Source organism: Pelobates fuscus, chromosome 2 (genome assembly GCF_036172605.1).
Source record: "Pelobates fuscus isolate aPelFus1 chromosome 2, aPelFus1.pri, whole genome shotgun sequence".
In the NCBI taxonomy this organism is placed as follows: Eukaryota; Metazoa; Chordata; class Amphibia; order Anura; family Pelobatidae; genus Pelobates; species Pelobates fuscus.
In genome coordinates this window covers 168,948,389-169,092,567 of record NC_086318.1, presented here as the reverse complement: position 1 = coordinate 169,092,567, position 144,179 = coordinate 168,948,389, and positions in this window count along the sequence as shown.

Genomic DNA, 144,179 nt, shown 5'->3' with positions numbered 1-144,179 from the left:
ACACACACATACACACACACACACACACACTGCCCTCATCACACACACACAGACTGCACCCTCACACACACTCCCTCCTCACACACTCATACAGACTACACCCTCACACACAGACTGCCCTCTCACACAGACTGCCTCTTTACACACACACTGCCCCCTAACAGAGACAGACTGCTCACACACTACACCCCTCAAACACACACTCACTGCTCCCCTCGCACACACACACAAACAGACTGCTCCCTCACACATGCTGCCCGCACACACAGACTGCCCCACTCACACACACTGCCCCTTCACATGCACACAGACTGAAACCTCACACACACACAGACTGCCCTCCTCACACACACTCCACCCAAACTCACTGCCCAACCTTCACACATGCGCTGCCACCTTCACACACGCACAGCAACCCTCACACACACACACAGCACCTCCTGCACACTGTGCCTTTCACATACATACAGCAATCCTCACACATAGCACCCTGCACACACAATACACTCTTTACACACACACACAGCACCCCTTACCATCATACAGCCCCCTTCACACACAAATGCACACAGCACCCTTCACACAAACTACACCCTTCACACACACCACACCCTTCACAAACACACACTGCACCCCTCACACACACTACACCCTTCACACACACACACAGCACCCTTTATACACAGCACCTCACAGACACACACAGACAAAAAAAAGTAGAATAGAAAATAGAAAAAAGGAAAAATATAGATTAATTTAAGTACATACTTTTTTTAAGAAAGTCCTCCTTTCTATAAAAAACAAACAAGCAAAAAAAACAAAACGCACTTGCGCTATAAAATTAGTTACTGCGGCACTGGTGGGCGGTAGGGACATTTTACCATCAACAAAGATATACAAGTGGGCGGTAGGTATTAAAAGATAACCCTGGTGTAGAGAATGCTGTTCAGAGACTCATACAAATAAAATTATCTGAACTTACAAGATTTAATTATTTTAATTAATTTGTTCATCTTATCAAGTTATTATCAGTATCTTGGTGCCGTCACCTATATAGTAATGTTTTCCAATCTTGTCAGAACCTTAGTAATCAGAAGATATTGTTACACATTGACTATTAAATTGTGTAGCCCTCTGAAAGAACACACGCTTCAAATAGCTACCAGACTCAGCCCCAACCCCCCCCCTTATTAACCAGGACAGACATAGCAATATGTGCATATTAAAATAAAGATTTATATAGTATATACTATGAATCATGTTTATATCAGAGGAACTCATCTCATATGACCAATAGTATAAAGTTGCTCTATTTCTTGTAAAGTTAAGCAGAACGTCAATTACTGGAATCAGCCATCATTGTTTACTTAATGATGTTCTGAAGGTCTGCCTACTATCTAGATCATAATACAGAATTTCAAAAAGAGTGCACACACAAAATTACATTTTTAAAATTTACATGGCTTTTTAAAATCACCTATCTTAGCAATTAATATGTAGGTTCAGTTCCACCATATCAACATATTGTGTTAAATCCACCACTACATCACAGTATCTCAATATTGATTGATCCAACACCAATTTTAAAATGGGAGACAAACATGCTAACTAAAAATAAATATACTGGAAAAAGCTCTATCCAAAGACAGAGCCCCCTACCTCGTAAGTAAGAAATGACAGACCATAATACTCTTGAAAGGTGTTTAAAAGTGGTCTCAGTCAATAGCCAAACAGAAATGTATGATGGATTGATTAGATTGGATACACCTAATCTGTGTATACCAATAAAACAAGACTGCCCCACCTATACTCCACAATCACATAAGCAGCCACAGGAACACTCCCAAATGGCTGTGGTAAGGCTGGGTGTAAGTGCATATACAGGTGATACTCGAAAAATTAGAATGTTGTGCAAAAGTTAATTTATTTCAGTAATGCAACTTAAAAGGGGAAACTAATATATGAGATAGACGCATTACATGCAAAGCAAGATAGTTCAAGCCGTGATTTGTCATAAGTGCGATGATTATGGCTTACAGCTCATGAAAACCCCAAATCCACAATCTCAGTAAATTATAATTTTACATGCCATAAATAAAACAAGGAGTGTACATAGAACAATATCGGACCTCTGAAAAGTATAAGCATGCATATGGACTCAGTACTTGGTTTGGGCCCCTTTTACTGCCTCAATGTGGCGTGGCATGTAAGCTATCAGCCTGTGGCACTGCTGAGGTGTCATGGAAGACCAGGATGCTTCAATAGCGGCCTTGAGCTCTTCTGCATTGTTCGGTCTCATGTCTCTCATCTTTCTCTTGGCAATGCCCCATAGATTCTCTTTGGGGTTCAGGTCAGGCGAGTTTGCTGGTCAATCAAGCACAGTAATCCCACGGTAATTGAACCAGGCTTTGGTGCTTTTGGCAGTGTGGGCAGGTGCCAAGTCCTGCTGGAAAATGAAGTCAGCATCCCCATAAAGCTCGTCTGCGGAAGGAAGCATGAAGTGCTCCAAAATCTCCTGGTAGATGGCTGCATTGACCCTGGACTTAATGAAGCACAGTGGACCAACAGCAGCAGATAACATAGCTCCTCAAATCAACACAGACTGTGGAAACTTCACACTGGACTTCAAGCATTTTTCTTCCTCCAGACTCTGGGTCCTTGGTTTCCAAATGAGATGCAAAAGTTGCTCTCATCAGAAAAGAGGACTTTGGACCACTGAGCAACAGACCAGGTCTGTTTTTCTTTAGCCCAGGTAAGATGCTTCTGACGTTGCTTGTTTTTCAGGAGTGGCTTGACAAGAGGAATACGACACCTGAAGCCCATGTCTAGGATCCGTCTGTGTGTGGTGGCTCTTGATGCACTGATTCCAGCCTCAGTCCACTCCTTGTGAAAGTCCCCAACACTTTTGAATGGCCTTTTCCTGACAATCCTCTCCAGGCTGCTTGTGCACCTTTTTCTTCCACACTTTTCCCTTCCACATAACTTTCTATTAATGTGCTTTGATACAGTACTTTAGGAACATCCAACTTCCTTCGCAATTACCTTTTGAGGCTTCCCTCCCCCCCCCCCCCCCCCATGGAGGGTGTCAATGATGTTTTTTTTACACAACTGTCAGGTCAGCAGTCTTCTCCATGATTGAGATTCCTACTGAACTAGACTGAGAGACAATTTAAAGGCTCAGAAACCCTTTGCAGGTGTTATGGCTTACTAAGCTGATTAGAGTGGGACACTGTGAGCCTAGAATATTGCACCTTTTCACAATATGCTAATTTACTGAGATTGTGGATTTGGGATTTTCATGAGCTGTAAGCCATAATCATCGCACTTATGAAAAATCACAACTTGAACTATCTTGCTTTGCATGTAATGCGTCTATCTCATATATTAGTTTCCCCTTTTAAGTTGCATTACTGAAATAAATTAACTTTTGCACGATTCTAATTTTTCGAGTATCACCTGTAGATAAGTGCAGAACTGCTCACAGTTATTAGCCAGCCAGTTACTCACATGTATAATACTGAGTGAGTGAATGATTGCTGGGACTGGAATTCCAACCAGCCCAATAATCTCTCTAAGTAGGATAAGGCTGTGGAAAAAGAAAATATTTTATTGGGAGTAAGAATGATGATAGGGGTAGTCTGAGAAAAGTAATTGTGTGCTTGAGGTGACAATACGTATAATAATCACAATGTCTGCAAAAAGAGAGTGTAAATAACTAAGTAAAGAAAAGCCTCAATCATTGATACATTTGGTATACGAAAACCTTTCATTAAAGCCTAAAGGAAAGAGTGTTCTGAGGCAATAGATGCAGAAACACTCCATTCTCAAAAGTTTCTTGTCCAGATTACCCTTGCATTGGTCCAATCTGACCATCTCAATTTCTGCAAATTTCAAATTATTAGGATTGCATCCATGATGTAATTCGATATGTTGTGAGATGGGAGTAGTGATGTGTCTGTTAGGATTCATTGAGCTGATATGCTTGAGTATACGGCACTTCAAGGGGCAAAGTGTTTTGCCCACATATATAAGGCCGCATTCACCTGAGGAGTTGCGGTTGAAAAATTATTTCACTGGAATGGAAGCTGTATTATTATTGTTAGGCATCTGTTTAGAATTCTTAAGGATGAACAGACAGGCCTCACATCTACCACAGCGATAGGTACCTGTACGTTTAGTGGACAGCTGACTGAGCAGTGGTTTGTATGTGTGAAAATAACTTTTGACCAGCATTCTAACTGTCAAAGAGGCTGGAGAAAATAGAACATTTTTAAGTTGATTGCCCTGTGTTAAGAAAGGCCATTAGTGTGCCAGGATGTTTTTGACCTAGTGCCAGCCAGCATCAAAAGTCGCTATGCAGCGAATGCAGGTGTTAGTTTGTGTGGTATTGATTAACTTGTCTTAGTGATGAGGAGATCTCTATCCATAAGAAGAGCCCTATTATATGCAGCATTGAGGTTGCGATTGGGATATCCTTTTTCCCTGAACATGGTTCTAAGTGTATAAGCTCAGGTTTTGAATGTGGCGAGGTCGGAACAATTGCATCGGAGTTGAAGGTGTCATGCCAAGGGTGCATAAGTCATTGTTGCACTATAGAATATCGCTATTTAATGTAACTTGTGTAATGCATACATGTACTGGCTGCTTGGTAGAGGACAGATGTCAGAAAGGGTTAATGTAAATGATATAGGAATGTAATAGAGGTCAGAGGGTTAGAGGGTTACAATATTAACCAAGGCTGCAAGGTGTGAAATGTTGCCCCTCTGTTGCCTATATGTCTAGTTTCAATGTAAACTAACTGACTTTGACCATATGGCCTGTAATAGATTGTGGATTTCCTTGATATGTTAATTAGCATATCAAAGGACCCCTGTGTCCTGGTGCCATATCAGTGTCATATTCAAAAGAAACATGAATAATAACCCACAGATTAATAATTAAGCCTCATTTTGTGCATATTTAGAAGGAGGAAAACAAATCCTTTGATAAAAATGTAAATACGGGTATCGCCACAAGTCTTGTGGAAGGAATTACGAGGTCTGCTATATTAGGTCACAAGTAAGAAGCGCGACATATCTATGGAATGGGAAAATGGGGAAAATTCATAGATGAAATAACAAGCACAGAAGATGAGCTAAAATGTTAAGATAGAGGAAAAAAACGTTTATATTTAGATTGATGTTGGTCTGGAACACAAAGGCGTGGTTACTTATAGATTCTATAGATATGCCTTTTCCCTACCTGTGCCGGTTTGGAAACATGAGATGTATCCAGAGGGTATATATCCAATGTTATGTAAACGGCTATTGTACTTGCTGGGGGCCAAAATCTAATTTCACAATCCTTCATTGCCAGAGTCCTCCTGGACAGAGGTTTTATTTTTAAGTGAGTGAGTAATTAGCACTTCTGTTAATTTATCCTTTACATTTGTATTTGTTGTTGATGTAAATAATGTAATTGTTGTTCTATTTTTTGTATACACTGTGACTATTTTTGTTCATAAAAAATATCCCTTTATTAAATCCTGCCTTTGTCTGGTAAAGAATCATGTTACCTGAAGAGACCAAGTAATTAGTGTTTTCCTGATTCATTTGGTCTACCAGTTAGTTTGGTTTGTTGCTTGTGCTATCATACTTACTACCTAAATAGTGCCAGTGCTAAATTAATATACCTAAAATGAAAAGCATTCAATGAATCCATTGTAAGTGTATTGCAAATATATATCATTCTAAATGTATATGAGCAATAACACAATTAAAAAATGAAAGTGCCATAACTAAATAATTAAAGCGACAGTGCTAGTATATATATATATTTGCAATGAATTCAATATATCTACTCTATTTTAAATATATGTACATACATACATACATACATACTAATTTTCCTGGCACTATAGGGTCTATAGGTCCCCCCCACCCTTAGGGTCTCCCTCCCGCTGGGCTCTAGGGTGAGGAAGGGGACACCCTCGGTGGTGGGGACTCTCTGCCTCCTTTCCAGTCATCCGCCTCCTTTCCAATCATCATTCTCAATGCTTTCCTATGGACGCTGGCATCTTCTCACTGTGAAAATCGGAAGCGCCTCTAGCGGTTGTCAATGAGACAGCCACTAGAGGCTGGATTAACCCTAATATAAACATAGCAGTTTCTCTGAAACTGTTATGTTTACAGCAGAAAGGGTTAATCCTAGATGGACTTGGCACCCAGACCACTTCATTAAGCTGAAGTGGTCTGGGTGCCTATAGTGGTCCTTTAAGGTAAAAGCTTTGCAAAACCTTCTCATATTAATACTTGCCTGTGGTCACCTCTGAAGTAGACAATAGAATTGGCTCTGAAAATATACTGATGAAATAGGCTCAACAACCCAATCTAGAGTTTCTTTTTTCCAGTCAGAGCCTTTGAAAAAGCCCTATCAGTGGTGAAACGAGTTAGTGTATACCTTATTTTATGATTGTATTTGTCTTAATTGCTCTAATAAAGACAAATGATATTGTACTTACCTTGGACTTTCTTGTTCTGTTCACTGCCTTTGGGACACCATTTCCTTGGCGGGGAATATACCACCAAGCCCTGTGAATTCAGCAAAACCATTATTTGCTATGAATCTTGTAAATTGTGATGGACACCCTGAGTATAAAGGGGTCTATTCCACAAGAGGAGCAGGACTGCAGGATTCTCCAGTAGATATTCCAGCCGACCAAGGATCCAATAACGTTATGAAGCTCTTACAAGAGCTAGCAATATAGCTGTGAAGCAGGTTCCCTACAATCACGAGACTAGGTTACGTGTTGAGGGTTAAGCAGGAATGGTTTAATGGTAGCCACACTGGCCTTTTATGCAAGTCCCCAAGCAAGAGTGACACCCACATGGACCTTTTTGGGGACAGGGACACAAATGTATACACCAATCACAATAGAATTACAGTCTGAGGCACTCCCACACATGGCATACAATCCGTCTCCTCTGTTTGAGAAATAGTTTAGTTAATTACTGTATCAACTCAATTATCTCCAAATGAACAAAGAACTCATTTTATACACTTTCTGGAAACACCCCAAAAGCATATAAGAACCCAAAAGAAAGTATATCCCCTGATAGCCCCGATCTGGGTGAGCAACATATTCAAAAATCACCCAGATCGGTTCAGGGGTTCGGGAGTTATATGGAAGTCCCATTTCTGATCAACCGCACAGGAGGCTCCTGCCCAGAATAGTTCTATAAAATCAGCTTGTGAGGATGGTCTCTTTTATGCACTTCAAAACATCGAAAAATGTCTAGAATAACTGTTCGTGCGGAAGTTAGTCGTGTGCCTCTTTGTTTGGGAGTTGGTTTTCACCGAACGCCGCCTCTTTTGGATGGAATTGGACGAAGCTAAGTGATCCTGGAAGTCTCAGCAGTGTTCAGGCCATTGAGTGTCCGAAAATAGTTCCATACACTCAACGACCAAACACCGCTGGACGTGTTCGACAAAACAAGATGGCCACCGCCACGTGTTCATGCATACGAATCGACAGCTACCCACTGAACCACTTAGAATGTTCAGATTTGCGGTTTGGAATAGTATCAATAAGGTCAATTGACGGCACCAGCTGCTTTGGGTGGCCTAAGGGTTCGGTAGAATGTTCTGTATACGAACCAGCTAGGATAAAGTCTGTTCGTTTTGGTTCATATACCATTTAGATGAATAGAATTTCAAATAAGGTTCAGAATGGCAATAACACATAACCCCAAGAGAACAGGGCATCTGTTTCATAAATGTTCATTTATTAGCACTTACTCATTACACATTGTGTACTATATGCTTTTTTTGTTCTCTGTTTCATACCCTTATAGAGAGGACTTCAGCCACTCATTTCACCCCAAGGTCAGACGGTGCAATGCTCAGAGAAACTGCAAAAACTCCAAGTGTTACATCTCGGTCTCTATAGACCTCAGTTAGCATGCTAAAAGTTAAAGTTCATGACAGTCCTATTAGAGACTGAACAAGAGTTATTTGTGTGGAAGGGTTGCCAGAAGAAAGCCTCTAAAAAGAACATAGTAGCAATGCCTAGGTTTGCAAAGTTGCATCTGAACAAACCACAAGACTTCTGTAACAATGTCTATTGGACAGACAAACCCAAAGTTGAGATGTTTGGCCATAATGCACAGCGACACGTTTGCCAAAAAACAAACATAGCATATCAGCACAAACACCTCATACCAACTATCAAGCACAGTGGTGGAGGGGTGATGATGTGGGTTTGTTTTTACAGCTACAGGATCTGGGAACCTTGCAGTTATTGAGTCAACCATGAACTCTTTTGTATATCAAAGTATTCTAGAGTCAAATGTGAGGCCATCTGTCGGACAGCTCAAGCTTGGCTTGAATTGGGTCATGCAACAGGATATTGATCCCAAGCACACCAGCAAATCTACAACAGAATGACTGAAAAAGAAAAGATCCAAAGTGTTGCAATTTCCCAGTCAAAGTCCAGATCTCAACCCAATTAAAATGCTGTGGAAGGGCCGTAAGAGAGCTGTGCATAAACAAATGCCAGCAAACCTCAATAACCTGAAGCAATGTTGTAAAGTAGAGTGGGCAAAAATTCCTCCACAACGATGTGAGAGACTGATAAAGTCATACAAAAAAATGATTACTTCAAATTATTGCTGCTAAAAGTGTTTCTACAAGCTATTGAATCATAAGGTGCACTTAGTTTTTCACACACTGCTTTTCCACCTTGTAATATGTCATGTGTTGTTGTTCATCTGAGGTTGTATTTACCTAATTTTAAGACTGCTATGGGACAGATGATTGTTATTATGTTCCGAAATATATATTTTATATATAGGCAGTTAAAGTAATTTAGTGGTTATGGCACTGACAACTCAATTGTAAGTAATCAAACCATCTTAGACGGGTTTGAGTTAATACCTGGGGTCTGCTTGGACCTGTTCCTCACCTGTCGGAAGAGAAAGACAGAAGCTCTTGTTAGGTGATCAGTGAAATGCAAGTTCAGCTATTCGCACTCTGGCAATGAACTAAACCTTGCAAGTTATACCCGAGTCATATGGTTTGACTGATTACAGTTGTGGGTGTCAGGAGGACTACAGTGTGCTATTGTGGTTATGGTGCTTTAAGTGTTCCTTTAATTTTATTTTCAGGCATTGCTTACATTTAAAATTAAATCAGAAATACTTTTATATGTATTTAAAACTATCATAACTAGTTTAACGTGTTTGTGCACAAGTGCAGTGTCCAAGTGCCATCTAGTGGTTTTTCCTGGGTAATTTCAGTTATTTCATTTTTGTAATTCAATGTATGGAACTTTTTGATAATACATTTTATTTCAGGTTCTTGTGCTTACAAAAAAATATTTGATTCCATACTTTTTATATGTAAGTTGTTCATGACTGATTTTTAAAACAAGCTTCTGTGCATTAATGAGTTTACTATTTTCAGAATGTTATGCTTCACACTGTAATTTAATGCTTGTCAGTGCAATCATAAATATAGAACAACAAATGGGGGTTTCTTTTGTTATTCTTTATATATCTCAACGTATGAAAAAGCAGTTAATCTATTGTTAGATTTTTTTTTTTAGCTGTTCTCATAGTTTCAAAATTATTATAAGTGAAACTAGGAAAAACAACTTTTTGTTTTCAATGGAAAGTGCTTTATAAATGCTATTTCCAAAAATCAAACAATAAAAATGAGAAAATGTGATAAGATCATGTAAATGTATAGTGAATGTTTTACTAATACTAAATAAAAGAAATCTAATAAAAATAGATGAGTGATCCCTCCGAAAATAGGGAGTAAAAAAAAGAGGGAAAATGTGTGAAAAAAATTGAAAATGCCCCTTATTCTAGTAACAGTGTAATAAGCGTAGTAAAATAAAATATATTAAAGTCCAGTGCAAATCTATTGTGTAAATATTCAAATCAATGTACTGTGATACACATCTGTGTGCATAATGTTGTACATGTCTACTAATATATTAGATCAAAAGTGGTAAGTGATGTAATCTTAAAATCCAGTCCTTTCTTTAAAATCTATACATACACGCTTATGTTTGGGATAATATCTAAAGTCACTGAATCATCAGGGATAGGACTGTGCAATATAAAAGATGTAACATCACAACATTTCTCATTCAGTCCAAGTGGTGAAAATGTTTTCAGTTCTCTGATCCAAAAGCATTCACGTTGTAGTAAGCATATGGAGCGTTATATAAATATAATACACACACACATCATATGAACAAAGGTATTTGTAAAAGTTACCTTGTCCATATACACATACCAAGCTGTCACAACATAACAGCCAATGCCTTCTCTTGTTCAACTTCACATATTCTCTCATACAAACCCCCCGACTGCCAAAGTCTCCTCTAAACCCCCAAATTCCAGGGCCTCACTTTGGATTGGCTCATCTGTGACTCCTGGTAGATTTCTAGCACCAGCAGCACTCACTACCAACTCTATCCGTTATATACAGCATTTGCATTCCTTTCAGCATATCAATTCATTATTCTGTACTCAATGGACTCCACGGTGGCGTTCACATCCTTTTACCACCTCAACCTTAAATTAGCTCACTACACTATCAACTTACATGGATACAACTTTTCAACATTTTCAGATCACTCCTTTACAATAAGCGATGCTCAGCAGCCCCTAGTAAATATCCCAGTAGACATCAATGCCTGGGACAGCGGGAATTATCTGCATACACCAGATCTATACCTCAATCAGATGGAATTGAGGCAAATAATATTAATTCAAACAGATATATAGTATAGTTAAAACAACATATACCACCGGGGGCGCCACAATCACAAACGTGTGAGTATTGTAGACAAGTATAATCATGTAAAGAGATAAAAACAATAGAATATATAGAGAAGTATTTAATAACACAGTGAACAAAATGATAAAAACAAATACACTAACAAATGTAGTTGCACAAAAAGGACTTATGTCTCCATTGTGCTAAAAAAAGCTTGTCAGCCCCTTCCTGGGCTAAAATCCCTTTTGCAAGTGGATCCCAGTTCCAAGACTCCAAAGAGTAGTCAGTCTTTTGTCAGCTGGACTTCAGGGCTGTGTATGATCCAAAAATGTATTTTGTAGGGATGCTGGCAGGCTTTATAACAGCTCGACGCGTTTCGTCCTATAGACTTTTTCAGGAGCTGTGTGTCTGTTCTTCTTCCGGCTTTTTAAACTGTTGAATTTGCGCGGCTTTCAGTGTTGCACGCATGAGCATTGCGACGTACATTACCGCGCATGCGTGCACATCCAGCCTGGAACGCAAACAACTTTATTGATAATTTGTGCCGGCGAGCACATTTCCGTATTAGACCACCCGGTCTTACGGAATAATGTGTATGCACTTAAAAAACTACATTTAAACGTGTAAACAATCAAAATCTTTCAGTTTATACAGTATTAACAATTGTAATAGTACTAGAATAGTTATTTTAATTCATTATTTCAAATCATATTACACCAAACTTCAACATATTATATTAGACATACATAATGAATTTGACAAATAAGAAATACATTGCAAATTAAAAATACCATTATACAATTTTTGCCCAGGTAATCTAAGTACACCTGTGGGCCAGGTAAGAAGTCAAAATTTTCCTAAACTGTTTGAATACTTACAATTGGGGATTCCACTCTATTCCTGCCACCTTAACCACTGCAGTGGCTGTGGTGCTTGTAGTGTTGTTTGTAAATTAAAATTAGTCTTTGTTATTTTTTTCTCCAAAATTTAGCTTTTTTTTATATTTTTGATCTTTATTGGGTATAATCTCTATCCAACAATATTAATTCGAGATCATCCATGTTCTGCCTGAAAAAAGTGTTTTTATCATCCATGTGCTGCCTGAAAAAAGTGTTTTTCAAGGATAGTTTTTGCATAGCCTGGTGACTTGTCTCTTATCCTTGTCCTGTTAAGATAGGATTTTGCATGTAAAAAATTATTTCCTGCAGTGGGTTTCCTATAAACCTCAGTGACTATCTATCCCTTTTACAAATTTAAATTTAATGTTAAAATAAAGGGACACCAAAACAACTTCATCTAAATGGTTCACTGACACGCTTAGCTAATCATTTCATTTTTACTCTACTCTTAGCTAATCAGTGACTCCCTATTCACTAAACTGGCTTTGAAAGAAACGTACCTTTCTCAAGGCAATTTAGTGAATGGGGAGTCACTGATTGGTTCAGAGCGTAAGATGACTGATTTCAGCCTAGCGGCGACACGCCTGCCAAGTGGAACTCTGAGCGTCCTGTAAGTGAAAATTCAGGTGGGAGCTGAGACTGATGCTGGAGGCAACTTAGCGGTTAAACCATTTGAAAATGGTTTAACCTCTTTAGGTAAGAATGAGCCTGTGGCCTCCTGGCACCATAATTTCATTTAGATTAAGTTGTTTTGATGCCTGAAGTGGCCCTTTAAGATAATTAATGAACACCTCCTAAACTTTATGAGTGAGATTAAAATCATCATTATTGTTAATAAAGTAACACATTGAATAGTTACACTGAAAATCAAATAATCAGCAAGTGATGCTACTCAACTCTCTGCAAATTAGAAGTTAAAACAATTTGTTTATGCAGTCCTAGCCAGTAGTCATACCTCCCCTGACTATGGCTCATACAGAGTCTACTTTTTTAGCTTCCTTTATTGCAAAAGTGTGCTTAGACTTTATTACCTACTGCTCTGTCTAGAGCCTGTAGCAGCCTTGAGTTTGTGATTTAAGTTCAACTCATAAAGGAGATATGAACTTCTAAAATAAACACACTGTGCAGATCTAATTAAACAAATTTTTTTCATACAGTCTGTGTGAGTTACAGCTGAGGGAGGTGTGGATAAGTTTGCATAAACAACAAAAAAGTAATTTAACTCCTTGATGGCAGAGAACTGAACAGTGAGACTAAAGGAGCATGAGCTATACACCAAAACTGCTTCATTAAGCTAAAGTTGTTTTGGTGCTTTAAATGTTTCTAAAAATATTTGTTTAGGTGAGGAAACCAGTTTAAAAAAAATATATATATTACCTTATTAAAAATATCAAGGGCCTTACCTGTCATGATCACTGATCGGTAGATACACTCTGCAGTACTTCATGGTTCACCGATCAGGCCCTACCTATGCATGTGGTGTCATCCATTCCTGTGTTAAAAGGAAGCTGCACCTGATCTCACGTTCTAAATCAATTTGCCACTTTGATACTTGCTACTTTGTTGCTAACTACTGAGAGAGCACCTTCTATTGATAACCTGTGTTCCGAACCTCTTCTACCTAAACCTGACTACGCTGACTTCTCCACTCCCAGACTCCGAAGAGACTTGACCATGAAATCCTGCAAATCCTCAGTATACAGCTGGCATCCTAAATCTCCATCAACAGTTGCAAAGGACTTCCATTCTCATTATCCACAGGAATACAGTTAAGTTCTTCAGTTAAGGAGATTTACTAATGGATGATACCTAAAGTTACTAGGTAGAATAAATGGAATACTTGTCTTCCCTCTGGGACTCACTTACTCTTCAGCTAATTATACTTCTCTAATTTAATTCAGTTTTTGCCAGAATCTAAAGGACTCTAATATATTTCTAAAAGAAGAATTGCCATTCTCCTATTCCTTAATTGATGTCTAATGGACTGTATTGTATTTTCCTAATTAAGGAGTTACCTTGCTTACTTATTTATACTGAATGCTATCTCTGTTAAAGCAATTCCAAGCAGGATTTAACTTTGCTTATGCTTTATTATTTTCAAATCATATTGCTACAGAAGATTGCTACAGTTAAATTACTTCATTTCAATAAATTATACTTTCTTAAAGTGACAGTATCAAATGTAGTATTTATCTGCAGTTGAGTTCCAAATGAAGTTTTGCTAAAGTATCACATAACCTTCAGCAAAAGGGGGAACACGATTGACAAAGAGAAGCAGAGTGTAGAGTCATTGACATTTATGTTGAGCAGTAAAGGGATGTACAGAGCCTCAAGCCTCTGAGTTTATACAATGGTTTCTCAGGCTCTGTACATCCGATAGCCCCGCTATTTGCAGGGGTCCTAGCTGGGATCCGGGGCTTTCCACTGATGTATGTTTCATGTGTGTACCCCATTCCCTTACCAGGGTGAGGAGCCCCCAAGTGTTCCCCCATATATGTAATGTGTTTTACTGTTTGTAATATCTTTTAATGTACGTAACTGTGTCCTGTTGGTATCTCCCAGATTGGGAGATAGTTATCTGTAACCAAGCCCCCTTCTCCTGCTTGGGACAAAGGAAAGTGTATTGAAAGAGTAGAGACTCCCTGCTAGGGTCTGTGCATAAAAGCTGTGTGTACCAATAAAGGATTGTTAGTGTTTTTACCTCCAGAACTGTGTGGCGTCCAGTTACTGGGGGAAAATGGATGCCTTCTTGTTGTAAGGGTTCCTGAACTAAGAGAATTAGCGGAGGTAACCGGTCTGATTATCCGGGGATCCTCTAATCCTTCTAGTTCTACAAGTTTCCCACCTTGTCATTTGGTTGCCATCCCCCTCAATGCACTTCCTATTGGGTTTTTATATCCAACCTCCTCTATATTGTAGCTTGTTCGAGCAGCATCCTCATCAACCTATTGTTCCTTTAACATGTTGTAATTGTCTCATTGTTAAATTTCCCCTTTTTAAAATTTCGAAAATCGCTGCAGAAAAATTTGGCGCCCCAAAGGAGGCGAAACATGTACGATTACTCCTAGCAACTTATTTTGTTTTCGTTTTTAGCTTATTTTAATCTAGTGTTTTTATATACACTTTATACAATAAGCAGCAGTCTTTTTTCATCTGTTCAGATATGTGTTTTTTCCACAACACTATTTATTTGTTTAAAGTGTTGGTTGTGTTTGTTTGTTTTACAATACTTTGGGGCAGTGTGTCCTGTATTCCTGGCGGATAAAGCAACACAAAGCCCAGGTCATAGCACTTAGTATAACGATCAGGTGTGCAAGTTAACGCAATATAGGCCTGAACTGTTGTGCCTTTGGGAACAGACTCCGGGGCCATATCACCACAATATTCATATCCACCTTTGCTTTGTCATGATATAGGTAATCCCCACTGACAAGTTCAAATGATGCACTAGTGTAAATTAAACCATTTGGCTCTTGCTGTTTAATATTTGGGTACTTCTGCTTTATACAAATACATTTGATTGTCAAGGTCACATGATGCACTAGTGCGAATTAAACCCTTTGTTGCTTACTGTTTAATATTTGGGTGTTTGTGCTTTATACAAGTACATTTGATTGCCATGTACTCCTCAACATCCTGTTGCATAAAAAACTAGACGTGTCGATAGGGGGGACCAGAGAGGGGCTATGGCCCCCCCTAGATCAGGCTGTGCCTTCATTTGTGCTCCCCCAATTGAAACTCAAGCTATGGCTCACTGGACTCGCTCGATGTTAGTGAGAGCTCAGCCCTTGAGCATATGCAGGCTGGGGAAGCCAGGACATGACTTGGTATCCTGGCTGCCCCTGAATGTAAACAGCAGACACATACTGGTTGGAGCCCCCCAGAACAAGAGGCTGGCAAATACACCCCTTGTCAGCCTGGGCTGTGTGCATGTATGGGTGTATGTATTAGGCAGTATGTGTGTATGGATGTATCAGGCTGTTTGTGTGTATTGGTGTATGTTTTAGGGAGTATGTATCTATGGATGTATGAGGATGTGTGCATGTATGGGTGTGTATGTATTAGGCAATATGTGTGTAAAGATTTATGTATTAGGTGGAATGCGTGTATTGATGTATTAGGCAGTATGTGTGTATGGATGTATGAGACCATGTGCGTGAGTGGGTTATGAATTAGGTTAAATGTGTGTATGGATGTATGAGGCTGTGTGTGTATATTGGTGTGTATGTATTAGGCAATATGTGTGTACAGATATATGTATTAGGTAGAATATGTGTACTGATGTATGCATTAGGCAGTATGTGTGTATGGATGTATGAGGCTGTGTGCGTGTATGGGTGTATGTATTAGGCAGTATGTGTGTATAGATGTATGTATTAGGCTATATATGTGTATATCTGTATGTATTAGGTAGAATGTATGTATTGATGTATGAATTAGGCAGTGTGTGTGTATGAGGCAGTATAAGACGCGCTTTTTTGAAATATATATTGAGCAATGTGTTTTGTGTTTGAATGTATGTATGGACAGTGCATGTGCATGGATGCATGCGCTGAATGTGTGTGTTTATATTGGGCAGTCACTTTCTTTCCGTAAATGTCTTCTCACTGTGTCTCTCCTAAAATGTCTCCTAGTTTATCTCCGTTTCCTAAGTACCTCAAATATCTCTCTCTCCTTTCCCTAATTGTCTTCCCAATCTGTTCCCTTACCCTAAATTCCTCACCGGTGTCTCTGCTTTCCCTAAATGTTTCACTGGTCTGTCTCCTTTCTCTAAATGTCTTCCCAGTCTCACTGGTCTATCTCTGCCCCTTAATTTCTATCCAAACTGTCTCTGATTACTAAATGTATTCTCAGTTTCAAAGATATTTATTAAATTACAAATTCCCTGTGAATTCCCAACAATTATCACTTTAGTGGATAACCCTATCGTAACAAGGAGAAACCGTAAAGTCTGGAGAGAATCAGTGGCATAGAGTGAGCAGAGAAATCATGAACATAGAGACTGCAATCTTCGGGAAAAAGAAACAGGAGAAAGATAGGAATAAACGCTAATTAGAGAGCTTGTTAGGAGTACAAATGAGCACTGCGGAGGAAAGGGACAGCTGAACAGACTTAATTGGAAACCAATGACAGACCAAGTCCAGAGGAGCAGAGCAAGCAGAAAGGAGCGGAGCAGAGCAAGTAGAGCGGTGCAGAGCAAGTAGAGCAGAGCAGAGAGGAGCAAGAGCAGAGCAAGCAGAGAGGTGCAGAGGAGGCAGAGAGGAGTGGAGCAGAGCAAGCAGAGAGGAGCGGAGCAGAGCAAGCAGAAAGGAGCGGAGCAGAGCAAGCAGAGAGGAACAAAGCAGAGCAAGCAGAGAGGAGCAGAGAGGAGCAGAGAGGAGTGGAGCAGAGCAAGCAGAGAGGAGGCATAGCAAAGCAAGCAGAGAGGAGCAGAGCAAGCAGACAGAGAGGAGCATTGAGAGGAGGTATTGCGGCCTGTGCCACATCTAGGTTCTGAGAAAAGTGAATTCATTACCGTGATTACAGTGAGTGCTGTGAGTGTGACAAAAGTGACTTACCCCTGATTGCAGACAATGAGTGGGATGACAGTGGTGTACCAGTGTCATCTTACTTACCAGAGATTGCAGACAACTTGCAGTGCGGCCCTACGTAAGGTGTGAAACCTTACCTACCGGAGCAAACACTCCAGACAGTCAGTGGTGTATTTATGATTTGTGCTGCCCTAGGCAGGACGGTGCTCGGGCACCCTCCCCTAATTAAAATTTTCCCGACCCCTTCCTGTCAAGGCCGCACTTTGACTGACAGACGCTCACTCACTGACAGACGCACACACTCACTGATAGATGCATACACTCATTGACAGACACACACTCCCTGTATCCTATCGGAGTCAATTCAAAGTGCTAACCCATACATTTAAAGCACTGAACAATTCCAGCCCCTCTTATATCTCTTCACTGATCCAGAGGTATGCCCCTCCTCGTACCCTCCGCTCTGCCCGCGACCACCTCCTGACCGCTGCTCGCACCCGTACGGCCAACTCGCGCTTGCAGGACCTCTCACGGGCGGCTCCTCTCCTTTGGAATAACTTGCCTACTGCCATCAGACTCTCCCCTAGTCTTCAATCATTTAAGAAGGGCCTTAAAACCCATCTCTTCAGGAAAGCGTATGGCCTCCCAGAGTAATCTCTCCCTTACATACCTGTCTCTTGCTCTCTCCTATGGGATAGTGCTTTGCTCTCTTCTCCAGCTCTGCTTCACTCCTACCTGATATTTCCTATCCTAATGTGTCTTATACCCCACCTCCTATAGATTGTAAGCTCATTTGAGCAGGGTTCTCTTCAACCTATTGTTCCTGTAAGTTTTCTTGTAATTGTCTTATTTATTGTTACATCCCCCCTCTCAAAATATTGTAAAGCGCTACGGAATCTGTTGGCGCTATATAAATGGCAATAATAATAATAATAATAATATACACTGACAAACAATGACACACACATACTCACTGATTTGAGAGACAGATAGACATACATACACGTACTCGGACACACACTCACTGACAGACGCACACTCTCACTGACAGACGCACACTCTCACTGACAGACGCACGCACTCACTGACCGACGCACACTCTCACTGACAGATGCACACACTCACTGACAGACGCACGCACTCACTGACAGACGCACACTCTCACTAACAGACGCACGCACTCACTGACCGACACACACATATTCTCTGACAAACACACTCATTGACACACTCACACACATTCACTGACACACACACACTCACTGACAGACACACACTCACATTCACTGACACACACACACTCACATTCACTAACACACACACATTCACTGACACTCACTTGCATTCTCTGTTCAGCTCCCTTGCGCGCTGCAGAGTGATGCAGGGAGCCGGAATATGACATCATTTTCCGGCTCCCGGCATTACTGCGGGTCACGCGAGGGAGCTGAGCAGAGAGCTCAGGGGAAAGTGATCCCTCGCCGGCCGCCCGCCTGTCTGCCCCGGTGGAGCCCAAAGGTGGCCAGCTGGCCAGCTCTTGGGCTCCCAGAAATCGAGGCAAACAGGCATTTGCCTGGGCATTTGGGGTGGCGTTTTTTGCCGCCCCATGGAAATTGCCACCCAAGGCAAATGCCTTGTTTGCCTTATGGCAAATACGTCCGTGCAGACAGTGGCACTGCTATTGTAAGTAACGTAAGATTTTAATTAAAGCTTTTGAGTAAATGATATGTGTGTACCCAGGAATAAATATTGTGTGCATGAGAATGAAACAAGTAATTTTTGTTTGTGTTGATCTAGTATTCACCAATTATAGGTTACTGCACAAACTTTAGTGCCAACCATTTTTAGCTTTTCATAGAAGTAGAAAATCTGCTCGTACAGGACAAGTTCATTTGAGTTAGCCTTTTTATAATACAACTTTCTGTCTGTAGTGTTTGTTAAAAGGACTCTGTCACTTAAAAATGCTTATACTGTGAGTGTAGAGTATACATTAAGTGACCATATATTTTTTTTATTTATATTTATATTAAAGTGTTATTAAGTGACCATTTTCTATATTTGTATTTGTTTTAAAGTGTTAATTTAAATACCATTCAAATTGCATGTGCTTATTTTCAATAAAGTTTATTGCCCTATATTGAATTTTATGTTGAGGTATCTCTTGTGGGGTTGGTTTCTCTCCTTACATTTAGGAGTTAACCATCCTAATTTGTCTTTAATAATTAATTTAACCCCTTAAGGACCAAACTTCTGGAATAAAAGGGAATAATGACATGTCACACACGTCATGTGTCCTTAAGGGGTTAAGGGTTAAGCCCTACTTACCTCTGTAACCCCCTTTAAAACTCTCAGGATAGGCTTGTTTCCTGTCCTTTTGTAGTTTTACATATATATATATATATATATATATATATATATATATATATATATATAAAGAAAACAATACAGAATCATTTTAATATATATATATATATATATATATATAAAAAAAACAAGACAGAATCATTTTAATATATATATATATATAAAAAACAAGACAGAATCATTTTAATATATATATATATATATATATATATATATATATATACAAATATTTACAAATTCTGGCACTCTTCCCACAAATAGGCTCTTAGAAAAATTCAGACCAAGGTGCTTCTCAGTGCAAAATATATAAAAATCAAAAGAAATGAGAGCACTCACTGGTTTTGAAAAGCTGTGTATTCAGATGCTAGGCAAACAAATCAACGTTTCGACCGTCAAGCGGTCTTTATCAAGATGCCAAATCATTACAAAAATAGACAATATATAGCATGTGTAAAAATAAACTTACCCTATCACCGTGTGAAACCCATTACTCCGACCTGCCCCTGTGACCGGCGCCAAAAATCGCGTCCTGACGTGCGTGATGACGTCATGTCATGTGATCGCAACTCTAACAGTTGCCTAGTTACGGACACACCATGTGACCTACAGTCACGTGATTGCAACCAGTGTCAGTTGCTTGGAAACGGCTGAATAACGTAAACTATAGTGCAATGTGAGTCGGAGAGAAATAAAAACATACATGGAGGATACACGTATTATTCAACTGGCTGGATTAGATACTCTAATGTATATTGGAACCTATAATGGAGGCATATGAATGGCAATGTTGGAGAAGCAAGGAAATAGCTCAAAGATGTACTAAAATGTGAAAACATATAAATGCAGCAGAATGGCATACTGTATACAGTATGAAGTATAGAGGATGAAAATTTTTTATTTTATCTTATTTTATTTTATTTTATTTTATTTTTATTTTTCTTTATAGGTTACTTCAGTATATCATTTTTCATCCTCTATACTTCATACTGTATACAGTATGCCATTCTGCTGCATTTGCTGAATGATGGTCAGGGAAGATGATCGCCCTTTGTTAACAATTTCACAAGCTGCCGAGTTATCTGAGTAGCATTTTACTGCCTTGCCAGACCAGAGATGACCCCAGGTGTGTGCGGCCGCCACAATGGGATAAATTTCAAATAGTGCTGAGGTCTCTCTGAATCCTGGCAAGGCATCCGTCTCAGTGGGCCAATGGCCCCTGAACCAGTGATTCCCGAAAATGGCTGCAAAGGGTTAACCGAAGAAAATTTTCATAGTTAACAACAGATGTGATGGTATGTAATAAAACTTAATAGTTTAAATGAAATTTTTTCACCTAGACCTTGATGACTTAAAGTGATAAAAATACCATACCTGTTCCTGTAATAAAAGACCTTGAAATAACAACTTTAGCGCAGAAAAGCGAGAAACTGATGCACTCTGTAAAGCCAAAATATGTGACAGCGTGATTATATGGGAAATGATTAGTACATATGTTGATGTACCGGGTATTATGTTTAGACAAAGTATTTATTTGTATATGTGACGTATGACAGTATGTATTTATTAGTTAAATATATATATAGAAACCGTATGTTTATTATGGTAGTGGATGTTTTTTAAGGTTAGTAAAATAAATTTAACTGGTTAACATTGATAGAAAATCAAAAGGCTGGTATTTAAACAAGTTAAATATAACCCCAAACTGATGAGTAGGTATCAGTAGTAACCGAACAGGGAATATACATAAAAGCAGGTAGAATTCGTGTAAAATAGGCCTAAGTGCATACTGTCGCCTATTTCAATAAGATGTAACCGAATATGTGTTAGAGCATAGTGTTCGTGCTTAAATTATTCGAAATATATTGGTCCTGGTTGACCGAACGGAATAAGAGGATACCGGTAATAATATTGGGTATAAACTGTATATGCTAATTCGGTAATTTACGTACGAATATGTAAACGAGGTGAGAAAGTGCCGAGCGTTCGTCTGTTTAGTGCGACCGCTGAATTCGTTTAAACGAGCATGTAATAGTACGAGTAGGTTTAGAGGGAGCCTACCCCCACGTTTTTAGGCCCGAACGGCGGGAAATCGCGGAACGCTATTTCCTTCGCCTAACTCACGTGTACGTGCCGGTCTCGTGACCGGAAGCCGGGTACCTCGACCGGAAAACCGATTGGAGGGCCTCGAACGGACGGAGAACTGTTTCAGGACGTCAGACTGCTGGAAACAGGAGAAATTCTGGCGGGAAGCTGGACCGGAAGTGCTGGTTGCTATGGGGACAAGACAATCAGCTGAACGGCAGAGGTGAGTAGGGGCTGGGAGTTTAAGTAGGGGACTTACTCCTCCCACAAATTCAGGCCTCCACAAGTTCAGGCCTTTTAACATATATATATACACACACACACACAGGTTTTATAATTTCGTCCCTGGCCGCCCATGTGCCCCCTAAATATGAATGCTGAGCCACTGAGCTAGTAAAACCTTTTCCGGGCAAGATTAATGACTTTATCTGCTCCCACATGCACCATGCCATCATACTTGAGTATCATAATTTTCAACTTTTGAGGGATCACTAACCTAACTGCTTTTGCAATCTTGATTTTTTTGTAGACTATTAAATCATCCACTTGGACATTTTATCCATTCATAGAGTAGTTATCTTATTTCTTTCAATACATTCTTTTTTGTCTTTTTTATTTGGAACCCACCATCTTTCAGTGAGATAATTTCTCGAATTATGACATCTTATTGTGCAGCTTAAATATTTTCTTGTATATCACCCAAGTCATTTCCTATCAGTGCCTCACCTTATATGTCCTGAAACCATACTGGGTAGCCAACCAATGGTTATAGTACATTGAATTACCTCTTCTACTAGTACATCCAGTAGCCTGGATACTTCACCCACACCTTGCAAATCTCCATCCACATCCTCTTGGTAGGACACTGCAAGCTTGTGCAACACATTAGTATCTGCATCATTGACCAGCCTGTACAGTTGTTTTCGGATGTCCCACCATAGCTCCTGTAGTGTGGCCATGCCTTGAGAACTGAAGTCAGCTACGTTTACTTACTAATACTCAGATTTCCACAATTATTGATGATTAGTGCACTCCACTAGGTGGTATTGATCTCAGACCACGAAGCAAATAGTTTTTGCCTTCTCAAACCAGAAGTCCTGAGTGAGATGGAATAATTCATACCACTGCAGAATGATAGGAAAACCAACACCATCTGCTCACAGATAGCAATTTCCGTCAACAACTTCAGAACTTCACAATTTTACATAAACAAACAAAAATATCTTATGCGTAATCAAAGGCATGACAAAACACTTTGCATTATTTTCCAATTTACAACTTAACATGAACTGTAGCATATGTTTTAATGAATAGGTTTACAGAAATTTGCATCCAATTCACATTTCCTTGTGCAGGGCCATTTCCAGACCAAAATAATGAGTTAATGTGAAACCCTTTTGTGCTGGGACTAGATAATTTTAGAAAGAGGGTAGGGGAATGGGTTGTCCCCAGAACATGCAATTCTTAATGTCAGTGCTGTTGTAAAGAACAAAATGTATTCAAAATACAAATTAAAGGGACACACCAGACTCCAAAACAACTTCATCTTACCTCAAAGGGCAAAGGGCATTCTTACCTCAAAGTGTTAAACTGATCTCTACACCCAGAAGGCTTCAGAAATTTCACATGGAAAAGGTACGCTTCTTTCCAGGTCAGTTTTGTGAATGACACTCATCTCTTCCTGAAAGTCAAATTTCATCAGCCAGATGCTGCCTGCGGGGGATTGGACATCACTGCTGAAGGCAAATTTGGGGTTAAATGGTTCAAGAACTATTTAACCCTTTGAGGTAAGACTTAATTTAGATTAACTTGTTTTGCTGCCTAGAGTGTCCCTTTAAGGAAAGAGCATACATATAAAAATTACAGTTTCAAATATTGCAAATAATTTTTAACGAAAATTCTGAAATTCAGGCTTTCATTACATACAAATCTCAGTTTAGCATAAAAATAGCTGTGTTTAAGGCAGATAAAACATTATCCCTGGGGGGCGTGGCCTGGCTACTCACGGAACTGGACGCGTGAGAGATCAGCTCCGTCGGGGGTAACCAAAAATCAGCGATTATAATAGCATACCCGAAGAAAAAACCCACTCATACCAGCACTGGTGAGCTCTACACCGACCATGTCACACCGCTCAGCAAAAAAAACGAAACTCCGACCGGCGGAACTGAGAATCGCGGCACTCACACCACCGCGAGGTAAGCCTCAAAATGGCGCCGAAGGCCCCAACTCCCCTACAGCTTACTCTGAACGGAGTGACAGCACCTCAATTTCACTAGATCCCACGATGCCGGCATCAGAAACAGCCATGCACCGAATGATGCAAGACCTACAGAATAATCTGCAGGCTGAATTTTCTAAATTGGCCAGAGATGTCCGCACGGACATAAAAGCGATATGTGAACGCACTTCCCAATTGGAAGAAAAGACGGAAGAAATAATCGCTGCACACAACAACCTAGCCTCAGGCTATGAAGCATTTGACACAAGACTGAATGCACTCGCGGCGAAAGTAGCGGATCATGAGGACCGCGACAGACGGAACAATGTCCGCCTGCGCGGTATACCAGAAGAGATTACTCCCACTGAGCTCCAAAACTTCACCACGGAACTTTTCAAAACTTTATGCCCAGATCTCAAGGAGGAAGAACTGCACCTAGACAGGATACACCGCCTACCGCGCCCTAAGTTTCTGGCCTCCACCGCTCCGCGAGACGTGCTAACGCGGGTACACTATTTTGTGGCCAAAGAAAAAATTATGAGGGCAGCGAGGAATCCGGGCACATTACCAGACAAATTTGCGGGTATTCAGCTGTTTACTGACCTGTCAGTGGCCACATTAGCGAAGCGCAAAGCATTTACGCCCTTCACAGCAGCTCTGCGGAATGCAGGAATCCAATATAAATGGGGGTACCCCACCCGCCTCATAATAAGGAAGAATGGAGTGGAACATCAAGTCCGCACGGTACAAGAAGGTCTCCATCTTCTCGAAGAATGGAATCTCCCTATACCTGCGCAAGGACGGGACGCCGAGGACGGGACTCATCGCCAACCACCAAAGATGGTATCCAAAGACTGGTTCACAATATCCAATCACAAGTGAAGGACATTTCTCGTATTCTCCAGTACAGCTAACCTGTATTCTCGCAAACATCACCTGAGGATACGTGAGCATATACAACTGCTTGATCGCAGTATTTACACTTAGAAATCGTATTGATTTATTGTATAGTTTTGTTGACCTATGTTTTTAATTCTTTCTATGTATGTTAATAATACTTGAAGGGTTGTGATAAGTGACTTAAATCCGGGAACATAGTGAGCTCGAGAAAGTAGGGTAAAACATGTATAACGTATACCCTCCCCCCACTTGGCTCTACAGAGCCGCATACCTCTAACAGACGGCAGACGCTTCAGATCTGCACACCATGTTGTATATAGTTGCTTTCGAGCATTGGTTTAACCTACACCCCTCCCCCCCTCCCTGAATCCCCCGAGGTATCCTAATACGACTTTAAGCTTCCAAGTCAGACGACACACAATAAGAACAGTGTATGATGTTCAACCACATCGACCACACTTGATTTACACACGCTATAAACGTACCCACGGAAATACCCCATGGTGGAAAACCCATATAACAGCTAATTTTGGAATTTTTCGTACAAGGCCCAACATGCCAGATAACATAAATGCAGAGGCAACACATAGTCGCATTATCACCTATGACTGGTATCTGCTCAATAATCTCCGACGGCGCATTATGGTACCTTCAGCAGCTTCTAACGCCCACAGATGATGACCCTAACTATATTTTCGCTAAATGCTAAAGGTCTTAACTCCCCTCATAAACGGAGACTGGCTCTGGCTGAAGCTACTAAGTTTAAAGCCCAAATTGCGTTTTTTCAAGAAACCCACTTCCTTAAAACCAAAATGCCCAAATTCACCTCCGCACAATTCCCCCTAGGGTTCCATTCTGGGTACACGAAGAAAAAGAGGGGCGTTTCTATTCTGATACACAAGGATGTTACCTTTAAGCTCCAAAAAACAATTAAAGACAAGGAAGGCAGGTTCCTTTTACTATGTTGCACTATAAATGAAGACCCATACACACTACTAAATGTATATGGCCCGCATAACAATCAAAAAGACTTTCTGTCCAAAATCATATCCTTAGCTCATAAATTCACCTGTAATAACCTAATCATAGGAGGTGACACTAATTTTATTCTCGACAGCACTGCCGACACAACCTCCACCCACAGTGTAAATCGAACAACCTCACGAAAACGCACTCTCCTTACACAGCAAATACGACAGACAATAAATGGTGCAGGCCTTATAGACATATGGAGGATACTACATCCCTCTGAAAAGGATTTTACCTTTCATTCGCATGTGTATAATTCATACTCCAGAATAGACAGGTTTTTGATACCCACTGCTCTGACCCGAAAAATTATCAATTCACAGATAGGGATAATGACATGGTCAGACCATGCATCTGTGCTACTCACAATACAGGAACACTTCCCACACAAGGGTCAAGGCACATGGAGACTCAACAAAACGTTACTACACGACTCACACATAGTTAAAAGCATTGAAGACGATATCCACACCTTCTTTGATATAAATGACGCAAGAGAGACTTCCATAGCCACGAACTGGCAGGCCCACAAGGCCGTAATCAGGGGTAACTTGATCAAACATGCCAGCTATAGGAATAAGCAGAGAACTGCTAAATATACAGACCTCATACGACGAATAACGGAATTGACTCACGCGAACAAGTTGAACCCTTCACAAGACCACTATGAAACTCTTAAATCTCTACAAACACAACTAAGTGATATAGAGACAGAGAAAACTAATTATATTTTACACAAATTCCGACATAAATTTTTTGCGCATGGTAATAGATCCGGCGCTACATTAGCGGCGAAACTTAAAGAGCGTTCACCGAATGCCAAAATAGCCTACCTCCTAACAGCCGACAAACAAAAAATACTACACCCGCAAAACATTGTGGATGAATTCGCTAAATATTATAGTACGTTGTACAACCTCAAAGACTCAGAAGGAACACACGTCCCCATCCCCGCCCAAGTTCAAGATTTTTTGTCCAAAATGACCTTACCTACTCTCACAGACGAGGAAATAGCAATGATCACGAGCGAATTCACAGAATCAGAGGTAGCGGCAGTGATAAAAAATCTGCCCACGCAGAAATCCCCAGGCCCAGATGGCTTTACAAACCTATACTATCAAACATTTGCGAAAGCATTACTCCCACATATGACCCTGCTTATAAATCACTGTTACACCAACGGTTGTATGCCAAAAGAGATGCTTCAAGCACATATCTCCACATTACCGAAGCCAGGCAAACCTGCAGTTGTATGCCCGAATTTTCGACCCATATCCCTTTTGAACTGTGACACTAAGATATATGCAAAACTCATAGCGGAGAGACTGAAAGGGATCTTAACACGCATTGTACATAATGACCAGTCAGGGTTTATTAAATCGAGGCAAGGGTCAGATAACACTAGAAAAATTCTAAATATCTTAGCCCATATGGACACAAACAGATTGGAAGGTCTTCTCCTAGCGCTGGACGCGGAGAAGGCCTTCGATAGACTGAACTGGTACTACATGGAACAGGTGATGCTTAAATATGGTTTTCCATCATCTTTTATAAGGGGGATCATGGCATTGTATCGACAGCCTTCAGCCAGAGTCACAAATGCAGGCTTTGTCTCGAGCCCCTTCACCATCACGAATGGGACGAGGCAAGGATGCCCATTATCTCCATTACTATTTGTGCTCTCCCTCGAGCCCTTAGCACACATGATAAGGAACCATGCCCAAATTAAAGGGATACGGGTGGGAACAGACGAATTCAAACTGGCTATGTTCGCTGATGACATCTTCATAACCCTTGCAGACCCCGATGAATCTTTGTCCTATCTCATAACTGCCCTCGAAGAATATAGCAGAGTTTCGTACTATAGACTGAACCAATTAAAGACCCAGGCCCTACCAATTCGGCTACAGCACGAGTTAGTACAGTCGCTAAAACAGCAACACAAGTTTGACTGGAGAACTACACATGTTATGTACTTAGGAGTAAAAATTGCACCCACACTTAGAGGAATCCACACCCTCAATTTCTCCCAACTCCCGAACCTCTGCCTGCACACATTACGCAAATGGAAAGATGTGAGGTTGTCTTGGCTTGGGAAAATTAATGCAGTAAAAATGGTGGTCCTTCCCAAACTTCTATATGTATTTAGGATGCTGCATCTCCCTTTATCACCATCACTGAGCAAACAACTCCAACGCCTCATAAACAACTACATATGGAATAACAAGAGACCACGCCTTCCATGCGTGCTTCTACAAATGCAGGCAAACAAAGGGGGATTAGGCCTCCCTAACATCGCACTTTATCACAAAGCTGCGATACTAGAAGCAGCGATAAAACTGCACACCCCTTCACATCTATTTCAATGGGTAGATATGGAAAACGGCTACTCCCCAAACTCCTCAGTGGCAGACATGCTATGGACGCCCAAACACCTCAGGGATAAAAATACCTCGGTGCTTCCTACATCCAAACTCACGATCCAGATGTGGGATTACCTCCACAAAAAACGTACGAACACTACACAATTTTCCCCGTGGGCCCCAATAACAGCTCTTCAGTCCATATCACCATGGTTGTTTTTCCACAAATGGAAAGAAAAGGGCATCTCACATATAACTGATGTGTACCGACATGGGACCATAGTGCCATTCCCTGATCTCCAACTTAAGTATGCTCTACCGTCAAACTATATATTCCCGTACCTCCAACTTAAAAGCATAATTATAGACAGGGTACATAAACCAAGCCAAGATGATAACACTCCGAACACGGAGCTTATAGCCATGTACAATAGGTGCCACAAAGCACCACTCAGGACCAAGGCTTTATCCTTAGGATACGCCGCATTACAGCAACATCCTCCTCTGACGAGTTTTGCTTTTGCGACTCAATGGCATAAAGAAGGTCACCCACAATTCACTAGTGACCAATGGTTGCAATCACTTGGTGCACTCAAAGGTGTAACATCATGCTATACACATGTAGAGGCACATAAAAAATTAGTGTATCGATGGTATCTCACTCCACACAAGCTACATAAGATTTATCCGAATAGCCCACTAACTTGCTGGCGATGCACTAATGGGATGGGAACCATGAGTCACATCTGGTGGGAATGTTCCACTGTCCTACCATTGTGGACGGAGGTCCAACATCTGGGTAACTCCATAGGACTTTTAAAGGGAATACTTACACCCACCAACGCTTTATTCCTAATATTTCCCGATCAGGTCCCTCCACAGGACAAACACCTGTTAATTATGCTAATTCTAGCTGCACGGAACCTTATTGCCTGCCACTGGAAGCAACAGACTTGCCCGACATCAAAACAGTTACACCACAAAATACAACAATATTTGAAACATGAAACATTAACCTCCTCTACGACCAAACGTAGAGACATAGCACACAATAACTGGCTGAGATGGAGTCGTTACATAACCGAAAATCACAGCTCCAAATAATTTGCCGTACAGGTCCAGTTGGTACTACATAGAGAGTAAGCTTTATCCATAAACTTGGCATACAATACATAACTGATAACAAAAGGTTGCTCATCCATGTTTGTCTCAATCCCACCGTTAAATACCATTTATAATGCTGTATGCACATGGCGCTTCAAGACAGATTTATTTTCCTGATCGCAATCTTATGTTTTGAATTTCTATTTTCTGTTAAAATGTGTTATCTTTATTATGTAAACGTAATGTACCCACATTTAACCTGTAGGTGCGGAGCAACTGGCTAGAATGTTATGCTTTCAGTCCCTATCTGTTACACTGAACATTGTGTACTGTTAAGTGTTAAATCAAATCTACTTATGGGTTCTCTCCATAACCCTCCCAATCTGCCCACTTGTGGCTAATATAAGTTTTAGCAACTGGTATTTGGCTCTCTGGCTTCGTCCAAACTAGTTCTAAAGTGTTTCTGCATCAACAATCAAGCGATATATTATGTCTATACTATATTATGCTTGTATAATAGACTATGTCTGTAGAATATCACAATTGTAACGAACTATCTGTATCTACCATAACACAAAACTTGGATATTTATGTTTGTGGATACCCCCCTCCCCTTTTTCCTTTCTGTATCCCCCTCAATTTCATACTTTGAAAACTCAATAAAATACGAATTTGAAAAAACATTATCCCTTTATCCTATACTAATGTCAATCTGTGTATGCCTGCCTTTGGCTTAGGTATCATCGCTAACATTTTGTCCTCCTTTCTTCAATCTAAATGTTCAAGGGAATGCTAGTTCTATGATAAAATGTACATTATGCATCTCCACACAGAATACAAGAATTATAAGAATTAATTTAATATTTTACCAATCATAGCATTTTAATTATAGCAAGACTGACTTCATAGCTAGAAGCATGAAAACACAACACTTTAAGTATGATGAACGTTTCCAACATGAATATATCAAACATCCACTAGGTGGCAGGTACAGAACACATATTTCAGTTATATTTCCATTATATTATTCTAATACATGATTTTCAAGTTAATATATTTTATGCATGGATCATGCTTCAGGGATTTAATTAATGCCATGATTAATAATATGCAAAATAATTATTTGTTAGTCTGGAAGGTCAATAATAATTTTATTAGTATCCAACATATATTTTACATTACAGAGTCAGACTTTTATTCTTCCAGACCTATCCTCACCCCTCTATTTTCAGAACTCCACTTTCAAGTTTGTGGAGTTTATTCAATATTAGCCCTGTATTATACGCATTTAAAAACATTTGATTCTTGTCGCTGCTTTTACGTTAATCATGGTATATAGTTTATGGGCAATCTAGTGCTGATTCTAAACAATGACACAAATGACAACACAGACATGCATTTTTGTCATTCACTTGACATCATTAGTGATATCTATCTATTTATCTATCTATCTATCTATCTATCTATATATCTATCTATATATCTATATATCTATCTCTCTATCTCTTTCTTTAATATTATTATTATTATTATTATTATTATTATTATTATTACTGGTATATTTATAGCGCCAGCATATTCCGTAGTGCTTTACAATATTGATCTATCTATCTATCTATCTATCTATCTTGCAGCCTGGAGAGCATAGATAATTTCCCTTTCTTGCTCAATGATTGCTCTAGTCTTTGCTCTGTACGGTCCTCCTTCTATAATGTAAATGAACATCCTACATTTTTACTAACTGAAACGTTTAACACACTAATTAGAGGCATGTTAGTTCAATGAATAACAAGGTATTGTGATTTTTTTTTTCCTTCAGATTTCATTCAATTAATTTAATTTAGGAGATTTCATCATCACCACTCTTGCAACTATATGCAGAAGCCACAAAATTTATTTCAGTGACCTCACCTACTGCTCTAACTCATCATTAAGGCCTGCATATCCCTTATTCTCAATCGTTTGACTTCTAGTGAGGTCTTGATGCAAGGAATAGTGGTATTGCCATTGACATTTATTGGATTCTGTACTTACTCAACTTAATGCCAAGCAAACAAACTGCCTCAACAACATAAGGTCTATTTAGGTAGTTGGTTCTGTCTGGTCCTGTGACTTGATGTACTGAGTAAAATGTTGTCAGTGTTGGTAAAATGCTGTGAGTGATTTTGTGTTCCTGAAAATCTCTGTTCATGTTTTCCTGGGTTTAAACATACTTTGTTCCTGTGATTGTTGAGTTCTTGCCTTGCTGCCTGCCATTTCCACCAGCTGTCCCCACTAATTTGTTACTAGCTGACATTAGTGGAAGGACTGAACCAGTGCAGGGACATGGTTGTAAGTGAAGACCTTAGTGGTTCTGTGCTCCAATGCCCTGCATTACGGATCTTCGTCCTGTGCTGCATATCTCTGACAAGTGTATTCCCTAATTTACATGGAGATTTTGGCAGTGGAGTCTTCCCTGGATTCCTGTTCAGTTCGAAACTTGTAAAAACTTTGCTTTTGACTCTCTACTGCAACATCTTGTCTGTTGTACGACTGTTTACTGCATTATAGCAAGTTTATACCAACAGGCCAGCAACATTACTCACAGCAATGTATGGCTATATTGACAACCTGTAAAAACGTGCCCAAGATTGCGAGTAACTTATTAGTTGTCTTCTCTTGTCCATTCTTCTTGGTGTTTGCACATTTGAGTCTTATCTTTACTCTGACCTTGCCTTGATTACATAGGTTTCACAATTTTGTTTGCCCTTTCACCCTGACCTCCACCTGATTAACTGATTGTGCAAGAATTTTGCCTGCCTTGACTTTGGCAGTCAGGTTTCTCTTGATGTATCAGATTTGTTTGCTTTAGACTCGACAGTACTTCTGTATTCGATTCACTCAAAACTTTGAGCTTTGGAAATAAACCCAAATACCTGTACAAGGTGAAAGCTGGAATACCTTTTTGCATGTACTAATGAAACCCAATTTATATCATTTGGACCTTCAGCCTATATCATAATAAATGATGTAGTATTTTTAAAATTGCTTTTGTCTTGTGGTATTTTTTTTCAATTTGTTCAGCACTTACTTTTTTTCAAAATTTAACAACCTAGCAGTCAACAGCATTGTTACTTCAAACAACAAATTCTGTAAAGCAGAATGCTGGTGACTAAAGCGTTGTTTGACTCCAGGGTTCTCATTGGCTCCTTACGTCACAGTCCTTGTTAATCAAAAGCTGAGGATTGAAAAAATGGATGTAATTCCAAGATGGCTACCACCAAAGAAATTTTAAAAAAGTTAGTAGATTTTCAAGTGCTATTTTCAGGAAATATATTACAGCTTGGTCAGAGGAAAATGAGATTAATCTGTAATATAACATTACAATTTTAAAATAATTTACAATAAGAACATTCCATAGAGAGGCATGTGCTTATTTATAAAAAAAAAAAAACATTTTGAATAAAAACTTCCATCCTATTGAATATGTAGAGTTTGTTCTCTTTTCATCTACCATATTTATCGGCGTATAACACGCACCCGCGTATAACACGCACCTCATTTTAAGAAGGAAATTCCAGGAAATTTCCCCCCCTCCCATAGTATTCCTCCCCCCTCATCCCATAGTGTTCCCCCCCTTTCCATAGTATTGTCCCCCCCATAGTATTCTCCACCCCCTTCCATAGTGTCCCCCCTCCCATAGTGTTCCCCCCCTTTCCATAGTATTCTCCCTCCCTCCCATAGTATTCTCCACCTCCTCCACCCCCTCGCATAGTGTTCCACCCCCTCCCACACTATGGGAGGGGGTGGAGAATACTATGGGAGGGGGAGGAGAATACTATGGAAAGGGGGTGGAGAATTCTCCACCCCCTCCCATAGTATTCGCCACCCCTTCCCATAGTGTTCCCCCCCTCATCCCATAGTGTTCCCCCCCTTTCCATAGTATTCTCCCCCCTCCCATAGTATTCTCCACCCCCTCTCATAGTGTTCCCCCCCTCCCATAGTGTTCCCCCCCTCCCATAGTGTTCCTCCCCTTTCCATAGTATTCTCCCCCCCCTCCCATAGTGTTCTCCCCCCCCTCCCATAGTGTCCCCTAGTGCACTTTCCCTCCCCTTGTCCCATATTTACTTACCTGTCTTGAAGCGTGGGCCGGCTTCACAGCGCGCACCGCGGTACTGGAACTTCAATTTCAGGTTCCGGTTTCCGGCGGGACTGAAAGGAAGTGTGCAAACTTCCTTTCAGTCCCGCCGGAAACCGGAACCTGAAATTTAAGTTCCAGTACCGCGGTGCGCGCTGAACACCGGCCCATGCTTCAAGACAGGTAAGTAAATATGGTATATCGGTGTATAACACGCACACATCATTTTCCCCCTATTTTCAGGGAGAAAAAGTGCGTGTTTGACGCCGATAAATACGGTATATAAAAGTTCTCAAAAGTGGCTTATTACCTAAATAGTGAATTTTGCTGAACTGGAAGCTGGATTTGTAATAATGAAAGTTTAATTGCAGAGTAAGAAAAACTCACCAACTTTAAAATTAATGGAATGTAGTCACTAAATCTTTAATCATAAAGTATTAGGCTTTAACCTCTTGTATGAGACAAATCTAATAGTATAAATTAAGCTGTTTTGTATATAAACATATACAGCTTAATGGGCTGCAGAATAAAAATGAAATTAAAAAAGATTGCAGGTGCACCCTCTTCAGTGGGATAATTAGGTAGTTGTAGGCAAATATAGCATTAGCTATAATATGTATTTTACTTTTGCTCTTTGTCCCTGTCCCCCTTTCTTTACAGGGGCCCTCCACTGCCCAAATGCAAAATAAATAAAAATCACTGTTTAGTATATATACCCCAAATTGAAACGTGCATGCATTTAATTATGCATTTTTTCATTACGGTTATATCTAAAAATAGCTTGCAAAATCTGCAGTTCTCTTGTCTGCTGCCTTTTCAAGCCCTCCTCTTCTAATCCCGTCCAGACTTTATGTGACTGTTCAATCACAAATTTTCTAATACAGCTTAGTGAGACGTCTTTGCAAGGCAGATGCGCTGGGAAATTGCTGCCTCTTGAGGTTAGTGCAACTAAGCTAACCAAACCAGGAAGTAACAGAGCCTGTTGTCTGCTTGAAAGCCAATGGGTGTAACCAGTATAATTTATAAAAGTGTAAATTTGTTTTGAAACCTGCACTTAAAAAAAAAAAAAAAAAAAAAAATAAGTTAGTCATAGGGTTTTCACCTGTATACCCTGAAGAGTAGTGGGATTATTTTTTACTCATAGGTATCTGTAGGTGAATAAGTTCACTGTTGTATTAGCTGTAAATATAGATCTTTTTTTTTTTTCATCTCACTTCTTCTTTATTTCTGTGAGTGGTTAGGAGGGTGAACCATTTTGGGCCCTTTTTTAATCTAATAAATTAGTTTCTAAGACTTCTGCTTCAGGGTTTTGCCTTCTTTCATTTAGCCCATAGCCAAATCCATTTACCTCTCACGTTTTGTCAGTGGACACTTTATTCATCTTGTTCTTGTGTATATGCAGATATTTCCATATGACTTCATTTGATATACTTATAATTTGAGTTATATTCAATCTTTTTAATTTTAGCTTTATTCTGCAGCCCATTTAGCTGTATAGGTTTATTTACCCAATAGCTTCATTTATACTATTAGATTAAACTCACCAATGTACTTATATTTGGCAAAAAATATTACATTTCATATTGAAAGAGCCACAGTTCACTCTTTAGACAAAGAAATGAAGATAAAGAGGTGACATTCTAATGCAGATGGGAAGCTAGTTATAGTCTGAGACTGTCAGCTGATGCACTTAACCTATCATCTCTGCCAAGTCCAAGAATTCCACATTGAAGCTGAAGATTTGGCTGGTAAATGAGCAGCAACACAGACTGGTGCTATCTACACAATGTTGTGGTTAGCCATTAAGTGGTATAGCCTGTTCCCAAGTCCATTTTATCAAGCTTTAACTGAGATTTGAGTTTAGACATTTTCATATACCAAAGAACAATGTTTTAGTGAAACATTCCCATGAAACTGTCTATGCAAAAAAGTATCCAGTAGGTAGAGTAGGTAATAATTAATACTGCACTTTAGTATTAATTTATTTCATCTTGTATCAAGGTTGTCCTAGTTCAAAGGATCAAATAAACACTATCTCCCAAGGTGATAAATATCCACAAACTCCAAGTAATAATACTAAATAAAATGTCCATGATATTAAATAAAGTGTTAGCATAGCAAATAAATAAAAACACAAACTCACAGTTAATATCTTCATGTTTATGGACATAGCTTCCCTCTGGCATGTCTGAAGCCAAAAACATTTGTTTTTTCATTTAAAGCCTTGAAAACTTAGCAAATAGTTCCCCAATAGCTTGGTATTTTTATGAAAAATTTTATTGAGTATATTAAAAATTAGATTCCTTCTGAGTTCACAGCAAATCCCTGTGCAATGAAACAATAATAAAAAGGTGTTGATGAAACCAATAAGAGCACTTTAAATATAATATCTACTCTGAAAATACTTTGAAATAATTTACATTTACACTTGGAATGACAAGATTAGCAATTTCTCATATATATATATATATATATATATATATATATATATATATATATATATATATACAAAACAACCATGTGATAAGCTATTTATCTTCCATGATTTAAAGTGGACCTGTCACTTTCATGGTTGGCATTTTTAGGTAGAATACACAGGTCAAATAAATTAACATACTTTTACAGGATGTTTTCTTCTCATTAAGACTTTGTGCATGTATGTGAATACATAACGGATCTTTATGGAAGATCCTTATGTTAATGGAATTGGAATTTACCACATGACAGCTTCATATTTTGCATAATCTTTCTTTACTAACTCAATAGCAGCAAAGAAAAGTAATGAGAAAACTGAGAACTAATCATAAACAAGCAAAGGTTATAAGAGGTGTGTATAACTGAAGTACTTCCTCTTTCTTTGCAGCTCCATCACAAGTTAAGTACAGAGTTTTGTCCTGTTTTTTATTCACCTTTATATTTCCTATATTTTATTTTATTAATTAGTTATATGTTTTGTCTCTTCATACTTTATTTCCTTTCTTGCTTACCCACCCTTCGGGTGGCTTACCCTACTGTTAGGCTACCCTCTTGTGGGTTTGTTTCCCTCTCTTACTTTTACTTCATTGGGGTTTTAATTTTCTGTTTGGACTCCCCCTCTCCTTTCTGGGGCTTGAGCGACTTTCTCTCCTGGGCCACTCTCCCTGCTTTCTGGGGAACCCAGCCTATCCCATACCCCAGAATAATTCTTGCCCATTCCATTTGTGGCAAAGCTTTATGCACAAGCGCAAGTCGCTTTGCACGCATTTTGGCGTTTTTACGCCAAACTACTCCTCCCCACAAATGTTCCCCTCTTTGGCGAATGTTCGGGGATCGACTGCTTCACTCCGAGCGCTTGAAATACAAGTGTTTGTTAGTGAGAGTTTGCATTTTCGACACGAATGCCTTGGGTGCCCTGGAATAGGCAGCTCCTATTGAAACATGTATTCACTTCTGGCTCCGAAAACCCTTTGATAAAGAGGTGCGAAAGCACGAGATCCGAGCGCCCTCGCCCCACGCTGCCTGATAAGGTGGCTTAAACCCCAGATTTTGATCAGCTGATGCTGACTTTCATGGCCCGTGGGGATCGGGACCCACTCAAAGGGGTGGAGCGCGGATTCAAAGGGGCACAGGATAAGCTCATTGATGCCATAGGATTTGGCGATGATGCCTATTCACGAACAGACACCTTAAATTCGATATAGTTCATGAGTTGGCACATGATAATAGGGAGAGGGAACACTGGTGCTTTTGCTTTCTTGGAACACAAATGTGGCCCTTTCATCTGAGAGACGATGAGCAGCACTGTTCTGTATTGACAAGGAGCTCGTACCCCTGGCATAGGGTAAATTGTCTGGAGAGGCTTTCTTGAAGGAGCTCAACAAGTGTTTAAATATATTTTCGACTGTGGAAAACCAGAGGTGTTTTTGGCAGGGCTGGTGGGCAAAGGGGCCGTGCCGCCAGCCACTTCTGGCCATCAGGCCCCCGCACAACCCGGACACAGCTATTCTATCCAGAGATGGGAAATCATCCAAGATTCCATTACTCCAGGGTATCGGACCAAGGCCGAGGAGGCAGAGGCCACTCCCGGGCAAGATTCATCACTGGTAAGTCACCAATTTACACTTCCATTAACTACTGTTCAGATTGCCAGTTCAATCCCTACAGCCACGCCGTTCCGTGTAATGGGCACAGAACTAATGGAGGACATTCACCTTCCTCTGGATTTGCTTCGGGACCTGAAAGACTCCAATTCACAAACAGAGACGCCCTTTCCTCCGCTTACTCTGACATGGGGCAGCTTAGCAATTCACTTGCCTTCCTTTTCATTTCAACTCGGCCCCTTGGTGCTTCACAAAAATGCTGAAATCCAAGGTAGCGCACCTTCGGGCCCATGGAATATACTGTATCATATACAGGGAAAAAAAAGTATTTGATCCTGATTTTGAACGTTTTCCCACTGACAAAGAAATGATCAGTGTATATTTTAATGGTAGGTGTATTTTAACAGTGAGAGACAGAATAACACAAAGAAATCCAGAAAAACACATGTAAAAAAGTTATACATTTATATACATATGATTTGCATGTCAATGACTTCGACTTACTACTTGGTGGTTCTCACAAAAGATTTGACGGTACATGGCCCCATCCATCGTCCCTTTGATGCGGTGCAGTTGTCCTGTCCCCTTAGCAGAAAAACACCCCCAAAGCATAATGTTTCCACCTCCATGTTTAATGGTGGGGATGGTGTTCTTGGGGTCATAGGCAGCATTCCTTCTCCTCCAAACACGGTGAGTTGAGTTGATGCCAAAGAGCTGGATTTTGGTTTCATCTGACCACAACACTTTTTTGACACTGTTGCACATAGAAGGCTTATCAATCAACTGCAATCTTTAAGTTTGGATTCCAATATTGTTGCATGGGTGAGGCAGTGGCTGAGTGACAGGCAACAGAGGGTTGTAGTCAATGGAGTATATTCGAAGCTTGGGCTTGTCACCAGTGGGGTACCTCAGGGATCTGTACTTGGACCCATTCTCTTTAATATTTTTATTAGTGATATTGCAGAAGGTCTTGATGGTAAGGTATGTCTTTTTGCTGATGATACTAAGATATGTAACAGGGTTGATGTTCCAGGAGGGATAAGCCAAATGGCAAATGATTTAGGTAAACTAGAAAAATGGTCAGAGTTGTGGCAACTAACATTTAATGTGGATAAGTGCAAGATAATGCATCTTGGACGTAAAAACCCAAGGGCAGAGTACAGAATATTTGATAGAGTCCTAACCTCAACATCTGAGGAAAGGGATTTAGGGGTGATTATTTCTGATGACTTAAATGTAGGCAGACAATGTAATAGAGCAGCAGGAAATGCTAGCAGAATGCTTGGTTGTATAGGGAGAGGTATTAGCAGTAGAAAGAGGGAAGTGCTCATGCCATTGTACAGAACACTGGTGAGACCTCACTTGGAGTATTGTACGCAGTACTGGAGACCGTATCTTCAGAAGGATATTGATACCTTAGAGAGAGTTCAGAGAAGGGCTACTAAACTGGTTCATGGAATGCAAGATAAAACTTACCAGGAAAGGTTAAAGGAAAGCTTGGAGGAAAGACGAGACAGGGGGGATATGATAGAAACATTGATTCAATTCATCTCTATGAGGAGATGCTGATTGACCAGGGCTGTGTTTGAATCATGCTGGCTTGGCCCCTGATCTGCCTCCTTGTCAGTCTCAGCCAATCCTATGGAGAAGCATTGTGATTGGATCAGGCCACCACTTCTAATGATGTCAGCAGACTGCTTGTTTTTCTGAGTCTAACATCAAGCAGAGTTACAGCTTCAGGCTTGAATACAGTAAGATTTTCACTATATTTATGGAGGCATGAGGGGCCCAGGGGGGCTAGATGGTGGTTTTAACACTATAGTTTCAGGAATACATGTTTGTATTCCTGACCCTATAGTAATCCTTTAAGGAACCCCCCCCCCCCCAAAAAAAAAAAAAAAAAAACACAAAATTGTGACTTTTGAAAAAGCCATTGGATAGGTGACTTTTGAAAAAGCCATTGGATAGGTGAAACACATTAATTGTATCTTCCATTTTTTATTGTTTTATAAACAAGCAAATCTAATAAAGTAATGAATATTTTAAACTTTACTGGACTTAACCCTGAATGTTTGCAGAACCTGGGATTGTATATTCATTTGTGAGTGCCTCTTTTATTTATTTTTTTCAAATGTATATTTGCATCAGTGAACACTATATATATTTTTTTCTGAGTTTTGCATATATGAACTACTTATCAACAAGCCAGTGAACCCAGAAGACACTTGCACTAGACACTTTAATATAAGAAAACACCACATATCTCTACAAACTGTGAGTGCAATTCCTGTTTTTTTTCTTATGTCTCCATATATTCTGTTACTTTGGGAAACACCTCTACCTCAAGAAATACTTTAAGGAACTTCTTACCTGTTTGCACTGGAAGCAAAATGGTAAAATGTAAGTGATGTAAAAATTTTGACAAATTCCTGGCAGCAGTAAAATTATAACTTGCTTCACTTCCCAGGAATATTGAGCTGTCAGCATCATTTTATACATACATTTTACTCTTGAACTCATTGTGCACATACCAATGAATATGCATGCACATGCTTTGGATTTGCTTATATGTGTAGTCCTATATAATAGATGAGTAAGGGACTGAACACACACGGGTGGCTGTCAGTAATACATAGCATCTATATGTAAGCTATGAGTGTTATAATCTGAATGTGTGTTCTATGCATTTTGTAATGCACATCCAATAAAACTACACATTTAATGTTAAGCTGGAGAAGAAGTTGCCATACTTTACATGTACTTAGTGAGGATTGTGCACAATGTACTCTTCATTTGAATCATACAACATGGAAGCCTTTAACACTGACTTCTCTGCCAAATTAAAAAATAAATCATTGAGCAGACATTTTAAATTCCCTCTTTAAGTGCAAGACTTCAGCGTTTAATTTTTATTTATTTTTTCTCAATTTTGTTGACTGAGTGGAAATATGAATATGAAGGAACAACATCTGGATTGAAATTGACTTTGCTTTCATACAATTTTTCTCTGTATATTAGCCCTTCTGACCAGTGGGAAAATTGTGAATGTGGTTGGTGATTGATTTAACAATAATAAACTCATTTCAGAAAGGTTTTCATACAATAATAAATTCCTATCACCACAATTCCGAGTTGACAGCAAGGCTTATTTGTATGATAGCTAATTGAATATATCATGAGTACATTATTTTTGGGAAACATATAATTGTTCATTGTGTAAATCTGTTCATTGCTTTGATAAAATATCCAAGCTAAACCTTTACAATTTTTTTTTAACATAAAATGTATTTGAATTCCTTACTGTTATGCTTATTATTATTGCCATTATATAAACAATATTTGTGTCATATATTTTGCTGCATAGGTTCCTGTCTACAAACATTTCTTGTAATACCTTTTACTTTTATTTATTTATTTTTAAATATATTTATATTTAATTCATCAAAAATGTAAATTATTATCAACATAAATTTGTGTAAATTAGTGATATGTCAGCTTAAAAAGGAAAGTTTAGCAGTTAAAAAACATAAGTTTAGCAATTAATTTCTAAAGTATTCCTCCACGTAAAATACAATTTAAACTTTGTTTTTTATAAAGAAAAAGACAGGGTTGTTTACAAAAATCTGGATCATCAGAAATTCTGCGAATTTCAAATGTTAGGCCAAAATAATAAAACAAAGTTATTTTTTTTCATTACAGCTTTTAGCCTAACACATTAAGATAATTTCAAATTCTTTAAATTCCCAATATTTCACATTTATAATATATTTATTATGCAACAATGTGACTATAAAAATAACCCTTTATAGTGGTTCAAATAAAAAAAAAAGACTCATACCATCATGTTAAACTCGACTACTTCTAACAAAGTGCACCCCACACACATTTGCAAAATTGTTTAAAAATAAAAAAATTAAATAAAAAGTCGTCGTCTATTCTCAGTACTCTCTTGCACATTGTTTTTTTGCTCTCTAAAATAGAAATTTGCTTTATCCATAGATCAAAAAGCTATTAGTATGTCCTTCACGGATGAAGTGAAAATTAAGTGAAAGATTTATTTTGAGACAATGGATGCATAGCTAGCATATGGAATTAAGTATATATTTCTGGTTAGGAATACCTTAAAATTAAAATAATTTAAAATGCCTTTTTACTTGTTATTTTATGTGTATGCCTGACAATTACATATCCTTTTTTCACAAAAATGAGAAGAAAGATTATGTTTAAATGCACTTACTAAGTGTAGCAGTACTTACCCTTTCCAGGGGCCAGCCGGGGTCCTCTGTTCGAGCCGCGCGCGGTCCTGCTGCTGCACGAGCCGCACGCAGCTCATCCGAAGGCAGGAACAGGAAGGCGGGCAGTGACCGCGAGAAGCGGTCACGTGTCCCGCCTGACTCTAAGAGCGCGCCGCGGGTCTCGGGCGCGCTCTTAAAGGGACAGTGTGATCCTAAATTGGAAAAGGCCTCCCATTGGTCCCTGTCATGCCACACTCCCCATACACTTACCTTTTGGGGGCGTGGAGATGACAGGGACCAATCAAAATAGATGTTTAGTTATTTATACTCACCTTTCTCCTTGGTTCCTTGCCCTATCGTGGTTTCTGTTTCAGTTCCCTTTAGCGCTTGTTGTGTTCAGTTGTGTTCCTTCGTACTTGACCTTGGCTTTGTTTTCTGACTACGTTATTTCTTTATCCTTATCTGTTCTGTTTGCCGGCTTGCTGTTTACTGTGTACCAGACCCCGGCTAGTCCTAATTTATGCTGTCTCTTTGTGCCCTTGACCTCGGATTGTTCCTGACTCTGTACTTCTCTTATATACGTCGAGTCCGGCCACTCTAAGGTCCGGTAGACGTATCTCCCCTCTGTGTTGTCTTCTGTTTAGCTGAATCCTGCGTGTTGGGGTATATTCTCGTTACATTACGATAGGGCCATGGACCCCGCAGATTTAGCTCAGCAAATGGCATCCCATGAGGCTAGATTTGTAGAGCAGGATCACCGTATGGATCAGATAGCCCAGGCTCTCCAGACGCTCTTATCTAGAACTATTCCAGCAACCACACCTAACCCTCCTACACCTCTTCTTCCGGAAGTATCTATTTTGCCAAATACTTTGCCCCATTTAACACCTCCTCCTAGGTATGGAGGGGACTCTAAGACATGCAGAGGTTTCATTAATCAAATAGAATTCCATTTTGAGATGTATCCACGTTCATTTCCCACAGAAAGGTCTAAGGTGGGGTTCTTTATGCACCAACTTACCGATAAAGCACTTGAGTGGGCAAACCCTATTTGGGAGGCTAATGGACCTATGGTGCATGATTTCAACAGTTTTCTTACGGCTTTTCGTAGAACTTTTGACACAATGAAAAGGTCAAAAAATGCCGCAAGAGCATTAATGAGAATTAAACAGGGTTCTAGGTCTGTGACTGACTATGCTATTCAGTTTCGTACCCTTGCTTCACAGGTAGATTGGACCAATAATGGGTTAACTACTGCGTTCATGGAAGGTTTATCTGACACTATATTGGATGAGGTAGCAGCTAAGGAGCTTCCTATTGCATTAGAGGACCTTATTGACTACCTCATTGATATAGATAATAGGATTCGTGACAGGTTCTATACTAAGAACAGGAATAGACGTTTTGTTACACCTATTAACCCCAGAGTTGATAAACCTAAAAGTGTTAAAGTATCTGAGGAGGAACCCATGCAATAAGGGGTTGCCAAACTCTATGATACTGAAAAGTTACATAGGAGAAGGGACGGACTCTGCCTATTCTGTGGTAGGAGAGACCATATGGTAAAGGAATGTCCTTTGCTTTCCGGAAAACTCTCGCACCTAAGACCTTATAGGGGACTGGCATTGGGTGTGATATCTAAGTCTCCTAAATTGCCTCCTAACCGTTTGCTTCTCCCTGTTTCTTTACATATGGGAGAGAGTTGTATAGCTGAGCACATTTTCGCTCTGGTTGACTCCGGGGCAGCTGAAAATTTCATAGACTCTGGTTTTGTTAAGAAAAACAACATTCCCATCAGAGAGAAGGAGATACCCTTGGCCGTTGAGGCCATAGATGGTAGACCGTTAAGTTCTCCAGTTGTTACTCATGAAACTGTACCGTTACACATGTATACAGGGGTTTTACACTTTGAAACCATTCGGTTCCAGGTCATCACCTCTCCCTCTTCATACCTAGTGTTAGGATACCCATGGTTACGTGCTCACAATCCCATTTTCGACTGGGAGTTAGGGCAAATAAAATCATGGAGCGAAGCCTGCCACAAATCTTGTACTATTGAAGTCACCCCTTTGAATTCTATTAATGCTCCTACTACTCCTCCTTTGTCTACGGTTATACCCCCTCAGTACTTATTTCTCAAGACTGTCTTCGATAAAAGGGAGGCTGACAAATTACAGCCTCACAGACCCTACAATTGTGTTATCGATTTATTGCCTGGCACTATACCTCCAAAGGGCAGGGTGTACCCATTAGCTTTTCAAGAAAACCGTTTCATGGAGGAGTATATTAAGGAATCACTATAAAAGGGGTTTATTAGGAGATCCTCTTCTCCGGCTGGAGCGGAGTTCTTTTTTGTATCGAAGAAAGAAGGTGATTTAAGACCGTGTATCGATTATAGAGGTCTAAATAAAATCACTATCAAAAATGCATACCCTATACCTTTAATCACGGAATTGTTCGACAGGCTCAAACATGCGACTGTATTTACTAAATTGGATCTTAGAGGTGCATACAATTTAATACGTATTAAGAAAGACCACGAATGGAAGACGGCATTCAACACTAGATCTGGCCATTACGAGTATACTGTTATGCCATTTGGTCTATGTAATGCCCCAGCAGTATTTCAAGAATTTATTAATGACGTCTTAAGAGACTTTATTCACACATTTGTAATTGTGTACTTGGATGACATATTAATATATTCTACAGATTTACACACTCATCACAGACATGTTACAACAGTTCTGAAGACCCTTCTTGCTAATGGTCTTTATTGTAAACTGGAAAAATGTCTATTTGACCAATCCGAAGTCCAGTTTTTGGGGTACTTGATTTCCGCTAAAGGTTTTCATATAGATCCCCAGAAGCTTTCTGCTGTTATAGAATGGCCTTTACCACAAGGTTTGAAAGCCATTTAGCGTTTTCTTGGTTTCTCTAATTATTATAGACGTTTTATTAAAGGTTTTTCCTCTATTGTAGCGCCTATCACCCGTATGACAAAAAAGGATGGCAATGCTCGTGTCTGGTCTCCCGGGGCACTTCAGGCTTTTGAATTTCTTAAGACTATGTTCACCTCTGCACCTATGTTACAGCATCCTGTCCCTTCATTGCCCTATATTCTTGAAGTTGATGCTTCCGATATTGGGGTAGGTGCTGTCTTATCCCAAAGAGAGTCACCTGAAAAACCATTGCATCCTTGTGGCTTCTTTTCCAAACAGATGTCCAAAGCAGAGAAGAATTATGATGTGGGTAATCGCGAACTCCTTGCTATTATTTTAGCACTTAAAGAATGGAGACATTTGTTAGAAGGAACTAAGGATCCTATCCTCATATTTACGGATCACAAGAACCTATCCTACCTTAGTGAGGCTAAAAGATTGTCTTCTAGGCAGGCTAGGTGGTCACTGTTTTTGTCTCATTTCAATTATATTATCACCTATAGGCCAGGTGATCGCAATACTAAAGCAGACGATCTGTCCAGACAGTTCAAAACTGCTGACAAACAGGAGATTGATGTTACTCCCGTCATTCCCCCAGACAGGATAATAGCTACTACTATTTTGTCTATTTCCTCTTCCCTCTTGCAGGCCATACAAGTGAAACAAAGCATGGCTCCTAGCGAGAGGCCTACTGATAAACTATTCGTTGATGTTCCCGAGAGACGGGATATTCTGTCTTTGTATCATGACACTAAGACTGCTGGACATCCTGGTATTTCCAAAACGGTGTCAGCTGTTTCTCGGTATTTCTGGTGGGATTCCTTACGCAGGGATGTCACCGACTATATAGGTGCTTGTACTACTTGTGCCTGTATGAAATCTTCTCGCAGAGTTCCTTGTGGGCTGTTGCATCCATTACCCGTTCCCGAAAGACCTTGGTCTAACCTGTCCATGGATTTTATTGTTGAACTACCCCCTTCGAATGGTAACACAGTTATCCTAATGATAGTAGATCGGTTTTCCAAGATGGCCCATTTTTTGTCTCTTTGCAGGCTGCCCAAGTCTAGGGAACTGGCACTTATATTTGCTAGAGAGGTGTTTAGGTTGCATGGCATTCCAGTATCTATTTTGTCTGATAGGGGTAGCCAATTTATTTCCAGGTTTCCAGGTTCTGGAAAGCCTTTTGTTCGGAAATGGGTATTACCACCCCCAGTCTAATGGAGCTGCTGAACGTGCCAATCAATCTCTGGAGCAGTACCTTCGTTGTTTCATATCCCACTATCAGAACAATTGGTCTGACCTTCTTCCTTGGGCTGAGTTTGCTCGGAATAACGCTACTCATGATTCTTCCGGCAAAAGTCCTTTTTACGTTGTCTATGGCCAGCATCCCGTTGTTCTTCCAGCTGCTTTCTCCTTACAGGGCATGCCAGTTCTGGATGAGCATTTGGCTGGTTTACGTAATACTTGGGAGCAGGTTCAGCGTTCTTTGGTGGATTACGCTGCTCGCCAGAAGGTGCAGGCTGACAAGCATCGCAGGGCGGCTCCTTCTTATGTCGTGGGGGACAGGGTTTTGCTTTCCACGCGTAATATTCACCTCCGGGTGCCTTCTATGAAATTGGCTCCCCGCTTTATTGGTCCTTATCGTATTTTGCATAAGGTTAATCCTGTTTCGTATGCCTTAGGTCTTCCTAAGAATCTGCGTATTCCTAATGTTTTTCACACCTCATGTTGAAGTCTTACGTACGCAACCACTATACCCGGCATACTCCTCCTCCCCCTCCTGTCTCTGTGGAGGGTCACGAGGAGTTTGAAGTTTCTGCTGTTCTTGACTCTCATTTCCTTAGAGGTCGACGTCAGTACCTGGTGCATTGGAAGGGCTATGGGCCTGAGGAACACAGTTGAATTTCCGCTGACGCTGTTCACGCTCCTCGCCTTGTGCGTTCTTTCCATTCTCGTTTTCCTGCCAGGCCTGGCCCTCCCCGCCCGGAGGTCGTGTCCTCAGGAGGGGTAAGGTAGCGGTACTTACCCTTTCCAGGGGCCAGCCGGGGTCCTCTGTTTGAGCCGCATGCGGTCCTGCTGCTGCACGAGCTGCACGCGGCTCATCCGAAGGCAGGAACAGGAAGGCAGGCAGTGACCGCGAGAAGCGGTCACGTGTCCCGCCTGACTCTAAAAGCGTGCCGCAGCTCATCTGAAGGCAGGTCTCGGGCGTGCTCTTAAAGGGACAGTGGAAGCCTAAATTGGAAAAGGCCTCCTATTGGTCCCTGTCATGCCACACTCCTGATACACTTACATTGTGGGGGCGTGGAGATGACAGGGACCAATCAAAATAGATGTTTAGTTATTTATACTCACCTTTTTCCCTTGGTTCCTTGCCCTATCATGGTTTCTGTTTCAGTTCCCTTTAGCGCTTGTTGTGTTCAGTTGTGTTCCTATGTACTTGACCGTGGCTTTGTTTTCTGACTACGTTATTTCTTTATCCTTATCTGTTCTGTTTGCCGGCTTGCTGTTTACTGTGTACCAGACCCCGGCTGGTCCTAGTTTACGCTGTCTCTTTGTGCCCTTGACCTCGGATCGTTCCTGAATCTGTACTTCTCCTATATACGTTGAGTCCGGCCACTCTAAGGTCCGGTAGACGTATCTCCCCTCTGTGTTGTCTTCTGTTTAGCTGAATCCTGCGTGTTGGGGTATATTCTCATTACACTAAGGTTGTTAGACATCATACATAATTCGTTCTCCTGTAGACCTACCTACATATTCCAATAGAAGATGAATAGTAGAACAAACATCTGATTTATAATACACACAACCTCTTGATGCTGATTGGCTATAAAGGATTTTAAAAAATCAGTGTCAAGGGGCAACCACACAACACCCCCAGTGCTGTTACAACCCCACCTCCAGGTATTATTGAATCCAATAATAAAATAAATAAATATAATGAACATGTGTCAAAATACATGTGTTATACCAAGAGTCTGCCATGTGGATGTTGCCCTCACTATGTTCAGCGGTATGGGGGACATGTTCCCATGGATTCCTAAAGAGTTATTTGTAATAATTCTAAGTAAAAGTTATTTTCATCATGCGGGCTGTTTATTTATTAAGTAAAGGTGGGTCTGTTTCTCTGTTTTAAATTATAAGCCAGGGGATTCCAAATAGCCTTGCACAATAATATGCCAATCCTAGTCTTACATTTTAATAACAGACAGATGCCAAGTATATTTATTTTGATAATGCATCCAGTAGATTGCAGTTATCCCATTTTGTTCGGCTCTATATGTTTCTTGCCTAACTGATTGTGCTAATTTATTGGTGTAAATTTATATAACTGTTTAGTACTTTGAAAAAAAATTACTAATATGCTGTATGGTTTCTCTGAACATGTGACCACTGATATTTTATTTTTTTATATATTTAGATTGCACTTTTAGATTGCTAATTACAAGCTTTTATATAACTTTATTTGTCAAACTGAACTTTAATGACCCCATCAGTGCATTAATTGGTTTCCTGTTGGTTTCCAATCTCGTTGCTAAATAGCTGCCATAAACAGTTGCTATTAACAATAGGCAGTAGCTAGTAAAAGATATCGACCACTTGCAGATTAGCCACATGATGTTGAAGCGTAGAAGCACACGCTGTGTAAATTATCACGATAGCAACTACACCTAAAAAGGCTTACCTAGATCATACTTACTTCACCCTGATCATGTGTACTTCTTCCTGTAATTGGTCCTAGCAGGATGTAGTGACAGTGTATACAGTGTGTTAAACTGTGATTTTGTGCTATGCCAGATACGTGTCTATATAACATTTGATGTTTATTTCTGTTAAGTGAATTGTACATTTAAATGGCACATGCACTTTACAGGGGCTGTAAAGTGTGTGTGTGTGTGTGTGTGTATAAAGGGGCTATATAATGTGTACGTACTTGGGGCTGCAGTGCGTATATGTGCATAGGAGTTGCATTATATGTGTGTATTAAGAGCTACAGTGTGTGTGTATAGGGGTACAATATTGGTGTTTGTATAAGGGGCATATTATGTGTGTAATAAGTATAAGGGGATATAGGGTTTTATAAAAATAAAAAAAAATGCCACAGCAGGCACTCATTAAATCAAACCAAGGTTTATAAGGCGCAGACACAAACAGGGAGATAAATAGGTCAATCAGAACTTCCTAACGTGTTTCTGATCTCCGGGTCCTTAAACATAGGAATCATGTGAGTCTTGGGCCCCCTAAACCTCCCGTTCTCCCACTGTGGTGGAATCTCGGTAAAAATAAATTTAGTAGGCCGAGATTACCACGTGGCATGTGTACGTGCATATGCTGACGTATCGATCAGTTGGTTGCACGAGGCAAGATACGATCAGTAGTGTACGGAGCATGTGCAAGAATACAGGATGTAGTATTCCCCCTCCTCCATTGTGCTGGACAAGCCATGCGGTCAAACAGGAAGTTAATTCTTATTTGTGTTGATTGGTCAAGAGAATGTGCGGGTGGAGTTTAATATGGGAGGAGTTATGTGCCTATATAAGGAGCCTGCACTATTGTCCGGGGCTCAGAATTTGCTGTATTTTGGTGACGTTAGTCCCTCTGAGTCCCGATCGGTGATCCAATAAAGAATCTCTTCCTTCCTGAAGAAACCTGTGTCCATCTCTCTGTGCTTGGCTTCCGTCAGTTTCTCCGGTATCATTTGGTGCATTGGCCGGGAAGCTCATCGTTCAACGGTAGCTGAGAGGCAGAGGCGTGAGACGGTCTATCTTTGCCCACGTTCTCTACGGCTGCACCCCTGAACTTCTGCGTGGACCTCCCTTCGTCTCGGCGCCACTGGTCTGTTGTCCAGGAGATCATCGGCCTCTACGTGAGAAGTGCTGGGGTGTCCCCGTCGATGAGTGTGAACTCAGGTTCAGGAACGAGGAGGTAAGACAACTGCTGTTTTAGACGGCAGGACCCACTAGGGGTATACCGATTGTGCGGTAGGCCCAAAGGGGTTTGAATCTGTGTATCTGCCCCCTCTGTCGGAGGGAAGGAGCGAAGGCGCACCGCTCGATCGAACGCTCTTTAGTCAGACCGTTTGATTTTGTTAGTCAGGCGGGGTCCTGGTGTAAATAGCCCTAGCCGGACACCGGTGTCTTGTCTAGACTAGCGTTCTAGGGTGTATATTACGTTCGCTAGGTCGGAGGGACCGGGAGACTAAGCGGCGCCTGTGTAAATTCGGTTCGCTAGCTCTCAACCTATCTGGGCTAAGTGGGAAGGCGTGTAAATTTGGAACCCACTAGACTTTTGATAGTGCGACTAAGAGGCGCCTGTGTAAATTCGGTTCTCTAGCTCGCTATATGTGGTGATTGGGCAGTGTGGCTAACCAAAACGGGTGTATATAGTTTTAGGTAGTCCATTCAAGGTACTGGCCAATAGTTTAGTTGGGAATTGTAAATGTGTTAACGATTGTTTAGTAAAGTGTATATCTTGTTAGATAGCGCGAGCTCAGCCGTCTAGCGAGAGTGTTAATAGTGTGTTGCTGTATTATAGTGCACGGTACCATAACCCTGTATATTTACTGACACTGTATATAAGTACTAATCATTGTCGTCCATTGCATGTTTAACACCATAACCACTAATAATTGTATTGTGACCTTAACTTGTGCTTTGACCTATGCTAACCGTACTGTAACCGCTATTTGTAAAAGACGATGTTACTGGGGTGTGTTATAGACGGGTAATTCGTATATAGAGAATTATAGCGTGGGTGACTGTATAGTTACGCCAAAGGGCATAATATTGATTATATAGTGACTGGTGTAGCAGCTGTGTGTGTACGGGAATTCCCTGAGTGTTTATTGTTATTGTGTACGTTTCACTTGGTAACCGTACCACGTGGTGCTGTTGCCAGAGGAAACGGGTGTGACTGTTGAATAGTACGCGTGTATAGTATTCGTTGTCGACGACGTTCCATTGTTAAGTATGGGTGCGTCGCAGTCAACGATTCCGGATCCCTTAGGTTGTATGGTGAAGAATTTTAAAAAGGGATTTAAAACTTGTGATTTTGGGGTTAAAATGTCTCCTGTACGTTTGGTCACTTTGTGTACTAGGGAGTGGCCTACTTTGGTTGCGGCATGGCCGCCACGTGGCAGTTTGGATCCAACTCTGGTACAGCGCTTACACGTGGCTGTATCACGTAGGCCTGAACTTTACGGCCAGTTTCCTTATATTGATTGTTGGAGACAGGCCGTAAATGACTCGCCAAAATGGCTCCGGACATGCCACGAGGAGCAGTGTCGCCTCATGGTAGCTAGGACTTGTTCGTCCACTAGGACTGGTGCTAGGCCTATTTTGGACACGCCCCCTGAGTCCGAGATCCCTTTGCCGCCCCCTTACTTTCCGTTAAGAGGAAGTGACGCGAATGCAGGAAGTCCTGCAACCCTCCCCTCATTACCCCCATCCACTTCCGCTTCCTCCTCCAGTACAGGATCCACCCCCCCCTCGTACTAAATCTCCCCTTCCGGAATCAGAACCAACCCCCATTAAAAACGAATATCCTGATTTGGCGCCACTTCAGACTTCCGGTCAAGCTTCATCTAGCTCGGCTCGAAGTGTTTTATTTACAACCTTTTCCCAAAACCAAGCTCCCATATCCCCATACCCTATTTCTCCCCGACTGGAACCTATGACTGACGCCCCTCCACGTAGCCCCATACAGACCCGACAGTTGACCGGTGCCCAACAATTAAAACACTATCAGATGCCTCTTCGTCTGAATCCTGGGTCAGCCTATATCGATGCCGCAGGCCAAATGGCACATGCTGACCCAGTCTTTGTATATGTCCCATTTACGACAACCGATCTTTTAAACTGGAAGACCCACAATTCCTCGTATACTGAGAAACCACAAGCTATGACTGATCTGTTCACCTCAATAGTACAGACACATAACCCGACATGGGCTGATTGCCAGCAGTTATTAATGACTTTGTTCAACAATGAGGAAAGGACAAGAATAAATCAAGCAGCCATTAAGGCACTAGAGGATAAAGCCCGTACTTTGAACCAAGCTAATCCAGCAGCATGGGCCGCAACACATTATCCCAACACCGATCCCGATTGGAATGTAAATGGTGCTGATATGGTCCAACTCAGAGCCTATAGAGACGCTATAATTGCTGTCATGAAAGCCGGAGGAAAGAAAGCTATTAACATGTCGAAGACAGTTGAGGTGATTCAGAAAAGTGATGAAGCGCCCAGTGTCTTTTATGACCGATTATTGGAGGCATACCGCTTGTATACCCCCTTTAATCCGGAAGACGCAGATAATTCCCGAATGGTGAACTCCGCCTTTGTCAGCCAAGCTTACGGAGATATTAAGCGCAAGCTACAAAAGTTAGAAGGGTTTGCAGGTATGTCAATCACCCAACTAATGGAGGTAGCGAATAAGGTTTATATGAATAGGGAAACAGAAAGTAAGAAAGAGGAAGAGCGCAAGATGCGTAAAAAGGCTGATATGCTAGCGGTAGCGATCGCAGGCGTAGATAGACGGGGCCCAGATAGAGGCGATAGTAGATGGAGTAGGGAGCCTTTGAGTAGGAATCAGTGCGCGTATTGCAAGGAAGAAGGGCATTGGAGGAACGAATGTCCGCAAAGAGAGCAGTACGAGAGAGACCTACCCAGGGCAGGCTACGGAAACTTTAGAGGCAGAGCGAGAGGTAGAGGAGGCCCCGGAGGGAGTAATGGTAATAGAGGGAGTAATGGGAACAGAGGAAGTGTTAGGGAAGACAGGTATATTCCAGCAGCGCAAAGGTCCCGCGATAGAGAAGGTAGGGACTTTGTAGGATTGGCTGACACGGTCATGGAGGACTATTGATACCGACCGGGCTCCATCCCCCTTGGTCGAGCGGAGCCTATGGTCGAGGTATCAATAGGGGGAAAAAGGAGTGCGTTCATGATCGACACTGGTGCTGAACATTCAGTGGTGACTAATCTAGTTGCTCCTCCATCTGGAAGGACTATTACTGTGATAGGAGCAACTGGAAGAAGTGCTGAAAAACCGGTTCTTAAAAGTCGACTCTGTACATTGGGAGGCCACGTAGTAAAACATCAATTCCTCTATATGCCTGAATGTCCAGTCCAATTGCTGGGACGTGATATGCTATCAAAATTACAAGCGCAGATTACGTTCCTACCAAATGGAACAACATCTTTAAAGTTTAATGGACCTTCAGGTATCATGACATTATCCGTACCAAAGGAAGAAGAGTGGCGACTTTATACAGTGTTGACTAGCCAAAACCCTAGGAGTGATGAGACATTATTTAACATACCAGGAGTTTGGGCAGAGAACAACCCACCAGGACTGGCCCGCAATATTCCACCTATAAAAATTGAACTAAAACTTGGGGTTTATCCAGTGAGCCTAAGACAATACCACATCCCGCAGAAGGCTAAGAAGAACATCCAATCCTATCTGGATAAGTTCATACGGTATGGTATCCTAAAATTCTGTACTTCCCCCTGGAACACCCCATTGCTGCCTGTTCAAAAGCCCGGTACAGATGAGTATCGACCTGTGCAGGACTTGAGAGCAGTCAATGATGCGGTTGTTAGTATACATCCAGTTGTACCCAATCCATATAACCTGCTTGCTTTAATTCCGGGCGGGGCTACTTACTTTACAGTCTTAGACCTCAAAGATGCCTTCTTTTGCCTCCGAATTGCCGCAGAAAGTCAATGTATTTTCGCTTTCCAATGGGAGAACGCTGTAACGGGCTCAAAACGCCAAATGACTTGGACAAGACTGCCCCAAGGGTTTAAGAATTCACCTACCCTATTTGGTTCAGCCCTAAGTCAAGATCTACTGGATTTCGAGTCCATCCCAGGAGAGTGTGTATTGTTACAATATGTAGATGACTTGTTGATAGCAGCAGTTACAAAAGAAATCTGTCAGCAAGCGACGCACGATCTACTACACATTCTCTGGAAGGCAGGATACAAGGTGTCTAGAAAGAAGGCTCAGTTGTGTTTGCCAACTGTCAAATATCTGGGATTCCATATCTCTGAAGGTCAAAGAATTATGGGGCCAGAGAGAAAAGAAGCTGTCTGCCAAATACCAATACCCAAGAATAGAAGACAAGTGCGAGAATTCTTGGGGGCAGCAGGCTTCTGTAGGATATGGATTCCCAGCTATGCGATACTGGCAAAACCTCTGTACGCAGCTATCAAAGGTACAGAGCACGACCCCTTCTTATGGACCCAAGAACAGCAAACGGCATTTGAAGATGTGAAGAAGGCTTTGATGAGTGCCCCAGCATTAGGTCTACCTGATCACACACGACCATTCTACCTATATGTACACGAGCAAAGAAGAATGGCTGTGGGAGTATTGACACAGTACTTGGGATCATGGCAAAGACCTGTTGCCTACATGTCTAAGCAATTGGATGCAGTGGCCAGCGGACTTCCACCTTGTCTAAGAGCCGTAGCTGCAGCCGCCCTGCTAGTAGCTGAAGCCGATAAACTCACTCTGGGTCAAGAACTTTATGTACGAGTCCCACATGCAGTACAGACGTTGTTGGATTACAAAGGAAATCATTGGTTTAGTAACAGCCGTATGACCAAGTATCAAGCAATGTTGTGTAAAAACCCAAGAGTGCATTTAGAGACTGTAAACACCTTAAATCCAGCTACCCTCTTGCCACAACCTACTGAAAGTCAACATGATTGTTTGGAAGTAATGGATGAAGTATTCTCAAGTAGACCAGATCTTCGTGATTTTCCCATCCAGAACCCCGATGTTCAATATTATACCGACGGCAGTAGTTATGTGAAAGAAGGGATCCGCTATGCAGGATATGCAGTAACAACAATAGACAAGGTGATAGAAGCTCGGCCACTGGCGAAAGGAACATCAGCACAAAAGGCAGAATTAATAGCACTAACACGAGCGTTACAATTGGCTGAAGGTTTAAGAGTGAATATCTATACGGACTCTAAGTATGCGTTTTTAACCACTCATGCCCACGGAGCTTTGTATAAAGAAAGAGGACTACTGAATTCAGAAGGCAAAGAAATCAAATACGCAGCTGAAATCCTACAACTATTGGAAGCAGTGTGGGAGCCGAAAGAAGTCGGTATCATACATTGTCGAGCGCATCTGAGAGGAGATGGTGATGTAACCAGGGGAAATCGGATGGCAGATAGTGCAGCTAAGCGTGCTGCTGAATCAGGAAGACAGGAGTATGTGGGGCATATAGCTGATCTTATACCAACTCCACTGTCCCAATGGACTCCAGTTTATACAGCTCAAGAAGAGGAGTGGTTAAAGACTGAACCAGGAAAGTATTTGGAGAACAAGTGGTATCAGCTAGAAGATGGAAGAATAGTCATACCAGCATCACTAGCGGTAGAAATTGTCCAAAATTATCACAACGGGACACATTCTGGGAGAGACAGTACTGAAGAATCTCTCAGAAAACATTTCTACATACCAAGATTGTCCAACTTGACTCAGGCCATTGTACGAAGATGTGTAACGTGTGCTAAAAATAATGCAAGACAAGGACCAGTAAAGCCACCAGGAGTCCAGTTTATGGGGGGACTCCCCATGTCCGATTTACAAATAGACTTTACAGTGATGCCTAAATCGGGTGGACATCGTTACCTGTTGGTAATTGTGTGCACCTATTCAGGCTGGGTAGAAGCATGTCCTACTCGTACAGAGAAAGCAGGAGAAGTTGTAAGATTCCTGCTACGAGAAATAATACCCCGATATGGACTACCCTGTTCTATAGGATCGGACAATGGTCCAGCTTTTGTTCATCAGTGCCTACAACAACTGACTCATATGCTTGGTATAAAGTGGAGGCTTCATACAGCATATAGACCCCAGAGTTCTGGTAAGGTAGAGAGAATGATTAGAACTATTAAGAACCAGTTGGCTAAAATGTGTCAGGAAACCCAACTTAAGTGGAACGTTCTCTTACCCATAGCTCTATTGCGAATCCGCAGTACCCCTACCAGAAGGATGGGCCTCTCTCCTTTTGAAATTATGTATGGGCGACCACCGCCCGTACTTGGTAACTTAAGGGGGGATTTGAGTCAGTTGGGAGAAGGAATTACCCGGCAGCAGGTTGTAGAGTTGGGTAAGACTATGGAGGAGGTACAGAAATGGGTACAAGATAGATTACCTGTGAATATTTATCCCCCTGTTCATAGTTATCATCCAGGAGATCAAGTGTGGATTAAAGAGTGGAATAATGTACCGTTAGGGCCCAAGTGGAGAGGTCCTTATGTTGTTCTTTTGTCTACCCCTACAGCGATAAAAGTAGCCGAAGTGACTCCGTGGATACATCACTCCAGGGTTAAACCAGCAGCAGTCGATTCTTGGCAAGTTACAGCAGATCCAGAGAATCCCTGCAAGATCCGGTTAAAACGCACTACTCAGTCGGAGTAACGAGGAATCGTGTGGATTACAAAATTTTATTGTTACAGGGATTTGGTGCGTGAGTGAGAAGGCCATAATAAAGCCTGTCCGCTTACCAACACATAGTATATAAGCCAGGAAAGTCTCGAAGGGACACCTGTGAAGACGAGCAGAACTCCATTCCCTGCAGCCCTCACATCCTGGAAGCTGAGGTGCCTTCGCACGGACGAAGACTGAGGATGACGGCGAAAGATGTGCTTTTGATAGTGTTTATTTATATGTGTTTTTATATTCAGGAAGGTAGAGGTACCGACACTCCTAGCTGTGAGGTATGCATTAAGACTACGAGAACAGGTAACCATATTTCCCAAACCCTAATTTGGCATTCACAATACGAGTGTAAAGGAGATGTATCGAGATGTAGATACTTAAATATAGACTATAGTGTGTGCCATTTAGGAGTAGGAGAACCTAAGTGCTTCAGTCCGGAGTATCAACCTCGTACAATTTAGTTGACTCTCAGGAATGGAGATCCTCAGGGGACCCTAATTAATAAGACGATGTTAGAATCCGTACATTCTTCGGGTGTTCTGCTATTTGATGCGTGTAAAGCGATATCGAGTGGTAGAAAGCCGTGGAATGTATGTGGGGATCTTAGATGGGAGAGGACGTATGGGTCTAATGATAAATATATTTGTCCCAGTAGTAAAAATAAATATGTGAGTCCTAGATGCCCAAATAAAGACTATAACTTTTGCCCATATTGGTCTTGTGTGGGGTGGGCGACTTGGGGACAGACAGTAGACAAAGACATGATAGTGACTAAGTTGCCGACTAGCCCATATTGTAAGTCTATGGAATGTAATCCCATCCATATACTTATAAATAACCCCGATAAGTTCTTAGACAAATATGGCAATTTATTTGGGTTTCAGATATACGGGACGGGTTTAGATCCTGGGACATTATTGTTTATAGGGATAGAGACTGATACGGTATCCTCCCAAACTCATCAAGTATACCATTCCTTTTATGAAGAGATGAGTATAGATAATAAGATCCCCCATAATGCTAAAAACCTGTTCATCGATTTAGCCGAAAGTATTGCCGGTAGTCTTAATGTTACCAACTGCTATGTGTGTGGAGGTACTAACATGGGAGACCAATGGCCTTGGGAAGCAAAGGAGGTAATGTCCGGTTCTGAGGCAGTTGACCAACTGATATCTACACAAGCCGATTATCATATGAGTGTTAGAGGTAAATCTGAGTGGAGATTAAAGACCTCCATCATAGGTTATGTTTGCATAGCAAGGAAAGGAATAATGTATAATACTTCTGTAGGAGAATTAACTTGTCTAGGGCAAAAAGCTTATGATGATGATACTAAAAATACAACTTGGTGGTCGACTTCAAATGTCTCAGAACCATCTAACCCGTTTGCTAGATACGCCAATTTAAAGGATGTGTGGTTTGATTTATCCATCACATCTACCTGGAGAGCCCCAGCAAATTTGTACTGGATCTGTGGTAAGAAAGCCTATTCGGAGTTGCCACAGGACTGGGAAGGGGCATGTGTGTTGGGTATGCTCAAACCATCCTTCTTCTTGTTACCGATTGAAACAGGTGAGACTTTAGGTGTTAAAGTGTATGATGTGAATCATAGGAAGAAAAGGGGACCCATAGAGATAGGCGCCTGGGAAGATGATGAATGGCCTCCCCAGCGTATCATAGATTATTATGGGCCAGCCACGTGGGCTGAGGATGGTACCTTTGGTTACAGAACCCCTATTTATATGCTCAACCGTATTATAAGATTACAGGCGGTGGTTGAGATTATCACCAACGAGACGTCACAAGCGCTCAATCTTCTAGCAAAGCATAACACCAGGATGAGGACGGCAGTCTACCAAAATAGATTAGCCTTGGATTACCTTTTGGCAGTAGAGGGAGGTGTATGTGGGAAGTTTAACCTGAGCAATTGCTGTCTTCAAATAGATGACGAAGGGCAAGCAATAGCTGAGCTTACTAGCCATATGGTTAAACTAGCGCATGTGCCTACTCAGGTATGGAAAGGGTATAATCCAAGTAGTTGGTTTGGTAGCTGGTATGAGTGGTTTGGAGGGCTTAAGGCAGTGGTAGGTGGAGTCCTACTGATTTTAATGTTGTGTCTACTCCTGCCGTGTCTTATACCCTTAGTAGTTAGGTCTGTGCAAAGCCTGATAGAAAATATAGCAGAGAGGAAGGCTGCTGCACAGATAATGGCGATTTATAAGTATAAGGCTCTAGATCAGGGAGAACCAATGCAAGAAGATGAGTGTTGAAGATTCACATCATAAGATAAGTCTGGTCTGGTTCAAGGTAACTTGCTGTGTATGCAAACCAAGGTTAAGTGATGCCTCAAGTAATTGTGAAATATCAAGAGGCATCAAAGGGGGGAATGTGGTGGAATCTCGGTAAAAATAAATTTAGTAGGCCGAGATTACCACGTGGCATGTGTACGTGCATATGCTGACGTATCGATCAGTTGGTTGCACGAGGCAAGATACGATCAGTAGTGTACGGAGCATGTGCAAGAATACAGGATGTAGTATTCCCCCTCCTCCATTGTGCTGGACAAGCCATGCGGTCAAACAGGAAGTTAATTCTTATTTGTGTTGATTGGTCAAGAGAATGTGCGGGTGGAGCTTAATATGGGAGGAGTTATGTGCCTATATAAGGAGCCTGCACTATTGTCCGGGGCTCAGAATTTGCTGTATTTTGGTGATGTTAGTCCCTCTGAGTCCCAATCGGTGATCCAATAAAGAATCTCTTCCTTCCTGAAGAAACCTGTGTCCATCTCTCTGTGCTTGGCTTCCGTCAGTTTCTCCGGTATCACCACTTCTTAGCATGCCATCACAGCCTCCACCCCAACACACACAAACAAAACAAAAAAAACAACCACAAAAAAATACAAAAAACAGGAGTTCCTTGGAGAACTACAGGATTGCGGAAAGTGGTTTGTATCATTTTTATTCAGTATTTTTTTTTTAACTTGCAACTGGTTAAAAAAACACATTTTTGTTTTATTCCCTCATTTGTGCTGCTGCTCAGTTTATTGTGGGAACAGGGCCTGAATGGAGAAAATATATTTTTTTTTATAAAAGTGGGCCAGTGGTAAGGGGGCATGGCCAGATAGGGGCATTGTTGTGTCATTACCAATGAAAAATTCTCACTCAGTAGAGTTTAGTGGGGCAGTTAGTGGAGTGGGTGGAGATAAGCTGGAGAACAGGCACGTAGCTGGATAACAGTTGAGAGAGGTGGCAGCAGTGGTGTATCCTGGTTTTGTGCTGCCCTAGGCAGGACAAAACTCAGGCGCCCCTCACCCCCCTCCCCCCCCCCGCGACACCCCCACCCAACCCTTCCCCTCCCCCCGTCCCGCCTTCTAAATACACACACACACACAAATGCACTGACAGATACGCATACACTAGCTAACAGACACACACACTCACTAGCAGACACACACACACTCACTAACAGACACACACACTCACTGTCAGACACACACACTCTCTGTCAGACACAGACACTCTCATATATATAATATATAATATAATATATTATATAATTAATATAATATAATATATAATATAATAATATATAATATATATAATATATATATTTATATAATATATATAATATAATATAATATAATAATAATATATAATATATAATATATAATAAATATAATATAATATATATTATAATATAATTAATTTAACCTATCCCCCAGCCTCCTTACCTTTGGGAATGCTGGGGGGAGGTCTCTTTCTCCCTGGTGGTCCAGTGGCTGCCGGGCGTGCAGGCTGCTGTGCGCTGGCGGGTAGGCGGCTGGCGAGGGAGCTCTTCCTCTGAGCTCTCTGCTCAGCTCCCTCGCACGCCGCAGAGTGAGGCTGGGACCCGGAAGATGACATCATATTCCGGCTCCCAGCCTCACTCTGCGGCGCGCGAGGGAGCTGAGCAGAGCGCTCAGAGGAAGAGCTCCCTCGCCAGCCGCCCGCCCAGCCCATCAGCCCGACCGGCAGCCCAGTTAGCCGCAAGGCTAACAAGGCATTTGCCCTTGGCGTTTGGGGGCGGCGTTTTTTGCCACCCCCTGGAAAATGCCGCCCAAGGCAAATGCCTTGTTTGCCTTGCGGCTAAAATGCCCCTGGGTGGCAGGAGGGATGAAGAGGAAAGGTCTAACTAGTCCTGAATTTGTGTAACCAAACAGATTTGCCAATTTGAGTGAGGATGTTCGGAGCATCATGGGGTCTTCAGGACAAGTTTACAAGGAATGTTCCCAAGATGCACTGGGTCTAAGAGATAATTGAGCTGGGAATTTTATATAACTCAATTATCTCTCAGTTACATAAAATATATACTTTATAAAACACCCCAAAAACATAATAAAACTCTACAGGAACCCAACAAATCTTATATCTCTGAATAGCCTGGATCTGAGTGCACAACATTTCCGAAAAGTGCTCAAATTGGTTCGGGGAACGAGATCGTTATTCAGGAGAAGATTTAACCGGCTAGCCATAAGGTGATGCCCCAAAAGAGTTCCAGAGAATCCATGGCTGTATAGAATGTCCGCCATGCACAGAACCACGTGCCTTCGGTTATACGAATGGCGGCCACCCAGGGAAAGCAATCAAGTACTCCTTAATTGCAGTTAACAGCCGGGTTGGTCGATGTTCTAAGTCATTAACAGGGGAAAACCACACACGTTCTGTTTGGTTCCCAAACAGGGGGGTACAGATTTGTTCACCACAACTCCATATGGGTTCGGGCAACCCCAGGGACTGATGCCATACAGCTCCCCCATAAGCAAAAGCACTTTGGATAAGCTTGGGGATTTCCGGAGTGCTCACAGATCACTTCTCTAGTTCAGTTTGTCTGGATAACCCGTCAGCGTTGCCATTCTGCTTCCCAGGGCAGTACTGGACTATAAAATCATGTGGCTGCAGCACCAAACTCCAGCGCAGCAGCCTTGCGTTGTTTCCTGGCACCCGGTTTAGACACACTAAACTGGTTGTGATCTGTGAGCAATGAGAAAGGTTGCCTGTAAAGGTAAGGTTTCTTGAGGGCCCACACCATGGCCAGGCATTCTTTTTCAATGGCGGCGTAGCTTATTTCTCAGGATAGGAGATTTCTGCTTAAGTAAGCCACAGGATGTTCTCCACCATCAGCTCTGACTTGGCTCAGTACTTCTCCCAAACATAGAAGCGTCTGTGTGGATAAGAAAATGTTTAGTTAGATCAGGAGCAGCCAGTACAGGTGCATTTACGAGAGCCACTTTCAGGTCCTGGAATGCCTGCTCACACTCTGGGGCCAAAACTACCTGCCTAGGAAGGTTCTTACGGGTGGGGTCAGTGAGAGGTTTAGCTCGAGCACTGAAGTTGGGTACAAATTTTTGGTAGTACCCTGCTGTCCCTAAGAAAGCCAGAACCTGGGTCTTAGTATGAGGGGTAGGCCACTGGGCTATGACTTCAACCTTAGCAGATTCAGGCTTCTGCAGCCCACCCCCTACTCGGTGACCAAAGTACTGTACCTTGGCCATTCCTATGTGACACTTACTAGGCTCCCCCTGGCTCTTAGCTAGCGAAGGCTCCCCCAGTCGATAGATCATATCTCTGAACGTGGTTTATGTAGTTGTTCAGGAAAGAATACAGGCACCAGTACCATCTTGACTGGGGTTAGCGAGAACGTGAAGCCAAAATTAGTTCCACGCACTCGACGACCAAGTACCGCTGCTTGCGTTCGGGAGACAAAATGTCCATGCACTGAACCATGTGCATTCAGTTGTATGAACAGCGGCCACCCAGAGAAAGCACTCAAGTACTAACAGCCAGGGGTGGTCAGTGTTCTAAGTCAATTACAGGTGGAAACCACACGCGTTCTGTTCAGTTCCTAAACAGGGGGATACAGATTTGTTCGCAATAACTCACTATGGGTTTTGGCAACCCCAGGAACTGATGCCAGGTTGGCCACAATGGTTACAACCATAAGCGCTATGTTTGGAGAGGGGTCAACAAGGCCTACAATGAAAAGAATATCATCCCCCCTGTGAAGCATGTTGGTGGCACACTAATGTTTTGGGGAGGGGGTTGAGCTCTAAAGGCACAGGTAATCTTGAGAAAATTGATGGCAAGATAAATGCAGCATATTATCAGAAAATAATGGCAGAGAATTTGCATTCTTCTGGACAAAGACTGTGCATGTGATGCTTTTGGACTTTCCAGCATGACAATTTCCCTAAGCACAAGGCCAAGTTGACGCTCCAGTGGTTACAGCAGAAAAAGGTGAAGGTTCTGGAGTGGCCATCAAAATCTCCTGATTTTAATATCATCGAGCCATTCTGAGGAGATCTCAAACGTGCGGTTCATGCAAGACGACCAAAGACTTTGCATGACCTGGAGGCATGTAGCCAAGACGAATGGGCAGCAATACCACCTGCAAGAATTAGGGGCCTCATAGAAAACTATTATAAAGGACTGCACTCTGTCATTGATGCTATGGGGGCAATACACAGTATTAAGAACTAAGGGTATGCAAACTTTTGAACAGGGGTCATTTCATTTTTATTTTTTTGCCATGTTTTGTTATATGATTGTGCCATTCTGTTATAACCTACAGTTGAATATGAATCTCATAAGAAATAAAAGAAATGTGTTTTGCAAACATTTGAACACAACTATAAGCCAGGTGTATATTAAATAATATCACGGTCAATGTGCCCATTAATAAATACCACAGTAAGGCTTCCAATTAATAAATGCCGCAGTAATTTTGCCAGTTAATAAATATCACAGTAAGTGTACCCATTAATAAATATCAAACTGATGCACAGACACACACACATTGACAAACACAGACATGCAGTCACAATTTCTGTAGGATTGTTTGTATTTCTGACTATGTCTATCTACCTGAGTAAGTGCCTGAGAGTATTTTTCTGACAGTGAGTATCCTTGCATTTGAATGTACGTCTCTGTGTCCCTGTGCAGTGGTGTACCCACACTCCACGGGACCCCGGTGCAAAACTGATCCGTGGGCCCCCCCCACCCTGACCGTCTCCCCCCAGACTGTGGGCCCCTCCCCCCGACACATACATACAGACACAAACACATACACACACCCCCAACAGACACATACATACATGCAGACACATACATACAGACACACACACACAGACACATACATACAGAGACACAGACACACACATACATACACACATACAGAGACACAGACACACAATCATACACACATACAGAGACACAGACACAAACATACATACACAGACATACATACAGATACATACACACACATACATACATAGACAAAGACACAAACATACATACACACAGAGACACAGACACCCACATACACACATACAGAGACACAGACATACATACGGATACACAAACACAGAGACACAGACATACATACGGATACACATACAGAGACACAGACACACACATACAGAGACACAGACACAAACATACATACACACATACAGAGACACAGACACAGACATACATACACACATACAGAGACATAGACACACACATACATACACACATACAGAGACACAGACATACATACACACATACAGAGACACAGACACAGACATACATACACACATACAGAGACACAGACATACATACACAGACATACATACACAGACATACATACACACATACAGAGACACAGACACAGACATACATACAGAGACTCAAATACACAAAATGTTTCCTACCATGTGTGACTTTCCCTGGGGTCCAGTGGTGGCACAGCCTGATGGGAGTCAGAGTTCCCACTCTGACTCCCTCCTCCTTTCTGTTTCCTCCCGCGCGGGCTTTCAGTATGCTGGGAGGAGTGACGTGCGGTCACTTCCTCCCAGCAGTGATGATGTAATCACAGGGGGCCTGGTCGTGCTCTTAAAGCGCCCAGTGCAGACCGGGCCCCCTTACAATCCATGTCCATCGGGTGGCCGTGACAGCATGGGCCACCCGATGAACCCCTTAACGTGCAACCTCAGCGGTTTGCCGGAAAGCGTCGCAGCTGCTACCCGGTTGCGGGGGGGCCGCAGGGCGGCCGGGCCTCCTGGAGTGCCGGGCCCGGTCGCAGTTGCGACCCCTGAGACCGCGGTACGTACGCCACTGGTGGCAGCTGCTACCCGGTTGCGGGGGGCCGCAGGGGGGCCGCAGGGTGGCCCCTGTGACCGCGGTATGTACGCCACTGTCCCTGTGTATCTTTGTGTCTAGGGCTGTTTGTGTGTGGGGTAAATGCTCTCAGTGTGTTGTGTGTAAGCGGGGGCTTCTTGTGGTCTTTGTGCATTGTGTTTATAGTAAAATCAAGTTTTATAACTGTGTTGTATGATGACTGTCTTCAGGGCGTGACTATGACAGGGTGGTTGAGACGGAACCGCCTGGCACCCTAACTGGGTATCTCCGTTAATCGATGCTCCTAGTGCTCACCGAGGACTCCAAGCACTCCACCAGACACCATAAGCACAGAAGACCCCACAAACCGCTGCAGCTTGGTTGGGGTCCCGCCGTCCTCCACCCCCCTGTACCCAAGACCAGGATCCAGCTTCCAGTGGGTGAACCTTTCCTACTCCAGAGAGCGTAGCAGAAACAGCTCCTATAAGAGCTAGTGATTATACTCAGGTGAGTATTGTGATATAGCAATCCCCAGAGTGAATGGAGTTCTCCAATCCCCCAAACATGAGCCAAGACTTCATGAAGCATTCTGTTTTAATGGTAGCCACAATGGTCTTTTATGCAAGTCACCATGCAAGGGTGACACCCACATGAACCTTGCTGGGGACTGTGACACAAACTTGTAAACCAATAACAACAAAGTTAAAATGCACAAGACTCCCACACATAGCACACAATCCCTCGCCTCTGCTTGAGAGATAATTGAAACAGTTGCTGTACTAATTCCAATCCAATTATCTCCAAGCACAGAAAAAACACATTTTTTTAAAAACACCCCAAAAGTACCCTAAGAATACACAAAACCCACAAATGTTACATCCTGATAGCCCTGATCTGGGTGACCAACATATCCAAAAATCACCCAGATCAGTTCAGGGGTTCAGGAATTTCCTGTAAGTCATACTGGTGCATATACTATTACACATGCAGGTATACAGATACACTGATATTCAAACAGATACACAAAAACACAGGTGCATATACTGACACACGTGCAGATGTACACAATAACACACATACACATGCATACACATGCAGATACACAGACACACACTAACACAGATATAGATGCACAGATACACCCACTGACATACATGTAAATACACAGACAAACACAGCTACACAAATACTCATACTACCATACATGCAAATATAAAGACACTTGGAATGACACACATTCAGATACACAGAATGACACTCCTACAGATACAAACACTGACAACCTTACAGACAAACAGATACACAGGGGCACACACTGACCCAAATGCAGGGACTAAGATACACATACAGACACACATATAAATACACTGACACACATGCAGCTACACAGACAGACTTAATGACAAACATGCAGATACACAGAATGACACCCATACAGATACAAACACTGACACACATGCAGATACATAGACATACAGAGACGCTACAGACATATGCAGATACTGTCAGGATTACTAGTTGATCCAGCACGTAGAATTGTGTCACACAGATGACTAATAGGTAACGGATTAACGGGCCTTAGAATGGCCGGACTTAATGTACCAAAGAGTAGTCAGGATACTTGCCAAGGTCAGGGGATACAGCAAGAGACACAATGATACGGGAAAGCCAGAAGTCAGGGAAACCAGAATACAGGGAAGTAAAAAATGGAAGCCAAAGTCAAAAACCAGAAGAAACTTGAATCAGGAACGCACTCTCGGACAACCACTAAGGAAACCACCACAGGGCACTGAGCAGGATGAGAACTGGGCCTAAATACCCCTCCTCTGGATCTGATAGGCTGTAATCGGCCTTTGACCCCAAAGGCAGTTACCAGGTTCCCAGTTGCATAATTGCTGCTCAGCACAAACCCTCCTGTGGATTTGATTGCTGCTCGGCACAACTTTGCTTGTCAGAACAGTAAATGTCATTAATCACATCATTAGCCCCCATCTGAAGAATGCCCACCGGGTGGGTAGGACCAGGCTTGAGAGGAAACCTCGCATGAAAATAGCGAATTTATATAAGATGCCGGAACCCAAGAACGATCGGCTGGTCCATAACCTTTCCAATCCACCAAGTACTGTACGGTGCCCAGAGAAAACCTGGAATCAATTATGGAAGAGACCTCATACTCTTCCTGTCCAGAAACAACTAAGGAAGGAGGAGGGATACTTGAGAAAGTATATTTATTGCAAACAAGACACAGGGTTAATCCTCCGAAGAATACGACAGGGGCCCAGGAATCTGGTTGCAAACTTCATACTAGGAACTTTCAATTTGATGTTGCGTGATGATAACTATACCCTGTCACCCACTTGGTAAACGGGGTTGGCTCCCTGCCGTTTATCCGCATAGAACTTGAAGCGATCAGCTGCAGTTTTGAGAGCAGAATGAACTTTGGTCCAAGTATCACGGATAAAAGAAAGGCGATCATCCAAAGCATGGATAGTTGTCTCGGAGAAAACAGCCATCAGGACAGTAGGATGACGACCGTTATTAACAAAGAATGGACTGTGACCAGAAGAGTCATGGGTAGCATTGTCCTAGCAAACTCAGCCCAGGATAGTAATTCGGACCAATTATCTTGAGTGCTATTTACAAAACAACGCAGATATAACTCTAATGACTGGTTAGCCCTCTAAGCCGTGCTATTAGTTTGGGGATGGTAAGCGGAAGAAAAAGACAATTCAATGCCCAACTGTTTACTGAACACCCTCCAAAACCGAGACACAAACTGAGAGCCCCTATCATATACAATATTGTGAGGAATGCCATGCATTTGGACAATCTCATGTATAAAGATAAGAACCAGGTCTTGAGAGGATGGCAATTTTTTTAAGTGGAATAATCTTGGAGAAATGGTCTCTTGGAGAAATGGTCAACCACCATAAGAATGGTGGTATAGCCATTAGAACTTGGAAGTTCAACGATGAAGTCCATTGACAAGTGAGACCATGGAGCACTAGGTACAGGAAGTGGTTGCAACAAACCACAAGGAAGCTTATAAGGGACCTTAGAAACAGCACAAACTGAATAAGTCTGCACATAGTGCTTAACATCGTTTTTAAGGGAATCCCACCAAAATGATCTTGTGATCGAAGATATGGATTTATTGATACCTGGGTGTCCAGCAGTCACATTGTCGTAGAACACCCTCAGCACATTCTTTCTTTCACCTAATGGAACAAACATTTTGTCCAGTGGTTTATTGCATGGTGCCTGAGACTGAGCCTCCATTATAGCACCAAGCAAGGGAGAAGACAGTGAAAGAACAGTAGAAGCGATGATACATTGAGGAGGCACGATAGGGGATGTCTCATGTTCCTGTAAAGTCTCAGTATCAAACTGTCTAAATAAGGCATCAGCCTTCACATTTTTGGGACCAGGTCTGTAAGTTATAAGGAAGTTAAAGCGAGACAGAAACAAAGACCATCTAGCCTGTCTAGAAGATAGACATTTAGCATCTCCTATATAAGCCAAATTTTCTCTGAACTAGAGGGACCTGGCACCCAGACCACTTCATTGAGCTGATGTGATCTAGGTGTCTGAAGTGGTCCTTTAAGTGTATGTGTATCTGCATGCACTTGCGTACATACTGCGGTCGCTGGGGTCGCAGCCCTGCAAGACCAGGTGCCCGCCGCCATGTGTTGCGGCCCCAGCCCATGCAGAGTAAGCGCGAGAGGTCAGGAACAACCGGTCTGGGGAAATTAGCTGCTAATGGCAAAGCCATCGTGGTCACTACTCTATCCTAATTCTCCTTGACCTATCTGCGGCTTTTGACACTGTTGATCATCAACAGCTTCTTCTCATCCTCCGCAATATCGGTCTATAAGATATTGCTCTTTCCTGGTGCTCCTCCTACCTCTCCCAGCGCTCTTTCAGTGTTTCTTTCTCTGGCTCTGCTTCTTCTCCCCAGCTCCTCTCTGTTGGTGTCCCCCAAGGTTCAGTCCTTGGTCCCCTACTGTTCTTCATCTATACTGCCTCCCTTGGTAAACTCATTAGCTCCTTTGGCTTCCAATATCATTTCTATGCAGATGGCACGCAAATCTACCTGTCCTTTCCTGATCTCTCCCCATCGCTCTTGACTTGCCTCTCTGCTATTTCTAACTGGATGGCTGCCCACTTCCTTAAATTAAACTTGACCAAAACTGAAATTCTGGACTTTCCTCCCTCAAGTGTTGTTACTCCTGTGCCTGCCTCCCTCCAAGTCAACGGTGCTACCATCAGCTCCACCACGCAGGCTCACTGCCTAGGTGTTCTCTTTGACTCCGACCTCTCCTTCAAGCCTCATGTTCAATTTATCGCCAAATCCTGTCATTTCTATCTCTAAAACAGTGTGCGCATTCACCCCTACTTAACGCCAGATGCGACTTAGGTGTTGGTCCATTCCACTGTCCTTTCTCGCCTTGACTACTGTAATCCGCTTCTCAGTGGTCTTACATGCTCCAAACTTGCGCCGTTACAGTCCATAATGAATGCGGCAGCGAGGCTCATCTTCCTGTCCGCCCGCACCTCCCATGCCTCACCCTTCTGTCAGTCCTTACATTGGCTTCCTATAAAATATAGAGCTCAATTTAAAATTCTGGTTCTTGCCTTTAAATCTCTACATAATGCTGCTCCCACCTATCTATCCTCCCTTATACACAAGTATGTCCCGTCTAGGCCCTTACGATCTGCTGAAGACTTATGTCTATCTTCTGTCTGTACTCCCACCTCTGATGCTTGCCTGCAAGATTTCTCGAGGGCTGCACCATTCCTGTGGAACTCGCTTCCCTCCTCCGTTAGATGCTCACCCAGTCTCCACTCCTTCAAAAAAATCGTTAAAAATACCACTTCTTCATAAAATCATATCAATTAAACTGTTAATAGCTCCTGACTGATTCCACTTCTACAACTGTCACTAGACTATTGCTAACCTTACCTTTGTGTGTCATTGTACCCCACTCCCTCTAGCATGTAATAAACTCATTAAGTTTTTTGGGTAGTTCTTTGGCAGCAATCTCATCTAGCATAGTTTCAGATAGTCCTTTTTAAAATGCTGAGATTAATCCGCTGTTAGTCCAGTCTACCTCGGAAGCCAAGGTGCGAAATTCTATGGCATACTCCGAGAGACCAGTTTCCTTGTCTAATATGCATTAGGGCAGTGGAGGCGTCTTCCTCCCTGCCTAATGGTTCAAACGGAAGTTTAAATTCCGCAAGGAATTCCTGGTAATTGTGTGCAATGCTCCTTCTACTCTCCCATGACGTATTGGCCCAAGCTAAAGCTTTACCTTTAAGTTGGTTCATCAGGTAACCAATTTTAGGTCTGTCAGTGGGAAAAGATCCCGGTGAGGCCTCAAAATGATACTCAATTTGGTTAATGAATTCCCGGCATTCTTGAATATTACCATCGAAATGCAAGGGAGGAGATAGGGAGATAGTAGGTACCTTATGTACTACAGGAGGTACATTAGGTAGAGGTGACACAGTTGGAGAAGCCGCAGGTTGCAGATGCGCTGTTCGAGTAAGGAGCGTACTGAAAGCCTGAGCAAACTGATCCATACGGTGATCATTCTCCACTAGCTTTCTCTCGCAAGCTGATCCAGCATGCAGAATTGTGTCTAATAGGTAATGGATTACCGGGCCTTAGAATGGCCGGACTTAACGTACCAAAGAGTAGTCAGGATACTTGCTGAGGTCAGGGGATACAGAAAGAGACACAATGAAAAGGGAAAGCCAGAAGTCAGGGATACCAGAATACAGGGAAGTCAAAAACCAAAGCCAAAGTCAAAAACCAGAAGAAACTTGAATCAGGAATGCGCTCTCAGACAACCACTAGGGAAACCATGACAGGGCACAGGCCAGGATGAGAACTGGGCCTAAATACCCCTCCTCTGGATCTGATAGGCTGTAATCGGCCTTTGACCCCAAAGGCAGTTACAATGTTCCAATTTGCATAATTGCTGCTCAGCACAAACCTTCCTATTAATTTGAGTGCTGCTCGGCACAACTTTTCCTGTCAGAACAGTAAATGTCATTTATCACATTTTTATATGCGGATGAATACATGACAGATACACAGATACTTAGTTACATAGCTGAAAAGAGACTTGCGGCCATCAAGTTCAGCCTTCCTCGCATATGTTTTTGCTGTTGATCCAAAAGAAGCAAAAAAAACTTAGTCTGAAGCACTTCTAATTTTGCATCAAACTAGGAAAAAATTCCTTCTTACCCCAAAATAGCAGTCAAGTCTCCTTGGACCAAGCAGCTATTACCCCACTAATTAGAAATTATATCCCTGTATGTTATGTTTTTGCAAGTATTTATCCAATTGCAGTTTAAACATCTGTATTGACTCTGATAAAACCACCTCTTCAGGCAGAGAATTCCATATTCTCATTGCTCTTACTGTAAAAAAAAACCTTGTCTTTGCCTTAGATGAAATCTCCTTTCTTACAGCCTAAACTTGTGACCTTGTGTCCTATGTATAGCCCTGTTTATAAACACACATGCAGATACACAAGCAGACACACTGATACATATACAGACAAATCAATGAATACACACATACAGATATATGCATAGACACACAGGTACACATACAGACACACAGATACACACACAGACAAACAGATACACATACAGGCACATAGATACACACAGAGATATACAGATACACATACAAACAGATAAATACATAGACACACAGATGCGCATGCAGACATACAGATAAACATAAAGACACACAGATACACATACAGACACACAAATACACATACTGACAAAAATAAAAAATTTAAATTAAAATGTATCCACCCTTCTGTTTCCTACCTTTTGGGTGCGGAAGAGTAACTTCCCTGAAGTACAGTAGCTGGCTGAGGCTGTTGGATATCAGAGCTCTCTCCCACTCTGTCCCCTCTTCCCTTCCCCCCCCCCCATGGTGCTCAGTATTAGCTAGGGACAAATGACCGGCTGTCACTTCCTCCCAGCACTGACATCATCACAGGGGCAGGTTTGTGCAGTTAATATGCTGCAGTATTGATCTGGCCCCTGAAAACACATTGCCATCCGGTGGCCCTAAGTGCATGAGCTACCCGATGGGCCCCCTCACCACGAAAGTCACATTTGGCCCATAGGCCACATGAAAAAATGTGGGCAGCTGCTCCTTTTGCCCAGTGTTAAAGATGGCCTTGGATGGGCAAGGTAACTGTAGTTGAGTGAGAGCTGGGGGATGGGCAGAGTGACTGTGAGTGAGAGCTGGGGAGGTGGGCAGGGTAAGTGAAGGACGTGTTTATCATTCAGGTGGGTTGCAGGAGGAGGTATAGTTTCTTTCAGGAAGGGCTGGACCTGGCTCCCAGCATGAGGCTTCTCACCTTGTGTTGTGCGATCTCTCTGTAACTTCCAGGGCCTGTAGCACAGAAGCTACACTCCTAAGAAATTGACCTCTTTTTATAATTACAATGTTTAACACACTAGGGTAGTATATGCCATATAGATAAGTGTTAACATGCGAGAATAAGTAGGCTAGGCAATTAAATGGGAAGGCGCAGTCGAGGCCCTTCAGATGTAAGTGTAAGCGCAGTGTGAGCTCAGGTCATTGTAGGTCTTTAGAGGGTTATACCTACGAATTCTCCATTTAGTTACTGTTTAGAATGCCTATCTGGCTAGTTAAAATGTGAGATGTAACAAGAAGGAGCCTTGTGGAAGGTGGCCTGATGCTGGGCAGCATGGAAAGATTGTAACTGTGAGGTTATTTGTGGCGGTGATCCTAAACTGCCTCAATGTGATTGTCTGGCGTGTATGAAATAGGGCCCCCTCCCAAGAGGTAGATCATGTAAGGTGCATACATTATATGCTAAGAGTGTAGGACAGATCCCTCGATTGTACCCTCTGGGTGTGGGACTGGAATAGCTTTGTAACTGCTTTAGGTAGGCTGCGGCTGTCCTCGGTACAACTGAATTAGTGGGTTGTCACTTCAGACTGTAATGCTGCGAGTGTAGGTGGTCGTTAAAGGTATCTGCCTAGTCGAGTGAGTGTAGAAGGCGTTTGCTTGTGTTCCGTGTCAAGTTGCGGTTCGTGAACCATGTAAAGGGTGTTTGGGGAATGTATGTGATAAAGTACCATAAGGTCTCGACTCCTAACCATAAGCGGAGTCCCGGGCGGGAGGGTATGTGTGTTTGAGAGTTTGTGTCTCTCTCGGATATTGAGAGCCCTCACTGTGGTTTGTGAAACCGTGTAAGAGTAGGTTTTAGCCTATCTCGCTATGGTGAGTTGCAGGGATTTTTATGTATGAAACAGCTTAAAAACTAAAGTGAAAACATTGTTAAACTAAAAAATACATACCATAGTGTGGTTATTGAGTAGGGTACAAAGGCATAATAGGATTCCTGAGTCAAATAGGTGATTTAAGTTAGTGCCCCTCTCTCTTCTCCACCCCTGAGAATGAAGAATGAGGTTGCTGGTTGCCTGGATTTTTGGGGAATCCATAGAGCTTGGATGAAGGGCTCTGCTTCGTTTAATGAGGACAGTCTCAGTATAGTGCCTTCTTTGTTTAATGTTAGGGCTATGGGAATTGCCCATCTGTAATCGATGCCGGCTTCACATAGCTGGTGTGTCACTGGGCCCATTGACCGACACAACAATAAGGTGTTGTGTCAGATCATGATAGAAGGAGATTTGGGATAATTCATAGGTAATTTGAGTTTTTCCTCGAACTGCAGCCAGGATACGATTTTTGTCCGTCAGGGATTGGCAAAGAGCAATGACATCTTGAGAGGCTGTGGTTGGTGCCTGCCTGGGTTTCTTGATTCGGAAGAATCCATCAAATGCAATTTTCTTCACCTGACTGTGGAGTGTGTTAGTGAGGCAGCGGAGGTAATGGGGTAGTTCGGTCGTGTTGATGGAATCAGGGATGCCCCTTGGCTTAAGATTGGTGCGTCTGTTACGCTCTTCTAGTTGTCAAGGTAGAGTGAGATTTCAGTAGCTGTTGGACTGTTTCCTTTAAGCCTGTTACCTCCTGTCTTATGTCAAGGATGTCCTCCTCAGAGGCTTGTGTGCGATCTGCCACTGCTTGCATTTCGGTGAGCAGTTGGTCTATGTCTGCGGCATGCATCTGCCTCATCTCCTGTAGCAGGTCAGCTATGTCCTGCTTGGTGGCCGGGGCCAGCTTGTCCTGTCCCCCAAGTTTGACTAATGGAGGTTGGGGTGTGTGAGGTTCCTCCAGGTCCTCCACTATGTCTTCTGAGCCACGCGGGCTATGTCTGCGGTCTGGTGAGGCTACCATTTTGGAGGCTGCAGGGCACTCTAGCAAGGCACTTATGTACTGGGTGTCTTTATGTGTACCCGGTTGTGGTTTTTGGGATCTCCTGCCCTTGTTGTTGGCCTCACGGAGAGAGGATCTGTTCAGAGGCTGGGATGTACCTGATATTTCAGCAATCCAAGTTGGTAGCTCCGCTGCAGACCACCCGTTGTGGAAATCGAGGCAGGCCCCAGATCTCGTCGGGTTTTCTTGCCTGTTCACGGAAACAGAAACGGCATCAGTAGTTAGCCTGCACTTGAGGGGTGCCTAGGGTGGTGTTTCCTCCCAAGGATGGCTCTGTGGGACCTCAGATTAGCGTGGGTTAGGTGCCAGTTTGCCAGAGCTCTGAGAGTTGTCGGCCATTCCGTTATGTATACTTATGTATTTTAATGTCCTCTTTACATAATCTCTATTAGAGACATTTTGTAGTTGATCCTGTGTCAATGAGAACAGATACTTACTGTGAAAGAAAGGTTATTCGTCTAACTCCCTCAAAGAAATTATAGTTTAATGAATGCCAGGGATTGTTATCCATGGATATATTATTTTTACCATTTATATAGTGTCAACACATTCTGCAGCACTTTACAGCTATAGAAAGGGGACATTTAGTGGCAAAGAAGGTCCTCCTCAAACAAGCTTAGTGTGTACGAGGATTTGAGGGAGGCAGACTTATATTGTTAGGTACACAAACGACCTGAAGAAGACTGTTTAACAATTGAAATGTGTTATGCTGCTATAGTTATGCTTTACTTGAATTTGTTTTAAAGTACTTAATATACTTAAATAAATGTAAGTTTAACTATTTTTTATGCTGTTACCATCTAGCTATCCTTGGGACCTACACTTACCTGAAGCAAGGTGTAACTACAAGTTTCTGTTTGATGCTTCCACAATTTAGAACCAACTCATTGTTGTAAGGCTCTTGAGATTATGAGTTTTTTCAACACTCTCTCCTTGCTTCTCCGCTGTACATACATACTGTTCCATGATAAGGCTCTAGAAGCTCTAGAGATTATAAGTTTTCTCAACACCCTCTCCTTGATTCTCCTCTGTACATACATACTGTTCCATGATAAGGCTCTAGAGTCTCTAGAGAGTATGAGTGTTTTCAACACCCTCTCCTTGATTCTCCGCTGTACATACATACTGTTTTTATTATTATTATTATTATTATGATATTTATATAGCGCCATCAAATTCCGCAGCGCTTTACAATGGGTGGACGAACAGACATGTAGTTTTAACCAGACAAGTTGGACACACAGGAACAGAGGGGTTGAGGGCCCTGCTCAATGAGCTTACATGCTACAGGGAGTGGGGTACAATGACACAAAAAGGTAAGGATAGTATTAGACTAGTGACAGTTGCAGAAGAGGAATCAGTCAGGAGCTATTAACAGTTTAATTGTTACGCTTTTATGAAGAAGTGGGTTTTTAACGATTTTTTGAAGGAGGGAAGCGAGTTCCACAGAAACGGTGCAGCCCTCGAGAAATCTTGAAGGCGAGCATCAGAGGTGGGAGTACGGACAGAAGATAGACGTAAGTCTTCAGCAGATCTTCGGCCTAGATGGGACATACTTGTGTAAAAGGGAGGATAGATAGGTGCGAGCAGCATTATGTAGAGATTTGAAAGCAAGAATCAGAATTTTAAATTGAGCTCTATATTTTATAGGACGCCAATGTAGGGACTGACAGAAGGGTGAGGCATGGGAGGTGCGGGCGGACAGGAAGATGAGCCTCGCTGCCGCATTCATTATGGACTGTAACGGCGCAAGTTGGGAGCACGTAAGACCACTGAGAAGCGGATTACTGTAGGCAAGGCGAGAAAGGACAGTGGAATGGACAAACACCTTAGTCGCATCTGGCATTAAGTAGGGGCGGATGCGCACAATGTTTTTGAGATGGAAATTACAGGATTTGGCGATTGATTGAACATGAAGCTTGAAGGAGAGGTCGGAGTCAAAGAGAACACCTAGGCAGTGAGCCTGCGTGGTGGAGCTGATGGTAGCGCTGTTGACCTGGAGGGAGACAGATTCTCCTCTGTACATACATACTGTTCCATGATAAGGCTCTAGAGTCTCTAGAGATTATGAGTTTTTTCAACACCCCCTCCTTAAATCTCCTCTGCACATACATACTGTTCAATGATAAGGCTCTAGATCAGGGGTAGGCAACCTATGGCACGTGTGCCATGCACGGCACTTGAGGTGTCTTTGCACGGCACTCAAGGCTGCTAGAGCCAAACAGACTCTGGCCTATCAGGAGTCCCAGTGAAACTTCAGATATCTGCAAATGTGAAAAGGTGGTGAAGGACAATCCTCACTTTATGCACTGCAGCACGTAGAGGAAGTGATCTCAGATGAATTCCTCCCAGCACTTTTGAATGGGAACACACACTGTAGTAGAACAGCCCACAGCTGCTGTTGCAGCTCCTGTCCTTGACCTGTACCCTGCCAGCCTGATCCACTGGAACCCAGGGAAGCCAACCACACTGCTAGATATACACAGTAATGCAGAATAACCCTCCCCTCATACAAATAATACGAACAGCATACACACAAACATACACACGATCCTCACAAACTCAACACCACTAACATTCCACATACATGCACACAACCCCACATGCAGCCTCTCACATGCAATACCCCAAATAGCCCCACACGTACACACACTAACAAAAACACAATGTGACATATCCATCCACACACACAATTCCACGAGCAGCCCCCATACACAGCCTACATTAATAAGTATCATACACAATACCACAAACTACTCATGAACACAGACAATATAATAGCTACAGTAACTACAGTATAAATAACACAAGCAGAATACGGCAACATACACAACTCGATTTAAAAAAATAGGACTGGCATGCTACGGGCCATCACAATCGTATTTCGACACAGTGCTGCTGAAAGGTTGCCTACCGCTGCGCTAGAGATTGTTAGTTTTTTCAATACCCTCTCCTTGATTCTCCTCTGCACATACTGTTCCATGATGATGCTCTAGAGGCTCTAGAGATTAAGAGTTTTTTCAAAAGCCTCTCCTTGATTCTCTGTTCCATGATATTTCTTTTTTATGGCATATAGGTTTTTACTATTATCATTGTGTGTGCGTTTTCACCTTTTTATGTGGTTTATATATTGTTAGATGTGTTGCCCAAGGACTCTCACTAATAAGGTGGTCTGACCAAGATTTGAACCTGGGTTTCCCATTTTTTAGGCACTGCTTTAACCAGCTGATATATAAATGGTATATCTATAGAACACACTGTGGAGTTTTATGATAAAGGTTTCTGATTTTAGTGAGTAACTCCTGTGATTTAGTTGTTACACATGGACACAGGAGTGATTTTTCACCAAAACGTTAATTATCTGGAATTAAAAATGTAAAGGTATAAACCGAAACAGCCAAACTGGAAACATTCCCCTACTCATCTGGTTTTTCCAGCTCAGCTGTTCTGGCCTGAAATTTGAAATTATGTAATCAATTGGAAGTGGGTCCCAAATAGTGAATAATAATTATTGGGATATAACAAGAGAATGACATGTAAATGTAAATGGCAAATTGCTGATCTGGAAACATAGCAGACATTTTAATTTTCAGCTATTTTTATTTTTATATTGTTATTCACTAAAGTGAGAATTAAAAGTGAATTCAAACTGAATTTAAATTTTAAGGTTGAACTGGAAATATTATCTAATGCTTTCAGTTTGTCTACTCTGGCTTTGAATTTGAGTCTTACTTTGAATTCTCACTTTAGTAAATAACCCTATTACCTCCAGGTCTAGGTTTAGTCAATGAGTGAATTACTCTAATATTTTCTTTGTCATTCTGCCTGGGTGAATTTTGATATCTATATTACATTATACTGTACCACAGCCCAGTTATAAATAGGATCACACAACATGACATAAAATAAAAAATAAAAAATAAACTATTGATTCTTGTCCACGTACTTTGTGTCCCAGGGATTTGGGTGTGTTCTGAATGTGTTATTGTTTAAACCTCACTTATTTGAAATAAATGGATTCTATGAGGCAACATGATGATAGATAGCGTTGATTTCAAATTACTCACTAGAAAATAAAACTTAATATACTGTGGATGTCAATTTGTTCAAGAGGTTTCTAAAAGGATTAATTGAACCTCCACGGAAAAAACTGTCAAGTAGAAGATTAGACAATCGTATTTTATATCTAATTAATATTTTGGTAATTTTGCAAAATATGAAGTCAAATATAAATCAAGTATTTTATCATCCCTCAAAGGACAGTAACTCTATTGGCAGAAAATAATCTGGTTTGTGAGTTACCATAGTGAATACATATCACCAAGGTTGTTTTTCTAACTTGTTACCATGACTTAAAAAATGTTTTGTATTTGAATAAAACACATGGCAACAATTACACTCGTAAGACATTTCTGTTTAAGTTATAAAAGCATAATAAAGTAAAGGAACTGTGGGCTAAGGGTGATATATCAGATCTTGAACAATGCTATATTTGATATACTGAGGTTAAATAAAAATATAAATATTTATATGCCTTATCTTGATAACAGGTATTAAAAAATGTGCAAAAAACCTAGTAAAACAATTTATACTGCGGCGTATTAACCCCTTAAGGACCACATTCATAACAGATCTTGTCCCTATGTACCCTGTGCTAGTAGGAAATGTTCTTATTTAGCATTTTACCTCTTTAAACCCCCGTATTTGTTACATAAGTGGAACATTTTATTTTGGTATACACTACTTAAAGGCTGGATCGTTGTGATGTATTCTAATATCATGGGTCTTTAAAGAGTTAAATACAGTTATAAAGGCCAATTTAACACAATGATGTGCATCTAGTTTGTGGAAAGGGTCATAAATGCATCTGCTTATTACAGTGGAGACCTGGATCCTATTACACTAATGATGCATAGTATAAATGGAACAGAGGTCATGGCTAACACTGGCCCTAGGCAGTAAGACCCAGTTTGCATTAGAGTGTTTATAGCAGGTATCTTGGCGTGGTTCAGTTTATCTCAGGGGGAATGATTTACTGGTTAACATGCCTTAGAGGAATTGTGGTTTCATACCTATGTGTATGGTTTTAAACATTACAGCGCATTAAGAGCTCTTGTAAACCAGAGGGATGAATATTGATGGTAAGTATTGCAATAAGCATCTATCACACTAGGACACTGTGTGTACTTCTTAAAGGGACATTACCAGCAAAAGGCTATTATTGGTTTCCATTTATTACAACTATTATTTTTTCTACCTACTATATTCATCTATATAAGAATATTTTTCCTGTTTCTGAATGACTCTTTACAGAGCATGATCATCATTGTGTGTCTGTAGAATGGATATAAAGAACTAAAAGTGATACATGAGACAGTAGAGCTTGCTAGAGGGGCTAACAGTTAGGGGTCAAGATTAACAGTCAATCAGCATGCAAGAGGAGGGACAAAAATCAGTATGAAGAGCATAGTCAAGAGGCATTCCACCCACATATATGGCATGTATTTATTTCTAAATAAGGAAAAGAAATTAGAATCATATAATAGATCATTCACACTGTCAATGGCTCCCTGGATACATATAACCACTCTACAGTTGCCTTAAGGTCTGGCCCATCCAATACGGTTTAAACAGAACCCACAATTGTTGGGTGGATTGTGGGCTAGATTGGCACGGTATGCAATTTTTACAAACCCATTATTTGTGATGCCATTTACTGCAGTCCCTATTTTATGCCAAAAACCAATGTATGTGTCTAGTATATTCTAAATTGGGACATTCACTGCTAAAGTTCAAATATTGGTGAGATATTACATTAGTTTAACAAATAAACACCAGGTTTGTAGTGACTTTTTTGACCTAGAATTATATATCATGTTTGTCATAAAGGATGCATCTGCTTTTAATTTCCTCTATTATCTTAACATGTAATCATTTATCTTAAATTTATGGAGACTACTTTTTACGAATGTTTTATCTCATTTTCTTATTATTGCACTACACTTTTTCATTCGGAAACTCCCTTAATAAATTGCTGGATCAGAAAGTGTATGGTTTATACATTTGTAACTATTGTAAGGTCAGTTTACTTGACAGTGATGTTTTTTTTCTGCTCTTACAGCAAAGTGACAAGAAGCTATTATTCCAGCCACTATGTCAGAATATAAAAACGTTCAAAAAGAACGCATAAAAAACATAAAGACTTTCTTTTTTGTTATGTAATAGCTTTCTGAGCATAAATAGGTACCAAATAGAATGTGGTTCCTATTCACGATAAAACCAAACACTATAAAACTCTCCTCAAGAATTATGCGTTACCTGCTTATCGCAAGTTGCACTTTGAGGAGTCAATTTTTTACTTTTTTGTTTGTTTGTTCTTTTTTTAAACGCTGTGTTTTAAACAGTGTCCATTGCTAATGTAATCTGCAGAAATGCAGTACTAAGTCTGAAACATGATGTTAATCTGGGAACTCTTGGATAGTTGTGGAAACATAATTTCTTGAGTTTCTATGCCCAAAATTGACTTTTCAAAGTCCAGCTTGAGAAATTAACAGTAAATCTTGTATTAAGACATAAATAATACATTGTTGGTATATAACTTAAACCTGGTGGATCTACTTGTAATTTTTCACTAGGTATGCAACTCCAACTAGATGTCGTGACGTAAAACGCATTCATGATCCCAGTTTCATTTAGTTAGGTTTTTTGCTCCCCAATCTCTTTTATGAAACCATATTACTGATGCTTATTGTGTTGTCCATAATATTGTAATAAATCTGCACTATAAGGATACTCATTCTTCAGATATCTCCTTTTTCCCCCAATAAGTTATTTTGAGTGCAGTACTGCTATTTTGTTAGAATTTTCAGAATTGGAGGAAAATTGCTGCTGCACCGAGAACTTGGAGCACGTTTACTGGCATGGTGCAGTGAGTAATTTGTTTCCTGCTGCTTTTTTTTTTTATTGAATTATTTATTCCAGCTTCTTGCTTGTCCTCTTAGAGGTAATACCACCAGCCACGGATGTCTCTACTCACCAACAATTTCCGATGTATGGTGGTATTTTTCAAAATCAACCACTAGCTTCCCATCTTAAGTCTAACAGTTGCCTTGAACTTTTTACCACTCATGGTCTGCATATCAGACTCTTGTCCAATAGTTGTTGTACGACCTGCATAGATCTGGGACCAGGTGAAGTCACTGCCGTTCTGTACTACCTCTGTGACCATTTTCAAATTTCTTCCCTTTTCAATGGCTTCATCGGGAATGCTGAGGGAAAAGCTTCAAACTTTGCTCGTCCAGGTGGTGCAAGACTGAGTCATCCAATTTCACTTGGTGGCCTTGAACGGGAGTTTATCCCCACAGCCTTCCTCATGGGAGGGTGCCACCGGGTCTCGGTGTAGGTGCAATCCTGTGTCCTATGGTAAGTGCCCAGTCCATCTGTCAGTCAGGACTAGGGTACATTTGATAGTGCCGCGTGGGTGTCGTGTGACCCGGTCGGTGGTTTGCAGAGCGTTGGCCCCCTCTGGGGCTCCGTTTTGGTGTGCAGCTGCAGTGTGGATTAAAAGGGTTACGGAGGTGTTGTATTGCCGGCGGGTGGCATGTGGACCTCTCCGGCGCTTGTGTCGCTGCAGAAAGTTGGATAATAGCTTTATGGGGCTGTGGGTCCCGCTGTGTTCCATGCCTCCTGTGCTTTGTGGAGCTAGCTTTGTGGAGCTAGCGGTTCGCCTGCCTCTGCTTTCCATTCACCGGCACTGCTTTGGATTTCTCTGCAGGTCTTATCTTTGTTGTACATGCGGTTATTCTCTCGGGAGGGGCGAGTGTGGGCCTCTGCTTGGCGAGACGGTCCCAGAAGACCTGGCAGATCGCTTCGAACCTGTCATCGAAGGCCTCCTTCCAGCTCTGGCTTATCGGGCTGGTTTGATTGTGCTGGGATTTCCAGGTGGCAGCCATCTTGGTTGGACTGCGTGGCTTGCAGGTTTCTTCTGTTTCGACTTTATGGAGCAGGCTTATCGTACCCAGCAGGGACCGGGATAACCCCCACCGGTCCAGAGAGGGGGATAACGGAGCTTTGAGTTGTGTGTTGTGCGCCCCCCAGTAGGAGATCAGCCGCGTCTCACCACAGTTGGTCAGCTTGTTGCAGTAGGCCTCAGATGCACTGTCCGCAGTCCGTCCGATTTGGGCACATCAAGATTTGATTGCTGTAGAGTGTCAGCTTTAGTGTAAAGGAGCTTGTTTTGGTTGTATTTTTGCGGTATTTGTGCCTTTTTCTCGTGTTTGTGGCTCAAATCGTGAGGAGCTACAGGCAAACACATCAGGCCATGTTGGAGATCAGGCCTCGCCCCCCGTTTCCTGCTGCTTTTGTGACATTTGGTATACCCATTTTCATTAGTTTTTATCAACATGGGGTTTTTTTTGTCCCTTATTTGGGTTAACAGCTTTGTAGCATGTGCAAAGGTACATGTGCACCAAAGTTCAAATTAACCCTTCACAGCAGAGTTCTCTGCAAAGGATGTTACTTTTTTAAACAAATTATATTACACCCTCACTTTTTTTAAACGATATTGTGTCATGTATGTGTTTTTTTGTTTTTTTTATGGACATGGTGTCAAAATGGCTGTAAATATGAAAGTCATTTTGGTAATTCTAACACGTTAATTATTGGAGATTTTAATTACCCGGACCTAAATTGGGATAGAGTGACTACTACTTCAGCAAGGGGAATCAGGTTTTTGTATGTGTTAAATGACACCTTTATGTCACAACTGGTACAAGTACCAAATAGAAAGCATGCTTGTCTGGATCTCGTTATAACAAACAATGTTGATCTTTTGACCAGCATTCAAGCAGCAGAGTATTTGGGAAATAGTGATCACAATATGGTAAGCAAAAACATGTGCAAAAACACGTGGGGTATACTAAAACATTTAATTTTTAAAAAGCCAATTTCAATAAGATTAGGGCAGCTCTACAACATATCAACTGGCATAAACTCCTTAGTGAAAAAACACTGAATATAAATGGAAACTATTCAAACAAATATTAATAAGATACATTTCTCAGTATGTACCATTGGGTAATAAATATAAAAGTAACAAATTGAAACCAACGTGGCTTAGTAGAAAAGTAAAACAAGAGATTAAAAATAAGAAAAGGGTATTTAAAGAATTTAAATTGGACAAATCAGAGATATAAGGAAGCCAATAATTCTTGCAAAAAGGCAATTTTATGTCAAGACACGGAGGATCATATTGCTTAACCCTTTCTTTACTGTCCACCAATAGCAGCAAAGAATACAAAAAATGGTAACCATAGTGATAGACCACTTCCATACCAGGTCCCAGTATAATAGTCAGCACCTCCCCACACACTTCCTCTTTCTTTGCTGCTACCAAACAGATAAAAACATGATTAATTTCTTCCATATTATTATTGCCTTATTGTTATGTATATGATTTATTTGCATTATTGATGTTACTCTCATTATTGCTCTGTTGCTACCTGTACCATTTATTTTCTTTTTTGCTCGTAGTTTCATTATTTACTTATTTACTTTCCATATTTTTTATGTTTCCATGTTTTATCCTCTTGTGGATTTCTATATTGTGTTATCCTTTGAGCCCAGGGTTCCAGACCTCTTTAAGGTATTATTATCAGTATTCCTATCACTTGAGCTTCCCCTGTTGTTCTTATCTTTTTTTCTCAGTTTGCCTTATCTTTCTCAGGCTGTCTGTGACTCCATTAATCCTTCTTCCTGTCTGACAGTCTGGGCCCTGGTGAGCTCCCTATCTCTACCCTCTAATAAGGTATAGCTAGTCTGGGGTGATTAACTCCTGCTAGCTTGTTCTCTCCCTGTCATTTTCATTTTAGCTTTCAACTCCCTGCAGCATATATTACTGTTTTATATTTGGTGTCATTGGGATATCTCACAGCAATTTTATTATGCCCAAGTCCAAAGTGCCTGCCACCCCCCTTCCCCCTGGGGAAATGGATATACCCCATGCTTTGGTTAACCCTTCTGCCAGCTCTGGCACCCCTTCCTCCGCAGGTGACCCTATGTCAGTACCTGACGATGCCCAATCCCTAGCTCAAAGCGCTCCGTTACGGATGCCATTATGGCCGCCATGGGCTCCATGTCCTCGGCTCTTTCCCAGACTAGTTCACAGGCCTTACTGGCACAGTAAAAGAAAAGCTTGACGCGCTTACCGCGTTCTGCTTTAAGCAAAGAAAGGCTATGGCCAAATCCAGGCACTTAAGTCCCCCCTCCAGAAACAATATGACTGGTGTGACTATATCCACCCATGACAGCATGCCTATGTCACGCAAGAGAGCCTTTCCGCACCAGGCAGAACGGGCGCGGCTGTGGAAATGTTCTAGAGCACAAAAAGAGAGTGACTCCGACTAAGAAATTGGGTCTTGTGAGGAGGCTGATGCTGAGTCCATATGTGACTCCAATGACAACATTGGCGGGCAGGACACTGACCCCTTTGCCCCTGCTCTATTGGGGCTGGTAATGAGTGGCTCACGCAGCGACTCCCCCACTACCGCTGGTTCCGCCCTCATGGATCCATCTGGGTAACCTATGCTTGACCCGGATGCTCTCTATCACCCGAGGTCGTCATTATGGCTCCCAGCGGACCATGTGGCTAAGTACCTAGAGAACTGGGTACCGCGCCTCCTTAGAAAGGCGGTGCGCAACAAACTCAGGGCAGAATGTCCTAGACCCCTGATTCCCAGTAAAGTCTGTGAGACCCCTATTGTTGACCCCAAAAATGTCCCAATTTCTTTCAAAAATGGGATGGAATCCCTGCAAGGGATTGGATTCCGCTTTAAAATCATGCCAGGACAAACACCTGGAAATTTTTGGTCCTTTGGCTTTGTTTGACCTGGCTGAACTAGCTAGAGCCGAAAACAGTCAGGTCACCCAGAAGAACTCTGTGGCTGGGTGCAGAGGGAGATCTGCATAGCAGGCAGTGTGAACACCTCCCTGTCTATTGAGCGGCGTAATTTTTTCTTTTTAAAATTGAGCCCAAATTGGCTAACCTCGCTCTCACTGAGGCGGGCAAAGACGCCCAGGGCCTGTTGTTTGGAGAATCCTTTATAAAGAATCTGGGGCGCTTTGTGGGTGCTTTTACAGCCCTAATAAAATGGGTATTCCAGGGACGGGTCTCTACCAGGGCCAGCAGATTCAGGGGCCGTCTGTCCGGCCGGTCTCATTACCACGCCCGTGGATCTGGATCAGGTTTCTACCACCAGAGACCATCCTACCAGGAGACGAGACAACAGTCCCCTTTCTTTCCCTCTCGTGGGAGGCCATGGCACTCCAGAGGCTTCAGAGAGAACCCCGGTTCCAGACACCCTTACGGTAAGCTTACATTTACCTCATGTTTTTTCCAATATCTGTGTAAGGGGCAGACTCCGTCATTTTCTCCAAGCCTGGCCTCAGATGCCTGGGTTCTGACCACAGTGAGGGGGTTTCACATAGAGTTGGTCGACACCCCGTGTCATATTCCTCCCCCTCACCCTATTGTACTTTCAGGGACAGACCGCGCCCTAATAGACGAAGGAGCTATTGGATCTCCACACAAAGGGGGCGATAGAATGGGCCCCATTGTCCCCCACAGGGGTTCTCAGCAACGTCTTCCTTGTAGAAAAGAAAGGCGGGCAGATGCGCCCAGTTATCAACCTGCGGGCCCTGAACACTCTAGTGCGCTACTGCCACTTCAAGATGGAGGGCATTCATCTCCTGTGGGACTTACTCCTTCGGGAGACTGGATGGAAAAATTAGACCTTAAGGACGCATACTTGACGGTCCCAGTGACCGAGGCATCCAGGGACGTACTACACTTCCTCTGGAAAGGCGACACTTGGCGCTTGACATGCCTCCCTTTTGGGCTCTTGTCAGCTCCGTGGTGCTTCACCAAATTGATGCACCCTGCCATGCCTTGGTTGCGCAGACGAGGAGTAAGACAGAAAGTCTATTTGGACAACATCCTCCTCATGGCACAGGACCACTCAGTCCTTCTGAAACACTTACAAGGGACGATGGATCTCCTATCTCGCGTGGGTTTCCTCCTCAATTGGGAAAAATCCTGCCTGACCCCTTCCCAACGCATGGAGTTCCTCGGGTTCACAGTAGACTCAGAAGCGGAATCTCTCAGCCTTCCTCCGGCCAAAATACGCTCCATCCGCAAAGAACTACGCCGTGCCCTAGCTGCGTCATCTGGCATGGATCATCGGCCTACTGGCCTCCTCAATCCAGGTGGTGTTTCCTGCCCCTCTCCATTATCGTGCCCTCCAGCGTCTGAAGAAACGCACATCTTCGCAACGTGGGCATCATATGCAGACATGGTTTCCCTGGATTCGGAAACCCGAGACGAGCTGACCTGGTGGATCCACAACCTTTCTACTTGGAATGGAAAGGCCATCTTTGGTTCCCAACGGGAATTCACGGTGGATTCAGATGCAAGTCTCCACGATTGGGGTGCCCACTGCAATGGTGTGACTACTGCTGGTCGGAGGATGAATCCCGTCTTCACATCAATGCCCTGGAGCTCCTGGCCGGCTCCTTTGTGATCCGGAGCTTCGCGAACGTGACCGCCAGTGCGTGCATCCGACTGCGCATGGACAACATCTCAGCCATTCGCTATGTCAATCACATGGGTGGCACGCATTCGGCTATTCTGGCCCGCTTGGTGAAGGACTTCTGGGCCTATTGTTTGGCCAGGAATCTGATCATCCAGGCGGAATACCTTCCTGGTTTCCACAACACCCATGCGGATTGGAGCTCACGCTATCTGTCAGACAGCAGCGATTGGAAATGTAGAGGTGTTCTCCGCTATCTCGTCTCTCTGGGGACCTTTTGCCATCAACCTCTTCGCTTCCCGGCTCAATGCCCAACTACCTCGGTTCTACAGCTGGCGCCCAGACCCAGCCATGGAGGCAGTGGATGCCTTACTACAAGACTGGACCGGCTCACCCCTTTACGCCATCCCTCCATTTGCCATGATTCCTCGGGTTCTACTTCAAATACGATGCCAGATGGCCGACTTGGTCCTACTGACCATATTCTGGGGGACCCAGTCATGGTTCCCACAGCTCCTGGAACTGGCGATAGATGTACCCAGACTTCTGCCATCCTACCAGGATCTTCTGCTGGACCCATTAGGCCAACGACACCCCCTCCTACTGGATGGGTCATTGCTGCTACTCACATGGAGGATTTCCGGGGTCCCTGGGATATCCAAGAAGTTTCGGATGCAACTCGATGCCTCCTGGCTGACACATGGGCCCCCAGCACTAGACGATCATATGGGACCGCTTGGAGAGCTTGGACTGTCTGGTGCCTGGCTCGGGACTTGGATCCTGTTTCAGCACCTGTGACAGCAATACGCCAATTCTTCAATTCGTTATTCGAGGCTGGTCGGGTGTATCGCACAATTAACCTGTATAGATCAGCCATCTCTTCAGCTCACCAGGGTTTTGACGGCTACCCCTTGGTGTGCCGCTTACTTCGGGGTTCACGCCTGTCGCTTCCCCCCAGACCTCGATATTCGGCTACATGGGACGATTTACTTTTGTCACTGTTTACTTCCTGGCCTCCTAATGCGGAGCTCACCCTGCGACAACTGTCGGCCAAATTGGTTTCCCTGTTCAGCCTAATTTCGTGCAAATGGGTCTTGGATGTACAGGCCCTGGACTACAATGCTAGGTCCTTCATTTAACACCTCCAGATGCACTAAGACGGCTATACGTTCGGTCTCATATCCGAGTTTTCCAACTACCCCAGTGCTATGTCCTGTGACCTGTTTGAGGGAGTATGAACTTTGGACGAGTGCCCATCGTTTGGCCGCATCCCCTCAGCTCTTTCTCTCGATTCGTCGACCCTTCGCCCCGGTGGCCAGCACTACCTTGGCTCGTTGGGTGATATGGGTGATGTCACTGGCCGGTGTGGATACATCCATCTTTAGTGCTCACTCCGCACGAGGGGCATCAGCCACATCTATGGTGTCTTCGAGAGCACGCCTGTTAGACCTGATGAGGATGGCAGACTGGTCCCGCAAATCCACCTTCAGAGAATTTTACTTTCGGCCTTCAACACATGTTTTCTCTTCGGTTATTGATCAGCTTTAAACTTGCAATATGAGCCTCTGTGTCTTGACATAAAATTACATGATTTTGCTATTTCATAATGAAAAGTCATAATTTTATGAAAGACACAGAGGCGAGTATTGTCCCACCCTTTTATTTTTCTATCATTGTGTCCCCCCCCTGTTGTGTTATATCTCAGGTTGGTAAGTATTGCACTGAGTTCAACATGGTTTTGCCTTTTTATGTGCATCTGTACTGTTAATGTTATGTTGGCCTGGTGGTGGTTCTCTTGTCTGACATTAGGGGCACTATGTGGTTTCAGTATATCAATATATTATGGCTTGGCATGAGCAATTGGTTTTAGTACCGATTTAACGGTTGGGCTCCTGTTTTTTATGTTTTCACAGGTTGATTCTGTGCTGTTGGTACTGTATAAAGATCCTCACTTCTTCCCAAGACTTCACCACGTTGGCTGGAGATCTATGGATGGTGCTGTGATGGACTCCCTGTTGTTGACGCTTAGTCATTTGTTGATGGTTTAGTCCCAGTACACAGATGGCTCCTGATAAGTATCTGGCTGGATTTCGGGATGGTTTGGTCTGCTGAGTTCTGGACTGTTCATCGGTTCCTCTTTTCTGGTTTGGTGTCACATCTCCAAAGAAAGAGGAAGTGTGTGTGGGAAGTGCTGACTATTATACTGGGACTTGGTATTGGAGTGGTCTATCACTATGGTTACCATTTTCTCTTACTGTTTGTATTCTTTGCTGCTATTAGTGGACAGTAAAGAAAGGGTTAAGCAATACTCGCCTCCGTGTGTTTCATAAAATCATGACTTTTCGTCATGAAATAGCAAAATCATGTAATTAAAGTAGCTAAACTAGAAAATGAGAAATTGATAGCCAAAGAATGCAACCCCCCCCAAAAAAAAAAAAAATTCAATTACATCAATTCAAAAAAAAAAAAAAAAATGAAAGTGTAGGTACACTGGAAATAGAGATGGGTCTGTTAGCTAATGAAGACCAGGAAAAGGCAGAAATTTTAAATAACTATTTTTCTTCAGTATATATATAAATGAGGATCCTATGGCAGGAAATATGCAAATGATTGCTGCAAAAAACTTGCAGATAACTTGTTATTGGATGACTCGAGACAAGGTGCTCCAGCAGCTAAAGAAAGTTAATGTAAATAAAGCTCTGGGGCCTGTTAGTATTCACCCACGAGTACTTAAGGAGCTTATAGGGGAAATAAGTGAACCTCTGTATTTCATTTTTCAAGATTAGTTTGTTTCAGGTATTGTACCAGAGGATTGGAGGAAGGCAGATGTTGTTCCTATATTTAAAAAGGGTTCAAAATCTTTGCCTGGAAATGATGGACCTTTGAGCTTAACTTCTGTGACTGAAAAAATATTTGAAGGGCTATTAAGGGATAATATTCAGGAATTCATAGGGAAGAACTTTGTTATTATCAATAATCAGCATGGTTTTATAAACATAGGTCATGTCAACTAACCTAATTGCATTTTACGAATAAGTAAGTAGAAGTATAGGTTAGGGTGTTGCAGTGGATGTGATCTACTTGGATTTTGCCAAGGCATTTGATACGGCTCCTCACAATAGGTTAGTCTTCAAACTAAAAGAAATTGGTCTAGATGAATATTCTTGTTCTTGGGTAGAACACTGGCTTAAGGATAGAGTACAACAAGTTGTCATTAAAGGTAAATTTTCAGCCTGGACAAAAGTGGTAAGTGGTGTCCTTCAGGGTTTTGGGACCACTCTATTTAACATATTTATAAATTATCTTGAAATAGGCATTGCAAGCCATGTATCAGTGTTTGCAGATGACACAAAACTTTGTAAAGTAATAAAATGTGAGCAGGATATTGCTTTGCTGCAGAGGGATATAGATAGATTGGGGGACTGGGCACCTTTCGGGGTCAAGAATGCACAAGCAACTTACACCCTAAATGGTAGTGTAATAGGGATAACCACACACAAGAAGGATTTGGGAATTGTAATAGACAACATATTAGGCAGCAATATGCAATGTCAATCTGCAGTTGCTCAGGCCAGTAAGGTTTTGTCATGTATAAATAGGTAGAGATGTTCCGAATGGTTCGCTGGCGAATAGTTCCTGGCGAACATAGCTTGTTCGCGTTCGCCACGGATGGCGAATATATGCAATGTTCGGTCTGCCCCCTATTCATCATCATTGAGTAAACTTTGACCCTGTACCTCACAGTCAGCAGCAGACCCTCCCTCCCAGACTCTCCCACCTCCTGGACAGCATCCATTTTAGATTCATTCGGAAGCTGCATTCTTTTTTTTTTTTTTATTATTATTTTTTTAGACAGAAGTGTGTTATATTTGAGCATGCTAGGCTGAACGTGCGTATATCATGGCTAGTTGCACTGAGGGTATGAGTATATAGCAGTACATTGTTGTGAAAGATGGCTGTCATGTTTAGGGTGTAGCTTGCACGTTATCAACTGTGTATTTATATCAGCAGCTCCACCACTAGTTATAAATCAAGTGTGAGTCGCCCCATGAGATGAGACTAGTGAATAATAGTGTTGTCGCGAACCCGAAATTTTCGGTTCGCGAACGGCGAACGCGAACTTCCGCAAATGTTCGCGAACCGGCGAACCGCGCGAACCGCCATTGACTTCAATGGGCAGGCGAATTTTAAAACCAACAGGGACTCTTTCTGGCCACAAAAGTGATGGAAAAGTTGTTTCAAGGGGACTAACACCTGGACTGTGGCATGCCGGAGGGGGATCCATGGCAAAACTCCCATGGAAAATTGCACAGTTGATGCAGAGTCTGCTTTTAATCCATAAAGGGCAGACATCACCTAACATTGACACCTGTCCTCAAAGCCCCTGATACACACTGACACAGAGCAGAATAGAGACTGTTCCCCGTCCTCAGAGACCATGATACACACTGACACAGAGCAGAATAGAGACTGTTACCCCTACATAGGGTCACTTGGCAGATATGGCGGGGTCGTGGGAGGGGGAGGATGACTTTCAGCTCTTCCCCTGTTACATTCCCGTTGTGCTGTGACATCACCCTTATACGCTGTGTAAAGCATACTATTTAATTTGATCAGCATGGCCACTTGAGTTTTTATAGTTTTCACGCTGCTTGTAGTTTATATATGGTTCACAAAAATCAAACAAATGATAAAGTAAACATGTAAGGATTCAGAATATTCTTTCAAACCCTTACACATTGTGTGTACGTATTTTTTGTCTTAAGTTTGTGGCTTTAAAGAGGTTTACGTTGTTTCTATGATGTGCATAACATGTTCTTGTAAATGTTTGTTAAATTTTTCCTGGAATTGTAATTTTTGAATCTGAATAAAGATAGTCAAATCCCTGATACACACTGACACAGAGCAGAATAGGGACTGTTCCCCCTACTTAGGGTCACTTGGCAGATATGGATTGACACCTATCCTAATGATCCCTGATACACACTGACACAGAGCAGAATAGAGACTGTTCCCCCTACATAGGGTCACTTGGCAGATATGGATTGACACCTGTCCTCAAAACCCCTGATACACACTTACACAGAGCAGAATAGGGACTGTTCCTCCTACATAGGGTCACTTGGCAGATATGGATTGACACCTGTCCTCAAAACCCCTGATACACACTGACACAGAGCAGAATAGGGGCTGTTCCCCCTACATAGGGTCACTTGGCAGATATGGATTGACACCTGTCCTCAAAACCCCTGATACACACTGACACAGAGCAGAATAGAGACTGTTCCCTGTCCACAGAGACCTTGATACACACTGACACAGAGCAGAATAGAGACTGTTCACCGTCCACAGAGACCATGATACACACTGACACAGAGCAGAATAGAGACTGTTCTCCGTCCACAGAGACCATGATACACACGGACACAGAGCAGAATAGGGACTGTTCCCCCTACATAGGGTCACTTGGCAGGTATGGATTGACACCTGTCCTCAAAGCCCCTGATACACACTGACACGGAGCAGAATAGAGACTGTTCCCTGTCCACAGAGTCCATGATACACACTGACACAGAGCAGAATAGAGACTGTTCCCCGTCCACAGAGACCATGATACACACTGACACAGAGCAGAATAGGGACTGTTCACCGTCCACAGAGACCATGATACACACTGACACAGAGCAGAATAGAGACTGTTCTCCGTCCACAGAGACCATGATACACACTGACACAGAGCAGAATAGGGACTGTTCCCCCTACATAGGGTCACTTGGCAGGTATGGATTGACACCTGTCCTCAAAGCCCCTGATACACACTGACACGGAGCAGAATAGAGACTGTTCCCTGTCCACAGAGTCCATGATACACACTGACACAGAGCAGAATAGAGACTGTTCCCCGTCCACAGAGACCATGATACACACTGACACAGAGCAGAATAGGGACTGTTCCCCCTACATAGGGTCACTTGGCAGGTATGGATTGACACCTGTCCTCAAAGCCCCTGATACACACTGACACAGAGCAGAATAGAGACTGTTCCCTGTCCACAGAGTCCATGATACACACTGACACAGAGCAGAATAGAGACTGTTCCCCGTCCACAGAGACCATGATACACACTGACACAGAGCAGAATAGAGACTGTTCCCTGTCCACAGAGTCCATGATACACACTGACACAGAGCAGAATAGAGACTGTTCCCCGTCCACAGAGACCATGATATACACTGACACAGAGCAGAATAGAGACTGTTCACCGTCCACAGAGACCATGATACACACTGACACAGAGCAGAATAGAGACTGTTCCCCGTCCACAGAGACCATGATACACACTGACACAGAGCAGAATAGGGACTGTTCCCCCTACATAGGGTCACTTGGCAGGTATGGATTGACACCTGTCCTCAAAGCCCCTGATACACACTGACACAGAGCAGAATAGAGACTGTTCCCTGTCCACAGAGTCCATGATACACACTGACACAGAGCAGAATAGAGACTGTTCCCCGTCCACAGAGACCATGATACACACTGACACAGAGCAGAATAGAGACTGTTCCCCGTCCACAGAGACCATGATACACACTGACACAGAGCAGAATAGAGACTGTTCCCTGTCCACAGAGTCCATGATACACACTGACACAGAGCAGAATAGAGACTGTTCCCCGTCCACAGAGACCATGATACACACTGACACAGAGCAGAATAGAGACTGTTCCCCGTCCACAGAGACCATGATACACACTGACACAGAGCAGAATAGAGACTGTTCCCTGTCCACAGAGTCCATGATACGCACTGACACAGAGCAGAATAGAGACTGTTCCCCGTCCACAGAGACCATGATACACACTGACACAGAGCAGAATAGAGACTGTTCCCCGTCCACAGAGACCATGATACACACTGACACAGAGCAGAATAGGGACTGTTACCCCTACATAGGGTCACTTGGCAGGTATGGATTGAAACCTGTCCTCAAAGCCCATGATACACACTGGGGGGAGCTACTGTCCTCCCCAACCCCTGTGCGGTGGGTGGGGGCCATAAATCACAATGGGGGGACCTACTGTCCTCCCCCCTTGGCCCCCACCCCTGCGCGGTGGGTGGGGGCCATAAATCACAATGGGGGGGCCTACTTTCCTCCCCCCCGGCCCCCATCCCTGCGCAGTGGGTGGGGGGCATAAATCACAATGGGACGGACCTACTGATAGGAGTGGAGTATTGTTCATATCAGTTTAATACCTTCCGCGTCTCCTATCAGAGGACATGTATATGGCAGCCATTTTAGGAACCGCACACCTGGGACCCGAGCAAGGTCACCTCTTTCAACAGGCGACATGATTTGGCCCTGTAAAACTATCCTGAATATTCTCTACAATTTCTATGGATATGGCATTGATTTATGTAACAGGGAGATGGAAGAAGATGCTTGGTCGGTCCTCTTACTTGAAATTTGGGGCACTGCACGGGCAAGCTAATGTGCCACCAGATAGGAGTGGTGAGTTTAGTATTGTTCTGATCAGTTTAATACCTTCCGCGTCTCCTATCAGTGGACGTGTAAATGGCAGAGATTTTTAATTGTTGAATCACCTCCCCTTTTTAGGCCAAGGTGGGAAGATGCTTAGACCACTGGTATATTGGTGCCATCTTGGAGGATTTTTTATTGGTTTGGTTTTTGAAGCCACAGTGCTGCACCAGTGGGCCTAAAAATTAGGCATGTACACGCAGCGGCCAGAAAAATTGATGTTTGTTTCACAGGCAGAAAGTGCCCTAAAACATGGCGGCTTGAACCCTAGTTGGTGGCGGATAAGTCACGCAAGTCAAACGTCATTCAGAGCTAAAATACAGCAGCGTGTGGACCATTTTTAGCCCAACGCAGCTCATCTCATCAGGCCTTTTTTAATCAAATGTATCGCCCAGTGTCAGTCCCTTCGGGATCCATCCCTCATTCATCTTAATAAAGGTGAGGTAATCTAGACTTTTTTGACCTAGGCGACTTCTCTTCTCAGGGACTATACCTCCTGCTGCACTGAAGGTCCTTTCTGACAGGACACTTGAAGCGGGGCAGGCCAGAAGTTATATCGCAAATTGGGATAGCTCAGGCCACAGGTCAAGCCTGCACACCCAGTAGTCAAGGGGTTCATCGCTCCTCAGAGTGTCGATATCTGCAGTTAAGGCGAGGTAGTCTGCTACCTGTCGGTCGAGTCGCTCTCTGAGGGTGGATCCCGAAGGGCTGTGGCGATGCATAGGACTTAAAAAGGTCCGCATATCCTCCATCAACAACACGTATTTAAAGCATCCTGTCCTTGCCGGCGTGGTCGTGGGAGGAGGAGGATGACTTCCACCTCTCCCCCTGTTAGATTCCCGTTGTGCTGTGACATCACCCTTATACGCTGTGTAAAGCATACTTTTTAATTTATTTTGCAAATGCTGCATCCTTTCCGACTTGTTGTAATTCGGTAACATTTCCGCCACTTTCTGCTTATACCGGGGGTCTAGTAGCGTGGACACCCAGTACAGGTCGTTCTCCTTCAGCCTTTTTATACGAGGGTCCCTCAACAGGCAGGACAGCATGAAAGACCCCATTTGCACAAGGTTGGATGCTGAGCTACTCATTTCCCGTTCCTCCTCCTCACTGATGTCATTGAAGGTATGTTCTTCCCCCCAGCCACGTACAACACCACGGGTACCAGATAGGTGACAACGAGCACCCTGGGATGCCTGTTGTGTTTGGTTTTGCTCCTCCTCCTCCTCCTCAAAGCTACAATCCTCCTCTGACTCCTCTTCCTCACAATCCTCTTCCAGCGTTGCCGCAGGTCCAGCAAGCGATGCTGATAAGGCTGTTTCTGGTGGTGATGGTGACCACAACTCTTCCTCTTCACGCTCATCTACAGCCTGATCCAGCACTCTTCGCAGGGCACGCTCCAGGAAGAAAACAAATGGTATGATGTCGCTGATGGTGCCTTCGTTGCGACTGACTAGGTTTGTCACCTCCTCAAAAGGACGCATGAGCCTACAGGCATTGCGCATGAACGTCCAGTAACGTGGCAAAAAAATTCCCAGCTCCCCAGAGGCTGTCCTAGCACCCCGGTCATACAAATATTCATTAACAGCTTTTTCTTGTTGGAGCAGACGGTCGAACATTAGGAGTGTTGAATTCCAACGTGTAGGGCTGCCGCAAATCAAGCGCCTCACTGGCATGTTGTTTCGCCGCTGGATATCAGCAAAGTGAGCCATGGCCGTGCAGGAATGCCTGAAATGGCCACACACCTTCCTGGCCTGCTTCAGGACGTCCTGTAAGCCTGTGTACTTATGCACAAAGCGTTGTACGATCAGATTACACACATGTGCCATGCACTGCACATGTGTCAACTTGCCCAACTTCAATGCCGCTATCAATTTTTTTCCATTGTCACACACCACTTTGCCGATATCCAGTTGCTGCGGAGTCAGACACTTTTCCACCTGTGCGTTCAGGGCGGACAGGAGTGCTTGTCCGGTGTGACTCTCTGCTTTCAAGCAAGTCAAACCCAAGACGGCGTGACACTGCCGTATCCGGGATGTGGAATAGTACCTGGGGAGCTGGGGGGGTGCCGTTGATGTGGAGCAAGAAGCAGCGGCACAAGAGGACTCAGCCGAGGAGGTTATGGAAGAGGATGGAGTAGGAGGAGTAGAGGAGGTGGCAGCAGGACTGCCTGCAATTCGTGGCGGTGTCACCAACTCCTCTGCAATGCCACGCATTCCTTGCTTGTCAGCCGTCAGCAGGTTTACCCAATGCGCAGTGTAGGTGATATACCTGCCCTGACCATGCTTTGCAGACCAGGTATCAGTGGTCAGATGGACCCTTGCCCCAACACTGTGTGCCAGACATGCCATGACTTCCTTGATTCCGGCCAGGTACCTTCCACTGCGGTGTCCCAATAGCTACAAATTTTTTGAACGCCTCAGACTCAACCAGATTGTATGGTAAAAGCTGGCGGGCTAATAGTTTGGACAAGCCAGCTGTCAGACGCTGGGCAAGGGGGTGACTTGGTGACATTGGCTTCTTATGCTCAAACATGTCCTTGACAGACACATGACTGTGGGCAGATGAGCGGGAACTGCTCAAGGCGGGAGACGGAGTGGCGGATGGTTGAGAGGGGGCAAGAAGGACAGCAGTGGTTGACGTGGCTGAAGATGCTAGACCAGGAGGAGGATGGCGACTTAGAGTAGGCGTGCTGCTTGTACTCATGTGTTGATCCCATAGGCGTTTGTGATGTGAGATCATGTGCCTATGCAAAGCAGTTGTACCTAGGTGGGTGTTGGACCTCCAACGACTCAGTTTCCTTTGGCACAGGTTGCAAATGGCATCGCTGTTGTCCGAGGCAGACACACAAAAAAAATGCCACACTGCTGAGCTCTGCAATGACGGCATTCTGGTGGTGGACACAGCATGCGTTGGGTCGGCGTGCTGTCGGGCTGACCCCGGGTGCCGATGCATGCTGTCTGACTGTGCCACTAGCTCCTTGCGACGACCCCCCCCTGCTTCCAACTCGTCTCCTCCTCCTCTCTGTCTCCCCATCTGAACTTTCGCCCTGTTCTTCTTCTTGCCGAGCGGTCACTCACTTGACATCCATGGACGCATCGTCATCATCAACCGCTTCGCTTGTATCTGACAACTCAGAAAAGGAAGCAGCAGCGGGTACAACATCATCATCATCACACCGTACCTCCATGTGTTTAATGCTGCCTGCCTGAGACATATCCCTGTTATCTACATCCTCTAGCAATAATGGTTGCGCATCACTCATTTCTTCAAACGGGTGTGTGAATAACTTCTCTGACATACCAAGTAAAGCTGCTGTGGTGCTAGTTTTGGTGGTGGCGGCAGGCAGGTGAGTGGTATCTTGAGAGGTGCCTGAAGCTAAGCTGGAGGAGGATGGTGCGTCAAGGTTCCGAGCGGAGGCTGCACAAGATTGGGTGTCCTGTGTTAGCCAGTCAACTATGTACTCAGAACTTTTCAAGTTCAGGGTACGTGGCTTCTGAAAACTGGGCATTATTCTAGGGCAAAAGGGAATCACAGCACCACGACCACGACGGCCCCTGCGGGGTGGCCTGCCTCTGCCTGTCATTTTTTGGGGGGATTAGTGGTACTATGCGTGCAAGCTACTGTGAGACCAGATATGATTGGCAATGTGAACTGTAACAGTTCTGCAGAGCACACACTGTAGGCCTGACACACCCGCTTGAAGACAAGTAACTGCTATTCAATCTATAACAGTGAAAAACAAATTTTCTTTGTAAAAGCACGCTATAGAGACACCAGATATGATTGGCAATGTGCACTTGAACAGTTCTGCAGAGCACACACTGTAGGCCTGACACACCCGCTTGAAGACAAGTAACTGCTATTCAATCTATAACAGTGAAAAAAAAAATTTGTTTTTAAAAGCACGCTATAGAGACACCAGATATGATTGACAATGTGCACTTGAACGGTTCTGCAGAGCACACACTGTAGGCCTGACAAACCCGCTTGAAGACAAGTAACTGCTATTCAATCTATAACAGTGAAAAAAAAATTTTGTTTTTAAAAGCACGCTATAGAGACACCAGATATGATTGGCAACTGTCAAAGCACGCTGGCACAGGTCTGCAGAGCACACGCTTAAGGGAGGACTGACAGAGCCGCTTGAAGGACACTGACTGGCTGCTATTAGCTTACACTAGAAACCTTTTCTCTTTGTAAAAGCACGCTATAGAGACACCAGATATGATTGGCAATGTGCACTGGAACAGTTCTGGAGAGCACACGCTGAAGGAAGGACTGACAGAGCCGCTTGAAGGACACTGACTGGCTGCTATTAGCTTACACTAGAAACCTTTTTTCTTTGTAAAAGCACGCTATAGAGACACCAGATATGATTGGCAATGTGCACTTGAACAGTTCTGCAGTGCACACACTGTAGGCCTGACACACCCGCTTGAAGACAAGTAACTGCTATTCAATCTATAACAGTGAAAAATAAATTTTGTTTATAAAAGCACGCTATAGAGACACCAGATATGATTGGCAATGTGCACTGGAACAGTTCTGGAGAGCACACGCTGAAGGAAGGACTGACAGAGCCGCTTGAAGGACACTGACTGGCTGCTATTAGCTTACACTAGAAACCTTTTTTCTTTGTAAAAGCACGCTATAGAGACACCAGATATGATTGGCAATGTGCACTTGAACAGTTCTGCAGAGCACACACTGTAGGCCTGACACACCCGCTTGAAGACAAGTAACTGCTATTCAATCTATAACAGTGAAAAAAAAATTTTGTTTATAAAAGCACGCTATAGAGACACCAGATATGATTGGCAATGTGCACTGGAACAGTTCTGGAGAGCACACGCTGAAGGAAGGACTGACAGAGCCGCTTGAAGGACACTGACTGGCTGCTATTAGCTTACACTAGAAACCTTTTTTCTTTGTAAAAGCACGCTATAGAGACACCAGATATGATTGGCAACTGTCAAACCACGCTGGCACAGGTCTGCAGAGCACACGCTGAAGGAAGGACTGACAGAGCCGCTTGAAGGACACTGACTGGCTGCTATTAGCTTACACTAGAAACCTTTTTTCTTTGTAAAAGCACGCTATAGAGACACCAGATATGATTGGCAATGTGCACTTGAACAGTTCTGCAGAGCACACACTGTAGGCCTGACACACCCGCTTGAAGACAAGTAACTGCTATTCAATCTATAACAGTGAAAAAAAAAATTTGGTTCTAAAAGCACGCTATAGAGACACCAGATATGATTGACAATGTGCACTGGAACAGTTCTGGAGAGCACACGCTGAAGGAAGGACTGACAGAGCCGCTTGAAGGACACTGACTGGCTGCTATTAGCTTACACTAGAAACCTTTTTTCTTTGTAAATGCACGCTATAGAGACACCAGATATGATTGGCAACTGTCAAAGCACGCTGGCACAGGTCTGCAGAGCACACGCTGAAGGAAGGACTGACAGAGCCGCTTGAAGGACACTGACTGGCTGCTATTAGCTTACACTAGAAACCTTTTTTCTTTGTAAAAGCACGCTATAGAGACACCAGATATGATTGGCAATGTGCACTTGAACAGTTCTGCAGAGCACACACTGTAGGCCTGACACACCCGCTTGAAGACAAGTAACTGCTATTCAATCTATAACAGTGAAAAAAAAATGTTGGTTTCAAAAGCACGCTATAGAGACACCAGATATGATTGGCAATTTGCACTGGAACAGTTCTGGAGAGCACACGCTGAAGGAAGGACTGACAGAGCCGCTTGAAGGACACTGACTGGCTGCTGTTAGCTTACACTAGAAACCTTTTTTCTTTGTAAAAGCACGCTATAGAGACACCAGATATGATTGGCAATGTGCACTTGAACAGTTCTGCAGAGCACACACTGTAGGCCTGACACACCCGCTTGAAGACAAGTAACTGCTATTCAATCTATAACAGTGAAAAAAAAAATTGTTTATAAAAGCACGCTATAGAGACACCAGATATGATTGGCAATGTGCACTGGAACAGTTCTGGAGAGCACACGCTGAAGGAAGGACTGACAGAGCCGCTTGAAGGACACTGACTGGCTGCTATTAGCTTACACTAGAAACCTTTTTTCTTTGTAAATGCACGCTATAGAGACACCAGATATGATTGGCAACTGTCAAAGCACGCTGGCACAGGTCTGCAGAGCACACGCTGAAGGAAGGACTGACAGAGCCGCTTGAAGGACACTGACTGGCAGCTATTAGCTTACACTAGAAACTTTTTTTCTTTGTAAAAGCACGCTATAGAGACACCATATATGAGTGGCAACTGTCAAAGTACGCTGGCAGGGTTGTGCAGGGCACACGCTGAAGGAAGGCCTGACAGAGCCGCTTGAAGGACACTGACTGGCTGCTATTAGCTTACACTGGAAACCTTTTTTCTTTGTAAAAGCACGCTAAAGAGACACCAGATATGATTGGCAACTGTCAAAGCACGCTGGCACAGGTCTGCAGAGCACACGCTGAAGTAGGCCTGACACCCAGACGCTTGCAGACAACTAACTGCTCTTCTATTACAGTGAAAAAAAATTATTTCTTTTAAATGTAAAGCTTAACCTATTGTTAAAACAGATATGAGTGGTGGCACTGACTGTGCAAATGGGCAAGGCATCCAACCTGACACAGAAGCTGGCAGGCAGGCAACTGCTCTTCTATTACAGTGAAAAAAAATTATTTCTTTTAAATGTAAAGCTTAACCTATTGTTAAAACAGATATGAGTGGTGGCACTGACTTTGCAAATGGGCAAGGCATCCAACCTGACACAGAATCTGGCAGGCAGGCAACTGCTCTTCTTTTACAGTGAAAAATAATTATTTCTTTTAAATGTAAAGCTTAACCTATTGTTAAAACAGATATGAGTGGTGGCACTGACTGTGCAAATGGGCAAGGCATCCAACCTGACACAGAAGCTGGCAGGCAGGCAACTGCTCTTCTATTACAGTGAAAAAAAATTATTTATTTTAAATGTAAAGCTTAACCTATTGTTAAAACAGATATGAGTGGTCGCACTGACTGTGCAAATGGGCAAGGCATCCAACCTGACACAGAAGCTGGCAGGCAGGCAACTGCTCTTCTATTACAGTGAAAAAAAAATATTTATTTTAAATGTAAAGCTTAACCTATTGTTAAAACAGATATGAGTGGTGGCACTGACTGTGCAAATGGGCAAGGCATCCAACCTGACACAGAAGCTGGCAGGCAGGCAACTGCTCTTCTATTACAGTGAAAAAAAATATTTCTTTTAAATGTAAAGCTTAACCTATTGTTAAAACAGATATGAGTGGTGGCACTGACTGTGCAAATGGGCAAGGCATCCAACCTGACACAGAAGCTGGCAGGCAGGCAACTGCTCTTCTATTACAGTGAAAAAAAAACATTTCTTTTAAATGTAAAGCTTAACCTATTGTTAAAACAGATATGAGTGGTGGCACTGACTGTGCAAATGGGCAAGGCATCCAACCTGACAAAGAAGCTGGCAGGCAGGCAACTGCTCTTCTATTACAGTGAAAAAAAATTATTTATTTTAAATGTAAAGCTTAACCTATTGTAAAAAAAGATATGAGTGGTGGCACTGGGCAAGTAGGCACAGTATCCAATGTGAACCTCACACAGAAGCTGGCAGGCAATCTAATTGCAGTTGCCTGCCTGCCAGCGTGTGTGTCAGGCTCACAGCGTATACTGTGCCCACTTGCCCAGTGCCACCACTCCTATCTGGTGTCACAATAGCTTGCATTTAAAAAAACAAAAAACTTTTTTGAATGTAATATAATAGCAGTCAGTTTCCTTCACACGTGTGCGTTTCAGGGCCTGCCAGGGCACAGTGTTACACCAGTGCAACTCATATCCAGGGCCAGACTGGCCCACCGGGATACCGGGAAATTTCCCGGTGGGCCGTCGGCACCTGGGGCCGGGGTGACCTGCGGCCGCAAGGAGAACTTGAAAGGCGGCCGCAGGGGAAGCACTTCTTGCGGCCGCTGGGGGAGCAGTTCTGTCTCTGCTCCCCCTCCCTCGCGCACTAGAAATAGACCGGGGCTGGAATATGACGTCATATTCCGGCCCCGGTCTCATTAAGCTGCACGCGAGCGAGGGGGAGCAGAGACAGAACAGCCTGCTCCCCCAGCGGCCGCAAGAAGTGCTTCCCCTGCGGCCGCCTTTCAAGTTCTCCATGCGGCCGCCAGCACAGCTATCATGAACAGCCTGCTGGATCTCAATGTAAGCCTAATCTGAAACAAACATATGCTGCACAGCGAGGTGTTCAACCCAATCCCTCAATGTTACCTAACCTAACTAATCTAAGAGCATGATGCAAAGTTCCGTTATCCAGCACCCCCTGCTTACATTGGTGGGAAGCAAGTAGTCTGATAGAGCATTATGCTACTGATCTTTATTTTTTTAATAGATTGCTGCTTTGAAAAGCAACTGCCTAATGTAAAGTAAAAAAAAAAAAAAAAAACTAAAACTAGTAAATAGTTGAATTAGTTCTTCAAAGAGCCTCTTCTGACATTTCACTCATGGGATTGTGGGGTAAATTAGTTCCATGGAGCCTCTCCTCATACCTTGGAGGACTAGACATAGAAATTTTATAGATTTTAAAGCATGTATTGGGTGAAAATAGTGCCATCCCAAGATTCTGGAGACATTCATAAAAGAACACTCCAACCACCTCATCCACTACAGTTGGGAGTTTAAGGGGTCCGCAAGCACTGTTACCTGCTACTTCCCTTCTGATAATGTGAACAGGAGGTTCTTGCAGGTCATGGCCAGTGGTGGATGCGGGGGGGAGGGGCCCGAGAAAACCGAGCAGTCCGAGGGTCTCTCTCTCCCCTGCCAGCACATGCAGGGCAACGGCCCTGCAATGTGCCTTCATGGACCGGAGGGGCGATCAGAGATCTCCCTCCCTGTTCCGCAGGCACCATGCTGGCAGCCGGCAGGGGAAGGAGAGAGGATCCGGGGGCCTGGCTAACTGCAGCATGGGAAGCAGGAAGGAGTCCCTGCTTCCCCAACACCCAGCCTCCAGGAGCTCCAAGGGATGTGGAGGTAAGAAGCAGGTCAGTGTGACTGATTGTGAGTGTGTGACTGTCAGTGTGTGTGTGTTACTGTCTGCCTGTGTGTGTGACTGTGTGTGACACTGTCTGCCTGTGTGTGACTCTGTGTGTGACTGTCTGCCTGTGTGTGTGACTGTGTGTGTGTGTGTGACTGTCTGCCTGTGTGTGTGTGTGTGTGTGTGACTGCCTGTGTGTGACAGTGTGTGTGTGACTGTCTGCCTGTGTATGTTTGTGGCTGTCTGCCTGTCTCTGTATGTGTGGATGTTTGCCTCGGTGTCAGTGACTGTCTGCCTCTGTGTGTGTGGATGTCTTTGTGTGTGTGCATCTGCTATTGAGTGAGCGAGCGAGCTTCTGTGTGTGTGTGTGTGTATGCGCGCATCTGCTAGTGAGGGAGCCTCTGTGTGTGTGTGCCTGCTAGTGAGTTTGTGTGTGTGTGTCTGCTAGTGAGTGAGCTTGTATGTGTATCAGTGAGCGTGTGTGTGTGACAGTGAGCTTGTCTGTAGTAAGCTTGTGTGTGTATCAGATTTTTTCTGTACTAAATTTGTGTGTGCCAGTAACTTTGTCTGTGTGTGTCATTGAGATTGTCTGTCAATGAGCCTATTTGTGTGCATCAGTAAGATTGTCAGTGTCTGTGTGTGAGTATGCTTTACTGTATAATTGAATTACCCTGAAAGAAGAAATGTATCAATAATATATATATATATATATATATATATATATATATATATATATATATATATATATATATATATATATATATATATATATATATATAAAAGCTGTTGTACCTTGCACTCAGGCTTCACAGTTGTGTGACCGGGTGCATCACCAGGGCTCCAGTATCCAGGCAATTGAAATAGTTGGCTGCACTCTCGGATTTCCTTAAAACTTAACTTTTATTGAAATATTTAAAAGAAGATCAACGTTTCAGTCCCTCTTGTGGACTTTCATCATGATCCTGATGAACGTCCACAAGAGGGACTGAAACGTTGATCTTCTCTTAAATATTTCACTAAAAGTTAAGTTTTAAGGAAATCCGAGAGTGCAGCCAACTATTTCAATTGTATATATATATATATATATATATATATACACACATACACACCCTACATAGCACAATGACTTATGGGGCTGGCATCGATTTTTTTCCAGGGCTGCTTCGTATCCCCAGTCCGGCCCTGCTCATATCTGGTGTAACAGTATTGTACATTTAAAAAAAAAAATACAGGGGGCTTGTTGTCACCTTTCGGGGACCCTTGGTGTTGTACGTGGCTGGGTGGAGGAAGAGACCTTCAATGACATCAGTGAGAACAAGGAACGGGACATGGCTAGCTTGGTATCCAAACTTGTGCAAATGGGGAGTTTGCGGTTGTGCAAATGGACTGTTTGCGGTTGTTTGCGGTGCGTTAAACGGGGAGTTTGGTCTGTCACTGTGAAGCGGGCATAACCCTTACACTACCTGATCGATACAACATCATACCTGATGTTTTAAAGCACATTATTTCAATCAATTTAGGAATGTTAAGTGATTTATGCCCTTTATGGATTAAAACCAGACTCTGCATCAACTATGTAATTTTCCATGGGAGATTTGCCATGGATCCCCCTCCGGCATGCCACAGTCCAGGTGTTAGTCCTCTTGAAACAACTTTTCCATCACTATTGTGGCCAGAAAGAGTCCCTGTGGGTTTTAAAATTCGCCTGCCTATTGAAGTCTATGGAGGTTCGCCCTGTTCATCCGTTCGCAAACATTTGCGGAAGTTCGCGTTCGCAAAATTTTATGTTCGCGACATCTCTATAAATAGGGGCATAAATTCTCGGGATGAAAATATAATGTTCCTCTTTATTAATGACTGGTACAACCACACCTTGAATATGCTGTACAATTATGGGCACCTGTTCTAAAGAAGGATATCATGGCACTAGAAAAAGTGCAGAGACAAGCTACGAAATTGATAAAAGGAATGGAGCATTTTAGTTACGAAGAAAGGTAAAAAAAATTAAATCTCTTTAGTTTGGAAAAACGGCACCTGAGAGGGGATATGATAACATTATACAAATATATTTCGGGTCAGTACAAACCTTTATCTGGATATCTATTCATAAGCAGGGCTATGCATAGGACACGAGGTCACACATTTAGGCTGGAAGAAAGGAGATTTCATCTAATGCAAAGAAAAGTTTTTTACAGTAAGAGCAGTAAGGATATGGAATTCTCTGCCTGAAGAGGTGGTTTTATCAGAGTCCATACAGATGTTTCAACTGCAATTGGATAAATACTTGCAAAGACATAACATACAGGGATATAAGTTCTAATTAGTGGGGTAATTGCTGCTTAATCCAAGGAGACAATCAAGAAGGACTTTTTTCCTAGTTTGTTGCAAAATTGGAAGCGCTTCAGACTAGGTTTTTTGCCTTCTTTTATATCAATAGCAAAAACATATGTGAAGAAGGCTGAACTTGATGGACGCAAGTCTCTTTTCAGCTAAGTAACTATGTAACTACCGGTATGTAACTGTAATTTGTCACTGTTGCGATGTTTCATGAAAAAGGGTAAATCATACTCAGAAGTCAGTCCACTAGCTGCGTTAATAAAAATTACTGAGCTTTTTCTGTCTTCCAAATATAACTTATTTGATGCGAAAAAGTGGACAAGTGTGGCACTACTCCATACTAATTATTCTTGACCTCTCTGCTGCCTTTGACACTGTTGATCATGGCAGAAGTAGAAGAACACAGGCAACACTCCAGGATCAAAAAGGTAAGTTTATTTCTGGATACACCACCTAATAAAGAGCAAAGTGCAACGTTTCGGCTCAACAGAGCCTTAATCATGCATAAGCAATACAACATAACAAAGTGCTTAAATAACCCCCACTCCAATTAAACTAATTAATGTATTGCATCACATGTTAGTTAAACACATGCATAGAGAAAATTCTAAAACATGACAAGGAGTCTTATAAAAGTCCTAAATAGTACTTAAGTCTTAAAGCTACAGTAACCAACTTCATCTTAAAGGTACAAAGTATAATATGAATTTGTGTGACATAATGAGAAAATTGAAAATAAACATCCTTAATTATATAAGTGAGTGAAACGTCAGAACTAAGAAATGGATCAAAAGATCACTCTATTGGAAATTCCCATGATAGAAGAACAAATCAGCCTAAAATATAACCATTTAGTTGATATTCCATATATTCATGGTCTGACCAATCATCAGTGGATATAAGCTGGTATATAAAGTATCTATGTAAATACATAAATAGAAAAATGATAATATGAGATACATAATCACAATATAAAAAATGAAATGTATATATTACAGGTGAAATAGGATGTTCCTCGTGTGTAACCGCCATAATCCAGTTGGGCACAAGAGGGTACAAAAAGCGCTTTGAACAGCACTGAAAAATAAAAAAGAATCTCAATTAATAAATTCATATGAGATTACAGAAAAGAATTAAGAGAACATTCTCTTTTAAGTCCTTTGGGCCATAAGGTGTTTAATGTATGAATCCAAAAGGACTCCTTTTTTTTTTTTTTTTGTCAATCTTTCTTTTATTAGAGGCAAATGAGATAGGGTACAGAAGAGAAATTGGGGGAAACGTTCAAATGAATTACAGTATAGAGTCAGTACAGCAAGATTAAATTACATTTCCTGAATTGCGTTGCCTCAATTTTTAAATTTTTGTCGTTAAAACTTTAGTTAGAAAATACAGGCTATGGATCATAAGATCCGGTTGGTAACATGCTAAAATATTAGAAGTCATACAGTTGGTTACACGTGTGTAGACAAGAAGCTCACAGTTTAGAGAGACAGTGGTTAGACATTAGGACTCCTTCTTTTTAAGCAAGATAAGCCATGATTACCATCTCTCCTGAGTGGGGGCACATGGTCAATAACCTGAAAACGCAATTGAGATATATTGTGATTATGTTCCATAAAATGTGCAGGTATAGGCAGTTCCTTCTGTCTAGTTCTAATAGTGGATTTGTGCTTATTGAGTCTCTCCCGGAATGTCATAATGGACTCTCCTACACAGAGAAGGTCACACAGGCACTTAAGAACATAGGTCGACTAACAATTTAAATCATTCTTTATATTATATGAATGACCTGTTTGGGGATGAAAAAATGTGTCACATTTAATGATGGAATTACAGGAACTACAATTATGTCATGGAAATGTGCCATACACTGAAGTGGAAATAAATATTTGTTTTTTTAATTTCAAAGGGCCAATATCAGCTTTAACTAATGTGTTACTAATTTTATGCGGTATTTTGTACGAAACAAGAGGAGTTTCCTGAAACTCCAGAATATCCGGGAAAGATCTTTTTAAATTACCCCAGTGTTTGCGGACAATATGTGTCACTTTGTTACTATGTAAATTAAATGTAGATACAAAAGGTATCCGGGTCTGGTTATTAGATGGTTTTTGTTTAGGTCTCAATAAGGGGTCTCTCTCCAAACTTAATACTTTTTCTTTTTCAGAATTCAGGAGTGCAGCTGGATGGCAACGACTCAGAAACGTATTACTCATCTCATTTGGTCGCTGTAGACAGGTTAAGGGGTCCGATACATTCCTAGCTACTTGAATGTACTGACTGCGGGGTAAAGAACGGATGGTCCACTGGGGATGAAAACTATTTAATTCCAACAGACTATTACTGTCTGTGGGCTTAGTATGTAAATATGTTAAAACTATCCCCATACTGAGTGATCTTAAGGTCCAGGAAGTTAATAGTACTCACACTGCATTCCATAGTAAATTGAATTTCCTCATTGATCGCGTTCATATCCCCAAAGAAATAATCAAGTTCCTCCCTGGTGCCACACCATATGCCAAACACATCATCGACGAATCTCCACCAGACACTTGCATGTGCCATGAACAAGTCATGTCCATATACATGTCTGGTTTCGAACACATCCATGAACAAGTTGGCATATGATGGAGCCATGGTTGTGCCCCTAAGTTGTCTATAGTAATTGTCCCCAAAGAGGAAATAGTTCCTGTGTAGCAACAAGTCCAAAATTGACATAAGGAATTCAACCTGTGTGTTAATGTGCTTACTCCTATTGAGGACATCTTGAATAGTCTTCAAGCCTGCCTAATAAGGAATAGAGGTATAGAAACTCACTATGTCCCAAGTAAATAATATACATGGAGTATCAATATTGAGAGTAGAAAGTTTACGAAGAACATCACTGCTGTCAAGAATATATGATCTGGCATTACTAACAAAAGGCTGTAGTATTCTGGCCATAACTTCTATCTCGCTCTCTCCTACAGGGCCACACTCCACTCTCACCTCCAGTTCTGATACTTTCCCACCATGTCTATTTGCTGTCTCCCTCAATACCCTTCCTTTTGTGTTTTTATACCGCACCTCCTCTAGACTGTAAGCTCGTTTGAGCAGGGTCATCAACTACCTATTGTTCCTGTTACATTTTGTTATTGTCTCATCTGGTAAATTCCTCTTTTATTGTAAAGTGCTGTGGAATAATCTGGCGCTCTATAAATACTACTACTGCTGTTACTACTACTACTACTACTGCTACTACTACTACTACTACTAATAATAATAATACTAACAATAATGAAGAGGTAAACAATAAAACACAATTTTTGTTTCAGTGCTAGAGTAGAGGGAAAGGTAAGTGCAATGCAAAACTATACTTGAGAATACAGGTTTTTGAAAATTAGATGTTAATATAGTCTCTTTTTAACAAAATAATATTAACTTTATTAAAATATATATATAGTTGTGTGATAAAAACAGGAAAGGTTAGACTGCTTTGTTGAATGCATTTAATTTTAAATCATAAAACTGCTAAAAATTTGAAAAAAACAAGAAGGCTATGTTATGGCAGCAGAAACACAATATGTCATCTGTTAACTATTATGAATTAGTGCATCAAGATCAAATTACTGTCAAATAATCCCATCCTTAGACCTCTAATGAGGCATAAACGGCTACTGAAAGTCTTGTAACCCTGGCCTTCTGTTAACCAATATATATCAGTTATGCATGAGCCATCATTTAAAAAAAAAACTTGCTTTCTCAAATGTTAAGTTAGAAAAAATCACTTTTGTCTGTAACTGAACCACATGATATTTTTTATTTAATAATAAACCCCCATATCTCTTTATCATAGACATGTGGCATAACAACAAAAGAGCAGCACATAAAATAAGAAAAAAAGGATGCAGAATGGTGAGGGCAGCATATAAATAATTTACAAATTAAAATCAGATTTTGACACATTAATCAAAAATGTCCTCATAGAAGAAGAGACTGCACCCCCTGATATAGGGTCTGTCCCTTGAATCTGTGCTTCCAGATACTAAGACATACATTTGAGTAATGCATTATGGACCCTCTTATGTACATGTGGGATAAGGGACCACTTAGCAAAGAATTGTTTCATCTTTCTATTCTTATTGTAAATCATATCCATCAGAGGTAGGGGAGTGTTGGGGGTCCCCACGGGCAAGGATTTACCATTCATGGATGTCTTTAAGTTCCATGGGTGTCTTTAAAGGGACACTGTAGGCACCCAGACCACTTCTGCCCATTGGTGTGGTCTGGGTGCCAACTCCCACTACCCTTAACCCTGCAAGTGTAATTATTGCAGTTTTTTATAAACTGCAATAATTACCTTGCAGGGTTAGGTCCTCCCCTAGTGGCTGTCTACTAGACAGCCACTAGAGGGCACTTCCTGCTCCATAGCACTGGTTTTCTGTGCTAGAGCGTCGCTGGACATCCTCACGCTGTGTGAGGACCTCCAGCGTCGCTCAATTCCCCATAGGAAAGCATTGAAAGCATTTTCAATGGGTTCCTATGGAGAGCTCTAATGCGCATGTGCATTAGGTCTCCTCAGCCGGCGGGCGGGATCAGTATCGCCCACTGGCAGACGTAAGGAAGAGGAGGAGCGGCAGCGAGCAGAAACCACCGCTGAGGGACATCGGCTGGGGTCTCAGGTAAGTGACTGAAGGGGTTTTCACCCCTTCAGCAACCGGGGATAGGGGTGGGAGGGAGAGGGGACCTGCAGTGCCAGGAAAACTGATTGTTTTCCTGGCACTGGAGTATCCCATTAAGTCTAGCTGCTGCCAAAGTTAACAATACGGTCTTGGAAAATCTTTGGCATCCAACTAGATCATTATCAGAAAAAATTCCAAAAATACCCACTCACCTTTCAATGTAAAATTGAGCTCTTAAACTTTGTTGTGTTCTAAATGAACAGTGATGCAAGTCTGCATCAGTCTGGTTGCATTTACAACATTTACTATCTGAAGACAAACCTGCTTTAAAATGTAATAAGGAAATAAACTAGGCCCTATGTAGGATCCTTAATGACATTGCTTAATTGGAGGAGGAGAGTACAGGTTTTAGAGGTCTGCATGGCAGATATAAGGTCCAGAAAAACCTGAGCCCAGGCCACTAAGTTCAAAACAGAATGAGATACTTTTGTGGGAGTTAAGGTAAAACTGTTCATTCTGTGAAGTCAGATGGGGGTTAGAGAAGTAAGGGCCTTCCACAGTAAAAAAAAAACAACTGTGTGTAATATAAAGGATGAATGTTTGACTTAGAATGGAATAACAGAAAAAATAATTTCGGCCTAACCACTTGTCTAAAAATAAATATTCAACGTGGCCAATTTTCCATCACCTTGTGCTTCGACTTGTCCGAATTTTATTAAAGGAAAAAAATTCAGATAAACAAGTCTGATGAAGCAAAAGAACGTGAAAATTGGCCAATCAGTGAACCGCTCAATAACATAAATATTATGTAAATAAAAAAATTAAGGAAACATTCAAAACTACTACTCAATAGAATCATTCAGAATTAGTGTATTTACTTGAGTGAGTGATCCTGCATGTCAAGGGTTTGAGTATGGCCATTGGAGACACATTGGGGGTAAATGCTTCCACAGTTTCTGTGTTATTTGATGTGATGAAAATAAAACTTTGAACAATATGCTTGTGTTAAGGCAGAATAGTAAAGGGGGTTGCGGGCTTTTGTCTCCTAAGCTTTAAGGACAGGTCTAAGTAAGTTTATCTATCTATCATCAATATATCTATAAAAAAAATATCATACATGCACAATAAAATCACTATAATCACTAACATAAGATGTTAGAGGTGTTTCCTATTAAGCTATAATTAAAAAATATATTCATATGACTAGCTCCAAATAAAATGATGTGATTATTCTATCCTATATTTGTATTAATAGTAGTGAAAACCTGACAAAAAAAATGAATGCACAACAAATATATATATGAAACCCAGGTTTAAGTGTCCCGGGGAAAGATTCCTAATTATATATATCTGCCCACATATTGTGAGCTTTCCCTTTCTATAATAGTAAAGTGCATAAAAACATCACAAAGCCTCACAAGTACACCACACAGGTAAAATGATCTATTGGCTAGTACAATTTACCAAAGTAGTACCAGTTTCTAAACCACTGCTTACCACTCAGATTAGGGGTACTGACTTTCGATTTATCCTAGCAGATTCTTAAAAGGGACACGGTAGTCACCAGCTTATTGTATTTGTTCTGGTGAGTAGAATCATTCCATTCTGGCTTTTTGCTGTAAACACTGTATTTTCAGAGAAAATACAGTGTTTACATTACAGCTTAGGGGTACCTCCACTGGCCACTCCTCAGGTGCTACTAGAGGTGCTTCCTGGGGCAGTGGTGCACAGTGTGTTCCTCTGCATGGAGATGCTGAACATTCCTCATAGAGATGTATTGATTCAATGATCTTTATGAGGAGATTCTGATCTGCCTCCTTGACAGTCTCAGCCAATCTTGTGGGAAAGCATTGTGATTGGCTTGGATAATCCCTTCTGATGATGTCAGCCAAGCATACAGAGATCAGGGGCAGACTTGAATATAAGTAAGATTTTACTATATTTAGGGAGGCAAGGGTGGGTCAGGAGGGCGAGATGGTGGTTTTAACATATGGAGAATACATGTTTGTGTTACTGACCCTATAGCGTTCCTTTAATATAAAATAATCTGTAAATACTTTTGTGTTGAGTGTTTAAAAAAGCTACTTCCACAAGCATGTAAGTCAGTGTACAGGGACTTACTCTATGATACTATGCATAAAACTTTACTCCAGACCCACAAACCAGTTTACACCTAACTAATACTCATATTTGGAACTTGCACCTAAATCCCCTGTGGAAAATCATCAAACAGAATACTTGCACTACAATTTCTAACCAACGGAAATTGTTTTTTAGTAAGTAATAGATAGGTCAGGAACAGTTACACACAATTAGAGTATAAAAAATAAAAACAAAGAGTAAAAGCTTGCTGGTTAAAAAAACAAAGTAAAAAATCCTAAATAAAGAAATAGATAATGGGATAAAAACAAAGATCCTTTTAAGCTTGTGTGATTTTGATGCGAAAAGCAGTTACCGTTTACAATATTCTCTTTTCCTGTGCACTTTAGAAATTTCCCTTTCTTTATTTTGATTGCAAGGTGTTGGATTGACTGATCCGCTGTAAAAAGCAATTTCCCAGTTGAGTGCTGCAATTTTCTTCAACATGATATTTAAGTAAAGTGTCTGAATGCTTGGTCTGTGTTTCAGTTTTTAATATATTTCACTGATGTTACAGATCCTGCATCAGAGCTCACATGCTACTTTTTTTCCAATATGTTATTGATGTTGTTCATGTTTTATTTGTTTGTTTTGTGATTGGTACAAATATCTGCATAAAACCCTTACTACCCTACTTCTCTGTATAACATCTTATCTACACAAATAAAACTGACCTCTGCTGTATTACAATTAAACTTGTCATAAAATGTTCACCTTACAGGAACACTATAGAATTCTATAGTGCCCCTTTCCCGAGTAATATACAGTTCCCCTTCCACGTACCAACACAGTGATCCTTTCCACGTGCACTATTGTAGTCAATTCCGTGTTATGAAGGCGTGAAGAGTTTCCATTTATTTACTCTCAAAAAAGAAATATATTTGTGGCTATGTTATGGCACAACTCCACCAGAAGGCTCTTAAGGTTCTCTTTCATTACTGGATGGGCTGCTCTGGAGAATTGATGTGAATGTGCTGGCAGTATGTGAAATTAGTATGTGAAATTATCTCTGCCTTCTCCTCAAGGGAATGTCCCTGATTGAATCGAAAGAATGCTCAGATGGAGGCACCATGACAGACCTCCAACTTTGTGGCAATCTGAAGAACCTCAGTCGAAATAGGTGGTTTATCTGCCTTTTATTTTGGTGTCTGATAGTTGTGAGGAGAATGATTCCGGTGTAGGCTGGTTATAGAGCAGAAAGAAAGTTATCTTTGCCAAAAAACGTTGGTATGGAGCTGTGATAAAGACAGCAGTAGGTGTGGAAGCTTGTAAATTAGCACAGTATTCATCAGGTTGAAATTGTTCAAAATTACCAGACTAAAATTGTATGGTAGCCTAATGTTATACCTTTTATGCAGTGGAGGCTGGTGAAGTTTTAAGATGGTGGGGCACCAGACTCCTTAACCATAATACTCCTCCCTATACACTACAGTACAGAGATGCTCATACAATAAAACAAGGTAGGCACAACATAAAGATATCTGTAAAAAAATAGAGAGCTTAGTACAATACATAGTTAACCATACACACAGAGCTGGCACAATAAGGAGATTCTCATAATTATACCGCACAGCCAGGATCACTGTGATGGATTACACAGAGCTGAAATACAGACATATCAACACATATATCTGTAAAATGCGCTAGCTCTCTCCCTCTCTTTCTCTCTCTCTCTATCTCCCTTACATGATCTAATATGCAGTAGTGCCTCTGCTACAACTTTAGCTTTCTATTACATATTGCTGACGGTATGAAACATGTCAGCTACTCCATTAGCTTTCAGCTCACAGTGTGCTTGTGGTCAAAGCACCCTACATAGGGTCACTTGGCATATATGGATTGACACCTATCCTAATGATCCCTGATACACGCTGACACAGAGCAGAATAGGGACTGTTCCCCCTACATAGGGTCACTTGTCAGATATGGATTGACACCTGTCCTCAGAGACCCTGATACACACTGACACAGAGCAGAATAGGGACTGTTCCCCCTACATAGGGTCACTTGGCAGATATGGATTGACACCTGTCCTCAGGGACCCTGATACACACTGACACAGAGCAGAATAGGGAATGTTCCTCCTACATAGGGTCACTTGGCAGATATGGATTGACACCTGTCCTCAGGGACCCTGATACACACTGACACAGAGCAGAATAGGGACTGTTCCCCCTACATAGGGTCACTTGGCATATATGGATTGACACCTATCCTAATGATCCCTGATACACACTGACACAGAGCAGAATAGGGACTGTTCCCCCTACATAGGGTCACTTATCAGATATGGATTGACACCTTTCCTCAGAGACCCTGATACACACTGACACAGAGCAGAATAGGGACTGTTCCCCCTACATAGGGTCACTTGGCAGATATGGATTGACACCTATCCTAATGATCCCTGATACACACTGACACAGAGCAGAATAGGGAATGTTCCCCCTACATATGGTCACTTGGCAGATATGGATTGACACCTGTCCTCAGGGACCCTGATACACACTGACACAGAGCAGAATAGGGAATGTTCCTCCTACATAGGGTCACTTGGCAGATATGGATTGACACCTGTCCTCAGGGACCCTGATACACACTGACACAGAGCAGAATAGGGACTGTTCCCCCTACATAGGGTCACTTGGTAGATATGGATTGACACCTGTCCTCAGAGACCCTAATACACACTGGCACAGAGCACAATAGGTGCTGTTCCCCCTACATAGGGTCACTTGGCAGATATGGATTGACACCTATCCTAATTATCCCTGATACACACTGACACAGAGCAGAATAGGGACTGTTCCCCCTACATAGGGTCACTTGGCAGATATGGATTCACACCTATCCTAATGATCCCTGATACACACTGACACGGAGCAGAATAGGGACTGTTCCCCCTACATAGGGTCACTTGGCAGATATGAATTGACACCTGTCCTCAGGGACCCTGATACACACTGACACAGAGCAGAATATGGACTGTTCCTCCTACATAGGGTCACTTGGCAGATATGGATTGACACCTGTCCTCAGGGACCCTGATACACACTGACACAGAGCAGAATAGGGACTGTTCCCCCTACATAGGGTCACTTGGCAGATATGGATTGACACCTGTCCTCAGGGACCCTGATACACACTGACACAGAGCAGAATAGGGAATGTTCCTCCTACATAGGGTCACTTGGCAGATATGGATTGACACCTGTCCTCAGGGACCCTGATACACACTGACACAGAGCAGAATAGGGACTGTTCCCCCTACATAGGGTCACTTGGCATATATGGATTGACACCTATCCAAATGATCCCTGATACACACTGACACAGAGCAGAATAGGGACTGTTCACCCTACATAGGGTCACTTATCAGATATGGATTGACACCTGTCCTCAGAGACCCTGATACACACTGACACAGAGCAGAATAGGGACTGTTCCCCCTACATAGGGTCACTTGGCAGATATGGATTGACACCTATCCTAATGATCCCTGATACACACTGACACAGAGCAGAATAGGGAATGTTCCCCCTACATATGGTCACTTGGCAGATATGGATTGACACCTGTCCTCAGGGACCCTGATACACACTGACACAGAGCAGAATAGGGAATGTTCCTCCTACATAGGGTCACTTGGCAGATATGGATTGACACCTGTCCTCAGGGACCCTGATACACACTGACACAGAGCAGAATAGGGACTGTTCCCCCTACATAGGGTCACTTGGTAGATATGGATTGACACCTGTCCTCAGAGACCCTAATACACACTGGCACAGAGCACAATAGGTGCTGTTCCCCCTACATAGGGTCACTTGGCAGATATGGATTGACACCTATCCTAATTATCCCTGATACACACTGACACAGAGCAGAATAGGGACTGTTCCCCCTACATAGGGTCACTTGGCAGATATGGATTCACACCTATCCTAATGATACCTGATACACACTGACACAGAGCAGAATAGGGACTGTTCCCCCTACATAGGGTCACTTGGCAGATATGAATTGACACCTGTCCTCAGGGACCCTGATACACACTGACACAGAGCAGAATATGGACTGTTCCTCCTACATAGGGTCACTTGGCAGATATGGATTGACACCTGTCCTCAGGGACCCTGATACACACTGACACAGAGCAGAATAGGGACTGTTCCCCCTACATAGGGTCACTTGGCAGATATGGATTGACACCTGTCCTCAGAGACCCTGATACACACTGACACAGAGCAGAATAGGGACTGTTCCCCCTACATAGGGTCACTTGGCAGATATGGATTGACACCTGTCCTCAGGGACCCTGATACACACTGACACGGATCATAATAGGGACTTTTCCCCCTACATAGGGTCACTTGGTAGATATGGATTGACACCTGTCCTCAGAGACCCTGATACACACTGGCACAGAGCACAATAGGTGCTGTTCCCCCTACATAGGGTCACTTGGCAGATATGGATTGACACCTATCCTAATTATCCCTAATACACACTGACACAGAGCAGAATAGGGACTGTTCCCCCTACATAGGGTCACTTGGCAGATATGGATTGACATCTATCCTAATGATCCCTGATACAAACTGACACAGAGCAGAATAGGGACTGTTCCCCCTACATAGGGTCACTTGGCAGATATGGATTGACACCTGTCCTCAGGGACCCTGATACACACTGACACAGAGCAGAATAGGGACTGTTCCTCCTACATAGGGTCACTTGGCAGATATGGATTGACACCTGTCCTCAGGGACCCTGATACACGCTGACACAGAGCAGAATAGGGACTGTTCCCCCTACATAGGGTCACTTGGCAGATATGGATTGACACCTGTCCTCAGAGACCCGGATACACACTGACACAGAGCAGAATAGGACTGTTCCCCCTACATAGGGTCACTTGGCAGATATGGATTGACACCTGTCCTCAGAGACCCTGATACACACTGACACAGAGCAGAATAGGGACTGTTCCCCCTACATAGGGTCACTTGGCAGATATGGATTGACACCTGTCCTCAGAGACCCTGATACACACTGACAAAGAGCAGAATAGGGACTGTTTCCCCTACATAGGGTCACTTGGCAGATATGGATTGACACCTGTCCTCAGGGACCCTGATACACACTGACACAGAGCAGAATAGGGATTGTTCCCCCTACATAGGGTCACTTGGCAGATATGGATTGACACCTATCCTAAGGATCCCTGATACACACTGACACAGAGCAGAATAGGGACTATTCCCCCTACATAGGGTCACTTGGCAGATATGGATTGACACCTGTTCTCAGGGACCCTGATACACACTGACACAGAGCAGAATAGGGACTGTTCCCCCTACATAGGGTCACTTGTCAGATATGGATTGACACCTGTCCTCAGAGACCCTGATACACACTGACACAGAGCAGAATAGGGACTGTTCCCCCTACATAGGGTCACTTGGCAGATATGGATTGACACCTGTCCTCAGGGACCCTGATACACACTGACACAGAGCAGAATAGGGAATGTTCCTCCTACATAGGGTCACTTGGCAGATATGGATTGACACCTGTCCTCAGGGACCCTGATACACACTGACACAGAGCAGAATAGGGACTGTTCCCCCTACATAGGGTCACTTGGCATATATGGATTGACACCTATCCTAATGATCCCTGATACACACTGACACAGAGCAGAATAGGGACTGTTCCCCCTACATAGGGTCACTTATCAGATATGGATTGACACCTGTCCTCAGAGACCCTGATACACACTGACACAGAGCAGAATAGGGACTGTTCCCCCTACATAGGGTCACTTGGCAGATATGGATTGACACCTATCCTAATGATCCCTGATACACACTGACACAGAGCAGAATAGGGAATGTTCCCCCTACATATGGTCACTTGGCAGATATGGATTGACACCTGTCCTCAGGGACCCTGATACACACTGACACAGAGCAGAATAGGGAATGTTCCTCCTACATAGGGTCACTTGGCAGATATGGATTGACACCTGTCCTCAGGGACCCTGATACACACTGACACAGAGCAGAATAGGGACTGTTCCCCCTACATAGGGTCACTTGGTAGATATGGATTGACACCTGTCCTCAGAGACCCTAATACACACTGGCACAGAGCACAATAGGTGCTGTTCCCCCTACATAGGGTCACTTGGCAGATATGGATTGACACCTATCCTAATTATCCCTGATACACACTGACACAGAGCAGAATAGGGACTGTTCCCCCTACATAGGGTCACTTGGCAGATATGGATTCACACCTATCCTAATGATCCCTGATACACACTGACACGGAGCAGAATAGGGACTGATCCCCCTACATAGGGTCACTTGGCAGATATGAATTGACACCTGTCCTCAGGGACCCTGATACACACTGACACAGAGCAGAATATGGACTGTTCCTCCTACATAGGGTCACTTGGCAGATATGGATTGACACCTGTCCTCAGAGACCCTGATACACACTGACACAGAGCAGAATAGGGACTGTTCCCCCTACATAGGGTCACTTGGCAGATATGGATTGACACCTGTCCTCAGGGACCCTGATACACACTGACACAGAGCAGAATAGGGAATGTTCCTCCTACATAGGGTCACTTGGCAGATATGGATTGACACCTGTCCTCAGGGACCCTGATACACACTGACACAGAGCAGAATAGGGACTGTTCCCCCTACATAGGGTCACTTGGCATATATGGATTGACACCTATCCAAATGATCCCTGATACACACTGACACAGAGCAGAATAGGGACTGTTCCCCCTACATAGGGTCACTTATCAGATATGGATTGACACCTGTCCTCAGAGACCCTGATACACACTGACACAGAGCAGAATAGGGACTGTTCCCCCTACATAGGGTCACTTGGCAGATATGGATTGACACCTATCCTAATGATCCCTGATACACACTGACACAGAGCAGAATAGGGAATGTTCCCCCTACATATGGTCACTTGGCAGATATGGATTGACACCTGTCCTCAGGGACCCTGATACACACTGACACAGAGCAGAATAGGAAATGTTCCTCCTACATAGGGTCACTTGGCAGATATGGATTGACACCTGTCCTCAGGGACCCTGATACACACTGACACAGAGCAGAATAGGGACTGTTCCCCCTACATAGGGTCACTTGGTAGATATGGATTGACACCTGTCCTCAGAGACCCTAATACACACTGGCACAGAGCACAATAGGTGCTGTTCCCCCTACATAGGGTCACTTGGCAGATATGGATTGACACCTGTCCTCAGGGACCCTGATACACACTGACACAGAGCAGAATAGGGACTGTTCCCCCTACATAGGGTCACTTGGCATATATGGATTGACACCTATCCAAATGATCCCTGATACACACTGACACAGAGCAGAATAGGGACTGTTCACCCTACATAGGGTCACTTATCAGATATGGATTGACACCTGTCCTCAGAGACCCTGATACACACTGACACAGAGCAGAATAGGGACTGTTCCCCCTACATAGGGTCACTTGGCAGATATGGATTGACACCTATCCTAATGATCCCTGATACACACTGACACAGAGCAGAATAGGGAATGTTCCCCCTACATATGGTCACTTGGCAGATATGGATTGACACCTGTCCTCAGGGACCCTGATACACACTGACACAGAGCAGAATAGGGAATGTTCCTCCTACATAGGGTCACTTGGCAGATATGGATTGACACCTGTCCTCAGGGACCCTGATACACACTGACACAGAGCAGAATAGGGACTGTTCCCCCTACATAGGGTCACTTGGTAGATATGGATTGACACCTGTCCTCAGAGACCCTAATACACACTGGCACAGAGCACAATAGGTGCTGTTCCCCCTACATAGGGTCACTTGGCAGATATGGATTGACACCTATCCTAATTATCCCTGATACACACTGACACAGAGCAGAATAGGGACTGTTCCCCCTACATAGGGTCACTTGGCAGATATGGATTCACACCTATCCTAATGATACCTGATACACACTGACACAGAGCAGAATAGGGACTGTTCCCCCTACATAGGGTCACTTGGCAGATATGAATTGACACCTGTCCTCAGGGACCCTGATACACACTGACACAGAGCAGAATATGGACTGTTCCTCCTACATAGGGTCACTTGGCAGATATGGATTGACACCTGTCCTCAGGGACCCTGATACACACTGACACAGAGCAGAATAGGGACTGTTCCCCCTACATAGGGTCACTTGGCAGATATGGATTGACACCTGTCCTCAGAGACCCTGATACACACTGACACAGAGCAGAATAGGGACTGTTCCCCCTACATAGGGTCACTTGGCAGATATGGATTGACACCTGTCCTCAGGGACCCTGATACACACTGACACGGATCATAATAGGGACTTTTCCCCCTACATAGGGTCACTTGGTAGATATGGATTGACACCTGTCCTCAGAGACCCTGATACACACTGGCACAGAGCACAATAGGTGCTGTTCCCCCTACATAGGGTCACTTGGCAGATATGGATTGACACCTATCCTAATTATCCCTAATACACACTGACACAGAGCAGAATAGGGACTGTTCCCCCTACATAGGGTCACTTGGCAGATATGGATTGACATCTATCCTAATGATCCCTGATACAAACTGACACAGAGCAGAATAGGGACTGTTCCCCCTACATAGGGTCACTTGGCAGATATGGATTGACACCTGTCCTCAGGGACCCTGATACACACTGACACAGAGCAGAATAGGGACTGTTCCTCCTACATAGGGTCACTTGGCAGATATGGATTGACACCTGTCCTCAGGGACCCTGATACACACTGACACAGAGCAGAATAGGGACTGTTCCCCCTACATAGGGTCACTTGGCAGATATGGATTGACACCTGTCCTCAGAGACCCGGATACACACTGACACAGAGCAGAATAGGACTGTTCCCCCTACATAGGGTCACTTGGCAGATATGGATTGACACCTGTCCTCAGAGACCCTGATACACACTGACACAGAGCAGAATAGGGACTGTTCCCCCTACATAGGGTCACTTGGCAGATATGGATTGACACCTGTCCTCAGAGACCCTGATACACACTGACAAAGAGCAGAATAGGGACTGTTTCCCCTACATAGGGTCACTTGGCAGATATGGATTGACACCTGTCCTCAGGGACCCTGATACACACTGACACAGAGCAGAATAGGGATTGTTCCCCCTACATAGGGTCACTTGGCAGATATGGATTGACACCTATCCTAAGGATCCCTGATACACACTGACACAGAGCAGAATAGGGACTATTCCCCCTACATAGGGTCACTTGGCAGATATGGATTGACACCTGTTCTCAGGGACCCTGATACACACTGACACAGAGCAGAATAGGGACTGTTCCCCCTACATAGGGTCACTTGTCAGATATGGATTGACACCTGTCCTCAGAGACCCTGATACACACTGACACAGAGCAGAATAGGGACTGTTCCCCCTACATAGGGTCACTTGGCAGATATGGATTGACACCTGTCCTCAGGGACCCTGATACACACTGACACAGAGCAGAATAGGGAATGTTCCTCCTACATAGGGTCACTTGGCAGATATGGATTGACACCTGTCCTCAGGGACCCTGATACACACTGACACAGAGCAGAATAGGGAATGTTCCTCCTACATAGGGTCACTTGGCAGATATGGATTGACACCTGTCCTCAGGGACCCTGATACACACTGACACAGAGCAGAATAGGGACTGTTCCCCCTACATAGGGTCACTTGGCATATATGGATTGACACCTATCCAAATGATCCCTGATACACACTGACACAGAGCAGAATAGGGACTGTTCACCCTACATAGGGTCACTTATCAGATATGGATTGACACCTGTCCTCAGAGACCCTGATACACACTGACACAGAGCAGAATAGGGACTGTTCCCCCTACATAGGGTCACTTGGCAGATATGGATTGACACCTGTCCTCAGGGACCCTGATACACACTGACACAGAGCAGAATAGGGACTGTTCCCCCTACATAGGGTCACTTGGCAGATATGGATTGACACCTGTCCTCAGGGACCCTGATACACACTGACACAGAGCAGAATAGGGAATGTTCCTCCTACATAGGGTCACTTGGCAGATATGGATTGACACCTGTCCTCAGGGACCCTGATACACACTGACACAGAGCAGAATAGGGACTGTTCCCCCTACATAGGGTCACTTGGCATATATGGATTGACACCTATCCAAATGATCCCTGATACACACTGACACAGAGCAGAATAGGGACTGTTCACCCTACATAGGGTCACTTATCAGATATGGATTGACACCTGTCCTCAGAGACCCTGATACACACTGACACAGAGCAGAATAGGGACTGTTCCCCCTACATAGGGTCACTTGGCAGATATGGATTGACACCTATCCTAATGATCCCTGATACACACTGACACAGAGCAGAATAGGGAATGTTCCCCCTACATATGGTCACTTGGCAGATATGGATTGACACCTGTCCTCAGGGACCCTGATACACACTGACACAGAGCAGAATAGGGAATGTTCCTCCTACATAGGGTCACTTGGCAGATATGGATTGACACCTGTCCTCAGGGACCCTGATACACACTGACACAGAGCAGAATAGGGACTGTTCCCCCTACATAGGGTCACTTGGTAGATATGGATTGACACCTGTCCTCAGAGACCCTAATACACACTGGCACAGAGCACAATAGGTGCTGTTCCCCCTACATAGGGTCACTTGGCAGATATGGATTGACACCTATCCTAATTATCCCTGATACACACTGACACAGAGCAGAATAGGGACTGTTCCCCCTACATAGGGTCACTTGGCAGATATGGATTCACACCTATCCTAATGATCCCTGATACACACTGACACGGAGCAGAATAGGGACTGATCCCCCTACATAGGGTCACTTGGCAGATATGAATTGACACCTGTCCTCAGGGACCCTGATACACACTGACACAGAGCAGAATATGGACTGTTCCTCCTACATAGGGTCACTTGGCAGATATGGATTGACACCTGTCCTCAGAGACCCTGATACACACTGACACAGAGCAGAATAGGGACTGTTCCCCCTACATAGGGTCACTTGGCAGATATGGATTGACACCTGTCCTCAGGGACCCTGATACACACTGACACAGAGCAGAATAGGGAATGTTCCTCCTACATAGGGTCACTTGGCAGATATGGATTGACACCTGTCCTCAGGGACCCTGATACACACTGACACAGAGCAGAATAGGGACTGTTCCCCCTACATAGGGTCACTTGGCATATATGGATTGACACCTATCCAAATGATCCCTGATACACACTGACACAGAGCAGAATAGGGACTGTTCCCCCTACATAGGGTCACTTATCAGATATGGATTGACACCTGTCCTCAGAGACCCTGATACACACTGACACAGAGCAGAATAGGGACTGTTCCCCCTACATAGGGTCACTTGGCAGATATGGATTGACACCTATCCTAATGATCCCTGATACACACTGACACAGAGCAGAATAGGGAATGTTCCCCCTACATATGGTCACTTGGCAGATATGGATTGACACCTGTCCTCAGGGACCCTGATACACACTGACACAGAGCAGAATAGGAAATGTTCCTCCTACATAGGGTCACTTGGCAGATATGGATTGACACCTGTCCTCAGGGACCCTGATACACACTGACACAGAGCAGAATAGGGACTGTTCCCCCTACATAGGGTCACTTGGTAGATATGGATTGACACCTGTCCTCAGAGACCCTAATACACACTGGCACAGAGCACAATAGGTGCTGTTCCCCCTACATAGGGTCACTTGGCAGATATGGATTGACACCTATCCTAATTATCCCTGATACACACTAACACAGAGCAGAATAGGGACTGTTCCCCCTACATAGGGTCACTTGGCAGATATGGATTCACACCTATCCTAATGATACCTGATACACACTGACACAGAGCAGAATAGGGACTGTTCCCCCTACATAGGGTCACTTGGCAGATATGAATTGACACCTGTCCTCAGGGACCCTGATACACACTGACACAGAGCAGAATATGGACTGTTCCTCCTACATAGGTCCACTTGGCAGATATGGATTGACACCTGTCCTCAGGGACCCTGATACACACTGACACAGAGCAGAATAGGGACTGTTCCCCCTACATAGGGTCACTTGGCAGATATGGATTGACACCTGTCCTCAGAGACCCTGATACACACTGACACAGAGCAGAATAGGGACTGTTCCCCCTACATAGGGTCACTTGGCAGATATGGATTGACACCTGTCCTCAGGGACCCTGATACACACTGACACGGAGCATAATAGGGACTGTTCCCCCTACATAGGGTCACTTGGTAGATATGGATTGACACCTGTCCTCAGAGACCCTGATACACACTGGCACAGAGCACAATAGGTGCTGTTCCCCCTACATAGGGTCACTTGGCAGATATGGATTGACAACTATCCTAATTATCCCTGATACACACTGACACAGAGCAGAATAGGGACTGTTCCCCCTACATAGGGTCACTTGGCAGATATGGATTGACATCTATCCTAATGATCCCTGATACAAACTGACACAGAGCAGAATAGGGACTGTTCCCCCTACATAGGGTCACTTGGCAGATATGGATTGACACCTGTCCTCAGGGACCCTGATACACACTGACACAGAGCAGAATAGGGACTGTTCCTCCTACATAGGGTCACTTGGCAGATATGGATTGACACCTGTCCTCAGGGACCCTGATACACACTGACACAGAGCAGAATAGGGACTGTTCCCCCTACATAGGGTCACTTGGCAGATATGGATTGACACCTGTCCTCAGAGACCCGGATACACACTGACACAGAGCAGAATAGGGACTGTTCCCCCTACATAGGGTCACTTGGCAGATATGGATTGACACCTGTCCTCAGAGACCCTGATACACACTGACACAGAGCAGAATAGGGACTGTTCCCCCTACATAGGGTCACTTGGCAGATATGGATTGACACCTGTCCTCAGAGACCCTGATACACACTGACACAGAGCAGAATAGGGATTGTTCCCCCTACATAGGGTCACTTGGCAGATATGGATTGACACCTATCCTAAGGATCCCTGATACACACTGACACAGAGCAGAATAGGGACTATTCCCCCTACATAGGGTCACTTGGCAGATATGGATTGACACCTGTTCTCAGGGACCCTGATACACACTGACACAGAGCAGAATAGGGACTGTTCCCCCTACATAGGGTCACTTGGCAGATATGGATTGACACCTGTCCTCAGGGACCCTGATACACACTGACACAGAGCAGAATAGGGACTGTTCCCCCTACATAGGGTCACTTGGCAGATATGGATTGACACCTGTCCTCAGGGACCCTGATACACACTGACACAGAGCAGAATAGGGACTGTTCCTCCTACATAGGGTCACCATTTTTAGCCCAAGGCAGCTCATCTCATCAGGCCTTTTTTAGTCGAATGTATCACCGACTGTCAGTCCCTTCGGGATCCATCCCTCATTCATCTTAATAAAGGTGAGGTAATCTAGACTTTTTTGACCTAGGCGACTTCTCTTCTCAGTGACAATACCTCCTGCTGCACTGAAGGTCCTTTCTGACAGGACACTTGAAGCGGGGCAGGCCAGAAGTTCTATCGCAAATTGGGATAGCTCAGGCCACAGGTCAAGCCTGCACACCCAGTAGTCAAGGGGTTCATCGCTCCTCAGAGTGTCGATATCTGCAGTTAAGGCGAGGTAGTCTGCTACCTGTCGGTCGAGTCGTTCTCTGAGGGTGGATCCCGAAGGGCTGTGGCGATGCGTAGGACTTAAAAAGCTCTGCATGTCCTCCATCAACAACATGTCTTTAAAGCATCCTGTCCTTGCCGGCGTGGTCGTGGGAGGAGGAGGATTACTTTCACCCTTCCCCTGTTAGATTCCCGTTGTGCTGTGACATCCCCCTTAAACGCTGTGTAAAGCATACTTTTTAATATATTTTGCAAATGCTGCATCCTTTCCGACTTGTTGTAATTTGGTAACATTTCAGCCACTTTCTGCTTATACCGGGGGTCTAGTAGCGTGGACACCCAGTACAGGTCGTTCTCCTTCAGCCTTTTTATACGAGGGTCCCTCAACAGGCACGACAGCATGAAAGACCCCATTTGCACAAGGTTGGATGCCGAGCTACTCATTTCCTGTTCCTCCTCCTCAGTGATCTCAATAAAGGTATGTTCTTCCCCCCAGCCACATACAACACCACGGGTACCAGATAGATGACAACGAGCACCCTAGGATGCCTGTTGTGGTTGGTCTTACTCCTCCTCCTCAAAGCCACATTCCTCCTCTGACTCCTCTTCCTCACAATCCTCTTCCAGCGTTGCTGCAGATCCAGTAAGCGATGCTGATAAGGCTGTTTCTGGTGGTGATAGTGACCAGAACTCTTCCTCTTCCTCTTCACGCTCATCTACGGCCTGATCCAGCACTCTTCGCAGGGCATGCTCCAGGAAGAAAACAAATGGTATGATGTCGCTGATGGTGCCTTCGGTGCGACTGACTAGGTTTGTCACCTCCTCAAAAGGACGCATGAGCCTACAGGCATTGCTCATGAGCGTCCAGTAACGTGGCAAAAAAATTCCCAGCTCCCCAGAGGCTGTACTAGCACCCCGGTCATACAAATATTCATTAACGGCTTTTTCTTGTTGGATCAGGCAGTCGAACATTAGGAGTGTTGAATTCCAACGTGTCAGGCTGTCGCAAATCAAGCGCCTCACTAGCATGTTGTTTCGCCGCTGGATATCGGAAAAGTGCACCATCGCCGTGTTGGAACGCCTGAAATGGCCACACACCTTCCTGGCCTGCTTCAGGATGTCCTGTAAGCCTGTGTACTTATGCACAAAGCGTTGTACGATCAGATTACACACATGTGCCGTGCATGGCACATGTGTCAACTTGCCCAACTTCAATGCCGCCCACGAATTTGTTCTGTTGTCACAAACCACTTTGCCGATATCCAGTTGCTGCGGAGTCAGACACTTTTCCACCTGTGTGTTCAGGGCGGACAGGAGTGCTTGTCCTGTGTGACTCTCTGCTTTCAAGCAAGTCAAACCCAAGACGGCGTGACACTGCCGTATCCGGGATGTGGAATAGTACCTGGGGAGCTGGGGGGGTGCCGTTGATGTGGAGCAAGACGCAGCAGCAGAAGAGGACTCAGCCGAGGAGGTTATGGAAGAGGATGGAGTAGGAGGAGTAGAGGAGGTGGCAGCAGGCCTGCCGGCAAGTCGTGGCAGTGTCACCAACTCCTCTGCAGAGCCGCGCATTCCATGCTTGGCAGCCGTCAGCGGGTTTACCTGCCCTGACCATGCTTTGCAGACCAGGTATCAGTGGTCAGATGGACCCTTGCCCCAATGGACCCTTGCCACACATTTTTTGAACACCTCAGACTCCACCAGCTTGTATGGTAAAAGCTGGCGGGCTAATAGTTCAGACAAGCCAGCTGTCAGACGCTGGGCAAGGGGGTGACTTTCTGACATTGGCTTCTTACGCTCAAACATATCCTTGACAGACACCTGACTGTGGGCAGATAAACGGTAACTGCTCAAGGCGAGAGACGGAGTGGCGGATGGTTGAGAGGGGGCAAGGAGGACAGCAGTGGTTGACGTGGCTGAAGATGCTGGACCAGGAGGAGGATGGCGGCTTTGATTTTGTGTGCTGCTTGTATTCATGTGTTGATCCCATAGGCGTTTGTGATGTGCGATCATGTGCCTATGCAAAGCAGTTGTACCTAGGTGGGTGTTGGACTTCCCACGACTCAGTTTCTTTTGGCACAGGTTGCAAATGGCATCGCTGTTGTCAGAGGCAGACACACAAAAAAATGCCACACTGCTGAGCTCTGCAATGATGGCATTCTGGAGGTGGACACAGCATGCGTTGATTGGCGTGCTGTCGGGCTGACCCCGGGTGCCGATGCATGCTGTCCACTGACTGTGCCACTAGCTCCTTGCGATGACCTCCCCCTGCTTCCAACTCGTCTCCTCCTCCTCTCTGTCTCCCCATCTGAACTTTCGCCCTGTTCTTCTTCTTGCCGAGCGGGCACCCACGTGACATCCATGGACGCATCGTCATCATCAACCACTTCACTTGTATCTGACAACTCAGCAAAGGAAGCAGCAGCGGGTAGAACATCATCATCATTACACCGTACGTCCATGTGTGTAATGCTGCCTGACTGAGACATATCCCTGTTATCTACATCCTCTGGCAATAATGGTTGCGCATCACTCATTTCTTCAAACGGATGTGTAAATAACTCCTCTGACAGATAAAGTGAAGCGGCTGTGTTGCTAGTGTTGGTGGTGGCAGCAGACGGGTGAGTGGTATCTTGAGAGGTGCCCGAAGCTAAGTTGGAGGAGGATGGTGCGTCAAGGTTCCGAGTGGAAGCTGTAGAAGATCGGGTGTCCTGTGTTAGCCAGTCAACTATGTCCTCAGAACTTTTCAAGTTCAGGGTACGTGCCTCTGAAAATTGGGCATTATTCTAGGGCAAAAGGGAATCACAGCACCACGACCACGACGGCCCCTGCGGGGTGGCCTGCCTCTGCCTGTTATTTTTTTTTGGATTAGTGGTACTATGCGTGCCAGCTACTGTGAGACCAGATATGAGTGGCAATGTGCACTTGCAGAGGTTGGCAGACTACACGCTGTAGGCCTGACACACCCGCTTGAAGACAACTAACTGCTATTCAATCTATAACAGTGAAAAAAGTTTTTTGGTTTTAAATAAATGCTATTGTGACACCAGATATGAGTGGCAATGTGCACTGGCAGAGGTTGGCAGAGTACACACTGTAGGCCTGACACACCTGCTTGAAGACAACTAACTGCTATTCAATCTATAACAGTGAAAAATGTTTTTTTGGTTTTAAATGCACGCTATTGTGACACCAGCTATGAGTGGCAATGTGCACTTGTAGAGGTTGGCAGAGTACATGCTGTAGGCCTGACACACCTGCTTGAAGACAACTAACTGCTATTCAATCTATAACAGTGAAAAAAGTTTTTTGGTTTTAAATGCACGCTATTGTGACACCAGTTATGAGTGGCAATGTGCACTTGCAGAGGTTGGCAGAGTTCATGCTGTAGGCCTGACACACCTGCTTGAAGACAACTAACTGCTATTCAATCTATAACAGTGAAAAAAGTTTTTTGGTTTTAAATGCACGCTATTGTGACACCAGATATTAGTGGCAATGTGCAGTGGCAGAGGTTGGCAGAGTACACGCTGTAGGCCTGACACACCCGCTTGAAGACAACTAACTGCTATTCAATCTATAACAGTGAAAAAAGTTTTTGGTTTTTAATGCACGCTATTGTGACACCAGCTATGAGTGGCAATGTGCAATTGTAGAGGTTGGCAGAGTACACGCTGTAGGCCTGACACACCCGCTTGAAGACAACTAACTGCTATTCAATCTATAACAGTGAAAAAAGTTTTTTGTTTTTAAATGCACGCTATTGTGACACCAGATATGAGTGGCAATGTGCACTGGCAGAGGTTGGCAGAGTACACGCTGTTGGCCTGACACACAGACGCTTGCAGACAACTAACTGCTATTCAATCTATTACAGTGAAAAAAAAGTTTTGGGGTTTTTAAATCCACGCTATTGTGCCACCAGATATGAGTGGCACTGTGCACTGGCAGAGTACACGCTGTTGGCTGACACACAGACGCTTGCAGACAACTAACTGCTATTCAATCTATAACAGTGAAAAAAGTTTTTTGGTTTTAAATGCACGCTATTGTGACACCAGATATGAGTGGCAATGTGCACTGGCAGAGGTTGGCAGAGTACACGCTGTTGGGCTGATACACCCGCTTGAAGACAACTAACTGCTATTCAATCTATAACAGTGAAAAAAGTTTTTGGTTTTAAATGCACGCTATTGTGACACCAGCTATGAGTGGCAATGTGCAATTGTAGAGGTTGGCAGAGTACACGCTGTAGGCCTGACACACCCGCTTGAAGACAACTAACTGCTATTCAATCTATAACAGTGAAAAAAGTTTTTTGTTTTTAAATGCACGCTATTGTGACACCAGATATGAGTGGCAATGTGCACTGGCAGAGGTTGGCAGAGTACACGCTGTTGGCCTGACACACAGACGCTTGCAGACAACTAACTGCTATTCAATCTATTACAGTGAAAAAAAAGTTTTGGGGTTTTTAAATGCACGCTATTGTGCCACCAGATATGAGTGGCACTGTGCACTGGCAGAGTACACGCTGTTGGCTGACACACAGACGCTTGCAGACAACTAACTGCTATTCAATCTATAACAGTGAAAAAAGTTTTTTGGTTTTAAATGCACGCCATTGTGACACCAGATATGAGTGGCAATGTGCACTGGCAGAGGTTGGCAGAGTACACGCTGTTGGGCTGATACACAGACGCCTGCAGACAACTAACTGCTATTCAATCTATTACAGTGAAAAAAAAGTTTTGGGTTTTTTAAATGCACACTATTGTGCCACCAGATATGAGTGGCACTGTGCACTGGCAGAGTACACGCTGTTGGCCTGACACACAGACGCTTGCAGACAACTAACTGCTATTCAATCTATAACAGTGAAAAAAAAATTGTTTTTAAATGCACGCTATTGTGACACCAGATATGAGAGGCAATGTGCACTGGCAGAGGTTGGCAGAGTACACGCTGTTGGCCTGACACACAGACGCTTGCAGACAACTAACTGCTATTCAATCTATAACAGTGAAAAAAGTTTTTGGTTTTAAATGCACGCTATTGTGACACCAGCTATGAGTGGCAATGTGCAATTGTAGAGGTTGGCAGAGTACACGCTGTAGGCCTGACACACCCGCTTGAAGACAACTAACTGCTATTCAATCTATAACAGTGAAAAAAGTTTTTTGTTTTTAAATGCACGCTATTGTGACACCAGATATGAGTGGCAATGTGCACTGGCAGAGGTTGGCAGAGTACACGCTGTTGGCCTGACACACAGACGCTTGCAGACAACTAACTGCTATTCAATCTATTACAGTGAAAAAAAAGTTTTGGGGTTTTTAAATGCACGCTATTGTGCCACCAGATATGAGTGGCACTGTGCACTGGCAGAGTACACGCTGTTGGCTGACACACAGACGCTTGCAGACAACTAACTGCTATTCAATCTATAACAGTGAAAAAAGTTTTTTGGTTTTAAATGCACGCCATTGTGACACCAGATATGAGTGGCAATGTGCACTGGCAGAGGTTGGCAGAGTACACGCTGTTGGGCTGATACACAGACGCCTGCAGACAACTAACTGCTATTCAATCTATTACAGTGAAAAAAAAGTTTTGGGTTTTTTAAATGCACACTATTGTGCCACCAGATATGAGTGGCACTGTGCACTGGCAGAGTACACGCTGTTGGCCTGACACACAGACGCTTGCAGACAACTAACTGCTATTCAATCTATAACAGTGAAAAAAAAATTGTTTTTAAATGCACGCTATTGTGACACCAGATATGAGAGGCAATGTGCACTGGCAGAGGTTGGCAGAGTACACGCTGTTGGCCTGACACACAGACGCTTGCAGACAACTAACTGCTAATCAATCTATTACAGTGAAAACAAAGTTTTGGGGGTTTTAAATGCACGCTATTGTGCCACCAGATATGAGTGGCACTGTGCACTGGCAAAGTACATGCTGTTGGCCTGACACACAGACACTTGCAGACAACTAACTGCTATTCAATCTATAACAGTGAAAAAACATTTTTTTTTTAATGCACGATATTGTGACACCAGATATGAGTGGCACTGTGCACTGGCAGAGATTGGCAGAGTACACGCTGTAGGCCTGACACACAGACGCTTGCAGACAACTAACTGCTATTCAATCTATTACAGTGAAAAAAATGTTTTTGTTTTTAAATGCAAGCTATTGTGACACCAGATATGAGTGGTGGCACTGGGCAAGTGGGCACAGTATCCACTGTGAGCCTGACACAGAAGCTGGCAGGCAGGCAGGCAACTGCAATTGGATTACACACACAAAAAAAAAGCAGACTGATGTTCTAGCCCTAAAAAGGGCTTTTTGGGGTGCTGTCCTTACAGCAGAGATCAGATGAGTCCTTCAGGACTGTAGTGGACACTGCAGGGCCGCCACCAGAAATTTTGGGGCCCCTAACTCAGCTAAGGGTCTGGGCCCCCTGGGGCCCGCCTCCAAATACCGGCCACTGGGTCCACACACAGACACAAACGCACACACTGATACAAAAGGACACAGATACATACTAACAGACACACATACTGAAACAGACACACGCATACAGGCATACATACTGACACACACATACTGAGACATACACACAGGCATACATAGTGACAGACAGACACATAATAACATACATACAGACACACATACATACAGACACCAACATACATACACACACACACACACACACATTCATACATACAGACACTGACATCCATACACACATACATTCATAATGGCATACAGACATACATTCATAATGGCATACAGAGACATACAGACTGACATACATGCATATATACAGACATACTGACAGACATACATGCATACAGACATCCATACACACATACACACAGACCTACGTTCATAATAATATGCAGACATACATTCATACTGACATACAGACATACATATATACATATATAATGACATACAGACATACATAGACATACATACATACAGACAGACATGCATACAGACATGCACAAACATACATAGACATACATGCAGTCAGACAGACATAGACATACACACAGACATCCATCCAGACATACACACAGACATGCATCCAGACATACATACATAGACATACACACAGACATACATACAGACATACAGACATGCATCCAGACATACATACATAGACATACACACAGACATACATACAGACATACATGCATGCAGACAGACATACATACACATACATGCATCCAGACAGACAGACATACACATACAGACAGACATGCATGCATCCAGACAGACATACATACATAGACATACATGCATACAGACATAAACACATACATGCATACAGACATACATACACAGACAGACATACATACACATACATGCATACAGACATACATGCATACAGACAGACATACGCATACAGACAGACATACATAGACATACATGCATACAGACATACACATACAGACAGACAGACAGACATACATGCATACAGACAGACAGACATACACATACAGACAGACAGACAGACATACATGCATACAGACAGACAGACATACACATACAGACAGACAGACATACACATACATGCATACAGACATACATACAGACAGACATACACATACATGCATACAGACACACAGACATACATGCATACAGACACACAGACATACATACAGACAGACAGACATACATACACATACATGCATACAGACACACAGACATACATACAGACAGACACACATACACATACATGCATACAGACAGACACACAGACATACATAGACATACACACACACACACACACATACATGCACACACACAGCTAATTTTCCAGCCACCCTCCTGTCTCTTACCTTTTCTTTGCAGGAGGGTGGCTGGGGATGATGGGAGTCGGCGCTGCTCCCTCTTCATTGCCTGGCTCTCCCTCTTCACGGCTGGCCTGGCGGGCAGGCGCGTTCCTCCCGCGCGGAGTGAGCTGGGAGGAAGTGAGCACTTCCTCCCAGCAGCACTTGCGGCTGCTTTTTTTTTTTTTTTTTTTAAAGGGGCCCGGTCGCGCTATACAAGGGCCACAGCGCTGACCACAGCAACTGTTATGGTTGTCACCCCCTGATGGCGGCCCTGGGACACTGAATACACTAGCCTAGCTATACATTTCCCTATCAAATGAGCAGCAGCTACACTTTCCCTCCTTGCAACTCAATGGAAATTCCTTTTTAAAAGCAAAAGCTGAAATACATTTCAAACCATTCCATTTTTGACACGCCTAGATGCTCTTAAGTAGGTTTCTCCAAACAGCTACGCATGAGATGGGAGGGGCCCAGCAGAACTGAAGCCAATTACAGAATTAAAGACACACAAATGTTTTCATCATATTTTTGGCTTACCACCCTCCCCTCCAGAAGAAGAATCTTAGTGTTTCTAAGCCACTGCAAATTATTTTTGTCCCCACATAAAAACTACCCAAGTGCTTCAACTGCTTTTATGCCAGGTCTGGTGCCAGCATACCTGTCAATAATTATATCCCAGAAGGTGTGCAGGCAAGAGAGCAGGTTGTAGAGAGGAGAGGATCTATCTGTGAAAGGGGTGGGTTGACAGCCTTCCACTCAAGACAGACCATGCATTGAGTGGAGCTTTGTTCATGGTCCTAGCGCTCAGCCCCTAACTGCAACTTGAAATCTGAACTGAACTGCTGGGCAGATTTAAAAAGTGAGGGACTAAGGGGCGTGGCCAAGCAGCTTAGCAAGATTGCTCCTCGGACCATCATCCATAATCACTGATTTGCCAAGCACGATATACACCAACAGCCATACACATTCCTCTGGAAAGTTCCCTGACAACCATGGCCTCGAAATCGGCCAAAAAAGCAAGACTAAAACAAACTGCCCTGCAGGTCATGGCACTGACATAGTCAAAAACGCAGGCCCAAGATAGCGCCTCCAGACCGCACTCCCCTGCATCCTTCTCGGACAAGAGCGACAGCACATCTGTCTCCCTACATACCTCGACTCCAGCAACGGACATCTCAGTACACATAATGTTGCAAGACCACCAGTCCTTTCTTCAGTTTGTTTGTAGCTTTGTATCTTTATTATTATTCTTTCAACTCCCCCCCCCCCCCCCATCATGCAACCTACCGGCTTCCCACTCTACCCTCATAGCCACCTCATATCTCCCAATATTAATCCATGATTCCCCACAGACATGTGAGATATATGGCAAATGTAATTGAGAATAGAATTCTCGAATAAGGATAGATAGAATTTACTAAACAGTGATACTGCTTAACTGTAAAGGTAGGCTCCCACTATAAAGCCAAAATAAAAGAGAGTTATTAGATTTAATATAATAGATTACCAGGTGTAGTACCAAGAAATATAAAAGCTGGAAAACAACAACGTTTCAATACTAATATTTTACAGTTCGATAGTCCCAATGTTAAAAGTGATGATAATAATAAAGTCCCAGTCTTTTAATAAAGTATCATCACAAAGTTGCTACTTTGTGCAATTGATACAGTCTATAGAGATCCACTTTGTCTGCCTGTATCAGATGACTCCAGCTATTGGCACGGCTGGGGTTTATTTAAGCAGGCTATTTTATTATAGTACCATCAGTGTGTTCTTGAGCTGTGTCAATTCAAATAAAGAAAGCACATGTACAGGCCCATCTGAAGTTTGCCAATGAACATCTGAGTGATTCAGAGGAGAACTGGGTGAAAGTGTTGTGGTCAGATGAGACCAAAATCGAGCTCTGTGGCATCAACTCAACTCGCCGTGTTTGGAGGAGGAGAAATGCTGCCTATGACCCCAAGAACACCATCCCCACCATCAAACATTGAGGGGGTGTTTTTCTGCTAAGAGGACAGGACTACTGCACTGCATCAAAGGGACGATAGACGGGGCCATGTACCGTCAAATCTTGGGTGAGAACCTTCTTCACTCAGCCAGGGCAATGAAAATAGGTTGTGGATGGGTATTCCAGCATGACAATGACCCAAAATACACAGCCAAAACAAAGTGACCTAGCCAGTCTCCAGACCTTAATCCCATAAAAAATCTGTGGAGGGAGCTTAAGGTTCGAGTTGCCAAACGTCAGCCTCGAAACCTTAATGACTTGGAGAGGATCTGCAAAGAGGAGTGGGACAAAATCCCTCCTGAGATGTGTGCAAACCTTGTGGCCAACTACAAAAAACATCTTACCTCTTTGTTTGCCAACAAGGGTTTTGCCACCAAGTACTAAGTTGAAGGGGTAAAATACTTATTTCACTCATTGACATGCAAATCAATGTATAACTTTTTTGACATGCGTTTTTCTGGATTTTTTTTTTTTTTTTATTTTGTCTCTCCCTGTTAAAATACACCTACCATTAAAGTTATAGACTAATAATTTCTTTGTCAGTGGACAAACATTCAAAATCAGCAGGGGATCAATTACTTTTTCCCCTCACTGTATAGGTGGTACCTTACACCAGGGGTCAAGTCCTGGGTAAAAAAGTGCAGGAACTCACCCAAGATCCACTCCCCGCCCCCTAACCCCCCCCCCCCTCACCCGAAAAAAAATGATACGCTTGTATGCAGGGGCTGAGTAAGGGCACGGGGCTGAGGAGGGGGACAGGAGCTTGGGGGGGGCGGCATGGGCTGAGGAAGGGGACATGGGCTGAGGTAAGGGATAGGGGCTGAGGAAAGGGACAGGAACTGAGGAAAGGGACAGGAACTGAGGGGCTGAGGAAAGGGACAGGAACTGAGGGGCTGAGGAAAGGGACAGGAACTGAGGGGCTGAGGAGGGGGACAGGAACTGAGGGGCTGAGGAGGGGGACAGGAACTGAGGGGCTGAGGAGGGGGACAGGGGCTGACAAAGGGGGCAGGGGCTGAGGAGGGGGGCAGGGGCTGAGGAAGAGGGGCAGGGGCTGAGGAAGAGGGGCAGGGGCTGAGGAAGAGGGGCAGGGGCTGAGGAAGAGGGGAAGGGACTGAGGAAGAAGGGGAGGGACTGAGGAAGAAGGGCAGGGACTGAGGAAGAAGGGCAGGGACTGAGGAAGAGGGGCAGGGACTGAGGAGGGGGACAGGGACTGAGGAGGGGGACAGGGGCTGATGCTTGTATGCAGGGGCTGAGTAAGAGCACTGGGCTGAGTAAGGTGGACAGGGGCTGAGCAAGGTGGACAGGGGCTGAGTAAGGTGGACAGGGGCTGAGTAAGGTGGACAGGGGCTGAGTAAGGTGGACAGGGGCTGAGTAAGGTGACAGTGCTGTGGAAAAGGGACAGGAGCTTAGGAGGAGAGGGGGCATGGGTTGAGGAAGGGACCATGGGCTGAGTAAGGTGGCAGGGCTGAGGAAGAGGGACAGGAGCTTAGGAGGAGGGGGGGGCATGGGCTGAGGAAGGGGCCATGGGCTGAGGAAGAGGCCATGGGCTGAGGAAATGGACAGGGACTGAGGAGGGAGACAGGGACTGAGGAGGGAGACAGGGACTGAGTAATTGGACAGGGCTTGAGGAGGGGGACAGGGCCTTAAATAGGGGGACAGGGACTCGGTAAAGGGACAGGGACTGAGGAGGGAGACAGGGACTGAGTAAGGGGACATGGCTTGAGGAGGGGGAGAGGGACTGGGGAAAGGGACAGGGACTGAGGAGGGAGACGGGGACTGAGGAGGGGGGCAGGGACTGAGGAAGGGGAACAGGGCCTTAAATAGGGGGACAGGGACTCAGGAAAGGGACAGGGCCTGAGGATGGGGGCAAGGACTGAGGAGGGGGACAGGGACTGAGTAAGGGAACAGGGCTTGAGGAGGGGGACAGGGACTGGGGAAAGGGACAGGGACTGAGGAGGGGGACAGGGACTGAGGAGGGGGACAGGGACTGAGGAGGGGACAGGGACTGAGGAGGGGGACAGGGACTGAGGAAGGGGGACAGGGACTGAGGAAGGGGGACAGGGACTGAGGAAGGGGGACAGGGCCTGAGGAAGGGAGGCAGGGCCTGAGGAGAGGCGCAGGAACTGAGGAAGGGGAACAGGGCCTTAAATAGGGGGACAGGGACTCAGGAAAGGGACAGGCCTGAGGATGGGGGCAGGGACTGAGGAGGGGGACAGGGACTGAGTAAGGGGATAGGGCTTGAGGAGGGGGGCAGGGACTGGGGAAAGGGAATAAGGAGGGAGACAGGGACTGAGGAGGGGGACAGGGCCTTAAATAGGGGGACAGGGACTGAGGAGGGGGACAGGGACTGAGCAGGGGGACAGGGACTGAGGAGGGGGACAGGGACTGAGGAGGGGGGCAGGGACTGAGGAGGGGGGCAGGGACTGAGGAGGGGGGCAGGGACTGAGGAGGGGGGACAGGGCCTTAAATAGGGGGACAGGGACTGAGGAGGGGGGGCAGGGCCTTAAATAGGGGGACAGGGACTGAGGAGGGGGGACAGGGCCTTAAATAGGGGGACAGGGACTGAGGAAAGGGACAGGCCTGAGGAGGGGGACAGGGACTGAGTAAGGGGATAGGGCTTGAGGAGGGGAACAGGGACTGGGGAAAGGGACTAAGGAGGGGGGCAGGAACTGAGGAGGGGGGACAGGGCCTTAAATAAGGGGACAGGGACTGAGGAGGGGGACAGGGACTGAGGAGGGGGGACAGGGACTGAGGAGGGGGGCAGGAACTGAGGAGGGGGGACAGGGCCTTAAATAGGGGGACAGGGACTGAGGAGGGGGGACAGGGCCTTAAATAGGGGGACAGGGACTGAGGAGGGGGGACAGGGCCTTAAATAGGGGGACAGGGACTGAGGAGGGGGGGCAGGGCCTTAAATAGGGGGACAGGGACTGAGGAAAGGGACAGGCCTGAGGAGGGGGACAGGGACTGAGTAAGGGGATAGGGCTTGAGGAGGGGGACAGGGACTGGGGAAAGGGACTAAGGAGGGGGGCAGGAACTGAGGAGGGGGGACAGGGCCTTAAATAGGGGGACAGGGACTGAGGAGGGGGGACAGGGCCTTAAATAGGGGGACAGGGACTGAGGAGGGGGGACAGGGCCTTAAATAGGGGGACAGGGACTGAGGAGGGGGACAGGGCCTTAAATAGGGGGACAGGGACTCAGGAAAGGGACAGGCCTGAGAAGGGGGACAGGGACTGAGTAAGGGGATAGGGCTTGAGGAGGGGGACAGGGACTGGGGAAGGGGGACAGGGACTGAGGAAGGGGGACAGGGACTGAGGAAGGGGGACAGGGACTGAGGAAGGGGGACAGGGCCTGAGGAAGGGAGGCAGGAACTGAGGAGAGGGGCAGGAACTGAGGAAGGGGAACAGGGCCTTAAATAGGGGGACAGGGACTCAGGAAAGGGACAGGCCTGAGGATGGGGGCAGGGACTGAGGAGGGGGACAGGGACTGAGTAAGGGGATAGGGCTTGAGGAGGGGGGCAGGGACTGGGGAAAGGGAATAAGGAGGGAGACAGGGACTGAGGAGGGGGACAGGGCCTTAAATAGGGGGACAGGGACTGAGGAGGGGGACAGGGACTGAGGAGGGGGACAGGGACTGAGGAGGGGGACAGGGACTGAGGAGGGGGCAGGGACTGAGGAGGGGGCAGGGACTGAGGAGGGGGGCAGGGACTGAGGAGGGGGGCAGGGACTGAGGAGGGGGGCAGGGACTGAGGAGGGGGGACAGGGCCTTAAATAGGGGGACAGGGACTGAGGAGGGGGGACAGGGACTGAGGAGGGGGGGCAGGGCCTTAAATAGGGGGACAGGGACTGAGGAGGGGGGGCAGGGCCTTAAATAGGGGGACAGGGACTGAGGAAAGGGACAGGCCTGAGGAGGGGGACAGGGACTGAGTAAGGGGATAGGGCTTGAGGAGGGGGACAGGGACTGGGGAAAGGGACTAAGGAGGGGGGCAGGAACTGAGGAGGGGGGACAGGGCCTTAAATAGGGGGACAGGGACTGAGGAGGGGGGACAGGGCCTTAAATAGGGGGACAGGGACTGAGGAGGGGGGACAGGGCCTTAAATAGGGGGACAGGGACTGAGGAGGGGGACAGGGCCTTAAATAGGGGGACAGGGACTGAGGAGGGGACAGGGACTGAGGAGGGGGACAGGGACTGAGGAAGGGGGACAGGGCCTTAAATAGGGGGACAGGGACTGAGGAAAGGGACAGGGCCTTAAATAGGGGGACAGGGACTGAGGAAAGGGACAGGCCTGAGGAGGGGGACAGGGACTGAGTAAGGGGATAGGGCTTGAGGAGGGGAACAGGGACTGGGGAAAGGGACTAAGGAGGGGGGCAGGAACTGAGGAGGGGGGACAGGGCCTTAAATAAGGGGACAGGGACTGAGGAGGGGGACAGGGACTGAGGAGGGGGGCAGGGACTGAGGAGGGGGGCAGGGACTGAGGAGGGGGGCAGGGACTGAGGAGGGGGGACAGGGCCTTAAATAGGGGGACAGGGACTGAGGAGGGGGGGCAGGGCCTTAAATAGGGAGACAGGGACTGAGGAGGGGGGACAGGGCCTTAAATAGGGGGACAGGGACTGAGGAAAGGGACAGTCCTGAGGAGGGGGACAGGGACTGAGTAAGGGGATAGGGCTTGAGGAGGGGAACAGGGACTGGGGAAAGGGACTAAGGAGGGGGGCAGGAACTGAGGAGGGGGGACAGGGCCTTAAATAAAGGGGACAGGGACTGAGGAGGGGGACAGGGACTGAGGAGGGGGGACAGGGACTGAGGAGGGGGGCAGGAACTGAGGAGGGGGGACAGGGCCTTAAATAGGGGGACAGGGACTGAGGAGGGGGGACAGGGCCTTAAATAGGGGGACAGGGACTTAAATAGGGGGACAGGGACTGAGGAGGGGGACAGGGCCTTAAATAGGGGGACAGGGACTCAGGAAAGGGACAGGCCTGAGGAGGGGGACAGGGACTGAGTAAGGGGATAGGGCTTGAGGAGGGGGACAGGGACTGGGGAAGGGGGACAGGGACTGAGGAAGGGGGTCAGGGACTGAGGAAGGGGGACATGGACTGAGGAAGGGGGACAGGGACTGAGGAAGGGAGGCAGGAACTGAGGAGAGGGGCAGGAACTGAGGAAGGGGAACAGGGCCTTAAATAGGGGGACAGGGACTCAGGAAAGGGACAGGCCTGAGGATGGGGGCAGGGACTGAGGAAGGGGACAGGGACTGAGTAAGGGGATAGGGCTTGAGGAGGGGGGCAGGGACTGGGGAAAGGGAATAAGGAGGGAGACAGGGACTGAGGAGGGGGACAGGGCCTTAAATAGGGGGACAGGGACTGAGGAGGGGGACAGGGACTGAGGAGGGGGACAGGGACTGAGGAGGGGGGCAGGGACTGAGGAGGGGGCAGGGACTGAGGAGGGGGGCAGGGACTGAGGAGGGGGGCATGGACTGAGGAGGGGGGACAGGGCCTTAAATAGGGGGACAGGGACTGAGGAGGGGGGACAGGGACTGAGGAGGGGGGGCAGGGCCTTAAATAGGGGGAGAGGGACTGAGGAGGGGGGGCAGGGCCTTAAATAGGGGGACAGGGACTGAGGAGGGGGGCAGGGCCTTAAATAGGGGGACAGGGACTGAGGAAAGGGACAGGCCTGAGGAGGGGGACAGGGACTGAGTAAGGGGATAGAGCTTGAGGAGGGGGACAGGGACTGGGGAAAGGGACTAAGGAGGGGGGCAGGAACTGAGGAGGGGGGACAGGGCCTTAAATAGGGGGACAGGGACTGAGGAGGGGGGACAGGGCCTTAAATAGGGGGACAGGGACTGAGGAGGGGGGACAGGGCCTTAAATAGGGGGACAGGGACTGAGGAGGGGGACAGGGCCTTAAATAGGGGGACAGGGACTGAGGAGGGGACAGGGACTGAGGAGGGGGACAGGGACTGAGGAAGGGGGACAGGGACTGAGGAAGGGGGACAGGGACTGAGGAAGGGGGACAGGGCCTGAGGAAGGGAGGCAGGGCCTGAGGAGAGGCGCAGGAACTGAGGAAGGGGAACAGGGCCTTAAATAGGGGGACAGGGACTCAGGAAAGGGACAGGCCTGAGGATGGGGGCAGGGACTGAGGAGGGGGACAGGGACTGAGTAAGGGGATAGGGCTTGAGGAGGGGGGCAGGGACTGGGGAAAGGGAATAAGGAGGGAGACAGGGACTGAGGAGGGGGACAGGGCCTTAAATAGGGGGACAGGGACTGAGGAGGGGGACAGGGACTGAGCAGGGGGACAGGGACTGAGGAGGGGGACAGGGACTGAGGAGGGGGGCAGGGACTGAGGAGGGGGGCAGGGACTGAGGAGGGGGGCAGGGACTGAGGAGGGGGGACAGGGCCTTAAATAGGGGGACAGGGACTGAGGAGGGGGGGCAGGGCCTTAAATAGGGGGACAGGGACTGAGGAGGGGGGACAGGGCCTTAAATAGGGGGACAGGGACTGAGGAAAGGGACAGGCCTGAGGAGGGGGACAGGGACTGAGTAAGGGGATAGGGCTTGAGGAGGGGAACAGGGACTGGGGAAAGGGACTAAGGAGGGGGGCAGGAACTGAGGAGGGGGGACAGGGCCTTAAATAAGGGGACAGGGACTGAGGAGGGGGACAGGGACTGATGAGGGGGGACAGGGACTGAGGAGGGGGGCAGGAACTGAGGAGGGGGGACAGGGCCTTAAATAGGGGGACAGGGACTGAGGAGGGGGGACAGGGCCTTAAATAGGGGTACAGGGACTGAGGAGGGGGACAGGGCCTTAAATAGGGGGACAGGGACTGAGGAGGGGGACAGGGCCTTAAATAGGGGGACAGGGACTGAGGAAAGGGACAGGCCTGAGGAGGGGGACAGGGACTGAGTAAGGGGATAGGGCTTGAGGAGGGGGACAGGGACTGGGGAAGGGGGACAGGGACTGAGGAAGGGGGACAGGGACTGAGGAAGGGGGACAGGGACTGAGGAAGGGGGACAGGGCCTGAGGAAGGGAGGCAGGAACTGAGGAGAGGGGCAGGAACTGAGGAAGGGGAACAGGGCCTTAAATAGGGGGACAGGGACTCAGGAAAGGGACAGGCCTGAGGATGGGGGCAGGGACTGAGGAGGGGGACAGGGACTGAGTAAGGGGATAGGGCTTGAAGAGGGGGGCAGGGACTGAGGAGGGGGGCAGGGACTGAGGAGGGGGGACAGGGCCTTAAATAGGGGGACAGGGACTGAGGAGGGGGGACAGGGACTGAGGAGGGGGGCAGGGCCTTAAATAGGGGGACAGGGACTGAGGAGGGGGGGCAGGGCCTTAAATAGGGGGACAGGGACTGAGGAAAGGGACAGGCCTGAGGAGGGGGACAGGGATAGGGCTTGAGTAAGGGGATAGGGCTTGAGGAGGGGGACAGGGACTGGGGAAAGGGACTAAGGAGGGGGCAGGAACTGAGGAGGGGGGACAGGGCCTTAAATAAGGGGACAGGGACTGAGGAGGGGGGACAGGGACTGAGGAGGGGGGCAGGAACTGAGGAGGGGGGACAGGGCCTTAAATAGGGGGACAGGGACTGAGGAGGGGGGACAGGGCCTTAAATAGGGGGACAGGGACTGAGGAGGGGGACAGGGCCTTAAATAGGGGGACAGGGACTCAGGAAAGGGACAGGCCTGAGGAGGGGGACAGGGACTGAGTAAGGGGATAGGGCTTGAGGAGGGGGACAGGGACTGGGGAAAGGTACTAAGGAGGGGGGCAGGAACTGAGGAGGGGGGACAGGGCCTTAAATAGGGGGACAGGGACTGAGGAAACAAACTAAACAAAAAAACAAACTAAAGTGCATTCCCCCCTCCCTGAGGCTTACCTTGGGCCAGGAGGGCTGGGACAGGATGTGGAGCCTGCAGCCTGCAGTCAGTGGAGTAGGCCTCTCCTGATGATGTCAGTAGGAGGGGGCGTGACTTCCTCTGCTCCCCAGCGGTCCTGTGAGAAGAGCAGAGGAAAGTCACGCCCCCCTCCTACTGACATCATCAGGAGAGGCCGGACGACTCCACTGACTGCAGGGGGAGAGGTGAGTTTAAAAATCCGAGTCCCCAGTCAGAGACAGGGGATTCGGATTTGTGCTCCCCCTGCTCTGGCAGCCGCTTTTGTCAGCCCTGGGTCCTGCAGGACTAGTAATGGGAACGGCGTTCCTGCTGTGGAAAAAGTGCAGGAACGCCGTTCCCACGCGTTCCTGCAGGACTCGAGCCCAACACCAAGCAATTTGCACAAAATCTACCCAAATGTGTTTAATTTTTGCTGGAGATGTGGTGTGGAGGAGAGCTATATGATGCACATATGGTGGGGTTGTACAGCCATTCACCCCTTATGGGTTTACCTGAGGGAAATCCTAACAGTTACCCATATTGACGACTTGCCAATTGGAGCTCACCTATGCTTGTTCCTTCTCTTTCCTAACCCCACATCTAAAGCCTATCAACAATTGGCAACAATATTTATTTAGGCAACCAGGAATCTAATAGTAAATTATTAG